General features: G+C 42.4%; 2 non-coding genes and 2 pseudogenes across 2 annotated transcripts; 1 reads left to right on the top strand and 3 right to left on the bottom strand.

Moving 5' to 3' along the window:
• Positions 1 to 30,547: 30,547 nt before the first annotated feature.
• On the bottom strand, positions 30,548 to 30,721 carry LOC134312626 (U2 spliceosomal RNA; annotated as a pseudogene).
• Positions 30,722 to 36,397: 5,676 nt separating this feature from the next.
• Positions 36,398 to 36,513, bottom strand: LOC134312954 (U5 spliceosomal RNA). The gene has a single exon (XR_010011865.1). It is a non-coding gene; the product is annotated as a U5 spliceosomal RNA (small nuclear RNA).
• A 1,297-nt stretch (positions 36,514 to 37,810) lies between these two features.
• On the bottom strand, positions 37,811 to 37,882 carry trnap-cgg (transfer RNA proline (anticodon CGG)). The gene has a single exon. It is a non-coding gene; the product is annotated as a tRNA-Pro (tRNA).
• A 988-nt stretch (positions 37,883 to 38,870) lies between these two features.
• On the top strand, positions 38,871 to 136,993 carry LOC134311253 (uncharacterized; annotated as a pseudogene).
• The last annotated feature ends 4,115 nt before the right edge of the window (positions 136,994 to 141,108 follow it).

Below are 141,108 nucleotides of genomic sequence, written 5' to 3'. Positions count from 1 at the left end.
GTGTTACTAGGTCTCAGGTGTGCATAGGGAGCAGGTGTGTTCAATGTAGTAGTACAGCTCTCACACTCTCTCATACTGGTCACTGAAAGTTCCAACATGGCACCTCATGGCAAAGAACTGTCTGAGGATCTTAAAAGACGAATTGTTGCGCTACATGAAGATGGCGAAGGCTACAAGAAGATTGCCAACACCCTGAAACTGAGCTGCAGCACAGTGGCCAAGATCATCCAGTGTTTTAAAAGAGCAGGGTCCACTCAGAACAGACCTCGCGTTGGTCGTCCAAAGAAGCTGAGTGCACGTGCTCAGCATCACATCCAACTGCTGTCTTTGAAAGATAGGCGCAGGAGTGCTGTCAGCATTGCTGCAGAGATTGAAAAGGTGGGGGGTCAGCCTGTCAGTGCTCAGACCATACGCCGCACACTACATAAAATTGGTCTGCATGGCTGTCACCCCAGAAGGAAGCCTCTTCTGAAGTCTCTACACAAGAAAGCCCGCAAACAGTTTGCTGAAGACATGTCAACAAAGGACATGGATTACTGGAACCATGTCCTATGGTCTGATGAGACCAAGATTAATTTGTGTGGTTCAGATGGTCTCAAGCATGTGTGGCGGCAATCAGGTGAGGAGTACAAAGATAAGTGTGTCATGCCTACAGTCAAGCATGGTGGTGGGAATGCCATGGTCTGGGGCTGCATGAGTGCAGCAGGTGTTGGGGAGTTACATTTCATTGAGGGACACATGAACTCCAATATGTACTGTGAAATACTGAAGCAGAGCATGATCCCCTCCCTCCGGAAACTGGGTCGCACGGCAGTGTTCCAGCATGATAATGACCCCAAACACACCTCTAAGATGACCACTGCTTTATTGAAGAGGCTGAGGGTAAAGGTGATGGACTGGCCAAGCATGTCTCCAGACCTAAACCCAATAGAACATCTTTGGGGCATCCTCAAGCGGAAGGTGGAGGAGCGCAAAGTCTCGAATATCCGCCAGCTCCGTGATATCGTCATGGAGGAGTGGAAAAGCATTCCAGTGGCAACCTGTGAAGCTCTGGTAAACTCCATGCCCAGGAGAGTTAAGGCAGTTCTGGGAAATAATGGTGGCCACACAAAATATTGACACTTCAGGAACTTTCACTAAGGGGTGTACTCACTTTTGTTGCCGGTGGTTTAGACATTAATGGCTGTATATTGAGTTGTTTTGAGGGAAGAAGAAATTTACACTGTTATATAAGCTGCACACAGACTACTTTTCATTGTGTCAAAGTGTCATTTTGTCAGTGTTGTCCCATGAAAAGATATATTTAAATATCTGCAGAAATGTGACGGGTGTACTCACTTTTGTGATACACTGTAAGCATGAACAAAGATAGGTTTCATGATTATGATAGGCCTAGTATGTGTGGGTTAAAAAATAGTGGTGTCTTTAAAAAGCTCACATTATGAACAAACTGAAAAGGTGTACAAACCTTTCGCCGATGACGGAAGCAGCTCTCGTCTATCACAACAAATTATTTTTGACCACCAAGACACTGCCTGCTCCTCCTTCTGTGTCTGTCTATTGAGCAAATACAAACCTCTCGAATGCACCTTGCCATTTTAGTCAGTGTTGTGGAGCTGCTAGCAATGTCATCACTGATCATATCAATCTGTCTGAGCCTGAGTAGAAAAAAATTATGTAATAGGATACTTTGACAAGACTTCTGTAGGTATGTGCATTCCTTTGTGTTCATGATGTATTTATGAAGGACAATCTCACATATTTTTTTTTTTCATTATACAAAAACACAGCATAGCACCTGTAAATATACTTCATCCAACTGAACAGAGACGATTTAGACTTTTCAAAGAGGGAGCCAGCTCTGATGGTTTTAGAGACTCTGCCATGACCTCCTCTTTTACAGCACCTGTGAACATGCCAAACATACATTATTATTTCTACATTATACCTGTTAGGGTTCCCGCGACGACTAGTGAACCTAAGTCCGCTTCCCAGCGTCAGCGGTGTTACAGAACCCCAACAAAGAAACCCTTAAGTACCAAACGGCCTAATTAGTGCTGACAGCCTGCAGCTGACTCTGTCCTATTTAAGCAGAGCTAGGGGAGCTGCAAGCTGGGGCTGTAACGCTGGGCAGCTTCGTAAGCCATTAATGCCAACGTATTTGTTAAGCCTATATAGGACGGTGCATATTGCGTTTGCTTTTGTATTGGGCGATCCGGGTTCGAATCCTCTCCAGCGATCGCTCTTTAACTCTTCTGTTTTGTTTCTACAGATCAGCTGATTGAATTCGCGGTGAGCCTAGGTACCGCCCTATCTGCGCTCAGTCAGCTCTTCTGTGCAGCTGCTGTTTGGCGCAGCTGAAGCTTCGTGTACCTGCGAAGCCAGCGACCTCGGTTCGAGACTCGCACTTCAATTGTTGTTTCTCTTTATTTTGAGTTTATGCCACTCGGCGTTTGATCGGAACGTCTCCGATCCCTTTTTGTTGTTTTCTCTTTGTTTATTTTGTGTCACCTTTTTATTAATGAATATAGTTGCTCACGCAACCTAAATCTGCTCTTGGGTCCGACTCCTTTCATCCTAACAGAAAGGTACGACCATAAACATGGATCCAGCAGATTCCCCACCAGTAACCGATGTGTTACGCCACCAGGGGGTAACTTTAGGGAGACATGAACTGGCGCTTAATGAATTGGCTCAACGCCTGGCCGATTTGTCGCATGCCATATCACCACCTAACACCAGTGGTGGTAACTCAGTCCAGTCTCCAGTTCTCCCCGGACCGTCCCAAGTAGGGGAGCCTCCCATTCCGTCCCCTGAACGCTTTGCAGGAGATGCCAAGCGCTGTCGAGCCTTTTTCCTGCAGTGTTCTCTGGTATTTGAGCAGCAGCCTTCTCGATTTCCTACGTAGTGCTCGAAAGTGGCTTTTATCATCTCCCTCCTTACGGGTAAAGCCCTGGAGTGGGCCACCGCTCTTTGAGAATGACTCAAGCGAGTGCTCCTCAGAGCGTGCCTTTGTTTTAGCTCTGAAGGAGACGTTCTTTAATCCACAGGGGGGGAGAGAGGCTGGACCCCGTCTGCTCGAATTAACCCAGGGAGGACGATCCGTGGCAGACTACGTTATTGAGTTTCAAACCCTGGCGGCCGAATGTGGGTGGGACGAGGACGCTCTTATGGCCATTTTCCATCGCGGACTTGGGGAGAGAATAAAGGACGAGCTGGCCACTCGTGATCTCCCCTCTTCGCTCGGGTCTTTCTACCAATTAGCCACTCGCCTTGACACCCGGCTCAGGCAGAGGGCTCGGGAGCGAGGAGCCCGCCCTCCTTTGAATAAAACCAACTATCCAGTGAGGACCGAGAACCAGGCTCTACTCGATCTCGACTCTGAACCCATGCAGTTGGGAGGGGCTCAGGTAGCCGCTCGACAGACACCGGGCTCTTCTAGCAAACCAAGGTGGCCGTTAAACCACTAGGCCGCTCACGGGGCAGGGAGCCGAGAGCAGGCCAAGCAATTATCCCTGACAGGGGTCTATTTTTGCTGGCCCAATTGTGCTGGGGAACGGGAACCACCAAGCTAAAACTCTGCATTGACTCAGGAGCAGTCGAAAGTTTTATCGACCTGGCTCAGCGGCTCGGCATCGTCGTCCAGCCACTAGCGGCCCCCATTTCCGTATTCGCTGTAGATGGCCGGGCAGTGGCGGGAGGTCCCATTACCCATCAAACTCAACCCCTTACTCTTCTCCTCAATAATCACACGGAAAATATCACATTTCTGGTTACTCGTATCCCCCATCTTCAGTTGGTCCTGGGCTTCTTCTGGTTAAATAAGCACAATCCTCGGATTGATTGGGCCACTGGGTCAATCTTTGGGTGGGGGACACTGTGCCAGGATTCTTGCTTGTTACAGGCTAGCCCATGAACAGAGTCTAAGGCACCCGCCATAGCACCAGAGGATCTAGCTAAGATACCCTCCGTTTATCATGACCTCCAAGAGGTCTTTAGTAAGTCCCGGGCTCAGGACTTACCACCTCATAGACCGTTTGATTGTGCTATTAACCTTCTGCCTGGTACTTCACCTCCCAGGGGACGTCTGTTTTCTTTGTCTGCTCCAGAAAGAACAGCCATGGAGGAATACGTTCGGGAGGTGCTCCAGCATAGTTTTATTCATCCCTCTTCCTCACCAGCAGGCGCCGGATTCTTCTTTGTCGGTAAGAAGGATGGTTCACTACGCCCGTGCATTGACTATCATGGCCTTAATGCTATCCCCATTAAGGACCGATATCCACTGCCCCTAATGGCAACGGCCTTTGAAGCAATCCAGCGGGCAGCCGTCTTCACTAAGCTTGATTTGCGTAGCGCATACAATTTTATTCGGGTTCGACAGGGGGACGAATGGAAGACGGCATTTATCACACCCACAGGCCATTATGAGTATCTTGTAATGCCCTTTGGCTTGATGAATGCTCCAGCCACCTTCCAGCGCTTCATTAACGAGGCCCTACGAGAGGCCCTCGACAGGTATGTCTACGTCTACTTAGACGACATCCTGATTTTCAGCCGGAACCTTGACGAGCATATAAGCCATGTTAGACGGGTACTCCAACTTCTATTAAAACACCAGTTATTTGTCAAATTAGAAAAATCAGTTTTTCATTCCTCTGTCATCTCCTTTTGGGCTTCATCGTTTCCCAGGGGAGGCTCCGTATGGACCCAACCAGGACTAAGGCTGTGGAGGATTGGCCAACCCCCAACTCGGGACGCCAAGTCCAGAGGTTTCTGGCATTCGCCAACTTTTTTAGGCGGTTTATATGCAACTTCAGTACAGTTGCAGCTCCCCTAACAACCCTCACTGGTAAGGGGCCGTTCCGATGGTCGGAGCAGGCTCAGGAGGCCTTTGTGAAACTCAAGGCTCTCCTTACCACTGCCCCTATCCTCCAATTGCCCGACCCTAATGAGCCCTTTGTAGTTGAGGTTGACGCCTCAGAGATCGGTGTTGGGGCAGTTTTGTCCCAGAGGGTAGGGTCAGAGAAGAAGCTGCACCCTTGTGCCTTCTTCTCACACCGCCTGACCCCTGCCGAGCGCAATTACCCAGTAGGGGACCGGGAGTTGTTAGCCATCAAGCTAGCTTTAGATGAATGGCGGCACTGGCTCGAGGGTGCTAAACATCCCTTTCTTGTTTGGACCGACCATAAAAACCTGTCATTTATCCAACAAGCAAAGCGGATGAACTCTCGACAAGCTCGCTGGTCATTATCCTTTGGGCGGTTTCAGTTCACCCTTTCCTACCGACCAGGTTCCAAGAATTGCAAACCTGATGCCCTCTCCCGCCAGTGGGAGCTTAGTAGACCGGAGACAGAGCCTGAACCCATTCTTCCACCGTCCCAGATCATGGCCCCAGTAACCTGGGGCATTTCAAAAGTTATCCAGGATGCTCAGGTGGGGGAACCGGACCCGGATTTTTGTGCCCTCCAGCATCCGCCGCCAGGTATGCCAGTGGGCCCACTGCTCCCAGTTTGCAGCCCATCCAGGGGTCACTAAGACCCTGGAACTCCTTCGTAGGCGATTCTGGTGGCCAGGTATGGAGAGCCTGGTAAGAGATTTTATCCGCTCCTGTGCTATGTGTGCCTCTAACAAGAGCACCAGGGAGCGTCCCTTAGGGCTACTTCACCCCCTGCCAGTGCCATCAAGACCCTGGTCACACCTCGCCCTAGACTTTGTTACGGGTCTACCCAAATCCAAGGGATTTACAGTGGTCCTAGTCATAGTGGACAGGTTCACCAAATCCTGTATATTTGTTCCCCTGCCCGGACTCCCATCTGCCATGGGTACGGCTCAGGCGGTTCTGCAGCATGTGGTTAGGGCACATGGCATACCCGCAGACATCGTATCTGACCGAGGCCCACAGTTCATCAGCCAGTGCTGGCGGGCCTTTTGTCAGCTTATAGGGGCCACTGCCAGCCTGTCCTCCGGATACCATCCGGAGTCCAATGGGCAATCCGAGCGAGTTATACAGGATTTGGGGAAAATGCTCAGGTGTCTTACGGCAGGCAATCCGGCCACATGGGCAGACAAACTTATATGGGCCGAATTTGCCCATAACACCCTCCACCACTCCGCCCTAGGGATGTCTCCATTCGAGGCGCAGTATGGGTACCCACCGCCACTATTCCTTGAACAGGAACGCGAGGTGGCTGTTCCTTCCATTCAGCGACATGTTCGTCACTGCCATGCCATCTGGCGTAAAGTCAGACGGGCCCTCCTAACTGCTAAGCGCTCCATGAAGCGCAGCGCGGACTGCAGACGACTACCGGCCCCTTCTTTCCGTCCGGGCCAACGGGTACTCCTCTTGACCCGAGATCTCCCCATTAGAGGTGCCCCCCACAAACTGGCGCCTAGGTTTATTGGCCCATTTAAAATAATTCAGCGAATAAACCCTGTGACATACAGGTTGGAGTTACCAGCTCGAATGAAGACCCATCCAACCTTCCACGTCTCACAGTTGCGCCCATATGCTTGTCAAGGTTTCTCCCTTCCCACCCAACCTCCTGCCCCACGCATCATCCAGGGTGCTCCAGCATTTACAGTCCGTCGCCTCCTTGACACTAGGAAAGTGCAGGGTAGCACCCAATATCTGGTTGATTGGGAGGGATATGGCCCCGAGGAGCGTTCTTGGGTTCCTGCTCGCTACATCTTGGATCCTGAACTCATCCGGGATTTTAGCAGGAACCGGGCCACTGGCCTTGGGACCTCAGGAGCGCTCCCTAGAGGGGAGGGTACTGTTAGGGTTCCCGCGACGACTAGTGACCCTAAGTCCGCTTCCCAGCGTCAGCGGTGTTACAGAACCCCAACAAAGAAACCCTTAAGTACCAAACGCCCTAATTAGTGCTGACAGCATGCAGCTGACTCTGTCCTATTTAAGCAGAGCTAGGGGAGCTGCAAGCTGTCGCACCTTTTGTTGCTTTACCGTGTTATTGTTTAATCTCTTACCTTTTTAGGGCCAGAAGGTACCCTGGTGTCGTTAGGACATTCGGGAATGTAAAGTCGCAAGGCTGAGGTAGCAAGGCTTTATTTTCTGTGAGGGAAAGATTGGTGTGATTGCTACGCAGCCCTCGTGCTGTCTTTATTTTTACTGGCTCTGGTTTCCTCCCGCACTGTTAGCAGGAGGCTAACCACTAGCTGGGGCTGTAACGCTGGGCAGCTTCGTAAGCCATTAATGCCGACATATTTGTTAAGCCTATATAGGACGGTGCATATAGCGTTTGCTTTTGTATTGGGCGATCCGGGTTCGAATCCTCTCCAGCGATCGCTCTTTAACTCTTCTGTTTTGTTTCTACAGATCAGCTGATTGAATTCGCGGTGAGCCTAGGTACCGCCCTATTTGCGCTCAGTCAGCTCTTCTGTGCAGCTGCTGTTTGGCGCAGCTGAAGCTTCGTGTACCTGCGAAGCCAGCGACCCCGGTTCGAGACTCGCACTTCAATTGTTGTTTCTCTTTATTTTGAGTTTATGCCACTCGGCGTTTGATCAGAACGTCTCCGATCTCTTTTTGTTTCTTGTTTTCTCTTTGTTTATTTTGTTTTTGTGTCACCTTTTTATTAATAAATATAGTTGCTCACGCAACCTAAATCTGCTCTTGGGTCCGACTCCTTTCATCCTAACAATACCTTGTTGTGATATATTGTACACACTTCGCCTTGCATTACTAAATAGTTTAGCAGCAATTTAACATGCCTTTTGATTTATTAATCTTTATATACAAGTGACAATAATAATAATAATAATAATAATAATAATAATAATAATAATGAGAAGAAAGAACAATTATGTTTATGATAATTTTTGTTTAGGTGTAATGATGTTCTATTCAGTGACATGGAGATTATCAGGCCATATTACATACCAGTTGTATTGGTCCTTCTTCATCACAGATACCATTTTCATTTTGTGGTGGCAGAGAGGGCATCTGAGCTTCTCCTTCAGAAGGTGTTTCTTCTGCAACCACTTAATCAACTTCAGTGTCTTGAATTTTGTTTGTTTTCCCTCAATCCTGGCCAGCAACTTTGTTTCCAGAGACATTCTGCTAAGGGAGCACAGACAATTAACAAGAACATTTCTGAAATACCTTTATGATGCAAGCAGTTCTCTGTATAATTGTATTTTTCATTTGATATGAAAAATAACTATTCACACTAGCAAGACTGCACACTAAAATACAACATAAAATAAACCAGAATTCAAAATACACAATGAAAAGAATGAATGAACGAACGAATGGACTTTTGATAATAAAATTAAACCAGTTCATAAGAAGCCTTGCAATAACAACCAGACATGGAGTGAAATTTAGTCCTGCATTGTGCACACCAGAGAAGTGCAGCAATGGAGTAGTATATACAGTGTATCACAAAAGTGAGTACACCCCTCACATTTCTGCATATATTTAAGTATATATTTTCATGGGACAACACTGACAAAATTACAGTTTGACACAATAAAAAGTAGTCTGTGTGCAGCTTAGTGTACAGTGTAAATTTATTCTTCCCTCAAAATAACTCAATATACAGCCATTAATGTCTAAACCACCGGCAACAAAAGTGAGTACACCCCTAAGAGACTACACCCCTAAATGTCCAAATTGAGCACTGCTTGTCATTTTCCCTCCAAAATGTCATGTGACTCGTTAGTGTTACTAGGTCTCAGGTGTGCATAGGGAGCAGGTGTGTTCAATTTAGTAGTACAGCTCTCACACTCTCTCATACTGGTCACTGAAAGTTCCAACATGGCACCTCATGGCAAAGAACTCTCTGAGGATCTTAAAAGACGAATTGTTGCGCTACATGAAGATGGCCAAGGCTACAAGAAGATTGCCAACACCCTGAAACTGAGCTGCAGCACAGTGGCCAAGATCATCCAGCGTTTTAAAAGAGCAGGGTCCACTCAGAACAGACCTCGCGTTGGTCGTCCAAAGAAGCTGAGTGCACGTGCTCAGCGTCACATCCAACTGCTGTCTTTGAAAGATAGGCGCAGGAGTGCTGTCAGCATTGCTGCAGAGATTGAAAAAGTGGGGGGTCAGCCTGTCAGTGCTTAGACCATACGCCGCACACTACATCAAATTGGTCTGCATGGCTGTCACCCCAGAAGGAAGCCTCTTCTGAAGTCTCAAGAAAGCCCGCAAACAGTTTGCTGAAGACATGTCAACAAAGGACCTGGATTACTGGAACCATGTCCTATGGTCTGATGAGTCCAAGATTAATTTGTTTGGTTCAGATGGTCTCAAGCATGTGTGGCGGCAATCAGGTGAGGAGTACAAAGATAAGTGTGTCATGCCTACAGTCAAGCATGGTGGTGGGAATGCCATGGTCTGGGGCTGCATGAGTGCAGCAGGTGTTGGGGAGTTACATTTCATTGAGAGACACATGAACTCCAATATGTACTGTGAAATACTGAAGCAGAGCATGATCCCCTCCCTCCGGAAACTGGGTCGCAGGGCAGTGTTCCAGCCATGATAATGACCCCAAACACACCTCTAAGACAACCACTGCTTTATTGAAGAGGCTGAGGGTAAAGGTGATGGACTGGCCATGCATGTCTCCAGACCTAAACCCAATAGAACATCTTTGGGGCATCCTCAAGCGGAAGGTGGAGGAGCGCAAAGTCTCGAATATCCGCCAGCTCCGTGATGTCGTCATGGAGGAGTGGAAAAGCATTCCAGTGGCAACCTGTGAAGCTCTGGTAAACTCCATGCCCAGGAGAGTTAAGGCAGTTATAATTATTAGAAATAATGGTGGCCACACAAAATATTGACACTTCAGGAACTTTCACTAAAGGGTGTACTCACTTTTGTTGCCGGTGGTTAAGACATTAATGGCTGTATATTGAGTTATTTTGAGGGAAGAATAAATTTACACTGTTATATAAGCTGCACACAGACTACTTTTCATTGTGTCAAAGTGTCATTTTGTCAGTGTTGTCCCATGAAAAGATATACTTAAATATCTGCAGAAATGTGAGGGGTGTACTCACTTTTGTGATACACTGTATGTGTAGTAAAACATATGTGTGTATTATAGCATTTATGTACAATAGTGTTTTAGAATTAAAGCAGATTCATGTCGCCCATTATTTATCTCATTGCATCTATCCTGCAGTTTAAATAGATCATGCATATTTACAGGTAATAAAATAGATTCTTTTAAAGAGTGCTTACCTGTTTGTGGGTGCCTCTTAACAGATATTATATGGTACCATCTGCTTCTAGCCGATTTAGACCAGAAAAAAATACAAACGAAAAATTTTGGCGCTAAAAATTAAAGATCCAATCACAGACGATGTTATACAAACATCCAATCACAGGCGAATATACTGATGCCGCGCACTATCGTCTCCCCCGGGCTTGACTGATGATCGTAGTACAGCACGTCTTTTTCTCTGAAGAAGAACCATGGATGATACAAATGAAAAAGAATCGAATTCATCTGCTGCCAGTTCTCATTCAAAGAGGATCCAAAGACGCCAACAGATGAAACAAGTCCCAACAGATGAGCGAGAAAGTAAGTATTGTGTGTTTATCATCTATCTATCAGCTAATTAAACTATTCAGCAACTCTAACGTTACCTCACCTTACGTGGCTGCAGACATCCCAAGCTAACTCTTCGCGTTACAAACACATTAATGTGTACTACATAGTGCACTAGATTGTGTGAAAGATAATAGATTTATGTTCCCTACATAGTGCACTAGATTGTATATTAGAAAATAATTTATGTTCCCTACATAGTGCACTAAATTGTATATTAGAAAATAATTTATGTTCCTCACTTAGTGCACTAGATAGTGCACTAGATAATAGACTCATGTTTCTTACATAATGCTTTAGGTAGCGTATTAGTGAACGGATTTAGGTTCCTTACATAGTGCACTAAATAGTATTTTAGATATGCATTTATGTTCCCTACGTAGTGCACTAGATAGTGAATTAGACAATTGGTTTATGTTCCCTACACAGTGCAATAGATTGTTTATCAGATCACTGATTTATGTTCACTACATAGTGCACTAGATAGTGTATTAGATAATTAATAATATCCCCATTCACACTTTCTAGGTTTTTAACTATATGGGGTCAAGTGTATATACATGCAGTAATAATTACAGTTTGAATTAGGGCGGTTGCCTGTCTATATAGAACCATGAAACCTTTACAGAACCTTTTGCACGATTAAAGTGTTTTTTGCATCATGAAAGGGTTCTTCAGACTGATGGAGAATGTGCTGTTGAGAGTGCTATATAGAACCAATTTAAAAAGGGTTCTACATAGCACCAAAAGGGTTCTTTTGTTGTTACAAGCTTGACATCATAATGATGAAGATGACGACCCATCTTCCGGCGCCGCACGAGTGGCTGCCTGTCGTAGTAGCTCCCGTTACTGTCTTTGTCTTTTCGTGTTTTATTTTATGTTTATCGGACTAACTTCACTGATATTACACTTAATCTGTTTATACTTTCAAACGCAATGGATACTGTGTGGCTGAAGCGTTTTTTACTCATCCTTTTGGTGTTTTTAACTTTTGTTGTGCCGGGTCGTCATGTGAACGGGAGCGCGAGCATTGTTTACCATCGCGACCAGCTGATCGCGCTCTCGAACACCACGCTACCGCCTGGAGCAAGACCGCAAATCCCGGACGAGCTGAAGAGAAAACGCAGAGGATGCAGGGCTGGTGCTTTACGGAGAGCAAGAAGAAGGAAATTTAAACCATATCTTCCTTCTATTGTTATGGGGAACGTGAGATCTCTGGCAAATAAGATGGACGAACTCAGTGTGCTAACACGAACGCAGCGGGAATATCGGGAATGCAGTATTATGTGTTTTACTGAGACGTGGCTGCAGGAACATATTCCGGACTCTAATTCTTCCATCCCGGGTTTTCGGACTGTACGGGCTGACAGAGACTGCAGACTGAGCGGTAAGAAGAAAGGAGGCGGGATCGCATTGTTTGTGAATGACAAGTGGTGTAATCCAGGACATGTTACCGTTAAAGAGCAGTTTTGTAGCCCGGACATTGAACTGTTAGCCGTGAGTTTGCGTCCTTACTACATGCCGAGAGAATTCACATGCGCCATCATTGTTATTGTTTACATACCGCCATCTGCTGACGCTGACGCGGCATGTGACGTCATCAACACAGTCACTGCCAGACTTCAAACAAGGCACCCAAACGCCTTCCTGGCTATCTCTGGTGACTTTAATCACACCTCACTCTCTGAAACACTCCCTACCTTTCAACAGTTTGTGAAATGCCCCACCAGAGACCATAAAACACTGGACTTACTGTATGCTAATGTCAAGAATGCATACAGCTCCACTGCCCTCCCCCCCTTGGGCAAATCAGATCACAACCTTGTTCTTCTTACCCCCACCTACACACCCATTGTTCAGGAGCAACCCGCAACGACCCATATTGTAAGGAGGTGGACACAGGAAGCGAATGAGACTCTGCAGGATTGTTTTGAGGCCACTAACTGGGATGCACTCTGTGAGCCCCATGGTGATGACATCAATGCCTTAACTGACTGTATAACAGGGTACATTAATTTCTGTGTGGACAACATCATACCCACCAAGACAGTGCGATGCTTCCCTAATAACAAGCCGTGGATCACCAGTGATCTAAAGGAGCTGTTAAATAGGAAGAAGAAAGCCTTCAGAGATGGTGACGTTGAATCACTCAAAAGAATACAGAAGGAACTAAAAGTGAGGCTGAGAGAGAACAAGGAGGTGTACAGACGGAAGCTCGAAAATAAGCTTCAACACAACAACGTGAGGGACGTGTGGTCGGGTATGAGAACAATCACGGGCTTCAAGGCAAGGATGAATCAGACGGAGGGTGACGGAATTAGAGCTAACGAGCTGAACAATTTCTTTAATAGGTTCAGCATTGATCATTCAGCCTTCACTTCCCCCCCCAACCACACAGACCCATCATCTTTGGGTTCCAGTCACACCTCTCCTGCCACACCTCTCCAGCTATTAGTACCACCTTTGTGTTCCTGTCACACCTCTTCAGTCATCAGTACCAACAATTCACACATCTCCTCTACACCCTTCACTTGTACTTGTACATTGGACTTAAAATCTCTTCAATCTTCACCCCCCTCCACGTCTCACACAACTGAGCCTTCCAGTACACCCTCCCCCTGTCTGTTTGTTTCCAGCAGCCAGGTGAAGAGACAGCTGGAAAGACTACGTTGGAACAAAGCTCCTGGTCCAGATGGCATAAGCCCCAGAGTCCTGAGAACCTGCGCGGACCAGCTATGTGGGGTTCTGCAGCACATCTTTAATCTGAGCCTGCGTCTCATGAAGGTTCCAGTGCTGTGGAAGACATCGTGCCTCGTTCCAGTACCAAAGAAGTCTTCTCCTTCTGCCCTCAACGACTACAGACCGATTGCCTTAACATCACACATTATGAAGGCAATGGAGAGACTTGTTCTGGCCCATCTCAGACCCCAGGTGACCACCTCCCTGGACCCACTGCAGTTCGCCTACCGCCATGAGGTTGGTGTTGAAGACGCCATCATCTACTTGCTACAACGAGCACACTCGCATTTGGATCTAGCTGGCAGCTCTGTGAGGATTATATTCTTTGATTTCTCCAGTGCTTTTAACACCATCCAGCCTTTGATGCTTAAAGAGAAGCTTCAATTAATGCAAGTGGACACCTTCACTTCCTCTTGGATTACTGACTACCTGACAGACAGACCGCAGTTTGTGCGACTGAAAGGAGGTGTTTCTGATCAGGTGGTTAGCAACATAGGAGCACCGCAGGGGACTGTTCTCTCACCTTTTCTCTTTACCCTGTATACCTCAGATTTCCAGTACAACTCTGAGTCCTGTCATCTACAAAAGTTCTCAGATGACTCAGCAGTGGTGGGGTGTATCAGGGGTGGAGATGAGAGTGAGTACAGGGATCTGGTTGACCGCTTTGTCTCGTGGTCAAGGAACAACCACCTTCTTTTAAATGTGACCAAGACAAAAGAGATGGTCCTAGACTTCAGGAAGACCAGGGCTGCTTTGAAACCCATCTGTATCCTGGGGGATGATGTGGAGGTGGTGGAAAGTTACAAATACCTTGGTGTCCATCTTGACAACAGACTGGACTGGAAGTGCAACACCGAGGCTGTCTACAAAAAAGGCCAGAGCAGACTTTATTTCTTAAGGAGGCTCAGGTCCTTCAATGTATGCAGCAAGATGCTACACATTTTTTACCAGTCTGTAGTCGAAAGTGCAATTTTCTATGCAGCCATCTGCTGGGGAAGCAGCATTAGAGCCAAAGACTCCAAAAAGCTTAACAAGCTTATCAGGAAGGCTGGTTCTGTGCTGGGTTTTGCTCTGGAGCCCCTAGAGCTGGTTATTGAGCAGAGAATTTTGCACAAGCTGCTCAACGTAATGGACAATACCACACACCCGTTACACGACCTGCTGATTAAACAGCAAAGTGCCTTCAGTGGAAGGTTCCGCCAACTTCGCTGCAACAAAGAGCGCTATAGGAAGTCATTTCTGCCCACAGCGGTGGCAACCTATAATAACTCTCACTGGTGCAAGAGAAGGACTCAGAACCTATAACACCCACAAAAGACAATTAAACTACAATTTGCACAGGGTACTGTTTTTAGTTTTTATTTAAAAATTTCAAATTGCACAACGTCTGTAACTGCACCTTCAGCCCCCCTCCCTTTTAGTTTCTTTTGTTCTTGTCCTGTTAGATGTTTTTATATTATATTATTATTTTTTATGTTATTATATTTTTATTTTATTTTATTTTATTTTCTTCATATATGTATTTTATATCTTACTTGTTTATAATTGTTATTGCTGCTGCGACACCATAATTTCCCTTCGGGGATTAATAAAGTACTCAATCAATCAATCAATCAATCAATCAATCAATGAACCATTTTTGGTTCTTCTAATGGAACTGTCAGTGTTGCATTTACAATTGCTAATGGTTATGTTTTTTAGATTCATCTAAAAATCCTGAGAATTGATTAATTGATTATGAACATTCAGTTTGAATTAAGGTTCTTGAGTCAGAATTGATTCTGAATTGAGAACTGATTCTGGCCTGATTAATAAATGATACCCACTTAGACAGTAGATGTAATTCAAATTTTTATAACACCTGTTTTTTTAAGGCTCAGCTTCTGACATAGCCCCTACTGCAACAGTACTACTTAACAAGGAGAAACAAGAAGTGAACTTTCTGAAGGAGAAGTTGGAATGGCAGAAGAAAAAGATTGAAGAACTTGAGAAAGAGAGAGATTTTCTCCGTGGACAGTTGTCTGCCCTCACAGGTACATAACAAGAATTAGCTAGCTTTAAACATCAAAAAGGAGCTGGTTTTATTAGTATTATGTGATATAATGTACTGGTGCTGTAAAGTGCCTCACTTTTTAGTACATGGGCCACTTCTGTGATTCCAGGTATTTACAGTATGTTTAAATAACAGTAGTTACAGTGTTAAGTGAATGTATATGCTACAGTGTCAATGATTATTTTTGTTATATTTTTCAGTTAAAACAAAGGAAGAAACCATGGATGCTCCATTCACTGTGAATGATTCTGAAACCTTTGATACATCATCCATGTCTTCATCCTCATCTTCTTTATCCTCATCTTCTTCTTCAACCCTTAAGAAGTGCAAGCACAAATCCAAAAAGAAGCACAGCAAGGGAGCCAAGAAACACAACAAAGAGCACAAGAAGTTTCGGCAGCGTAGTAAGCACCAAATAATGTTTTTACCATTAAGCAAAAGCTGACTGGGGCCATTTTGTTTTCACAATGCACAAATCAATCAAACCACTTAACAAACTACAAATCAACCGAACTGAGACCACCTCCAGAGAGAGTTTGGTTTGTTTTTGGGTGTTTTTGGTTTAGGGGTTTTTCATGTTCACATCTGCACAAAAAACCATGACTCAGCGGTCTGAGTCCACTTCAGACGCTGAAACGGCCCAATTGTGAAAACACCCTGAAATTTGAAACTTTAACACTAACCATCGGGTGTTTTACTGTTGTTTTCCATTAAACTAGTAACCATTTCATCACTAGTTTCTTGTATGGGCCATGGACATAGTACTGATAGGTCTGATAAGTAACCGGCCCGAAACCATAACCATAAGGAGCTGACAACTATAATGTGAACATAGTTATTTGACAAAAAGCTAAAATTTCACTGGAATGTACTGCAATATACAATAGGCCACTGCAAGTTCTAAAATCCTCATTACTAGCCCTAGTTTAAACAACCAAGTTCCATGTTTGTAGCTATTGGATATTTGAATACTTTTAATAAGTTCCATTTTAGGTGGTAAATGTAAAATGTTGTAGACAAATAGACATTTTTGAAAAATGTTCAACAAATGTATGGATCAACAAAGTTCGTACAGTTGAAACTAGAACTGGACAATATGACAGTATTTATTATTCTCGTGATATATTGTGCCACAGTTCTGAGCATATCATAGATATTGTAAGGACTTCCTAGCTGCATGTTTAACTGCAAAGAGAGCACAATTAGTCCTGTTTAACTGGATGTAGTGCAGTGTGTGAAATGTTGAATTCAAATCACTGAATTCATGTTTGTTGATAGTACATTTTAAATGTAGAATCTGTTTGTCTGTGTTTTAGTTGAAACACATTTGACTGTTATGGTTTTCTTTGCAGTGAAACCTTTTTTTAAGACTGCAGTCTAATGTTTTTTTTTTTCCTGCCTAGTAAAAACACCAAGTGAAATTGTGCGCCGCTACAGATCCATCCTTGAAACTTTACCGAAGGCAAAGACCATGACCAGGGCCTTCGAGAAGCATGCTGTTGACAGGAACACTGTGGTGTCCACTTCAGCGATTGGAGAGCTTGCTATTGCAGTTCCTGAGGTATATGAAGAGGTTCTGGCCAAGAGGCCTAGTGGAGAAACAGTGCTTGCCTTTGCTAAGAGGTGTGAGGCGTCTATTCAGAAAGATGAAGATGTGAAAGAAAAAATAGAAAGCATGAAGGCTGGGGGTACACTCCTTCCCATTAGGAGAAGCAAGCCTGTTTAATGGCTGTTTATGGCTGTTTATGCTTTGTTCTGCTTATACTTTGTTCTGTTTAAAATGTATTTGGCATGTTGGTTCAAGTTCATGGGTGAAAAAACTTAAAATGCAGCAGTATGTGAGGTATACTTTTTGGTTTGTTTAGGAAAACTTTTGTTTAGAACAGCTGTTTTATTTTTAGATAAAAATTTAGACCGATTTAAATTAAAGACTGATTTGAACAATGTTTTGAGTAACATTTTATTTATTTTAAAAGACGTTTTTATTTAAAGAGTTAAATACCATAAATAAATGTCTAATACATTTTTGTTATGGCAGTTTAAATTTGAGTACCCTTTAAACTCTTTAAAACTGTTTTCTATTGTGCAAATAAAACTGTATTCCTTATTTCTTTTGTCATTGCAATTTTTATAACATAAATGTGACTGATTGGTCATGTACTTTACACTTTAAAATAAGGCTCCTGTTTTGCAGTTATAAGTGTTAGTAACTCATTAACAAATGGTGAAGTGTGTTACACTTTAATATAAGGCTCCTGTTTTGCAGTTATAAGTGTTAATAACTCATTAACAAATGGTGAAGTGTGTTACACTTTAAAATAAGGCTCCTGTTTTGCAGTTATAAGTGTTAGTAACTCATTAACAAATGGTGAAGTGTGTTACACTTTAATATAAGGCTCCTGTTTTGCAGTTATAAGTGTTAGTAACTCATTAACAAATGGTGACGTGTGTTACACTTTAAAATAAGGCTCCTGTTTTGCAGTTATAAGTGTTAGTAACTCCTTAACAAATGGTGAAGTGTGTTATAACTGCAAAACAGGAGCCTTATTTTAAAGTGTAACACACTTAACCATTTGTTAAGGAGTTACTAACACTTATAACTGCAAAACAGGAGCCTTATTTTAAAGTGTAAGTGTTAGTAACTCATTAACAAATGGTGAAGTGTGTTACACTTTAATATAAGGCTCCTGTTTTGCAGTTATAAGTGTTAGTAACTCATTAACAAATGGTGAAGTGTGTTACACTGTAAAGTAAGTCTGAGATGGTTTAGAGAGGTCACAGATATCTGAGAGTGGCCTGAAGTAAACCAGAACCTGAGACAACCATGAGGAAGATGGCAGATGGTATGCTGAAAATGTCAAGGTAAAAGTAAATATTGCTAAGACCTTAAAATGTGAATTTAGTCATTTTATATGTTAATGTATTCCACATTGTTAATGACTAAAAAGGCATCCTGTTGGTGGTTAAATGGTTAAAAATGCTGATTAAATGGTTAAACTTATTAACATGTGATGAAGCTGACAGGTTTAATGCTGAATGATTGAATGATAGAGAAGACAAAGCTAGATAAGTATCTGACAAGATCTGAGGTTTAACATTACAGATCGCTGTGGGTTCACTATTTGGCAATGATGTAGGATCACTATTTGGCAAGTGACGTTCCGGTTGCCCTTCCTATTTATGCTTTATAACTGCTTATTAATGACTTTTAAGGCATTTACAACCTAATTAATAACCCTTAATAAACAACTTTTTTAAACCATTTATAAACTCTTTATAAAGGTAGTCTTATTTTAAAGTGTAACCAGAACATTTAAAAGCTTCTTTCAGTATGTTAAAAGTTCATCTTGTTTTTAAAAGTGAAGAGTAAAAGATCCGATAAAAGTCCAATAAAAGTCCAGGTAAAACAATGCAGGTAAAAACAACGCGGGTAAAACAACGCGGGTAAAACAACGCGAGTAAAACACGCTCCTCTGTGCAGGACCGGGGTAAGTCCTTGTCCTCCTTGCACCACCCCGCTCCTCCGTTGAGTCCGGTGTCACGTTCTGCAGCTCAGTGGAGATCCTCACCCTGTGCCCGATGCTCCATCCTTCTAGTGTTCAGTTGGCGGTGCATTGACGGGAGCCATCGCCCGTTGTATTCTGGACCCCCCTGCGTGTGGCCCCAGCCCCCTCCTCCGATCGGCGACGCGCAGCGCCTCCTGCCGCGACGATGTTGCCAGCCGCTCCAACGCGTGCAGGGGTACCGTCACTCGCTTCCCCACCAGCAGGTTGCGGGAGGTCCACAAGGCGGCTGTCATGCTGGTAAGGGTAAGCCAAAGCGTAGTGAACTCGGCGGCTGGCAATTTTTCGACACCCTGACCCACCCCGTTCACCGCTAGCCGGTAAACTCGCGGGTGGAACTCCCCTGCTGGTAGGCTCGGGCATTGTAGCGGGCCTGTTCTGGCCCACAGGTCCCTCACCACGCTGCACTCCCAGAGCACATGCCGCACGGTTTCTGGCTTGACACACCCAAACCATGGGCACGTGGGATTCGTTGCCATCCCCCGTGAGTGCATCACGGCACCATCCACATCAGATCTTTTAGTTTGTTTGGGAGGGCGAAGTGGGCCGCATTCCTCCACAATCTTCTGGCCTCACTGAGGCCTGGGATGAGACTCACTTCTTCCCGGTCCTGCACGACAGAGAGAATGGATTTAGCATTAGTTAAAATGGCGACATCCTCCTTTTCTAAATCAAACTTTTTAAAAAACTTTCTAATAAAATCATATTCTTTTGACAAGTTAAAAGCAACTGGAGTTCTAAGATCAGGTTTTAAAATGCGCAGTCTTCTCAGGTACGACTCCATCCAGAATTTCACCATGTTGGCCTTCTTGTTCTCTCTGGATGGGGTCGTCGCATAAGTCATATGGAGTGCAGTAAAATTGCTGGTTAAAAACAGGTGGGGGTCTGGGAGCCCCTTCCCTCCATTTTCAGGTCTTTTCTTCACTATATCTCTTCGGAGTCGCTCCCACTTGGACCCTCACAGGAAATAAAAAAACGCTCTCTCTACCTGTAAAATAAAAGGTCTGGGGGGACTAAAAACAGAACACAACAATAAAAGCAAAGGTAAAATCACAGATTTAAATATTAAAACTTTGCCTTCTATTGTCATACGTCTCAGTCCCCAAAACCCCAGTCGTTGCCTGACTTTCCCTAACACGTTAGTCCAGTTACCCCTTCCACCTCCCTCTCTGTCAAATTTGATGCCTAAAATTTTAATATCTGTTCCTTTAAAATCCACATCCAGGTCGGTCCGTATGTCTCCCCACGGCCCAAAGAGCTGGGCCTCAGACTTGCTTCGATTGAGCTTAGCGCCCGAGGCCCGTCCGTACCAGTCAGTCAAGTCCAATGCTCTCTGGGCCGATAAAATGTCCGAACATAAAAGTGTAACGTCATCCATATATAATGTACAGGCCGCCGTCAGTCCGCCTGGCAGGTCCAGTCCTTTGATCCATTTGTCCCTTCTCAAGATCTGCGCCAGCGGCTCAATACAAGCCGCGAACAGGAGTGGGGATAACGGACACCCCTGACGAACGCCAGAGCGAATATTGATTGTTTTTGTCAGGTGCCCATTAACAAGAATTTTGCTGTTGATGTCTTTATACAGCAATCCCACCCACTCTAGAACCCTCCCTGGGAAACCCATCTTTTGCAGTACCTGGAACAGGTACTGGTGCGAGACCCGATCAAAAGCTTTCTCAAAATCTAAATTTAGGACTAATAATCGAATGTTTCTGTCTCTCACAAAGACTAGGCTGTCCGTGATCCTCCTTCCTGGGATGGCGCAGACTTGATCCGGGTGGATCATGTCCTCTAAAACTGTTAACATTCGTCGTGATAAAAGTTTGCTAAAAAGCTTACAATCAAAATTTAAAAGCGTAATAGGTCTCCAGTTTCTTAAGTCCATCTTGTCACCTTTTTTGTGCAATAAAGAAACTATCCCTACCCTAAAATTGTCTGGAAGTCGGTCCAGTCTTTCAAATTCTTTAAAAACAGTTAAGAGGTCCGTAGCTAAAATGTCCCAAAATGTTGCATAAAATTCCACGGGGAGTCCATCCTCTCCCGGAGATTTTCCATTTTTAAAACCTTTAAGACATTTTTCCATTTCTAAAATCGTAAAATCTTCTGTTAAAACCCTCTTACTGTTTAAAAATCTTTCTAAAGAACTTAAAACCTCCTCCATTGTCTCTTTGTGTACGCTTTTTACATCATACAGATTTTCATAAAAACTCTCCACAGTTTTTAAAATCCCCTCCATCGTGTTGACCTCCCTTCCTCCTTCTATTAATTTTGTTATTCCTCCCCCTTTTGATATTATTTTCTTAAAAAAGTAACGTGTACATCTCTCTCCTTTTTCTATTTCTCTTTCTTTACTTCTTAAGATAGTTCCTTTACTCTTGATTTCAGTTAAAACAGACATTTCCCTTTTTACTTCTTTAATTTCTTCACTAAAATCAAAACCTTTATTTTAAAGATTAAAATACCTCTGTAGTCTTTTCTGCAGCCCCATCATGCACCTTTTTTCTTTATCTTTTTTGGTTTTCCCTACTTTTAAAAAAAAAGTATTTGTCCTGTCTTTCACCATCTCCCACCACTGTGCTCGCGAGTCATAGAAGTCTTGGAGGGTCTGCCAGGAGCTGTACTGCTCCCTGTAGCACCTGACTACCTCCTCATCCTGCAACAGGGAGCAGTTCAGCTTCCACAGCCCTCCCCCTACGGTCACCTGGGTTGGGAAAGAAAAAGTGCAGGAAAGCATAACGTGATCTGAGAAGAAAAGGGGGGTTAACGTAGCATCAGTTGGCAGGCAGTCTCTTGTAAAAACATAGTTAATTTGGGAGGCTCTGGTGCCATCACCACTGAACCAGGTGTAGCCCTCCTCCCTTGGATGCACTTTCCTAAAACAGTCGACTAAGTTAAAATCTCTAACTTAAGCCTGCAATAAAACCGATGTTTTGTCTAGTTTAAAATCTTCCCCTACTCTCCTATCTTGCTTTATTAACCCTTTAAAGCCGGCCCATTCAAATTTCGAAACAATAATTTTGATGGCTTAAAGCCTTATATCTCCGCCGTCCGATCACTGATTGTAAATCTGAAAACTGCCCCAGGTAGCTGACAATCCAGGCTAAAAGGCAATATCATTGGTCAAGCGGTTTGTGTCGTGGCTGGTTTGCATATTTAATGAGAAGGCGTAGAATTTATTTTTTTAATTCGCTCCGCCCTCACACGGACGCAGCTGAGACAGTCGACTGGATAACAACACAGAAAGAGATATTCTGTCAGTGAAATAAGGTAAGATTTATTTTAAAACTGTTTATTAGTGTTATTACTTTTCATTTCTACTCAGAAAACTTGGCTTTAATGGTAAAATTGTAATATTATTAGTGCTTACGCATTGGAAAAGCTGAGGTGGTTTTGAGAGCTGCGTTCTAAGTTTAGTCAGTCAGCTGCACAACTCTCCATTCTGAATCGATTGAATGTTTTTTTATGTCCATCTAGATGGAAATAAATAAGTGTGGAGAGTTTATCAGAAACCTCTTTAGTCTCGTTTGTTTAGTAGTTTGTAAAGTATGCAGCAGTTTTACACAAATAAGGGAATAGCAGTGAGCTAAGCTAAACTACCGGAGCTGTGAGTTGCACCCTGCAGCCATGTGGTTTGAACAAGCTGCTCTCAAACTCCAAAGTTAGATTTTATGCATGTAATCTTGAAATCAGTTATAGCTTACTTGTTTTACTTCAAAACTGTCTAAAGTCTGCTTAGAAATCACCTTAGCTTTGCTCATAATAGCATTACATTTTGCATTACATGCATTTAGCATGACTGGCTAAAGTAAGTTAGCTGAGGCAGAAAGCATAAAGGTGGATTACATGTCAGTCTGGGCAATTTATAACCTTTATTTCCATGGTATATTTTATCTGTGGTAATTTGTACTTATAACAGAGAAATATTATTTTATCTATAACATTTTTCTGTGAAATTTGCATCATTTTCTAAAAAATTGCTGCATTTATTTAAAAGAGACTAAAGTATGCTATGCTACCATATACAGGGGTTGGACAAAATAACTGAAACGCCTGGTTTTAGACCACAATAATTTATTGGTATGGTGTAGGGCCTCCTTTTGCGGCCAATACAGCGTCAATTCGTCTTGGAAATGACATATACAAGTCCTGCACAGTGGTCAGAGGGATTTTAAGCCATTCTTCTTGCAGGATAGTGGCCAGGTCACTACGTGAAGCTGGTGGAGGAAAACGTTTCCTGACTCGCTTCTCTAAAACACCCCAAAGTGGCTCAATAATATTTAGATCTGGTGACTGTGCAGGCCATGGGAGATGTTCAACTTCACTTTCATGTTCATCAAACCAATCTTTCACCAGTCTTGCTGTGTGTATTGGTGCATTGTCATCCTGATACACGGCACCGCCATTGGATGCACATGGTCCTCCAGAATGGTTCGGTAGTGACGCGCAGTGACGCGCCCATCTAGCACAAGTATTGGGCCAAGGGAATGCCATGATATGGCAGCCCAAACCATCACTGATCCACCCCCATGCTTCACTCTGGGCATGCAACAGTCTGGGTGGTACGCTTCTTTGGGGCTTCTCCACACCGTAACACTCCCGGATGTGGGGAAAACAGTAAAGGTGGACTCATCAGAGAACAATACATGTTTCACATTGTCCACAGCCCAAGATTTGCGCTCCTTGCACCATTGAAACCGACGTTTGGCATTGGCACGAGTGACCAAAGGTTTGGCTATAGCAGCCCGGCCGTGTATATTGACCCTGTGGAGCTCCCGACGGACAGTTCTGGTTGAAACAGGAGAGTTGAGGTGCACATTTAATTCTGCCGTGATTTGGGCAGCCGTGGTTTTATGTTTTTTGGATACAATCTGGGTTAGCACCCGAACATCCCTTTCAGACAGCTTCCTCTTGCGTCCACAGTTAATCCTGTTGGATGTGGTTTGTCCTTCTTGGTGGTATGCTGACATTACCCTGGATACCGTGGCTCTTGATACATCACAAAGACTTGCTGTCTTGGTCACAGATGCGCCAGCAAGACATGCACCAACAATTTGTCCTCTTTTGAACTCTGGTATGTCACCCATAATGTTGTGTGCATTGCAATATTTTGAGCAAAACTGTGCTCTTACCCTGCTAATTGAACCTTCACACTCTGCTCTTACTGGTGCAATGTGCAATTAATGAAGATTGGCCACCAGACTGGTCCAATTTAGCCATGAAACCTCCCACACTAAAATGACAGGTGTTTCAGTTATTTTGTCCAATGCCTGTAGGTGCATATAGGTAGATAACATGTCAGTCTGGGCAATTTTTTTTACCATAATATATTTTTTTTACTTTTTTTAATTCTTACTTGTATCAGTGAAATATAGTTTTATCTATAAAATATTTGTCAGATTTGCATAATTTTCTAATGTATTGCAAGATATATTTGAAAGGGACTAAAATATGGTATCAATTTTTTTTTGAAAGCTTTTTTTGAAAGCATACATGTGCATAACATTTAAGTCTGTGACTATTTACAACATTTTTAAATATAACCATAGCATCAAGTTTTGTCTTGTAATTATTGCTCCTCTTAGATAATTATTGTTTTATGTGTAAACCATGTGCCAGATTTGAGAAACTTTTGTCATATGTATTGGTTCAGTGAACTTGAGTTTACTTCAAAACATGAGCCTGTGGACATTAGCTTCTCTGACAAAAACATACAGAGTATTTGTGATTGAATTCTACAGTACATATATGTAATTATTTTTAAAACAACATCACTGTCACCACCTTTATTCATTGTGATCTCTTTTCTTTTATTATTCTGAGATGGATGGAGACAAGGCTCAATATGCACGCCTTATGGAGTCTCTGAAGAGGAGACAGCGGCTAGGCCCTGACGAGCTTAGACTTATTGCTGAACATGACAGCGATGAAGATCATGAAGGCATGACCATTGAAGAAGAGGACTTCATGGACATGGAGCTCCTGGATGAAGGGGAAGAAGAGGATGAAGAAGAGCAAGATGAGCAGAGGGATCAACCAACAACCTCCTATCGGTAAATACATGTATTCCAAGTGTGTGTATTTGTAAATGTGTGTGTGTACATACTGTATATGCTGACAATAAATGTCAGCATTTGCACCCACACACACAATCAGGGCTGCCAACAAAATATAAAATCAACAAAAGAGTACAAACTCAGATTATGATTTTTACTAATGTTTGTTTTCTTTCATGGGTTTGGTTAGTCTTTCTTGTCCCATGTCAGGTAGGAAGCGGAAACGCTTCCCTGAATCCGTATCCTTTCCTTCCTATGCTGATGTAGACACAGAAGCACCAGAGCCCATACCATTTAATCCCTCTCGTCCAGTAGGCATAGATCTGGGAAGTGTGCATAGGGCTGTACGGTCAGCCACAAGTACCTTGCGTGAAATAGACTTCTTCAAGTTGTTTTTCACGTACATCATTGTTGCTGAGATTTGCCAGTTTACAAACTCTAAGGGGTTGGAGCTTGTACTGAATAGGCCGTCTTATGCGAACCATCATGGGGCATGGGAAGAAGTGACCCCAGATGAATTCTACCGGTTTCTTGGGCTCCTCATTTGCATGGGTTTCACATCCCTCCACAGCATTCACTGATATTGGGGAACCAGATCTCTTCAGGGTTCATGGGCCAAGTTATTCATGTCCCGTGCCCCAATTGATGGCAGCCCTCCATGTTGTAGATCCTGCCACAGAAAATAATTTTGATCGTCTTAGGAAGTTGCGTTACCTGATGGACCACCTCAAAACCAAGTGTCAGCAGCTTTTCCAGGCTGATGAAAATCTGAGCATAGACGAGAGAATGGTAAAATCAAAAGGTCGATCAGGATTCAAGCAGTATATGAAGGGCAAACCTACTCGCTGGGGTTTCAAATTGTGGGTCATTGCAACTTCAGATTTGGGATATACCTTAGACTTTGATGTATACACAGGCAGTCTTGATGGGCGCATAACTGATTTGGCTATAAAAGTGATCGAAGACCTTGTGCAGCCATTTAAAAATCAAGGTCACACAGTTTGGTTTGACAACTTCTATACATCACCAACTGTTATGGTCCGACTTAAGGAGTGGGGAATCAATGCTTGTGGGACATGTAGGATTATTCGTAAGAAATTCCCAGTGGATTTCAAAGATGTCAAGAAATGGGAGCGGCAAGCTAACCATGGTGATATGAGGTGGTGTAGAATTGACGGAAATGTCTTAGTTGTTCAGTGGAAGGACACGCGAGCAGTTACATGCCTCTCTAATTTCCACAATGCTAAGGTTTCTAGAATGGTAAAGAATGGTGCCACGTGGGACAGAAAAGTAGTCCATCAACCAGCTGTAGTAAAGGACTACAATAAACACATGGGAGGTGTTGACAGATCTGATCAAATGTTAAACACATACAGTCTGCTTCAGAAAACTCAAAAGTGGTGGAAAACACTTTTCTTCCATTTTGTGGACATAGCCGTCGTTAATAGTTTCATTTTGTTTCAGGACTGGCATCATTCCAATCCAGCATCACGTTATGGGTTTAGTTCAGCAGGCTACAGCCAGATAAACTTTAGGGAAAATCTGTCGCGCCAGCTTGCAGACATTGCCGTCGATTCAATTTTGCCATCTCAGCTTTCAGTAGCTCCAACCACTTCCTCATCGTTTTACGTCACCCACATTCCTCAGATGGAGCAAGTACCAAGAAATTGCTGGCTTTGCTACAAAAAATTCAAAAAATAAAATAAAACAAAGATTGCATGAATGGCTCCTGAGTGCCAAGGTAGAAGATTTTGTTTAGTTGGCAATCGAAAGTGTTTTTAGTCTTGGCATTCTAGCGAAGGAGATGAGTTTCGCAGTTAGACCTACACAGGGCTTCTGTCTTCTACTGTCAGCCCCTCTCATCCTTCCTCAACCCCTGTGTTCGTGTATATGTTCTTTGTTTCTCTTTCTCTTCACAGGTCAAAGTTCAGTGTGCATTGTACATTGGAAGGAGGTAACTTGAGGTAATTATCCATTGTGCATTGTCTGTTAAATATTTTTTAGTGAATTTTTGGCAAAATGTCTTAGATGAGATTTGATATCCTGTTGCCTCTGAACTGTTTACTGAATTGTTTAATGATTATCCTGAACAAATAATTGCTTTTTCTTGTATTGTTGAATTGGATTATTTGAGAGTTTGTTTTATGGAGTGATGTTCTTCAATAGTGCTGAACTATATTGTATTGTTGTTTTGAAATTATTTATAGAATGAGAAGTGTATATAATTCTAATAAAAATATTTAATGTTTTTGAATTATACACTGTTGTTAGAGTGCTTATTTTGTCAAATACATTTTATCTGCTGTCTTATTTCAAAAATATAGATGTTGACAATTTAGTAATAATTAAGAAAAAAGTACACTTTCATTGGTTTATAGTGTATGCTGACATTGGTAAAAAGTGAAGAAAAAAAGGAGCGACACGAACATTCTACGGTAAATTGCTGAATGACACCTGCTAAATTGATTATAACTTTTGAATAGAAGATGATAGATTCAAAATTATTATTTTGACAAATGGCTCACAAAATTGCAAAAATTTTATATATTCTATATTTTTCTCTATATTGCACAGAAATGTGTTAAAAATGTAAGTATTTATGAATTGAGTAAAAAACGAGAGATTTTTTAGGTTGATTTTAAAGGTTTTTTATAAACATTTATTATATTACACTTGAAAAACATTGAGTTTCATATAATTTTAAAGAACTGATTCTCCTGGTTATAATGGTGTGTATATGTAGTCTTTATTTTCCATAAAAATACACTTTCATTGGTGTATAGTGTATGCTGACATTGGTAAAAAGTGAGGTAAGAAAGGAGCTACACAAACATTCTAAATTGCTAAATGACACCTTCTGCTAAATTGATCATAACTTTTGAATAGAAGATGATAGATTCAAAATTATTTTCTTGACAAATGGCTCACAAAATTGCAAACATTTCATATACTCTATATTTTTCTCTATATTGCACAGAAATGTGTTAAAAATGTAAGTATTTATGTATGAAATAAAAATTGAGGTTTTATAGGTTGATTTTGGAGGATTTTTGTATATATTTGGTTATATTACACTTAAATAACCATACTGAGTTTTATATCATTTTAAAGAACTGATTCTTCTGGTTATAATGGTGTGTATATATAGTCTATGCTATGTACGGTATTTACACAATAAGGTTTTTTCTATGACCATGTTACATAGTGTCCGAAAATGGAATGTTCCACTCAGGCATGAAAGGGTTAAAACACAATTAAAATCCCCTCCCACCACTAAAGGAACCCTGCCCAGCATGTGGGGCTGCAGGTCCTCTAAAAGATCATGCCTGTCATTTTTATCATTAAAACCATACACATTAAGAATGTTAAAATCCCTTCCTAAAGACGTCAGATTTGCTAAAAGCGCCCGTCCGTCTCTCACCACCATGCTGCCCTTCACCAAGATCTGAGGATTTTTGATTAAAATGGCTGTAGTGCGAGCCACTCCAGAGAGAGGGACCCGCAGCCCAACGCTGCTCCCAATCTCTGTATGATTTCAAAAACGTCAAAGCACACTCTTGCAGTAAAAACACATCTGACTTTAAGTCATTTAAAAGGGACAGAACACTCTGTGCTCTCAAAGCTGCTCTCACCCTTCTCACATTGATGGTGGAGATCAATGAGCACTATAGGTTAAAAACAGGCGTGATCTTTAAAACCCGGACATTAAAACCACAGAGATATGGTTAAAAGCCGGTTAAAATCACCCTATTTCTTGTGACACCTGCTCCTCCTTGATCTTCATTAATTTGAAGTGTGAGGGGTCGCAGGTGTCCCGTGCGTCCCGGCATGCTAAGCACTGCTCTAGCATGCTTTTCGGCGTGGATGATTTCAGCTGGAGGCGCAGAAAGGATACCTCATTAGGGGATCCAGCGGACCACAGCCGGTTCAGGTCCTCCGACGAGGAGCTACCTGACCGCTCTGTGGCCCGCTGTTTCATCTACGCCAGTTCCAGCAGAGGAGATCCCGCAGGTCTCTTTGGCACCTGAGCACTAGGGAGCGAGACAGTCAGCTCCCCCACTCCACTAGCAGTCACACTCACCTCCGGCACCGTCTCCATAGAGGAAGGGGTTGAGTCTTCCTCTTCTTCAACATTTTCCTCATCATCTTCCTCTCTCTGTTGCTTGGAGGGAGGGACCTCTGATACCTGCTCCAACTCTGCTTGAATATTAGCTCCGCCCTCCAAAACTTGGCCCACTCCTGAGGCTGGCTGAGGATTTGAATTTCCCGCCAAAACCTCCTGGCCCGCCTCCTCCCCTTTGTCTTCAGGGTCTTGGGGGGTGGCCATTTTGTTAGCTTTTAGCTTGTTGGCAAACGATTTAGGGCAATCTCTTTAAAGATGGTCACAGTCTCCACAAAGATTACACCTCCTGCCATTGGGACACTCTTCATAAGTGTGCCCAATCTCTCTACACTTCCCACACACGATTTCCTGACACGCTTCTGCAAGGTGTCCAAACTTGCCGCATTTGCGGCAAAGCTTGGGCATACCTTGAAAAAAAATGTAGCCTCGGTTTTCTCCCAACACAATCATTGATGGCAGTTGCCGGAGGCCTAGGTAACTGCTCGGGTCTTCCCATTGTTTAATGGGAACTCTCCACGAGCAGTTCCAAATGCCATCCTCATCAACCAATTTGACCGGTGGGCTTTTCACCATGCAAAATCTACCCAGCCATGTACTAATGTCTTCTCCAGTCACTGTCTCATTAAACATCCTGACAAATACAACTTTGTGTGAATTATCAGAGAGTTTCTCGACACTGAACATGGAGAACTGGTCTTTTTCATTCTCAAATCTCAGCCAGAAATCTCTTAGCAAGGAAGCAGAGCGGAAGCTAACATCGAATCCCTTGTTCCCAAGCAGAGTCAGCAGACAGTTTAATTCTTCCGGTTTAAATTTTAGGGTTTGTTGGATTAGCTGCCTTGAGAAGTCCAATCTGGACATGCTCAAGAGCTTGCCATCTACCCATTTGAAAAGAAAACGCACGCTGTGGTGCCTCCGCATGCCGGCACGAGGAGCCGACATGCTTGGAGGCACCAACAGCCTACCAAGCAACTAAAAAATTAAAACAATAAACAGTAAAATCAACTGTAAAATTCTAAAAGAAAAGAAAAAAAATTGCACTTACCTGTTTGGTTGTTTTTCCCTTTGTGGGGCTGGATGGAATGCAACACCTAAAATGAGAAAAACACTGGAAATGAAGCCTACCACACAAGACTCTTCCCCAACAGTAGAACAGTGCAATATTCTCCTAAGTGCTTGTGACTAGTACCACAATGGTAAAAGTCGTGCAACACTCAGGAGTTGATTGCTGTCCCGCCCACTTGATCTTAGCCAAAAGGCAGAGAAGCGATAACCTGAAATAGGCTAAAATAGCGGCAAAAAGGGGACTCCCTAGCGCAAAAGGGCCGAGGGAACCCCGGGCCTGGGCTAAGCTAAGGTCTAAGGCGCCGTACCCCTTATCCCAACAGTGCCCAGCAGGGGCCAGTCACCAGCATTCGTCAATTTCTTGTTCGTTTGACCGTTTATGAGGGTGCACCGTGCCAGGAGGCAATGCAATACCTGGTCGATGCGTGGAGCGGACTGAGCAAGCCCCTCTTCCGACTCCCGGGCCTAAAAATCCATTTAATACATGGTCCTCAGGTAGAGGACGTATCAGATTTTAAACTGATAAGAACAGACTTTTTCTTCGAAAAAGTTTTTATTGTCACCATTTTTATATTTTAAAACATTTTTCATTCACAATTTAAAACACATCTTCACATAAAAACAATAAAACATACTTTTTACAATTTCTTAAAAGCTTTTGTTCACATAAAATGTCCACATGGTAAAAGAACATTTAAAAGCTTCTTTCAGTATGTTAAAAATTCATCTTGTTTTTTAAAGTGAAGAGTAATATCGGTTTAAAAACGTCCGATAAAAGTCCAATAAAAGTCCAGGTAAAACAATGCAGTTAAAACAAGCTCCTCTATGCAGGACCGGGGTGAGTCCTTGTCCTCCTTGCACAACTCCGCTCCTGCGTTGAATCCAGTGTCACACTCTGCAGCTCAGTGGAGATCCTCACCCTGGGACCGATGCTCCGTTTTTTTCGTGATCAGTTGGCGGTGCAATGACGGGAGCCATCGCCCGTGGTGGTCTGGACCCCCCTGCGTGTGACCCCAGCCCCCTCCTCCGAATGGCGACGCGCAGCGCCTCCTACCACGACGATGTTGCCAGCCGCTCCAACGCGTGCAGGGGCACCGTCACTCGCTTCCCCACCAACAGGTCGCGGGAGGTCCACAAGGCGGCTGTCACGCTGGTAAGGGTGAGCCAGAGCGTAGTGAACTCCGCGGCTGGCAATTTTTCTAAGCCCTGACCCACCCCGTTCACCGCTATCCGGTAAACTCGCAGGTGGACCTCACCTGCTGATAGGCTCGGGCATTGTAGCGGGCCGGTTCTGGCCCACAGGTCCCTCACCACACTGCACCCCCAGAGCACATGCCGCACAGTTTCTGGCTCGCCACACCCAAACCGTGGGCACGTGGGGTTTGACGCCATTTCCCGGGAGTGCATCACGGCCCTGGCCGGGAGGATCTCATGAGCCGCCATCCACGTCAGATCCTTTATTTTGTTCGGGAGGGCGGGGTGGGCCGCGTTCCTCCACACTTGTCTGGCCTCACTCAGACTGAGGCCTGGGACGGGACTCACTTCTTCCCGGTCCTGCACAAAGGAGACGATACAACGTGCGTTAGATAAAATGGTGACATCTACATTTTCTAAAACATATTTCTTTAAAAACTTTCTGATAAAACCGTATTCTTTTGGTAAGTTAAAAGCAACTGGAGTTCTCAGATCAGGAGTTAAAATATGCAGAGTCCTCAGGTACGACCGCATCCAGAATTTCACCATGTTGGCCATCTTGTTCTCTCTGGATGGGGTCGTCGCATACACCATGTGCAGGGCGGTGAATTTGCTTGTTAAAAACAGGTGGGGGTCTGGGAGCCCTTTCCCTCCATTCTCTGGTCGTTTCTTCATTATTTCTCTTCTTAGTCGCTCCCACTTGGACCCCCACAGGAAATAAAACACCGCCCTCTCCATCTGTAAAATAAAATGTCTGGGGGGACTAAAAACAGAACACAGTAATAAAACCAGAGGTAAAATCACAGATTTGATTATTAAAATCTTCCCCTCAATGGTCAGTCGTCGTAGTCTCCATAACCCCAGTCGTTGCCTAACTTTCCCTATCTTTTCCGTCCAGTTTCCCCGTCCTCCACCCTCTTTGTCAAACTTAATACCTTAAATTCTTTAAAATCTACGTCCAGGTCTGGTCGTAAGTCACCCCATGGTCCAAAGAGCTGGGCCTCGGACTTGCTCCTATTGAGCTTGGCGCCCGAGGCCCGTCCGTACCAGTCAGTCAATTCGAGTGCTCTTTGGGCCGATAAAACGTCTGTACATAAAAGGGTAACGTCGTCCTTGTATAGTGTGCACGTTGCAGTCAGTCCACCTGGCAGTCTTAGTCCTGTGATCCATTGGTCCCTTCTCAAGATCTGTGCCAACGGTTCGATGCAAGCAACAAACAGGAGCGGGGATAACGGACACCCCTGGCGAACGGCAGAGCGAATCTTGATCGCTTTTGTGAGGTGCCCATTTACCAGAATTTTGCTGTGAATATCATTGTACAGCAATCCCACCCATTTTACAAACCTTCCTGGGAAGCCCATTTTTTGCAGTACCTGGAACAAGTACTGGTGCGAGACCCGATCGAAAGCTTTCTCAAAATCTAAATTTAGAACTAACAGCCGGATGTTTCTGTCTCTCGCGAAACAGATGGCGTCTCGGACCAGCACTAGGCTGTCCGCGATCCTCCTCCCGGGCACGGCACAGGGTGGATCAGGTCCTCTAAAACAGTCGACATTCGACTCGATAAAAGCTTGCTAAAAAGTTTACAATCAAAATTTAAAAGCGTTATGGGTCTCCAGTTCCTAATGTCAGTCTTGTCTCCTTTTTTGTACAACAAAGAAACTATCCCTATCCTAAAACTGTCCGGGAGTCTGTCCAGTCCTTGAAGTTCGTTAAAACCAGTCAGTAAATCATGTGCTAAAATATCCCAGAAGGTTTTATAAAATTCTAAAGGGAGCCCATCTCCACCTGGGGACTTCCCTTGTTTAAAACCCTTAAAACATTTCTGCATTTCTAAAATGTTAAAATCTTGGGATAAAAGCACATTTTCGTTGTCAATTCTTTTCTCTAAAAACTGTAAAACCTCTTCAAGTGTGTCTTTGTGCACAGTTTTTTCTTCATAAAGATTTTCATAAAATGTCTCAATCACTTTTAAAATCTGCTTTGTGTTATTTAAAACTTCTCTTCCTTCATTTAAAACGGTGATTGATCTTTCTTTTTCTGTTATTTTCTTAAAAAAATACCTCGTGCACTTTTCTCCTTGTTCTATGTCTTGCTCCCGACCTCTTAAAATAATTCCTTTAGTTTTAATATTGTTTAAAACTGACATCTCTTTTTTGACCTCTTTAATTTCGTCACTAAAATCAAAACCAGCATTTAAAAGGTTAAAATATCTCTGCAGTCGTTTTTGCAGCCCCATCATGCGTCTCTTCTCACTTTGTTTTTTCTCCTTACCTTTTCTTTTAAAAAAAAGTCTCGTCCTGTCTTTTACCATCTCCCACCACTGTGCTCGTGTATCGTACAAGTCTTGGAGGGTCTGCCAGAGGCCAAACTGTTCCCTGTACTCCCTGATGATCTCCTCGTCTTCTAACAGGGAACAGTTAAGCCTCCACAGCCCTCCGCCTATCGTCACACCTGTGGGGAGTGAAAGAGTGCAAGACAGCATGCAGTGATCTGTAAAGAAAAGGGGGGTTATTCTAGCATCGGTGGGTGGGCAGCCCCTTGTAAAAACGTAATCTATCCTCGAGGCTCTGGTGCCGTCACCACTGAACCAGGTGAAGCCCTCCTCGTTTTGATGCAGGGTTTTAAAACAGTCCACTAATTTAAAATCTCTGATTAAAGCCTGCAATAAAACCGATGATTTATCTACTTTAAAATTTTCCCCTGCCCCTTTCCTGTCTGCTCTGGACAAAACACAATTAAAATCCCCTCCCAACACTAGGGGAACCCTCCCCAGCATGTGGGGCTGCAGGTCTTCTAAAAGATCGTGCCTGTCATTTTTGTCATTAAAACCATAGACATTAAGAATGTTAAAATCCCTTCCTAAAAACGTCAGATTTGCTAAAAGCGCCCGTCCGTCTCTCACCACCGTGCTGCCCTTCACCAAAATATTGGGATTTTTGATTAAAATGGCAATACCGTCGGCCCGGCTGTAGTGCGAGCCGCTCCAGAGAGAGGGACCCGCAGCCCAACGCTGCTCCCAATCTCTGTATGATTTCAAGAACGGCAAGGCACACTCTTGCAGTAAAAACACATCTGACTTTAAGTCATTTAAAAGGGACAGAACACTCTGTGCTCTCAACGGTGCTCTCACGCTTCTCACATTGATGGTGGAGATCGTAAGAGACATGAGCACTATAGGTTAAAAACAGGCGTGATCTTTAAAACCCGAACATTAAAACCACAGAGATACGGTTAAAATCCGGTTAAAATCACCCTATTTCTTGTGACACCTGCTCCTCCTTGATCTTCATTGATTTGAAGTGTGAGGGGTCGCAGGTGTCCCGCGCATCCTGGCATGCTGAGCACTGCTCTAACATGCTTTTTGGCGTGGATGTTTTCAGCTGGAGGCGCAGAAAGGATACCTCATTTGGGGATCCAGCGGACCACAGCCGGTTCAGGTCCTCCGACGAGGAGCTACCTGACCGCTCTGTTTCTTCTCCGCCAGGTCCGGCAGAGGAGATCCCGCAGGTCTCTTCGGCACCTGAGCGCTAGGGAGCGAGAGAGTCAGCTCCCCCACTCCACTAGCAGTCACACTCACCTCCGGCACCGTCTCCATAGAGGAAGGGGTTGAGTCTTCCTCTTCCTCTACATTATCATTATCATCGTCATCATCATCATCATCGCCATCACCATCATTATTTTGTTCCTGTTCCTCGGAGGGAGGGACCTCCAATACCTGTTCCGACCCTGCCTGACCATTTGCTCCGCCCTCCAGTTCTTGGCCCACTCCTGAGGCTGGCTGGGGATTTGAATTTCCCGCCAAAATCTCAGGGCCCACCTCCTTCTCTTTGTCTCCCTGGGCTTGTGTTTGGGCGGCCATGTTGTCGCTTTTCAGCTTGTTGGCAAACAATTTTGGGCAATCTCTGAAGAGATGGTTAGAGTCACCACAGAGATTGCACCTCCTGCCATTGGGACACTGCTCGTACGTGTGCCCAACTTCTCTGCACTTTCCACAAACTGTCTCTTGGCATGCTTCAGCTAAATGCCCAAACTTGCCGCATTTGCGACAGAGCTTGGGCATGCCCTGGTAGAAAATGTAGCCACGGTTCTGTCCCAGCACTATCATGGAGGGCAAATGACTCAGGCCAAGGTAACCGTTTGGATCTTCCCATTGTTTTATGGGAATTCTCCAAGTACAGTTCCATATGCCGTCTTCGTCAACTACCCTTATAGGCTGTCCTGTAACCATGCAGTATATTTTTAGCCAGGTGCAAATGTCCTCTCCAGTCACGGTTTCATTAAACATTCTGACAAACACCATCCTCCGTGAATAGTCAGAAAGTTTATCCACAATGAACATGGAGAACTGGCTCTTAGCATCCTCGAAACGTTGCCAAAAACATCTAAGCAGAATAGCGGTACAAAAACTCACATCCAATCCTTTGTTGCCAGGCAGGGTCAGAATACAATTGATTTCAATTGGTTTAAAATTTAATGTTTTTTTGAATCAGCTTCCTCGAGAAATCCAGTCTGGACATCTCCAGGAGCTTACCATCAACCTCTTTAAAAGTGAAGCGCACACTGTGGTGCCTCCGCATGCCGGCACGAGCAGCCAACATGCTTGGAGGCACCAACAGCCAACCAAGCAACTAAAAACACTAAAACAATAAATACTAAAATCAAAGCTAAAAGAACTAAAATAGGAAAAAGAAATTGCACTTACCTGTTAGGTTGGTTTTTTTTCTTACCAAGGCTTGGTGGAACTGGAACACCTAGAGAAAAAAAAAACCCACTGGAGTCCTGTAGCTAGTGGGAATTAAAGCCTACTACACAAAACTCAATACCCAACAATAGAACGAGTGCAATATTCTCCTAAGTGCTTATGACCAGTACCACAATGGTAAAAGTTGTGTAACACTCAGGAGTCGATAAGCGATAACCTGAAATAGGCACCGGGCCCTGGGCCCTACCTTTTGAGAGCCCGGACTAGCGGACAGCGCTGACCGGCCGCCTTCACGCCCACACACCTTCTGTCATTCCACTAGCAAAAGAGCAGCTTTGCAAAGACAAATCCTTCAAAAAATAAGTTGAACTAGTCAACGTTCCTCTCCACGGAAATCTTTAGTAAAAGGCGAAAGATTTGTACGTGAATGAAGAGAAACTACAGCCCTGCTCACCGGTCGCCCGGGCCTCCGTAGGCCACCGGCCGCTCAAGGAAGAGGGCTCAAGGTAGAGTGACGAAAACCTGCCTGCAGCAGGAGGGCCCTTGGGTCATCGTGTGGGTGACAGCCTTTGCCTGGAGAAAAACAGGGTGGGGAAAAATTAAGTCTTTTTCTCTCTTTTTTTTTTTTTTTTAAGTAAAATGGAGGGAAAGTAAAAAAGCGGGAAAAAGGGGACTCCTTAGCGCAAAAGGGCAGAGTAAACCCCGGGCCTGGGCTATGCAAAGGTCTTAGGCGCCGTACCCCTTATCCCAAAAGTGCCCAGCAGGGGCCAGTCACCAGCATTCGTCAATTTCTCTTTCGTGTGACCGTTTATGAGGGTGCACCGTGCCAGGAGGCAATGCAATACTTGGTCAATGCATGGCGTGGACATGGATTCACAAAACTTCTCGATGGCTTTAAGTTTAAGCTAAAAGTTAGAATTTTAATAATGTGGCCTGGCATCCACGTAGAAAGCTGTTCAAGTTTTGCCATTTAATCGCCCCGTTTCATTTCCATTTGCACACTGGGATTAGATGAATTAACAATGTTTACAGAACTATGAAATAGGATGTGGGTAAACAAGGGCTCATCTGGGATTTGAACCCGGGACTTCTCACACTGTAAGCGATAACCCTACTCCTAGACCAACGAGCCAGCGGGAACAGACGCCAGGGCATGTCTTTGACCTCCGTGGCTTAGTATTAAAACCATGTTGACTGGTTGCACTGGGAAGTGTATTCATGACAAAACAAAATTCAATGCAGAGCTTCTTTAAAGCATTTCTAACAGTTTAAGCATGAGATGTCATTAAAGACTCGCTTAGTCAAATTAAAAGACTTGGAAGCATTTGACAGGAGCTGTGTGCAGTCCCACTGACTTTATGCTTCACACTGTTTACGTTATGTATCATGTTTATCCACCCAAACTGTACAATACAAACGTTGTGACGCTGTCTTTAATCGGTTAGTTATACAAGAGATTTTGCAACATTTACATTACCATGATATTTTATCTTGTCGTGTTGACTTCATGCTCCTTGCTGTTTGGATTTCGTAACATTTTCAATGCTTTGAATTTGCCCAAAGATTCTAAAATCTGTAGAAGAAAAAACTTGAAGCTGACTGGAAGAATTGTTATGAAAGGTATTTGCATCCACATAAACTTACCAACTTCTACCAGCATGTGTCATTTTTGTTTGATCATTAGATTTTAATGGGACACTTGATAAGTTTTTTGTATAGTTCAACAAAGCATTCGACTAAATTAGGGCTCGTCCGGGATTTGAACCCGGGACCTCTCGCACCCGAAGTGAGAATCATACCCCTAGACCAACGAGCCAGTGGGAACAAGAGTCTGTGTTACTTTGATCTGTGTGACTGACCTTCAAAACTATGTTGTCTGGCTGAGCTGGTAAGTGTGGTCGGTGCTTGCATTACTAAACTATCAAAACCTCCAGTATCAGTACATAGACTGGTTATAACCTCTTTTTAGAGAGTTAAAACATGAAAAATATTTAAAGGCTCCAAATAGTAAAAACTTCTTTCAATTACTCAACTGTCAGGACTAGGAAGCATTTGAAAGCTTTGTGCTGTTTTCTTAAAGTACCTTTGTAACTCCATGTAATTAGACAGGCTTTAGTTGTTTACCCATTTAATGCCACCTTTGATTTCTAATTGCACGCTGTGTACATTTTGAAGAGACATTTTGATAAGTCAACATTCTTTAGTGAAAGAGCAGGGGATTTGTAACGGTATGTGGGCTAGACGGACAGGAGGGGCGGACACAAACGCGGAGATGTGTGATAGAAACTATATTTAATAATAATAAAGACAAGACAGGGTTAAACTGACAGAACAGGACTGAACAGGACTAAACAGACTAACAGGGCTAAACAGACTGAACAGGACTAAACAGACTGAACAGGACTAAACAGACTAACAGGGTTAAACAGACTAACTGGGCTAAACAGACTAACTGGGCTAAACAGACTGAACAGGACTACAAAGACTAAACAAAGATAAACTGAACTAAAGCTAGTAACACGGAGCTAACACACAGAGCTAACACACACAAGCTAACAAACAAGGATTAGGCTAACAGACAGGGCTAGGCTAACAGACACGGACTAGGTTAACAGACGCAAACAAGAGCAAACAAGAGCAAACAAGAGCAAACAAGAGCAAACAAGAGCGAGAACGGACAGAGTACCAGGAGCAGAGATACCAGATGCAAACAGAGTTACCATGAAAATAGTCTCCAACCAGCCATTCCCAGCTCCTCTCTTAAATACCCTGCAGCTGGGGCTAATTAGTTCAGGTAACCAATCATGAGAGGGGAGCTGGCTGGAGACACAGGAGAGGAGGCATGGCACACTGGAGCACAGGAGCTCCAGAGCACACAGAGGCTCAAAGTGTGACAGTAGCCCCCCCTATAGGCACGACTCCTGGCGTGCCCAAAAACAAAACCAAAATTCACCAAGGAGGTCCTGGACCCTGAGGGGCAAATTTGAAGTCATTAAGGATGTCCTCAGGCAGGCGTGATAAAAATGGTGGGACGCAGGCTGCCGACAGAAATCCAGAGGCACAGTCGGGGGACGCTGTCGAGGAACCGGAAGCACCTAGGGGTGCCAACGAGAGTTCATAAGCACCATCAGGGGGCGCTGACAGGGAGCCAGAAGCACTATCGGAGGACACCAACTCGGGAACAGAAGCGCCATCTGGGGGCACCAACCCGGGAACAGGAGCGCCGTCAGGGGGCACCAACAAGGAAACAGGAGCGCCGTCAGGGGGCACCAACAAGGAAACAGGAGCGCCGTCGGGATGCGCCAACTCGGGAACAGGAGCGCCGTCGGGATGCGCCAACTCGGGAACAGGAGCGCCGTCGGGATGCGCCAACTCGGGAACAGGAGCGCCGTCGGGATGCGCCAACTCGGGAACAGGAGCGCCGTCGGGATGCGCCAACTCGGGAACAGGAGCGCCGTCGGGATGCGCCAACTCGGGAACAGGAGCGCCGTCGGGATGCGCCAACTCGGTAACAGGAGCGCCGTCGGGATGCGCCAACTCGGGAACAGGAGCCAGCTGCGTGGAGCCTGGCGAAGAGGCTTCGGGAGTCAGCTGCGTAGAGCCTGGCGAAGAGGCTTCGGGAGTCAGCTGCGTGGAGCCTGGCGAAGAGGCTTCGGGAGTCAGCTGCAAAAACACTGGAGAAACGTCATTAATCAGCTGCACAAATCCTTGAGAATCTCCTTGATTCAGCTGTGAGGACCCTGGAGAGGCGTCCGAAGTCAGCTGCGAAAACACTAGAGAAACGTCACTCAGCTGCGAGGACCCTGGAGAGGCTTCCGAAGTCAGCTGCGAAAATCCTTGAGAAACTCCTTGAAACAGCTGTGAGAACCCTGGAGAAGAAGCGTCCGGAGTCAGCTGCGTGGACCCTTGAGAAGAGGCGTCCGGAGTCAGCTGCAAAAACACTGGAGAAACGTCATTAATCAGCTGCACAAATCCTTGAGAATCTCCTTGATTCAGCTGTGAGGACCCTGGAGAGGCGTCCGGAATCAGCTGCAAAAACCCTTGAGAAACTCCTTGAGTCAGCTGCGAAGACCCTGGATATGCGTCAAAAGTCAGCTGTTTGGACCCTGGAGAAACTGGACTCAGCTGCGAAAACACTGGAGAGGCATCCGAAATCAGCTGCTTGGACCCTGGATATGCGTCAAAAGTCAGCTGTTTGGACCCTGGAGAAACTGGACTCAGCTGCGAAAACACTGGAGAGGCGTCCGAAATCAGCTGCTTGGACCCTGGATATGCGTCAGAAGTCAGCTGTTTGGACCCTGGAGAAACTGGACTCAGCTGCGAAAACACTGGAGAGGCGTCCGAAATCAGCTGCTTGGACCCTGGATATGCGTCAGAAGTCAGCTGTTTGGACCCTGGAGAAACTGGACTCAGCTGCGAAAACACTGGAGAGGCATCCGAAATCAGCTGCTTGGACCCTGGAGAGGCGTCAAGAGTCAGCTGTTTGGACCCTGGAGAAACTGGACTCAGCTGCGAAAACACTGGAGAGGCGTCCGAAATCAGCTGCTTGGACCCTGGATATGCGTCAGAAGTCAGCTGTTTGGACCCTGGAGAAACTGGACTCATCTGAACCTGAGTACACGGGACTGGAGCCGGCGAACAAACAGAAGGACCCCCGGAGCCCTTGGGGTCGAAACAGGAAACAGGACCTAAATAATTTTGGCTGGCTCCTAACGTGGACTTGGGACAGTCACGAGCTTTATAAGCGGGCACTGGCTCCTGGACCACATCCGCAGTGGGCACTGGGGAAAATTTAACCTCCCCAGTGGGCACTGGATGCCAGGTATAAGCTGCAGTGGGCACTTTGCTACATGAAAATTTGGTTCTCATGAGGCCCTCAAAATCCTTCACCGAGTTCAGCACAACTCCCCTGTCAGACCAACGCTGCTTAGCCCACTCACGAGCAGCACCCCTCAGTCTAGACATCATAAATCGTACCTTGTCGATTTCAGTTGGCTGGGGGTCCAGAAGGTTCTGCAGGTAGAGCTGGCTCTGGAGAAGGAAGCCTTCAACCCTATGGTTGCTTCCATCATAAGGAGCCGGCCTACTAAGCGGGAAGACTAGAGAAAACCTTATAGAGCCAAAGTCTGGGAAAGAATAAATTAGCAACATCTCGCTGTGTCCTATACATGGGAGACTATTCTGTAACGGTATGTGGGCTAGACGGACAGGAGGGGCAGACACAAACGTGGAGATGTGTGATAGAAACTATATTTAATAATAATAAAGACAAGACAGGGTTAAACTGACAGAACAGGACTGAACAGGACTAAACAGACTAACAGGGTTAAACAGACTGAACAGGACTAAACAGACTGAACAGGGTTAAACAGACTAACAGGGTTAAACAGACTAACTGGGTTAAACAGACTAACTGGGCTAAACAGACTAACTGGGCTAAACAGACTAACTGGGTTAAACAGACTGAACAGGACTACAAAGACTAAACAAAGATAAACTGAACTAAAGCTAGTAACACGGAGCTAACACACAGAGCTAACACACACAAGCTAACAAACAAGGATTAGGCTAACAGACAGGGCTAGGCTAACAGACACGGACTAGGTTAACAGACGCAAACAAGAGCAAACAAGAGCAAACAAGAGCAAACAAGAGCAAACAAGAGCAAACAAGAGCAAACAAGAGCAAACAAGAGCAAACAAGAGCGAGAACGGACAGAGTACCAGGAGCAGAGATACCAGATGCAAACAGAGTTACCATGAAAATAGTCTCCAACCAGCCATTCCCAGCTCCTCTCTTAAATACCCTGCAGCTGGGGCTAATTAGTTCAGGTAACCAATCATGAGAGGGGAGCTGGCTGGAGACACAGGAGAGGAGGTGTGGCACACTGGAGCACAGGAGCTCCAGAGCACACAGAGGCTCAAAGTGTGACAGGATTAAAGAAGGGATAAAAAAAAAAATTTCTGCACACAGATGTAGGAAGGAAAGTAAACACATGATGGTAGACTCCATCTACATTTTACTAAACACTGTAACAGAGCTGCACTGTTGGAAAGAGAAGCTGAAGAAAGGAAGTGATTCAAACATGTATAAGAATGATAACAGGCTTTAATCTGCACTAGTTTGCAGTTCAGTCATGGCATTGCTTGGTTTTGTTTGCCTTCTCTCCATTCTTTTAGGTGAGAAATACTATTATATATAATGTATTGTTAATAATCTAATGTTTTTTTATTGTTTTTATTAAATTAAGTTAACGTTTATTTTCTTTTTTTAAAGTTTATACCTCTGCACAGACTATTACATCAGTTTCAACTACTGAAAATGTCTTGGAGGGAAACTCTGTTACTTTATCCTGTAATTACAGTGGATCTGGAAGAGATGAGCTGCTGTGGTATCGTCAGTACTCCACATTCAGACCAGAGTTCATTATTCTGGTTGCTGACTATCAAAAAGAAGCTGCAGGTTCTAAGTTTTCTGTAAAGATAAATGAAGCTAAAAATCGAGTGGATCTGAAGATCTTCTCTGCTGCAGTATCAGATTCTGCTCTCTACTACTGTGCTCTGAGGCCCACAGTGACAGGAAATCATACTATACTGTACAAAAACCAAACACCTACATTACATGTGATACACAATCAAAAATATTCTTAATAAAACTTTATATAATAATATTATATTAATATAATAAAATTGTATAGTTCTATATATAATGTTAATCTTAATATAACCTTATTCTGTACTTACAGAGCACTGTAATAATATATATTTTTTTAGATATTAAATTTAATTTGTTATATATTTATGAGTAATTATAAGTAATTTAAGACAAGTTGTTTTTCAGTGCTTTTTATAAATCCTACATTAGGTTTTGTGTTTTTCTTTACGGTGTAGTTGTGTGTCTGTTGTCTTAACAAAATGAATGTTAATTATGTATTTTTAATGATACAGTAATACTAAAATGTAGCACATGGACCCTCTTTAATGTATGCATTTATTCATTTCAAGAATTAATTTCTGTGGTTCAGCCTCCCAAAAGCCCTAGGCAGGAAAAATGTGTAATCCAATCTGATACTGTTGCTTAATGTAAATAACACTTAATGTAAATAATACTTAATATGAATAAGGACATTGTTTGTGTGTAAAGCAAATAACACACGAAGATACATTACAACACAGTGCTGTTTATTGCCACTCACTCTTGATGACATCATTAACATGTGCCACTGATCTACAACTCATCCACAACAGCTATTCAGCTAATATAAATTATAAAGTCTGCTTCATAAATATTTAGAGGCATGAATGCACCTAGTCATGTCCAAATATGATGTAAGTCACTATTTATTTATTGTAAATAACACAGTTATGTGAAGTAATAGCAGCATGACAGTCATTTGTCAACATACTTGTTCCTGCATTAGGTTTGTGATGTAAATACAGCTAAAAAACAATAAAGTGCAGCATTTGCATTTAAAACACTAATGATTAATTACATTGGTTTCCAAAAGTTCGTGGCATGCATTACTTAAGATGTTGAAAACAGATGCATCTAGATGCATGACCTATGAAGGCAGGGTTAACATGAATGCACATGGATTAGGAGTGGGGTGGGGTGATGTTCTTTCATACAGTATAGACAACTTTTAGTATGTCTTTTAGACACTCAGAACAATGATGTTACTCCTCTTCTTCATTTTACTCATTACTGATGAAAACGGTAAGTGTTATACAATAACTATCATATTTCATTGTGTTTGTATTAAATCCACTAACAAACATGATGTAACAGTTTGTGGGCTAGACGGACAGGAGGGGCGGACACAAACGCGGAGATGTGTGACAGAAACTATATTTAATAACAATAAAGACAAGACAGGGTAAACTGACAGAACAGGACTGAACAGGACTAACGGACAGGCGAAACAAAGACTAAACCGGCTAAACAGACTAAACAGGCTAACGGACAGGCTAAACAGGCTAACGGGGCTAAACAGGCTAACGGACAGGCTAAACAGGCTAACGGGGCTAAACAGGCTAACGGGGCAAACAAACAGGCTAAACAGGCTAACGGGGCTAAACAGGCTAACGGGGCAAACAAACAGGCTAAAGACAAGACAGGGTTAAACTGACAGAACAGGACTAAACAGACTAACTGGGCTAAACACAGACTAAACAGGCAAAACAGACTAAACAGGCTAACGGACAGGCTAAACAGGCTAACGGGGCTAAACAGGCTAACGGACAGGCTAAACAGGCTAACGGGGCAAACAAACAGGCTAAAGACAAGACAGGGTTAAACTGACAGAACAGGACTAAACAGACTAACTGGGCTAAACACAGACTAAACAGGCAAAACAGACTAAACAGGCTAACGGACAGGCTAAACAGGCTAACGGGGCTAAACAGGCTAACGGACAGGCTAAACAGGCTAACGGGGCAAACAAACAGGCTAAAGACAAGACAGGGTTAAACTGACAGAACAGGACTAAACAGACTAACTGGGCTAAACACAGACTAAACAGGCAAAACAGACTAAACAGGCTAACGGACAGGCTAAACAGGCTAACGGGGCTAAACAGGCTAACGGACAGGCTAAACAGGCTAACGGGGCAAACAAACAGGCTAAACAGGCTAACGGGGCTAAACAGGCTAACGGGGCAAACAAACAGGCTAAACAGGCGAAACCGACGAAACAGGTCAAACAGGTCAGACAGGTCAGACAGGTCAGACAGAGCAGACAGAGCAGACAGAGCAGACAGAGCAGACAGAGCAGACAGAGCAAACAGAGCAAACAGAGCAAACAGAGCGAGTACCAGGAGCCGAGATCCCAGACGCAAACAGAGTTACCATGCAATAGTCTCCAACCAGCCTTTCCCTGAGCCTCTCCTAAATAGTAGCAGCTGGGGCTAATTAGCCCCAGCTAACCAATCAGGAGAGGGAGGCTGGCTGGAGACTGGGGAGAGAAGGGCGTGGCACACTGGAGCACAGGATCACCCTGAGGCTCCAAGTGTGACAGTAGGCCCCTCCCCGAAGGCACGACTCCTGGCGTGCCCAAATACAAAAACAAAAGGAGGTCCTGGACCTTGAGGGGCAAATTCGAAGTCATTTAATATGCCTTGCGGTAGGCATGATAGGAGACCAGAAGCGCTGTCGGGGAGCGCCGACGAGAGTTCAAAAGCGCCGTCGGGGGGCGCCAATGTGGGAACAGAAGCACCATCGGGGGGCGCCAACACGGAAACAGAAGCGCCATCTGGGGGCGTCATCTCGGAAACAGGAGCGCCATCTGGGAGTGCCGACGAGGAAACAGGAGCGCCGTCGGTGGGTGCCGATGAGGAAACAGAAGCACCTTTGAAGGACACCAACTCTGGAACAGGAGCGCCATCAGGGGGCGCCAACTCAGGAACAGAAGTGCCGTCGGAGGACACCAACTCAGGAACAGAAGTGCCGTCGGAGGACACCAACTCAGGAACAGAAGTGCCGTCGGAGGACACCAACTCGGGAACAGGAGCGCCATCGGGATGCGCCAACTCGGGAACAGGAGCGCCATCGGGATGCGCCAACTCGGGAACAGGAGCGCCATCGGGATGCGCCAACTCGGGAACAGGAGCGCCATCGGGATGCGCCAACTCGGGAACAGGAGCGCCATCGGGATGCGCCAACTCGGGAACAGGAGCGCCATCGGGATGCGCCAACTCGGGAACAGGAGCGCCATCGGGATGCGCCAACTCGGGAACAGGAGCGCCATCGGGATGCGCCAACTCGGGAACAGGAGCGCCATCGGGACGCGCCAATTCGGGAACAGAAATCAACTGCGGTGAGCCTGGCGAAGAGGCTTCGGGAGTCAGCTGCGGTGAGCCTGGCGAAGAGGCTTCGGGAGTCAGCTGCGGTGAGCCTGGCGAAGAGGCTTCGGGAGTCAGCTGCGGTGAGCCTGGCGAAGAGGCTTCGGGAGTCAGCTGCGGTGAGCCTGGCGAAGAGGCCTCGGGAGTCAGCTGCGGTGAGCCTGGCGAAGAGGCTTCGGGAGTCAGCTGCGGTGAGCCTGGCGAAGAGGCTTCGGGAGTCAGCTGCGGTGAGCCTGGCGAAGAGGCTTCGGGAGTCAGCTGCGGTGAGCCTGGCGAAGAGGCTTCGGGAGTCAGCTGCGTTGACCCTTGAGAAGAGGCGTCCGGAGTCAGCTGCGTGGACCCTTGAGAAGAGGCGTCCGGAGTCAGCTGCGTGGACCCTTGAGAAGAGGCGTCCGGAGTCAGCTGCGTGGACCCTTGAGAAGAGGCGTCCGGAGTCAGCTGCGAGGACCCTGGCGAAGAGGCGTCCGGAGTCAGCTGCGTGGACCCTTGAGAAGAGGCGTCCGGAGTCAGCTGCGTGGACCCTTGAGAAGAGGCGTCTGGAGTCAGCTGCGTGGACCCTTGAGAAGAGGCGTCCGGAGTCAGCTGCGAGGACCCTGGCGAAGAGGCGTCCGGAGTCAGCTGCGAGGACCCTGGCGAAGAGGCGTCCAGAGTCAGCTGCGAGGACCCTTGAGAGGCGTCCGAAGTCACTTGAGAAAACACTGGAGAAACGTCATTCAGCTGCGAGGACCCTGGAGAGGCGTCCGAAATCAGCTGCGAAAACACTGGAGAAACGTCATACAGCTGCGAGGACCCTGGAGAGGCGTCCGAAGTCAGCTGCGAAAACACTGGAGAAACGTCATTCAGCCGCGAGGACCCTGGAGAGGCGTCCGAAGTCAGCTGCGAAAACACTAGAGAAACGTCACTCAGCTGTGAGGACCCTGGAGAGGCGTCCGGGGTTAGCTGCGAAAACACTAGAGAAACATCACTCAGCTGTGAGGACCCTGGAGAGGCATCCGAAGTCACTTGGGAAAACACTGGAGAAATGTCATTCAGCTGTGAGGACCCTGGAGAGGCGTCCGAAATCAGCTGCGAAAACACTAGAGAAACATCACTCAGCTGTGAGGACCCTGGAGAGGCGTCCGAAGTCACTTGGGAGAACACTGGAGAGGCGTCCGAAATCAGCTGCTTGGACCCTGGATATGCGTCAAAAGTCAGCTGTTTGGACCCTGGAGAGACTGGACTCGGCTGCGAGAACACTGGAGAGGCGTCCGAAATCAGCTGCTTGGACCCTGGATATGCGTCAGAAGCCAGCTGTTTGGACCCTGGAGAAACTGGACTCATCTGCGAAAACACTGGAGAGGCATCCGAAATCAGCTGCTTGGACCCTGGAGACGCGTCAGAAGTCAGCTGTTTGGACCCTGGAGAAACTGGACTTAGCTGCGAAAACACTGGAGAGGCGTCCGAAATCAGCTGCTTGGACCCTGGATATGCGTCAGAAGTCAGCTGTTTGGACCCTGGAGAAACTGGACTCAGCTGCGAAAACACTGGAGAGGCGTCCGAAATCAGCTGCTTGGACCCTGGATATGCGTCAGAAGTCAGCTGTTTGGACCCTGGAGAAACTGGACTCAGCTGCGAAAACACTGGAGAGGCGTCCGAAATCAGCTGCTTGGACCCTGGATATGCGTCAGAAGTCAGCTGTTTGGACCCTGGAGAAACTGGACTCAGCTGCGAAAACACTGGAGAGGCATCCGAAATCAGCTGCTTGGACCCTGGATATGCGTCAAAAGTCAGCTGTTTGGACCCTGGAGAAACTGGACGCAGCTGCGAAAACACTGGAGCCGGCGAACACACAGAAGGACCCCCGGAGCCCTTGGGGTTGAAACAGGAAACAGGACCTAAATAATATTGACTGGCTCCTAACGTGGACTTGGGACAGTCACGAGCTTTATAAGCGGGCACTGGCTCCTGGACCACATCCGCAGTGGGCACTGGGGAAAATTTAACCTCCCCAGTGGGCACTGGATGCCAGGTATAAGCTGCAGTGGGCACTTTGCTACATGAACATTTGGTTCTCATGAGGCCCTCGAAATCCTTCACCGAGTTCAGCTCAACTCCCCTGTCAGACCAAAGCTGCTTAGCCCACTCACGAGCAGCACCCCTCAGCCGAGACATCATAAATCGAACCTTGTCGATTTCAGTTGGCTGGGGGTCAAGAAGGTTCTGCAGGTAGAGCTGGCTCTGTAGAAGGAAGCCTTCAACCCTATGGTTGCTTCCATCATAAGGAGCCGGCCTACTAAGCGGGAAGACTTGAGGAAACCTCATAGAGCCAAAGTCTGGGAAAGAATAAACCAGCAACATCTCGCTGTGTCCTATAGGGGAGACTATTCTGTAACAGTTTGTGGGCTAGACGGACAGGAGGGGCGGACACAAACGCGGAGATGTGTGACAGAAACTATATTTAATAACAATAAAGACAAGACAGGGTAAACTGACAGAACAGGACTGAACAGGACTAACGGACAGGCGAAACAAAGACTAAACCGGCTAAACAGACTAAACAGGCTAACGGACAGGCTAAACAGGCTAACGGGGCTAAACAGGCTAACGGACAGGCTAAACAGGCTAACGGGGCTAAACAGGCTAACGGGGCAAACAAACAGGCTAAACAGGCTAACGGGGCTAAACAGGCTAACGGGGCAAACAAACAGGCTAAAGACAAGACAGGGTTAAACTGACAGAACAGGACTAAACAGACTAACTGGGCTAAACACAGACTAAACAGGCAAAACAGACTAAACAGGCTAACGGACAGGCTAAACAGGCTAACGGGGCTAAACAGGCTAACGGACAGGCTAAACAGGCTAACGGGGCAAACAAACAGGCTAAAGACAAGACAGGGTTAAACTGACAGAACAGGACTAAACAGACTAACTGGGCTAAACACAGACTAAACAGGCAAAACAGACTAAACAGGCTAACGGACAGGCTAAACAGGCTAACGGGGCTAAACAGGCTAACGGACAGGCTAAACAGGCTAACGGGGCTAAACAGGCTAACGGGGCAAACAAACAGGCTAAACAGGCTAACGGGGCTAAACAGGCTAACGGGGCAAACAAACAGGCTAAACAGGCGAAACCGACGAAACAGGTCAGACAGAGCAGACAGAGCAGACAGAGCAAACAGAGCAAACAGAGCAAACAGAGCAAACAGAGCAAACAGAGCAAACAGAGCAAACAGAGCAAACAGACAGAGTACCAGGAGCCGAGATCCCAGACGCAAACAGAGTTACCATGCAATAGTCTCCAACCAGCCTTTCCCTGAGCCTCTCCTAAATAGTAGCAGCTGGGGCTAATTAGCCCCAGCTAACCAATCAGGAGAGGGAGGCTGGCTGGAGACTGGGGAGAGAAGGGCGTGGCACACTGGAGCACAGGATCACCCTGAGGCTCCAAGTGTGACACATGATAACAATTTTAGTTAAATGTTTTATTTAGAATGAAATAAATGTTTTATATTGTTAACATGTTTTATAGCAGAAGCTGCTGAGAGTATTACAGCAGATAAACCCAGCTTAACATCAAATGAAGGCAGCAACATCACACTATCCTGCACATATGAATCATTAGTTAATAGACTCCACTGGTATCGACAAAAACCTGGATCAACACCAGAGTTTCTGCTGCTGACTAATGAGGGTGCTGTCATCACGGCTCAGCCATCTGACCCGAGAATGTCCATCAATTTTAACAAAGTGAATAAGAAGGTAGAATTGGAGATCATCTCTGCTGCAGTATCTGACTCTGCGCTGTACTATTGTGCTCTGCAGCCCACAGTAGCAGGAAATTCAGCTACACTGTACAAAAACCTTTTCTCAGAGGAGGAGCTATAAGCATTTTTTAATATATCATTTGCTTTCTCAGTCCTCAGGCTATGATGTCAAATAACTATAAAGCTTAAGTGAGATCTATGTGAGGAATTTCTCCACCTTTTTTATCAACAAAATAGAGTCGATCAGATCAGCCATCCCCACATTAGATGATGAACCCTCTGAGCTTACGGTCTGCTCTGCTTTTCTGACCCTGTTTGACTCTGTGACTTTGTCCTTTTTAACTGATATTGTAACTCATATGAAGCTACAAATTTCACATTGGACCTTCACGTTTACTTAAGAGTGTTTGGGACATTGTCGGCCCTTGTGTTTTGTCCATCATTAACGGTAGCCTTAATGATTGTGTTTTAAACACTCTGAGGATCACCCGCTCATCAAAAAATAAAACCTAGATCCAACCTTCTTCTCTAATTATAGACTAATTTCCAAATATATATATATTTTTCTAAAAAAAAATAGCCTTGGTTATCTTTGAAAAAGTTTAGAAGGTTTAGCTATTAGTTTCTTATTTAAAGCTGCAAGGTTTTTTTGTGGCTGTAACTGTTTGCACAAAGCAGTGTTTATTAATGTGTAGAGATGTGTTAGTATTATTTTATATGTTCTAAATACAATAAAGTAAAAACATTTACAAAGTCTGTCAAGCTGGTTTGCTCAGTTTGTTTCTTATGATCTCATGTTTTATATAGCAGGAAAGTTGTGCATTTTAGTAGTTAAAAGATATGCACCTTATTGGCAGGTATTTCACTGATCTGTAAGTTACTCATACTTAATTAATGATTTATTAATATATACACATGACTTGTAAATATATATTATGTCATGACTTTACTTGGTGGGGCACATCATCATGAAGCCATGCTGAATGTAGACAAAGTTCGTGATGCATATATACATTAACTAATGCTGTGTAATTATGTAGTTAATTACAAAAAAATTAAATTTGAATTAAGAAGCAGTGCACCAAACCAAAATATCCAGTCAACAATGTATGTGCTATAGTCGGCAAGGTAGATATGGCTAATAAAAGGTCGGGTAAGTGTACACTACAACATCTCAGCAATGCTGTTTTGCCAGAAACATTCATGCTGTTGCAACACACATTAACATGTCACTACCAGGACAGGCCACAGGTGTGTTCAGAATGGTCTACAATCCAAATAATAGTTGGTCAGTGATGGATTATGTATAATAATAAATGCCAATACATTTTTATGCTTTTCCCAGTTTTATTTAATGTTGTGTGTGAAAAATAAAGGACAAGAAAACTGTGGAATACTGATTTGATTTACCTTCTCAAGAACACCAACTAAAACTGTTAATTAAGTCCTGATAAATACAGGTCTATAATTTGACCTATATACATGTACAGTGTATCACAAAAGTGAGTACACCCCTCACATTTCTGCAGATATTTAAGTATATCTTTTCATGGGACAACACTGACAAAATGACACTTTGACACAATGAAAAGTAGTCTGTGTGCAGCTTATATAACAGTGTAAATTTATTCTTCCCTCAAAATAACTCAATATACAGCCATTAATGTCTAAACCACCGGCAACAAAAGTGAGTACACCCCTAAGAGACTACACCCCTAAATGTCCAAATTGAGCACTGCTTGTCATTTTCCCTCCAAAATGTCATGTGATTTGTTAGTGTTACTAGGTCTCAGGTGTGCATAGGGAGCAGGTGTGTTCAATTTAGTAGTACAGCTCTCACACTCTCTCATACTGGTCACTGAAAGTTCCAACATGGCACCTCATGGCAAAGAACTCTCTGAGGATCTTAAAAGACGAATTGTTGCGCTACATGACGATGGCCAAGGCTACAAGAAGATTGCCAACACCCTGAAACTGAGCTGCAGCACAGTGGCCAAGATCATCCAGCGTTTTAAAAGAGCAGGGTCCACTCAGAACAGACCTCGTGTTGGTCGTCCAAAGAAGCTGAGTGCACGTGCTCAGCGTCACATCCAACTGCTGTCTTTGAAAGATAGGCGCAGGAGTGCTGTCAGCATTGCTGCAGAGATTGAAAAGGTGAAGGGTCAGCCTGTCAGTGCTCAGACCATACGCCACACACTACATCAAATTGGTCTGCATGGCTGTCACCCCAGAAGGAAGCCTTTTCCGAAGTCTCTACACAAGAAAGCCCGCAAACAGTTTGCTGAAGTCATGTCAACAAAGGACATGGATTACTGGAACCATGTCCTATGGTCTAATGAGACCAAGATTAATTTGTTTGGTTCAGATGGTCTCAAGCATGTGTGGCGGCAATCAGGTGAGGAGTACAAAGATAAGTGTGTCATGCCTACAGTCAAGCATGGTGGTGGGAATGCCATGGTCTGGGGCTGCATGAGTGCAGCAGGTGTTGGGGAGTTACATTTCATTGAGGGACACATGAACTCCAATATGTACTGTGAAATACTGAAGCAGAGCATGATCCCCTCCCTCCGGAAACTGGGTCGCAGGGCAGTGTTCCAGCATGATAATGACCCCAAACACACCTCTAAGACGACCACTGCTTCATTGAAGAGGCTGAAGGTAAAGGTGATGGACTGGCCAAGCATGTCTCCAGACCTAAACCCAATAGAACATCTTTGGGGCATCCTCAAGCGGAAGGTGGAGGAGCGCAAAGTCTCGAATATCCGCCAGCTCCGTGATGTCGTCATGGAGGAGTGGAAAAGCATTCCAGTGGCAACCTGTGAAGCTCTGGTAAACTCCATGCCCAGGAGAGTTAAGGCAGTTCTGGGAAATAATGGTGGCCACACAAAATATCGACACTTCAGGAACTTTCACTAAGGGGTGTACTCACTTTTGTTGCCGGTGGTTTAGACATTAATGGCTGTATATTGAGTTATTTTGAGGGAAGAATAAATTTACACTGTTATATAAGCTGCACACAGACTACTTTTCATTGTGTCAAAGTGTCATTTTGTCAGTGTTGTCCCATGAAAAGATATACTTAAATATCTGCAGAAATGTGAGGGGTGTACTCACTTTTGTGATACACTGTATATATAAAGGTGATATACTGTATAAACAGTGTTTTTGACTCAATTATTCATTGGTATTGTTGAGAGTGAGAAAATGCCAGAGGAATGGAGGAGAGGTGTTCTGGTGCCCATTTTTAAGAACAAGGGTGATGTACAGAGTTGTAACAACTACATGGGAAGTTGATGAGCCATACAATGAAGATCTGGGAGAGAGTTGTGGAAGCTAGACTTAGACAAGAGGTAACTATTTGTTAGCAGCAGTATGGTTTCATGCCAAGAAAGAGTACCACAGATGCCATCTTTGCTTTGAGGATGCTGATGGAGAAGTACAGAGAGGGTCAGAAAGAACTTCATTGTGTCTTTGTCGACTTTGTCGATTTAGAAAAAGCGTATGACAGAGTGCCAAGGGAGGAGCTGTGGTGTTGTATGAGAAAATCTGGAGTAGTGGAGAAGTATGTCAGACTGGTACAGGACATGCTTCAAGGTGGAGGTGGGACTACATCAACGATCGGCTCTGAGCCCCTTCTTGTTTGCTTTGGTGACGGACCGACTAACAGATGAGGTCAGGCAGGAATCCCCATGGACTATGATGTTTGCAGATGATATTGTGATCTGTGGTGAGAACAGGGAACAGGTGGAAGATAACTTGGAGAGGTGGAGATATGCACTTAAAAGAAGAGGAATGAAAGTCAGCCATAGCAAGACAGAGTACATGTGTGTGGATGGGAGAGAGACAGGTGGAATAGTGAGGCTACAAGGAGCAGAAGTCACAAAGGTGAAGGACTTCAAGTACTTAGGGTCGACTGTCCAGGAAAATGGGGAGTGTGGTAAAGAGGTCAAGAAGAGAGTCCAGGCAGGATGGAGTGGATGGAGAAAAGTTTCAGGAGTGATTTGTGACAAAAGGGTGACAGCAAAGGTCAAAGGAAAAGTTTACAAGACAGTGGTGAGACCAGCTATGTTGTATGGTTTGGAGACAGTGGCATTGACAAAAAGACTGGAGTAAGAAGTGGAAGTGGCAGAACTGAAGATGTTGAGGTTCTCCTGGGGAGTGACAAGGATGGATAAGGTTAGGAATGAGATAATCAGAGGTACAGCACAGTTTAAACAACTAGGAGATAAAGTTAGAGAGGCCAGACTGAGATGGTTTGGACATGTCCAGAGGAGGGACAGCGGGTATATTGGTAGAAGGATGTTAGAAACGCAGCTGCTAGGAAAAAGACAAAGAGGAAGGCCAAAGAGGAAATATTAGAGCTGGATAGGAGATGCAGTTAGAGAGGACATGGAAGTAGTTGGGGTGAGGACAGAGGACGCAGTGGACAGAGTGAGATGGAGGAGGATGACTCGCTGTGGCGACCCCTGAAAAGGGAAAAGCCGAAAGAAGAAGAAGAAGACTGTATAAACAGTGTCTAATTTAAATAGTCTCCACATATACAATTTATTGTGCATTACTGAAAGAATGTTAATTAATACACTAAGAAATTAATTAGTTAACAGAATGACTTAATAGTATGTTGGTAGTTAACAGCTGTCTTCATTAATGAATATTCATGTCACTCATTAAATTGTTAATGTATACATATCATTCATCCATGACGCTCAAATTATTAGTTTATGTATTAACTCATTGTTATTAAACTGGTAGTTAAGTGTTAGTATATGTCAATCAACATTTCAACAAAGCAATGCATGGAATCATACAGACATGAATCATTAGCTACACAACAAACTTAAAAAAATAAAAAAATAAAAAATAAAAAAACATAAAAAGTAATCCAAATGACTAAAGGGCTTCTTTTTTTGTTTTGCAAACACAGATGTAGTGTGGAGAAGTATACACATGATGGCATAATTTATCTACATCATTCTAGACACTGTAACAGCTGTACTGTTGGAAAGGGAAGTTGAGGAGAGGAAATGGTTAAACATGCTTAAGAATGACAACAGACTTAGAGCCACATGATTGTGCAGTGCAGCCATGGCACTGCTCGCTTATCTTTGTCTCATTTTACCTTACTTAGGTAAGACATAACATTTAATTTAAATGTATTACCCTTTAATATTTTTATTTAGTATTAGCAGAATACAAACAGCAGGACAAAATTAAATTAAACTGTACTTAACATGTATGTTTATAAATATGATGTGATGGTAGATCCTCAGAGGGTTTCTTCTTACTCTCCCACCAAGCTGGGCACTGTTTTTGTCTGATATGCAGTTACCATCTATTTGCAGAACTGAACACTGATTTGATTTAACACTCCAATTTCTTTTTTAACAGGTTATAATTCAGCACAGTACATTAAAGCAGTTTCTACCATCAGAAATGAACTGGAGAAAACCTCAGTTACATTATCCTGCAATTACAGTGGGTATTCTGGAAATAATAACCTGTTGTGGTATCGTCAGTTCTCCACATTCAGACCAGAGTTTGATAAAAAAGCTGCTGTTTCTGGGTTTTCTGCAAAGATAAATGAAGATAAAAATCGAGTGGATCTGAACATCTCCTCTGCTGCAGTATCAGATTCTGCTCTCTACTACTGTGCTCTGCAGCCCACAGTGACAGGAACTCATAACATACTGTACAAAAACCAAACATATCAATTAAGTGTGCTCTGTTATTTCATGGAGGGGCAATATACAGGGCTGTGAAGAGAATGGGGAGAATGCGCAAAGTTCACACAGAATGGACCCAGACCGCTTCACCTGGGAACTGAACCCAGGATCCTGCTGTGAGGAGACAGTGCTACTAAGTAAGTTAATAAAGTTCTATGAGGGTGTGCATGGTGGATGCACACCCTCATAGAACTTTATTAACTTACTTTTGAAAGATTTCCAAACGTCACATTTATTTCACAACGAGATTTATTTAAATGCATTTTCTTTCTTGATAGCAACACACACACACACACACGCCACCAGGCCAATGTGATTGACCAACAACACTTTTTTACCAACAATGAAAGCTTTACTGTAAGTTACGATTCAACACATTACCTAAGGTTTCTAATATATCTCATACAGTGCAGTGGTCTATTAGGCTAGCCAACTACTGCTGGGATCCTGGTTCAAATCTGCTATTGGCCAGCTGAGTGTCTACACAGATATCATTGGCTATGTGTGTAGTTATGCTGTAGCATCTGCACTTCCTGAGTGTGGCTTCCTAGAGACTTATTATGAGTTTAATCCAGAGTGCTCACAAAGCTGTGTTCAAAAATGCCTCAACAATGCAACTTACTGCACATTGGGAGATACATAACACTGATTCTCACTGTAGCATCAGGAAATAGTAAAAAATTTGTATTTTTATTTGGTAAAACAATTTATGATTAATGCTGATGTTATTAACAGTTTAGACATGAATGCATTGCATTAGTTTTTTAAATAAATTTCTTTTTGTATTAAATTGTTTTTTTTTCCTACAGGTGCTTTTGCAGATGAAATTGGGCCAACAGATACCAACATTATCAAGAAAGAAACAGAGACTGTTACTCTAAAATGTTCATATTAGTCAAGCAGCAGCTACGTTTGGCTATACTGGTACAAACAAAATCCTAACAGTGCACCACAATTTTTACTGTATAAAGGTGCAAAATCCAGTAGTGATGAGGAGCACAAACCTACTGACTCTCGACTAGAGTCAAACACAGATGATACATCTACTGAACTTATTATTAACAATCTAAAGCTGACAGATTCTGCTCTCTATCACTGTGCTCTTAGACACCCAGTGATACAAAGCTATTGAGATGCTGTACAAAAACTCACATATGTGAAGTTCCCCAAAGCTCAGAAGATCAAAGTTTATTTCTTTTTACACCTTGTTATCATTTAACCACAAACACACACACACACACACACACACACACACACACACACACAAACACACAGCACCGCCGAAAGCATCTCCTCTGTTTGGCATACCTGCTTTTCTCTGTAAAACCATAATGCCGGCTTTGGTCTGGTCTGGTTTTGTCATGGCAGTTTGGGGGTGTCACATTTGGTACTGCCTTGATGTGCAAAGGGTCCCAGAGGCATTATGATAACCACTTTTCCAGCGCAGTCCACACAGTGGAACCATGCAGGACGTGGGCTGCGTCAGGTGATGGTGTGGGCTTACTGCTCGTGTTTCACTGTGTTACGGGTTCCCTATCTTTCATTCACTCTGAGAACTGGGTTGTCATAGACGACTAGAGCAGCCTGTTATATTGTGATAACCAGTTTATAGTTCTTTGTTATCCCTGTTCAATCCTCTTTCTCTGTTGTAGGCTGTGGATATTTTTGTGTTTTTCATGTATTACTTTGTTTCTCCTGGGTTCTCCTGGTGTGGATGCTGTCATCTCGCCTTACACACCTTAGCCCTCAGGTTTGTCAATGATGGAGAAAGACAATTGCTGATGTCCCTTGCAAAGAGTCCTTAAGGCAGTACTACCTTTTAACTCTTCTCTGCTGGTGCCAAACATTTATATAAACGATTTAATGCTTCTTATATCAAGCTCCAATGTGCATACAGCACAAAAAGAGCTGCTGTGAGCTAAAAGGTTTTGTCTGAAACACATATAAATTAAAATGAGCAAAATTAAGGTTCTGAATCCCATTGAGATGCTGTGGCAAGACATTATTCGGGCAGTGTATGCTCAAAATCCCTCCAACGTAGCCAAATTAAAACAATTTAGCAAAAAAAATCCTCTACAGCAATGTAAATGCACATTTCACTTCTGAAATGGAGACTTTCTGCTTCCCCTGCTTAATGGTGAGGTGATTTAATACTGGTTTACATGGTTTTGTGTAATTTTGCTTATTAAACTCAACAGTACATGCACAGTGCGGTATAATCCATTAGGCCCAGACAACTGCAGTGTGTTTGTTTCTTTTAGAAACCAAAAAAAGGAAAAATATTATCTAAAAGGCTTGTTTTAATACAGGGAGGAGAGAGGGTTTTACATTGAAAATAAACGTAAGTACCTGCATGCCAACACAAACCACAAGTAGTAGTGAAGTAAAGTGTTGTAACAAGAAAATTGTACACCAGATGGCGACTCCATCTACATCTTACAAAACACTGAAACAGATGTTAAACAGGAAGTCAAGTCAAATGGTTCGAATGTAAAATAAATGATTGCAGTCAGAACAATGTCATACAGTTCAGTCATGACACTGTTTACTTATCTTTGCCTTCTTCATATACTTTTAGGTAAGACATGAATTTAACCTGTTGTAAAAAGTATTTATTTTTTCTCCATTAGCTTTTAACATTAAATAGTGTAAATAATGTAAGAAGAAAAGAAAAAAAGAAATACAATTAATATATCTGTTTCTCTTTCAAACAGGTTATAATTCTGCAGCAGACATTCAACCCGTCTCTCCAACTAAAACTGTCCTGGAGAAAATGTCTGTTACTTTATCCTGTAATTACAGTGGAGATGGTGCTAATGATTATCTGTTCTGGTATCGTCAGCACTCAACATCCAGACCAGAATTCCTAATTTCAGTTAGTGCGGGTACTTATGGAAACAAAGCTTATTCTGATTCTGGGTTTTCTGCTACAATAAATGAAGCTAAAAATCGAGTGGATCTGAACATCTCCTCTGCTGCAGTATCAGATTCTGCTCTCTACTACTGTGCTCTGCAGCCCACAGTGACAGGGAATCATACTATACTGTACAAAAACCAAACATCTACATTAAATGTGTTCTGCTGCTTTATAAGGGTTAAAATTTGACCTAAATTCATAGTATGTATTAGCCATACTGTCACAAGTACTAATTCTCTCCCAGCTTCTAACAATACAGACTCCATTTTTCATAATCCCATGAACTCTTACATGACCGTCACATGTCCCCAGTCAGCCAATCCGGATCGGTCCTTTCGCTTACCATCACCGGAGTTTTGATTTTTCTGCAGCTGTGTGTAATTACATGAATTTTATTTCAACACTCCTGTTCGTTTGCCTCATCGTGAAGTATTGCTGACATTGTTTTGCATGTGTACTGAGCGTTTCTTATTTCTGACTATTGCCATTACCGTGTATGACCTTTTTTTGTCTTCCATATACCATTTTGCCTATGCCCTTTGGTTTTGTCTGCCTGTTTGTTGACCTTCCGGTTTTGAACTCTGCCTGACTTAATACGTTGATTTTTTGATTGCCCTTTGATATTAAACTTACCTTGTTCTACATTTCCGCGAGCGTCTGGTCCATTTCTGTCTTGTGACACATGACAATGACCCAAAACATTCCAGTAAATCCACCAAGGAATGGCTCAAAAGAAATAAATGGGGAGTTCTGGAATTGCCAAGTCAAAGCCCGGATCTTACACCTTCTATAGTTTAAGAAAATGTTGGAAGAGCTGAAAAAGAAATTTTAAGTTAAATAAATTCAATATATTAGTATGCATATGGTTGCAAAATATCCTATCACTCTGCTTCAGTTAAAAAAATTTTTTGTATGCAACATTTTTTAATAGTTGCACATTTGTGGGAGGAAATCAGAGCACCTGGAGGAAACCCATGCTGACACAGAAAAACATGTAAACTCCACACAGAAAAGGCCCTGGACAAAAGTTCATTCAGTTGGGAAATCAAGCCCAGGTCCATCTTACTGTAAGACAACAGTGCTACCCACTGTAATGAGGAATATTGTCGCTCTTTGACTCCAGAACAATTTTTTTATTAATATTGGAATGCAGTGAAAAAGCTCTGAATGGTTTGGTGTGGGATGTTGGTGACTGATAAACCAGCAAGTCATACTCCCACTGTTTGACTTTTGTTTCAGTATTTTGTTGCTGAAAGATTACAAGAGCTCATGTTAAGAGCACTTTTATAAATGCTGGTAAATACTAGTCATTATGATTCTCAGTTACTTGAGCTCATTTTGGTTGTTCCTAATCACTGTTCATAGTTGTTAATTAATTATCACTAATCATTATGTTATTGGGTTCGCTAATTTGGTCTCTGTAAAGCTTCTTTGTGACAAGAAGTAGTATCAAACTAATTTAAAAGCCAAACATAAAGAAAGAGTTTTGATATATTTAATATATTTTTTGTCAAATACTGACTCACTCAGCCAACTAACTCCAAAAGTCTCCAGCAGTGTCTCAGTAAACAACTGATACTGAAATTGTGGATGTGTGTAGTTGTGCTGTAGCTTCTGCACTTCCTGTGTGTGGCTTCCCAGAGACGTATGTGATAAGTTTCATTCAGCACTACTAGACTATTAGAGTGTTCACAGAGCTGTGTTCAGAAATGTCTCGACCAGCCAACTTTTTTCATGTTGGGAGATACATAACACTGATTCTCACTATAGCATCAGGTAATATTAAAAATCTATGTATTAATAAATAAAAGCTATTGATTTATTTTATTGTGTTTGCAATGTAAATTATTGAAATTAATTTCACATTATTTCTTTTTATTTTTCTCTCATTACAACAGGTGGATTTGCAGATGAAATTGGGCCAGTAGAGGACAACATTGTTGCAAAAGAAACAGAGACTGTTACTCTAAAATGTTCATATCAGTCCAGCAGCAGCTACATTGATCTTTACTGGTACAAACAAAATCCTAACAGCGCACCACAGTTTTTACTGTATAAAGGTGCCAAATCACGTAGTGATAAGGAGCGCAAACCTACTGACTCTCGCTTAAAGTCAAACACAGGCGATACATCTACTGAACTTATTATTAACAATCTACAGCTGACAGATTCTGCTCTCTATCACTGTGCTCTTCAAGTAGTAGCCCAGTGATACAAAGCTATTGAGATGCTGTACAAAAACTCACATATGTGAAGCTCCCCAAAGCTCAGAAGATCAAAGTTTTTTTTTTTCTTTTTACTTGTTATCAGTTAACCACACACACACACACACACACAATACAATATTAATAGCACCTGCTCTCTCTGTGACATGGATGTTTATTAATAAATGAAATGAAGTTGAGCAGCATCCTGTCTGCAATCAAATAAAAGTCAAAGTAAATGTAAGAAATGTTCATGTTGTCCCAAATTTTTTTTTTTATTTGGGGTTGTATGAAAATAACCATATGGTATATTAAAATTAAGATAGGATTAATTAAAATGTTAAATATGTTATAATACAAGCTCCTTTTCTATAAAAGTTGGGACATTTTAAATGACAAAGGTGCAAAGAAATGACTTAATGTTTTGGCTGACCATCTCATTGGTTGATTAAATATTTTAAAAATAACACTTCTCAACAACAGATTGTAATATTTTAGGCTTTTAATTATTATCTGTACATAAATTCTAAAAGTAAAAAGGAAGGAAGGAAACTTAATCAGTGTGGAGCAATTTATGTGCCCTTCACACTGTCGGGCAACATCTTTTTCAGAAAAGTCTCCTATTGTAAATACATGCTGCATCATAAAGAGGTTGATCAGTCTACACTGACCACAGACTGAAGTCTTGTATTTAGCAAAAATGGCCAAAAATGTCACATGCAAAACTTGGGATGTTGCTTTTCTCAGAAGAGGGAGCTACAGTATCTGTCTAGCAATTTACCTCCTAAATCTTTCTAAGATGTCAAGCTGCTTTGACATTGACATTTCTTAGTATTCATTACACTGCAGTTGTGTTTATTGTCACACTTGAAACCTCTGTGTTCCACGCCCTCCTCTCCGTGAGCACTGTCTTGTTCTTTTCATTATTAATAAATCCTGTTGTTTCTACATCTCTGCGTGTGTCCGCCCTCCTTGTCTCGTCCTTAGCCCCGCGTGACATTTATTTGTAAGAACCATCACTCATCCTGAAAGTACTAGTATTTAACTTTATAATCTAAAATAAAAATCACACAAAATGAACAAACATTAAATTCAGCCTGTTCTAGAGGTTAGAAAACCTGAACAACCTGCTGGAACTTAAAAAGCTCATCAAAACATCTAAATTTTCTCAAAAAGCACCAGTCACACACAGATACATCATTCAGATGTGTCAGTTAAGTTCTATGTCAAAGACCCTCCAATCTGTTATTAGCAAAACATCGGTCATGGTATGGGTATGCAGTAACGCCCAAGTCAATTTGCTTATGTGAGAAGGTACCATTGGTACAGGGGCATACATTGGGATTTTAGAGAGGCATATGCAGCCATTGAAGCAAGAAGTCAGTGGTTTTGGCTTGACTGTTGAAAGTGGTGTTTGTACAATAACTGATGTAGCTTGTTGCTAAACACATACTGTATATACAAAATATTTGTAGTACAGTTGATGTGGCTTGTGTTTACTTACAATGTGCTCAATACAACAACTCATGCAACACATCTGCAACTTTAATTATAAAGCCAGGAAGAAACTGTTTCACTGTCATGTGGTGCCATGAGGTGGAGCTTCATCATAATGTATGATGCTACCACCACTGTAGAGAAGCATTTACAGAAATATTCTCATACTGATACACACCCATCATGTTCACCTTTACATTCATGTGTATGTGGATTTCACTAGGTGAGTAAAAATCATGTTAACTTATGAAATATAGAAACATTAGTCTGTGATCAGAATGTGATTATGCTCTGTTTTCTATCACAGGTGACTCTACAACAGATCCAATCAAGCCACTTGATCCACATAAAAGTGTAACTGAAGGTGATACTGTTACTCTGTCCTGCAGCTACAAAGACTTCACTGATACAGTTAACAAGCTGCAGTGGTACCGGCAATATCCAAAATCTAAACCAGAGTTCCTTATTTCCACTCTTCCCTTTGGAGATCCAAGTGAAAATATTACATTACGTTTGTCTGCTAAAGGTCATCGGGATTTAAAACAAGTGGATCTGAACATCTCCTCTGCTGCAGTATCAGACTCTGTAATATATTACTGTGCTCTGCAGCCCACAGTGATAGGAAACCCAGCTGCACTCTACAGAAACCTTAACGCAGATGTTTTGGCAGATCCTCTACTTAACTTGATTTACATTTTTGTTCTAGCATTTAGTTCATAACTTCATGAGTGTTTTTGTATTTTATTCATTATTATTATTACAAATAACATACTTAAATATGGAATATGGGATTTTATAGCAGTTGCCATTTGTGCACATGCCTTTTATTTATTTATTTATTTATTTTTTGTATTTTTTGGTATATGTACAACTACTGTATACATTTATTGCATTTATTGTAATTAAAGCTGTTTGTCTAGTTCATCCTAGTCAATCCTCCTCAACGTTTGACATGATCTGAAATGCCTTTTTGCTCCGAATAGTGTAAAAATTGGGTCTGTATGTTATTGTAGCAGTCTGGCTATACACTACAACTATCACAATACACACACAACCATGATACATTAGTACACACCAGAGCCGTAGATAGAGTTGCGACACTCCTTGAGCTCGCCGCTACGCGGTCACGTGGTTCATGTAACCCTCCAATAGTTCCAAACAAACCCGGCGCTGTCATGTTCTCATATGGGACAGGCAGCAGTGAATGAAATATTAAACGCTAAATAATCAACATTTGTACAATTTCTGGGTATTTTCAACTGCGTTTACATTTACTGCATCTGCGTTAATGTCAATTTGGTATATGAAATGGAAGATTGATGTTTATAATGACTTGTTAATAGGTTGTTCTTGTTAACACACTGTACATTATATTAGCATACATTACATAATGCCATATCATTAAGTAGTAGAGACAATATAGAGATTAAAGTTTTTTTGTTTTGTTTTTTTGCATAAACTAATCTCCCTTCACTTTCCTGAGGATTCATAATAATAATAATAATCATTTTGGCTAAACACTAAACATGTGGTTGGATTCATAAGGTTTACCTGCACTGAATTAACAGATTCATAAACACACTACCGTACCTTTAACATGATAGTGCAGGTACATGAAAAAGCATTAATTCATGTCTTATTTCATGAGTGGTTAATAATTGATTCCTACATGTAATACATTAATGAATTCATTATGAATATGCACTAGTTCATTTTGTCTAATGTAAGTGGTGGACAAGGTACACAAACCATGTAGCTGAGATAAAGTAGAGATATCCAAGGTAACATATTACTCCAGTAAAGTAGTAGTAAAAGTAAAAAATACTCTTTACCTCCACTAAAGTACTAAACTAAATTTACCTTCAAATGTACTTAAATATGAAAGTAAAAGTAGCATGATTTATTATGCTCTAATGTTTTATGATCATTTCTGTAACAAGACTCTTGATTAATCATCTCATTTTAGGTAAAAAGACTCTAGTGTCATTAATTTAGCTTGACTGACTAAGCTAAATTCAGTTATACCTATTAATTAAGATAAACATGTAACATTTAGTGCTGAGCAAATGCTAAACAATAACAGTATTAAGTATATTAATGACATTAAATTCATTATTTTTAAAACAAAGCAACATACAGCTAAAAATGCTTGATAAGTAGTGGAAATGAATGTCCCGCCCCCTTTCCAACAGTTCCCTATGGGAGTGTCGCCACTCTGTTCTCTCTACCGCTCTGGTACACACACGCACACATGCACACGGTACCATTTAACTCCAGTTCTAAATGAACATATCTGGAGTAAATGTAATAATTCAAAGAAAGTTCTAAATAGGTATAGTTCAGTATAAGTATTGTATATGTGAAAGGAAAAGTGATGTAATACATAATTAATGTAAAACAGTAATTTCATATTTAGTTTTTCAGTTAAATACAGGTTAAAGAGATGTGTATATATATATATATATATATATATATATATATATATGTGTATATATACACATATACATACACATACACATACAGTGTATCACAAAAGTGAGTACACCCCTCACATTTCTGCAAATATTTCATTATATCTTTTCATGGGACAACACTATAGACATGAAACTTGGATATAACTTAGAGTAGTCAGTGTACAGCTTGTATAGCAGTGTAGATTTACTGTCTTCTAAAAAATAACTCAACACACAGCCATTAATGTCTAAATGGCTGGCATCATAAGTAAGTACACCCCACAGTGAACATGTCCAAATTGTGCCCAAATGTGTCGTTGTCCCTCCCTGGTGTCATGTGTCAAGGTCCCAGGTGTAAATGGGGAGCAGGGCTGTTAAATTTGGTGTTTTGGGTACAATTCTCTCATACTGGCCACTGGATATTCAACAAGGCACCTCATGGCAAAGAACTCTCTGAGGATGTGAGAAATAGAATTGTTGCTCTCCACAAAGATGGCCTGGGCTATAAGAAGATTGCTAACACCCTGAAACTGAGCTACAGCATGGTGGCCAAGGTCATACAGCGGTTTTCCAGGACAGGTTCCACTCGGAACAGGCTTCGCCAGGGTCGACCAAAGAAGTTGAGTCCACGTGTTCGGCGTCATATCCAGAGGTTGGCTTTAAAAAATAGACACTTGAGTGCTGCCAGCATTGCTGCAGAGGTTGAAGACGTGGGAGGTCAGCCTGTCAGTACTCAGACCATACGCCGCACACTGCATCAACTCGGTCTGCATGGTCGTCATCCCAGAAGGAAGCTGACGCACAAGAAAGCTCGCAAACAATTTGCTGAAGACAAGCAGTCCAAGAACATGGATTACTGGAATGCCCTGTGGTCTGACGAGACCAAGATAAACTTGTTTGGCTCAGATGGTGTCCAGCATGTGTGGCGGCGCCCTGGTGAGAAGTACCAAGACAACTGTATCTTGCCTACAGTCAAGCATGGTGGTGGTAGCATCATGGTCTTGGGCTGCATGAGTGTTGCTGGCACTGGGGAGCTGCGGTTCATTGAGGGAAACATGAATTCCAACATGTACTGTGACATTCTGAAAAAGAGCATGATCCCCTCCCTTCGAAAACTGGGCCTCATGGCAGTTTTAACAGGATAACGACCCCAAACACAACCTCCAAGATGACAACTGCCTTGCTGAGGAAGCTGAAGGTAAAGGTGATGGACTAAACCCAATTGAGCACCTGTGGTGCATCCTCAAGTGGAAGGTGGAGGAGTTCAAGGTGTCTAACATCCACCAACTCCGTGATGTCATCATGGAGGAGTGGAAGAGGATTCCAGTAGCAACCTGTGCAGCTCTGGTGAATTCCATGCCCAGGAGGGTTAACTCAACTCAACTCAACTCAACTTTATTTATAGAGCACTTTAAAAACAACAACAGCTGTGACAAAGTGCTGTACATAGATAATTATAAAACATAAAACAAACACTAGAAACAATGAGAAGTCTCATGCTGGATTGAAAGCCAAGGAATAAAAATGGGTTTTAAGACTAGTTTTAAAAATAGCCAGTGAAGAGGCCTGTCTAATATGGAGTGGTAGGTTGTTCCATAATTTAGGGGCAGCGATTGAAAAAGCTCTATCCCCTCTGAGCTTACGCTTTGACCTTGGTACCTCCAGGAGCAGCTGATCAGCTGACCTGAGGCACCGAGCAGAAGTGTGGGGATGGAGCAGTTCAGCGAGGTAAGGCGGGGCAAGTCCATTTAAAGATTTAAAAACAAACAACAGAATCTTAAAATGTACTCTGAAATGCACGGGCAGCCAATGGAGGGAGGCCAGAATGGGGGTTAAGGCAGTGCTGGATAATAATGGTGGTCACACAAAATATTGACACTTTGGGCACAATTTGGACATGTTCACTGTGGGGTGTACTCACTTATGTTGCCAGCCATTTAGACATTGATGGCTGTGTGTTGAGTTATTTTCAGAAGACAGTAAATCTACACTGCTATACAAGTTGTACACTGACTACTCTAAGTTATATCCAAGTTTCATGTCTATAGTGTTGTCCCATGAAAAGATATAATAAAATATTTGCAGAAATGTGAGGGGTGTACTCACTTTTGTGATACACTGTACATATCGTGAATCACGTGACTTTTGGCACTGTTCTGGCGCTTGTGTCACTTTTGTCAGATTTTCTCACAAATACATCCCGACTTGTACAAATGCGTCGCACCTGAGCAGTAGGGGCCGCTGTGTGTCCACGTTACAACGTGTGAATGAGCGAGAAGAAGCCACTCCAGCTGGCTTGTGAGTCTAGGTGGATGCAGCGCTGTGCCTTTTTGAATTAATTATTATTTTATACTATAGGTCGCACATCTCGATAGAGCCACTGATCTGTATCTCAGTCATATATCTCAAGTTTTTTTATTTATTAGGATTTTACCGTCATGTTTTAAACTTTGGTTACATTAATGACAGGAACGGTAGTTACTCATTACACGAGGTTTAACAGTTTACAAGTTCAATATCAAACACAGTCATGGACAATTTAGTGTCTCCAGTTTACCTCGCTTTCATGTCTTTGGACTGTAGGAGGAAACGGAAGCTCCAGGAGAAAACCCACACATGTCAATACATTCCCGTCCATTTACTGATTTATTAACAACAACAACACATCCTGAGTCTCTGGAGGACGTGTCTACATTTTAACATATGTAGTTTGGGTGTACATTCTGCACATTAAAATGTACCCATCTACTGCAGAGGTCACACTCTTTTTAAAAAAAAAATCTGTAAATAATGTCCACAATAACGTTATAATAATAAAGTTACAATGAGATTAAATTATCTGCATTGTCCTAAATTACCACTCAGCCCTGCTGTCATAAGGTTCCCTTGTCTTTACAAAAATTCATATTAATTCATGAACACATAGGCATAGTTTAGCAACTATAATTCAGCACATAGTTTAGCAAAATTCTAGCTATTTTTTGCTTGTTATGTTCTTCATTCCTGACTGGGTCAACAAGTGTTACTGTTTTTTCAACATCATGATAATCTTAAACATATTTTATAGTAAATTAGACTTAAATAAGACCAAAAACACAGCTAAAATATTTGGCCACACTGTCACAGTTTCAATGTGGACATAATAACTTAAAATGCAAACGAAAGCAAGTGTTGTTATGTAAATTCACCCTTAATTGGTTATAAGCATAACAGTACAAATATATTCAATTGTTTGACTTTATCAAACTTAACTTGTTATAAACTTAACTCTTCACATATGTATTAAAGTTTGTTACCACCGTTGATTCCACAAGTGCCAGTAAAGACTGTAGTGCTGTAGCATTTTGATTAGTATAGACAAAGGCGCAGAGCTTGGGGGTTCTTGGTCATAGAAACTAGTGGTGATCAGGGATGTTGGGCTGCTGTCGTTCTGCCTCTCTTGTCCGATCACTCCGGTTTGGGTAGGAGAGGTGGGCGCTGATGTCCTGTGAAAGCCTTCATGACCTTGTTACCTGCTCGCTCTCCCTTTTAGTTATGCTGTAATAATTAGGGCTGCCGGAGTCTAAAACTCTTTGTAAAACTGTTTTACTCAACTAGCATTGTACATTATTAACTACATTCTTTGTTGTTTTACTCCAAAGGCATTCTGATGGGAACCTGTTTACCCGCCGAGGTTAAGGATTAAAGTCGAGACTGCCGTGACAACTATGCTGCTCCTGCCGGATGTGACGGGTCTGGAGTAATTGCACAAAGAATGACAAGAAATCACTACAGACTTTATTGAAGACAACTCTATTATTATTTATCTATTTATTACCAGTTATAACTTTTAGATCATTTAATTCTGTGTTTGTATGCTCTGTGCAAATCGTGTATTTATTTAAAGTATCATCCAGGCCACCCAAGAAGGATGGGCCCTGCTGAGTCTGGTTCCTCTTAAGGTTTCTTCCTGTAATTTTCAGGGAGTTTTTTCTTGCCACAGTCGCCCTCGGCTTGCTCAACAGGGGTTTTTTGTATCTGTTGGTCCTGGATTTTGTAAAGTTGCTTTGAGACAATGTCTGTTGTAAAAAGCGCTATATAAATAAAGTTGACTTGACTTGACTTGACTAGTGCTGCAGTTAAGACAAGGGCAGCCATAAGTCAATGTCAAACGGATGACAATGTAATTAGAGAGTGTGGATGATAGTCTGTCCTGTCCATAGCCAGACTAAAGGCTTGTATAAGTGAAAAAAACAACGAATTTTTTGTAATGTTAGGGGCCTCAAATATTTATGTAGCTAAAAAAGATACAAGATACAATGTGAAATAGTTTGTGGTGTTTTTATTACAGTTAAAAAAATTTCAGCATTTCCAACAACTACAAATTAATATTTAAATGTAAAGTTGAGGTGAATTAACAACTTTTGACCCTATAAGGTGCATGATTGATTTTACCTCAGGTAAAGGTGTGGTGGCCAGTTTTCAATTGTGTCCAGTAAGCATTCATAATTCATTTATATATATATATATATATATATATATATATATATATATATACAGTGTATCACAAAAGTGAGTACACCCCTCACATTTCTGCAGATATTTAAGTATATCTTTTCATGGGACAACACTGACAAAATGACACTTTGACACAATGAAAAGTAGTCTGTGTGCAGCTTATATAACAGTGTAAATTTATTCTTCCCTCAAAATAACTCAATATACAGCCATTAATGTCTAAACAGCCGGCAACAAAAGTGAGTACACCCCTAAGAGACTACACCCCTAAATGTCCAAATTGAGCACTGTTTGTCATTTTCCCTCCAAAATGTCATGTGATTTGTTAGTGTTACTAGGTCTCAGGTGTGCATAGGGAGCAGGTGTGTTCAATTTAGTAGTACAGCTCTCAAACTCTCTCATACTGGTCACTGAAAGTTCCAACATGGCACCTCATGGCAAAAAACTCTCTGAGGATCTTAAGAGACGAATTGTTGTGCTACATGAAGATGGCCAAGGCTACAAGAAGATTGCCAACACCCTGAAACTGAGCTGCAGCACAGTGGCCAAGATCATCCAGCGTTTTAAAAGAGCAGGGTCCACTCAAAACAGACCTCGCGTTGGTTGTCCAAAGAAGCTGAGGGCACGTGCTCAGCGTCACATCCAACTGCTGTCTTTGAAAGATAGGCGCAGGAGTGCTGTCAGCATTGCTGCAGAGATTGAAAAGGTGGGGGGTCAGCCTGTCAGTGCTCAGACCATACGCCGCACACTACATCAAATTGGTCTGCATGGCTGTCACCCCAGAAGGAAGCCTCTTCTGAAGTCTCTACACAAAAAAGCCCGCAAACAGTTTGCTGAAGACATGTCAACAAAGGACATGGATTACTGGAACCATGTCCTATGGTCTGATGAGACCAAGATTAATTTATTTGGTTCAGATGGTCTCAAGCATGTGTGGCGGCAATCAGGTGAGGAGTACAAAGATAAGTGTGTCATGCCTACAGTCAAGCATGGTGGTGGGAATGCCATGGTCTGGGGCTGCATGAGTGCAGCAGGTGTTGGGGAGTTACATTTCATTGAGGGACACATGAACTCCAATATGTACTGTGAAATACTGAAGCAGAGCATGATCCCCTCCCTCCGGAAACTGGGTCGCAGGGCAGTGTTCCAGCATGATAATGACCCCAAACACACCTCTAAGACGACCACTGCTTTATTGAAGAGGCTGAGGGTAAAGGTGATGGACTGGCCAAGCATGTCTCCAGACCTAAACCCAATAGAACATCTTTGGGGCATCCTCAAGCGGAAGGTGGAGGAGCGCAAAGTCTCGAATATCCGCCAGCTCCGTGATGTCGTCATGGAGGAGTGGAAAAGCATTCCAGTGGCAACCTGTGAAGCTCTGGTAAACTCCATGCCCAGGAGAGTTAAGGCAGTTCTGGGAAATAATGGTGGCCACACAAAATATTGACACTTCAGGAACTTTCACTAAGGGGTGTACTCACTTTTGTTGCCGGTGGTTTAGACATTAATGGCTGTATATTGAGTTATTTTGAGGGAAGAATAAATTTACACTGTTATATAAGCTGCACACAGACTACTTTTCATTGTGTCAAAGTGTCATTTTGTCAGTGTTGTCCCATGAAAAGATATACTTAAATATCTGCAGAAATGTGAGGGGTGTACTCACTTTTGTGATACACTGTATATATATATACACAGTATATATATGAGTCATTCTATAATTTGGGGTACATTCCATGTCCAATGATAATAATTATATTTATTCTAGCTATTTTCTTTAAAAATGTCATATTTTACCTATTAATGGAAAACATGTTATAATATCACAAAAACATTATGTGCATCCTATGCTTCATTTAGCTTGAAATTTGTCATGATTTTCCTAAATGAACAGTTTTTGCTGTGTCCTTTTTTTAAGTTGAGGGTGCCTTGGTTTCAAAATAATGAATAAAATCATTAAGGGCAACAACATCTATTTTTTTATTTATTTAAAAAGTTTAAATACTAAAGAAAAATAATATTTTTTAAATTGAGTTTTTCTTTTAAATAATTTAAATATCTTTATTTATTAATGTCTGCAAAAGTTCTGTCAACTATGTTACTAACAGAACTCCACTCAGCAACTCAAAAATGGTTTGTTCTAAAACTATGTGACCAGCATTACATGATATCATTTATCTCTGTGGAGGGCATATTGAACAAACTGTGGTGTGTCCTCTTATTTTTTTAAATATTTTATCTATAATAGAACATTGTCAATGAGTATATTAATTGACCGTCAACTATGTTACATACATTGTTATGGTTACAATTTTTTTTATAATTTTAATTCAAATGTATGTTCAAATTAGACATTATTCTGTTCAAGAAATGACATGTGGTCAGCCAGGCAAGGTCTACCACTGAAGTTATGGGTCAAAATAGGGAAATTGTCAACTATGTTACCTGTCAACTAAGTTACCCAGTAGAAATCTACATCGACTGTCCCTTTAAAATAATAATAATAAAAAAAAAAATATATATAAGCTTTGCAAATAGTGAACAATGTTACAATAAAGGAATATATTAACTTGAACCACTGATTGTTCTATTGAGAGAGAACATTGTTTTTGTACTTTTTTGGTGATGTGAAATGTACCCCAAATTATAGAATGACCCATATATATATATATACAGTGGGGAAAATAAGTTTTTGATCCCCTGCTGATTTTGTAAGTTTACCCCCTTACAAAGACTTGAACAGTCTATATTTTTTTAAGTATTTGATCCCCTACCAACCAGCAAGAATTCTGACCCCCACAGACCGGTTATGTGCCCATGAGGCACACAAATTACTCCTGTCCCTGTATAAAAGACACCTGTCACAGAATCAGTTTCTTCCAGTCAAATATCTCGACCACCATGGGCAAGATCAAAGAGCTATCAAAGGACATCAGGGACAAGACTGTAGACCTGCACAAGGCTGGAATGGGCTACAAGACCATCAGCAAGAAGCTTGGTGAGAAAGAGACCACTGTTGGTGCGATAATTCGAAAATGGAAGAAATACAAGATCACAGTCAATCACCCTCGCTCTGGAGCTCCATGCAAGATCTCACCTGGTGGGGTAAGAATGATTCTGAGAAAGGTGAGGTCAGTCCAGAATTACACGGGAGGAGCTTGTCAATGATCTCAAGGGAGCTGGGAGCAGAGAAATGCTTGATCTGACCCCAAGAACACCATCCCCACTGGGCATTTCTCTGCCTCCAAACACGGCAAGTGGAGTTGATGCCAAAGAGCTCAATTTTTGTCTCATCTGACCATATCACATTCTCCCAAGCTTTCTCTGAATCATTCAGGTGTTCATTGGCAAACTTCAGACGGGCCTGTACATGAGCCTTCTTGAGCAGAGGGACTTTGCGGGCACTGCAGGATCTCAGTCCATTACAGCGAAGTGTGTTACTAATGGTTTTCTTGGTGACTGTGCTCCCAGCTCCCTTGAGATCATTGACAAGCTCCTCCCGTGTAATTCTGGGCTGACCTCACCTTTCTCAGAATCATTCTTACCCCACGAGGTGAGATCTTGCATGGAGCTCCAGAGCGAGGGCGATTGACTGTGATCTTGTATTTCTTCCATTTTCGAATTATCGCACCAACAGTGGTCTCTTTCTCACCAAGCTTCTTGCTGATGGTCTTGTAACCCATTTCAGCCTTGTGCAGGTCTACAATCTTGTCCCTGACGTCCTTTGATAGCTCTTTGGTCTTGCCCATGGTGGTCGAGTGATTTGAAACTGATTCTGTGACAGGTGTCTTTTTTACAGGGACAGGACTAATTTGTGTGCCTCATGGGCACATAACCGGTCTGTGGGGGTCAGAATTCTTGCTGGTTGGTAGGGGATCAAATACTTATTTCCCTTAATTAAATACAAATTAATTTATAACCTTTATTTAATGTTTTTTTTTCTGGATTTTTTGTTGATATTCTGTCTCTCTCTGTTAAAATAAACCTTCCATAAAAATTATAGACTGTTCAAGTCTTTGTAAGGGGGTAAACTTACAAAATCAGCAGGGGATCAAATACTTATTTTCCCCACTGTATATACAGTGTATCACAAAAGTGAGTACACCCCTCACATTTCTGCAGTTATTTAAGTATATCTTTTCATGGGACAACACTAAAGACATGAAACTTGGATATAACTTAGAGTAGTCAGTGTACAGCCTTTATAGCAGTGTAGATTTACTGTCTTCTGAAAATAACTCAACACACAGCCATTAATGTCTAAATGGCTGGCAACATAAGTGAGTACACCCCACAGTGAACATGTCCAAATTGTGCCCAAAGTGTCAATATTTTGTGTGACCACCATTATTATCCAGCACTGCCTTAACCCTCCTGGGCATGGAATTCACCAGAGCTGCACAGGTTGCTACTGGAATCCTCTTCCACTCCTCCATGATGACATCACGGAGCTGGTGGATGTTAGACACCTTGAACTCCTCCACCTTCCACTTGAGGATGCGCCACAGGTGCTCAATTGGGTTTAGTCCACCACCTTTACCTTCAGCTTCCTCAGCAAGGCAGTTGTCATCTTGGAAGTTGTGTTTGGGGTCGTTATCCTGTTAGAAAACTGCCATGAGGCCCAGTTTTCGAAGGGAGGGGATCATGCTCTGTTTCAGAATGTCACAGTACATGTTGGAATTCATGTTTCCCTCAATGAACTGCAGCTCCCCAGTGCCAGCAACACTCATGCAGCCCAAGACCATGATGCTACCACCACCATGCTTGACTGTAGGCAAGATACAGTTGTCTTGGTACTTCTCACCAGGGCGCCGCCACACATGCTGGACACCATCTGAGCCAAACAAGTTTATCTTGGTCTCATCAGACCACAGGGCATTCCAGTAATCCATGTTCTTGGACTGCTTGTCTTCAAACTGTTTGCTGGCTTTCTTGTGCATCAGCTTCCTTCTGGGATGACGACCGAGCAATGCTGGCAGCACTCATGTGTCTATTTTTTAAAGCCAACCTCTGGATATGACGCCGAACACGTGGACTCAACTTCTTTGGTCGACCATGGCGAAGCCTGTTCCGAGTGGAACCTGTCCTGGAAAACCGCTGTATGACCTTGGCCACCATGCTGTAGCTCAGTTTCAGGGTGTTAGCAATCTTCTTATAGCCCAGGCCATCTTTGTGAAGAGCAACAATTCTATTTCTCACATCCTCAGGGAGTTCTTTGCCATGAGGTGCCATGTTAAATATCCAGTGGCCAGTATGAGAGAATTGTACCCAAAACACCAAATTTAACAGCCCTGCTCCCCATTTACACCTGGGACCTTGACACATGACACCAGGGAGGGACAACGACAAATTTGGGCACAATTTGGACATGTTCACTGTGGGGTGTACTCACTTATGTTGCCAGCTATTTAGATATTAATGGCTGTGTGTTGAGTTATTTTCAGAAGACAGTAAATCTACACTGCTATACAAGCTGTACACTGACTACTCTAAGTTATATCCAAGTTTCATGTCTATAGTGTTGTCCCTTGAAAAGATATAATGAAATATTTGCAGAAATGTGAGGGGTGTACTCACTTTTGTGATACACTGTATATATATATATATATATATATATATATATATATATATATATATATATATATATATATATTGTTACAATGGGGTTTGAGAAAACCCGTAACGTAGGGGAACCCAAGTATGGATACACAAAGGGGTCGAGGACACCAGTTGGCAGGGCAGAGGAGGCCACTGGTTTTATCTGAGAGATGTGGAAGGTGGGGTGGATGTGCATGTGGCGAGGGAGTCTTAGATGCACAGACGTGGGGTTTATAATCTTCTCAATGACGTACAGGCCAATGTAGCGGGGGAGAGTTTCTTGGATACCGAACGGAGGGGGATATTAGTGGTGGATAGCCATACAATCTAAACAAGTAATTAGAACACAGGACTAAAGACAAGTGTTAGTACATGATGGTGAATAGATGGTACAATGGTTCCTGAGGTAGTGACATGTTGTACATTAGCAGCGTATTAGCAGCAGATCTTGGTAGATCCAAGATGGCGGCGCGTTAACACGCAGCGGCCGCTCTGGGGTCGAAAAACGGTGTTTTTTGTTGTTTTGCAGAAAAGTTTATAAGTTTTGTTTAGGACAGTTTTGTTTATAAACGTATGGAAACCACTTTTGACTCAGTTTACAACCGCCATACACTGCTACAATTGAGAAAACAGTCAGAAACCAACCTCCAAGATGATCTGCGGCGAACTCTGCATGAACTCTGCGTACTTCGCGAACCAGGCCTGCAGTCCTCGGAGTTACCTGAAGCAGGTGACCGGGGAAGGGGGCGCCGCAAGCGGTGCTCGAGGAAGCAGAAGCGTGGAAAGCGAGCCGGGGTCCGTGCTAGGCTAAAAGCTAACCCAAGCCGGCCGGCTCTACCATCGTTATTCCTCGCAAATGCATGCTCTCTGGAGAATAAACTGGACTGTATCAGACTTCAGCGAACGACCCAATGTGAGTACAGAGACTGTTGTGTTTTAATTTTCACTGAAACATGGCTTAGCGACAACATTCCAGACAGTGCCATTCAGCTAGACGGGCTAGCATCGTATCGCGCCGATAGAAATGCAGCTCAGTCCGGTAAAACACGAGGAGGAGGCGTTTGTGTTTACATTAACACCGAATGGTGCACGGACTCTGTGCTTGTTGTGGCGTACTGTTCTCAGATGGTGGAATTTGCTATTGTTAGATGCAGACCTTTTTATTTACCACGGGAATTCACCAGCGTGCTTATTGTCGCGGTGTATCTCCCACCCAGCGCGAACGCGAAGTTAGCACTAAGCGAACTCTACAGAGCCATCAGCGAACTGCAGACCATTCATCCAGACGGACTGTTTATTATCGCTGGGGATTTTAATCATGCAAATCTCAAGTCTGTTCTCCCTAAATTCCATCGGCATGTGGACTTTGCTACGAGAGGAGCGAACACGCTGGATAATGTTTACACGAACATTTCTGGTGCGTACCGGGCGGAGCCCCGCCCCCACCTCGGATACTCAGACCACATCTCTGTAATGCTAATTCCAGCATACAGAGCACTCATCAGGCGCTCCAGACCTGTACAGAAACAGGTGAAAACCTGGCCAGAAGGATCCATCTCTGCTCTTCAGGACTGTTTTGAGTGCACTGACTGGGACATGTTTAGGGAGGCTGCAACATACGGCGATTACACTGATCTAGAGGAGTACACGACTTCAGTGACCTGCTACATCAGCAAATGCATTGAGGACGTCACTACCACTAGAACCATCACTTCCAGACCCAACCAGAAGCCGTGGATGACTCCAGAGGTGCGTGCACTGCTGAGGGCCCGAGACTCCGCTTTTAAAGCAGGTGACCAGCCGGCTCTGAGAACAGCGAGAGCCAGACTGTCCCGGGCGATCCGAGAAGCAAAGCGCGCACACGGCCAGAACATCCACAGCCACTTCCAGAACAGCGGTGACACACGGCGCTTGTGGCAGGGCATCCAGGCCATCACCAACTACAGGACGACTCCACCCGTCTGTGACAGTGATGCCTCCCTTCCAGATGCGCTGAACGACTTCTACGCTCGGTTCGAGGCGCAGAACAACATGTTGGCGAGGAAGATGATCCCACCTTGTGACGACCAGGTGCTTCATCTCTCCACAGCGGACGTGAGGAGAACTCTGCACAGAGTCAACCCACGGAAGGCTTCTGGACCAGACAACATTCCTGGCCGAGTGCTCAAGGGATGTGCAGACCAGCTGGCAGATGTATTCACTGACATCTTCAACATCTCCCTGAGCAGCGCCATCGTTCCAACGTGCCTCAAGACGACCACCATCGTACCCGTGCCAAAGAAGTCATCTGTGTCATGCTTCAACGACTATCGTCCCGTAGCACTCACGCCTATCATCATGAAGTGCTTCGAGAAACTAGTCATGAGGCATATTAAGACCCTACTGCCTCCCACCATGGACCCACTGCAGTTTGCGTACCGTCCTAACCGCTCAACGGACGACGCCATATCCACCACACTTCACCTGGCTTCTACACACCTGGACAGAAAGAATACTTACGTCAGGATGCTGTTCATAGACTTTAGCTCAGCATTCAACACCATCATTCCTCAGCATCTAATTGGAAAGCTGAGCACGCTGGGCCTGAACACCTCTCTCTGCAACTGGATCCTGGACTTCTTGACTGAGAGACCTCAGTCCGTCCGGATCGGTAAGAACACCTCCAGCACCACCACACTGAGCACCGGCGCTCCCCAAGGCTGTGTGCTCAGTCCACTGCTGTTTACTCTGCTTACGCACGACTGTACAGCAATGCACAGCTCGAATTCCATTGTTAAGTTTGCAGACGACACAACTGTGGTGGGACTCATCAGCAACAACGATGAGTCAGCGTACAGAGAGGAGGTACAACATCTAACGAACTGGTGCCAAGTCAACAACCTGTCTCTGAATGTGGATAAAACCAAAGAGATGGTCATTGACTTTAGAAAGACACTAAGGGACCACTCCCCACTGCACATCGACGGCTCATCTGTTGAGATCGTCAAGAGCACCAAATTTCTCGGTGTTCATCTGGAAGAGAATCTCACCTGGACCCTTAACACCAGTTCCATCACCAAGAAAGCCCAGCAGCGTCTCTACTTTTTGAGAAGACTGAGGAAAGCTCATCTGCCACCCCCCATTCTCACCACGTTCTACAGAGGAACAATCGAGAGCATCCTGAGCGGCTGCATCACTGTCTGGTTCGGAAATTGTACTGCGTCGGACCGTAAGACTCTCCAGCGAGTAGTGAGGACAGCTGAAAAGATCATCGGGGTCGCTCTTCCATCTCTCACGGACATTTTTAACACCCGCTGCATCCGCAAAGCTCTCAGCATTGTGGACGATCCAACCCATCCATCACATGGACTTTTTACTCTGCTCCCGTCTGGGAGACGATACCGCAGCATCCGGACTAACACAACCAGACTGTGTAACAGTTTTATCCCTCAAGCAATCAGACTCCTCAACTCAGTACTATAACAATTTCCTCCGGAAATTTTCTGCTGCCACACACTGATCTGTATTGACTGTTACTTGCATTTTTGACTATGTTACTTGTATTTTTGCACACCTCCTGGAAATGCACAATAATTTCTGCACCTTACTTGTATTTTGCACCATATCTACTTTTTAGGCACCTTATCTGCATTGCCAATTTTACGCTGCTAATGTACAACATGTCACTACCTCAGGAACCATTGTACCATCTATTCACCATCATGTACTAACACTTAGTGTTTAGTCCTGTGTTCTAATTACTTGTTTAGATTAGGGATAATTAGGAATATCTTTTGTAGTTATTTATTATAGGATTTTTTGTATTATTGTTGTATTTGCACTGTTTTGTCTTGCACTTTTTGTACCGTGTTACACCGTGATCCTAGAGGAACGCTGTTTCGTTTCAATATGTACTTGTATGTAGCTGAAATGACAATAAAACCTCTCTGACTCTGACTGACTCTGACAACCCGACCGGGACCATACAACCTGACACTGTATATATATATATATATACTGTATATATATATATATTGTTAGAATGGGGTTTGAGAAAACCCGTAACGTAGGGGAACCCAAGTATGGATACACAAAAGGGTCGAGGACACCAGTTGGCAGAGCAGAGGAGGCCACTGGTTTTATCTGAGAGATGTGGAAGGTGGGGTGGATGTGCATGTGGCGAGGGAGTCTTAGACGCACAGACGTGGGGTTTATAATCTTCTCAATGACGCACAGGCCAATGTAGCGGGGGGAGAGTTTCTTGGATACCGAACGGAGGGGGATATTAGTGGTGGATAGCCATACAACCTGACCGGGAGCGTAGGGGGGGCCAGACTTCCGATGGTCTGCCGACCGGCGGTTGTTGTCACAAGTCCGGAGGAGAGCAGCCCGGGTGATCTTCCAGACTCTTCGGCACCTGCGGAGATGGTGCTCAATGGAGGGAACTGCCACGTCTGCTTCCTGCTCGGAGAATAACGCGGGCTGATAGCCTAGGGAGGCCTCAAAGGGGGAAAGACCCGTGGCGGACGAGATCAGGGTATTGTGGGCGTACTCGACCCAAGCAAGGTGGGAGCTCCAACCCCTGGGGTTGCGGGCGGTCATGCATTGTAGGGCGGCTTCCAGGCTCTGATTTGCTCTGCCTGCCCACTGGACTGTGGGTGGAAGCCGGACGAGAGACTGAGAGACTGACCGTCGCTCCCAAGGCCCTGCAGAAAGCTTTCCACACCTGGGAGGTAAATTGGGGTCCACGGTCCGACACGATGTCCGCAGGGATTCCATGCACACGAAACACCAGATTCATTAGTAGCTCAGGCATTTCAAAGGCTTTGGGGAGCTTGGGCAGGGCCGTAAAGTGCACAGCTTTAGAGAACCGGTCCACCATGGTTAGGATCACCGTATTCCCGTTTGACTCAGGTAGACCAGTGACGAAATCTAATGCTATGTGGGACCATGGGTGACCTGGGACCGGAAGTGGATGTAGTAGCCATGCTGGAGGTTGGTGGGAGGACTTGTTAAGTGCGCAGGTTGTGCAGGCGGCCACGAACTCCTTGACATCTGCCTCCATGGATGGCCACCAAAAGTGTCTCTTTAAAAGCGACAGTGTGCGGCCAACACCAGGATGGCAGGCAATGCAGGAACCATGGGCCCACTGCAAGGCAGGAGAGCGAGCTGTAGTTGGGACGAAAAGACAGGTTTGGGGTCCTGTCCTGGGATCTGGCTCCTGCACCTGGACCTCGGTGACAATCCTGTGAATGTCCCACGTGAGTAGTCCAATGACCCGGCTGGGTGGAAGAATGGTTGCTGGACAGGCTGGGGTTTCCTCTGTGAAGAATTGACGAGAGAGGGCATCTGGTTTGATATTACGTGATCCGGGCCGGTAGGTCATAGCAAAGTCAAACCGACTAAAGAAAAGTGCCCACCTTGCCTGCCGGGAGTTTAGCCTCTTAGCCGCCTGGATGTAGGACAGGTTTTTATGATCCGTCCAAACGATAAAGGGCTGAGCGGCCCCCTCCAGCCAGTGTCTCCACTCCTCCAGGGCCAGTTTAACTGCCAACAGCTCACGGTCACCCACATCATAGTTGGCCTCCGCTGAGGATAAGCGACAGGAGAAGAAGGCACATGGGTGTAAACGGTTATCGGGCCCCGCTCGCTGGGATAGGACAGCCCCCACCCCAGTGTCAGATGCATCGACCTCTACGATGAACTGCCTGTCGGGATCTGGTTGAATGAGGATGGGGGCTAAAGTAAATAGGGCCTTGAGCCGGGAGAAAGCTTCTTCGGCCTCTGGGGGCCAGGTAAAAAGGATCTTGGTGGAGGTAAGGTGAGTAATGGGTGCCGTGACCTGGCTGTAATTGCGGATGAACCGCCGGTAAAAGTTGGCAAATCCAAGGAAGCGTTGGAACTCCTTGCGCGAGGTGGGCATAGGCCACTCTGTTACCGCACGAATTCCACGGAGTCCACATGAAACTCACACTTTTCAGCCTTAACAAAAAGTCTGTTTTCTAGGAGCCGTGAGAGGACCTGGCGAACATGAGCTCTATGTTTCTCCAGAGACCTGGAAAAGATGAGAATGTCATCAATGTATACGAAGACAAACCGGTTGAGGTAGTCCCTGAGCACATCGTTCACCAACGCCTGAAACACCTCCGGGGCATTACACAAGGCAAAGCAAGGCAAGGCAAGTTTATTTGTATAGCACCTTTCATACACAGTGGCAATTCAAAGTGCTTTACATAAGAAAAAAAAAATTTAATTAAAAGCATTAAAACATTCCTGAGATCTAGAATCTCAGAAAGACATCTTGCAAACATTTAGTTACAATTAAGAGAGCATGAAATTCAAACAAGAGAGATAAAAAATTAAGAGCGTGAAAAATTAAAAGAAAATATTGTAAAATATACCCTGCAATTTGGGAAATACAAAATTAAAACAACTGTTCCAGTTATATGCAGCCTAACAGCTAAATGCTGCTTCACCATGTTTAGTTTGGACTCTGGGCTCAACTAGCTGACCTGAGTCCATGGATCTAAGAGATCTACTAGGTTTAAATTCTCTAAACATTTCTGAGATGTATTCTGGGCCGAACCCATTCAGTGATTTATAGACCAGTAGCAGCACTTTAAATTCTATTCTGTAACTAACCGGAAGCCAGTGTAGAGATTTTAGAACTGGAGTGATGTGCTCAGTTCTCTTCGTCTTAGTTAGAACTCTAGCAGCAGCATTCTGAATGAGCTGTAACTGTTTAATGGAAGTCCAGTTAAGAGACCATTACAATAGTCCACCCTACTGGAGATAAAAGCATGGATCAGCTTCTCTAGGTCTTGTTGGCACACTAGACCCTTGATTTTGGCTATATTTCTAAGATGGTAGAAGGCTGTTTTGGTGATGGTTTTAATATGGCTGGTGAATGTGAGATCTAAGTCTATTAGAACGCCAAGATTTCGGACTTGGTCTTTGGTTTTTAGAGCCCGGGAACTGAGGTGTTCACTGACACTAATCCTCTTCTCTTTGTTGCCAAACACGACAATCTCTGTTTTGTCCTTATTTAACTGTAAAAAATTCTGGCTCATCCAGTTATTGATGTCCTCCAGACACTGACACAGTGACTCTATTGGGCTGTAATCATCTGGTGAGAGAGACAGATATATCTGTGTGTCATCTGCATAACTATGGTAATCAATGTTGTTAGCCTGTAGCATTTGGCCTAATGGCAGCATATAAAGATTGAACAGAAGAGGTCCGAGAACTGATACCTGGGGGATCCCACATGTCATAGCCACCCTGTCAGATTCACAGCTGCCAATAGTAACGAAGTAACTCCGGTCTTCTAAATAAAACCTGAACCAATTAAGGACTGTTCCGGAAAGTCCAACCCAGTTTTCCAACCTGTCCAGCAATATTCTATGATCTACAGTGTCAAAGGCAGCACTAAGATCCAGTAAAACCAGAACCGATATTTTACCCGAGTCAGTATTCAGCCGTAGATCATTTAACACTTTTACGAGAGCTGTTTCAGTGCTGTGGTGAGGTCGAAAGCCTGACTGAAATTTGTCAAAATAACCACTGGAATTCAAAAAACTGCTGACTTGATTGTAAACAACTTTCTCAATGATCTTAGCTATGAAAGGAAGATTTGAGACCGGCCTGTAGTTGTTTAACACAGACGCATCCAGAGTTCTCTTTTTTAGGAGTGGCTTAATGGCAGCTGTTTTCAGTGACTTTGGGAAAACGCCTGATGCTAGTGAGCCATTAACTATTTGTTGCAAATCAGTTTTTACAGAGTTAAAAATAGTTTTAAAAAATTCAGATGGCAGTATGTCGAGACAACATGTCGATGATTTAAGATGCTGAACTGTTTTCTCCAGAGTGTTTGGGTCTATTGTATTAAATTGTGACATAATAGTCATGTTATTTTTAGGTGTCTGTAGGGGCAGCATGGTTTCATCGTTTGACTGAGTGGCATTGATGGTCAGTCTAATAGTTTTGATTATTTCACAGAAGAAATAATAGAAAGAATAGAGTGCGGGTGTTGTTGATGTTCCTGTTAATGATCTTAGAGAAGTGCAGCTGTCTAACTCCGAGTTAAAAATACAAAGGCTTTGCTTATAGAGATCATAGTGGATTTGAAGTTTAGTTTTCCTCCACTTACGTTCAGCTCTCCTGCATTCTCTTTTCAGAGCTATTACCATCATTGTGTTACGTCATGGTGCTTTCTGTTTGCTCAACGTTTTCATGACTTTTACCGGGACAACCACATCCATGACAGTCAATATTTTCACGTTAAAGTTATCCAGGAGTTCATCAACTGACTCTGCAATTAAAGTTGGTGATATAGCTATGGCCTCCATAAACCGAGAACTAGTACTTTCATTTATGTACCTTTTCTTAACAGAAACAGAGCTAGTTTGAGCATCTGGAGTGATCAGCATTTCAAAGAAGACACAAAAATGATCAGAGAGGGCCAAGTCCTTGACCATAACAGAAGAAATGTTAAGACCTTTAGAAATAACTATATCCAGAGTGTGCCCTCGAGTATGTGTAGGCCCTTTCACATGTTGCAATAGACCAAACGTGTCAAAAAGTCCAAAAAGTTATTTGGTGTTGTTGTCCTTGTTATTATCTAAGTGGATGTTAAAATCCCCAGTTATGATGAAAAAGCTGTACTCAGTGGAGATAACTGACAGTAGTTCAGCAAGTTCATCTATAAAATGTGCAGAGTATCTTGGAGGTTTATAAATGGTTAAAAAAAAAATGTTGGGAGTACCCTTCAAAATAAAACAGAGGTATTCAAAAGACATAAAATTGCCAAGCACAGTCTCTTTGCACTGGAATACATCTTTAAATAAGGCAGCTACTCCTCCACCTTTCCTACCACTTCGACACACATTCATAGAACTGAAGTTTGCTGGTGCTGTTTCATTAAGAACAGTAGCACTGCTGCCTTCTGCTAATCATGTTTCAGTTAGAAACAGAAAATCTAAACCGTAGGATAGAATTATGTCATTCACTAAAAATGATTTGTTGGCTAGAGATCTAACATTAAGCAGAGCTAGCTTTAAAGGAACCACAGGAGCCCCTGGGGCAGCCCGAGGTTGTCGTGGTACAGGTAAGAGGTTAGACTGGTTGACTTGATATGCTGAATGCGTTCTATTCTTTCTATTTCTAATCAACACAGGAATAGAAAACATTTCAGGCATACTGGGTCCAAGCTTACTCTCTAAACTGTTGTCAGTATCATATCTGCTATAGCAAGGACCCTGAACACATCACAACGTGTTATCATTGTTTTGTATTCTGAAGCCGCTATCAGTAGCACTCGCTGAACATTCTGAACTCTGTACAGCCAGAGTAGATGAAGTACAAGGCTGCTGCTGACGGTGCTGAAGTGGCCTCAGAGAACGGGGAGGGGGCTGTGGACAGGGGGGAAGGGGTGCCCTGCGCTTTTTGGGTGAAACCTGTGGACTGGCTGAGATGGAGTGTGAGAATTTAGTCCCAACACACACCAGTTTCTCCATTTTCTCTGTGAAATCCATATGTGGAGGTGATGTTGTTGAGAGAAAGAAATTGGAGGATGACTGTGATGTCTCTGCTGTTGACTGCTGTGTCACTGCCTGATGATGAAGGTCGTAATAGCTTTCGTCAAGAGTCAGAAACTCAGCCTGAGCTGTGTTCTCCAGTGATGGGGATTGTATGTTTGATGGTCCTTCATGGTTGAAAGCAGGTGAGGGAGGTTGAGGATGCACGTATTGTGTCGAGTCAGTCCAAGAAGCAGATGGGTGGCGAAGAGCAAAATGGAGGTTGTCCTTTAGTGCCTTCACTCCAGTCTTGCTTAGGTGGGTGCCATCTGGGTAAAAAAATTCTCTGCGTCCCCAGAATAAATTAAAATTGTCAATATAATCCATACCTTTCAAACTGCAGGTTCTGCTTAGCCATGTGTTGAGGTTGAGTAGCCGTGAAAACATATTAGATCCTCGGGCTGGGAGAGGCCCACTGATGAACTTCTGAGCAGTCAGCTTCTCAAGTGTATTAAACAGTTCAGTGAAGTTGTTCTTTAAGATTTCTGACTCCTCTCTGCGAATGTCATTTCTGCCCACGTGCAGAATAATTCGTTCGATCACTCCATGCTGGGAGAGGATGTTGGGAAGTTCCTTATTTAATTCCGAGACAGTCACATTCGGGAGACATTGATCTGCTGCCTATATTCTTGATGGCAGAGTCACCGACGATCAGAGTTTTCGGAGCGTTCTCTGCGTCAGGCAAGGGCCTCTGCTTAATCAGCCTCGTGTTTTTGCTAGCCCGCTTTGAGTCCCCTTTTATAGTCAGCTTCGCTGGTTTTGTTTCGTTACCATTACCACTGGGGATAACCTCGATCAGATTTCTGAGCGGTTCAAAACGATTCAGCAAAGGGATCGGTTTTTGTTGCGACCCTGCTATTTTCCCACGGGGTGCAGTTGTGCTAGCTTTTGGAATAGTTTTAGCTTTCCGAGCCCATGATGAAGACATGGCGTGGAAGACATTAAGACAGCCACCTGCTGCTTTTGTGGTTTTGGTTTTGCTCCAAGTTTTTGCCACCGATTTTATTCTCTCACATGGCTCGTTTCTGTTCCCCTGTTTTGATTGAATTCTGTCAAGCTTCGGGAAGTCTGTTAAGCTGTCTAGCCTTAGCTTAGCTGGTTGTTCTGTGTTAGATTTTGACTCACCCTCGAGTGATCTGTAACCATTTCTCCTGTCCGTTCCAGGTAGGATTGTGAGCATTTTAGTCTCCAGCACAGCGATTTTCCGTAGGAGTCTGTAGCAGTTGGAGCAGCACGAAGAACCCGCTGTAGTGATAGGAGCCATGGTAGTCCTGATAACTGTGCCCGAGTTCAGTCTGACGGCTAGTGGAAAACTCCGTTACCTAAGTGTCTAGTTTAATGTAGTTCTGTAATTCTGTGCCTTTCCAGCTGATCTATTGTCGGTGTCTGCTGATTGAGCTGTATATTTTAGAAATAAAAGATAAAAAATAACTAAAATAGCTAAAAACTAAAAGCAAGCGGAGAGCAGACAGAAAGCGTGCAGCCAGAGCGAGCATCAAGGATAGGCATAAGGCATAAGTATGTACTCAAAGTGCCCCAATGGGGTGTTGAATGCTGTCTTCCATTCGTCGCCTTCCCGGATTCGCACCAGATGATAAGCGTTGCGTAGATCGAGCTTGGTGAAAATAGTGGCACCCTGCAGGGGGTCAAAAGCAGAGGAGATCAAGGGCAGGGGGTAACGGTTCTTAATAATGATAAGATTAAGCCCTCGGTAATCAATACACGGCCGTAGAGTCTCGTCCTTCTTTTCCACGAAGAAGAACCACGCCCCCAAGGGGGAGGACGATGGGCGGATAATCCCAGCGCCGAGTGAGTCGGAAATGTAGGTCTCCATGGCACTCCTTTCAGCCAGAGAGATATTGTACAGCTGGCTGGTAGGCAATGGGGCACCAGGTAACAGATCAATGGTGCAGTCATAGGGTCGGTGGGGGGGTAGCGACTGGGCACGGTCCAGAAAACCTCACAGAGGAAACGATACTCCTGGGGTACCTCGGATAGGTCGGTGTTTTCTGCGCTAGGAGTGCGAGTAGGGTTCCCCGGCTGTGGGATGGCAGAGACCAGACAATTTGCATGACAAAAATCGCTCCAGACTGCCACTCGTCCTAGGGCCCAGTCAATATGGGGATTGTTGAGCGCTAACCAGGGGTAGCCCAGAACTAGGGGGGTCTGGGGGGTCTTGATAACGGCGAAAGAAAGGGTCTCCCGGTGGTTACCAGAGAGGACAAGGGTCAAAGGTGTGGTGCGGTGGGTGACCTGGGCAATGACCCTACCATCCAGGGCACACACGGTAACTGGGGGATCGAGGGGTTCTAAGGGGCAACCCGTCTGGGCTGCCAGCCCCTCGTCGAGCAAGTTGTCCTCAGCGCCTGAATCCACGAGGGCCTGGAGGGGGACTGAGCCACCATGCCAGCAGAGGGTGGCCTGAATGCGGAGTTCCCTGGGTGGTGGGGGTTGCTGAGAGTGGCTCGCCAGCACCCCCACGGCTACTGACGAGCCCTCTCTTTTGGCCGGGTAGGGCATGCCCGCAAAATATGGCCCACCTCACCACAATACAGACATTGCCCGGTCCTGAAGCGGCGAGCCCGCTCCTCGGGGATGAGCCGGGCACGCCCCAACTGCATTGGTTCAGGCTGTTGTATTGGAGATGAGGGGGTGCAAACAGGGCTGCCAGAGGCGCAAACAGGGCTGCCAGAGGGCTCCAACAAACCAAACAAGGAAGGGGGTGAGCGAGATGCTGGACCAGGCCTGGCTGCCCTTTCGCGGCGCCGACCCCGGAGACGGTTGTCCAGGCGGATCACCAGAGCGACCAGGGAATGAAGATCTGGATCTTCCTCCCTTACTGCCAATTCATCCCTCAGGGGTTCTATGAGGCCCCTCTGAAATGCCTCCCAAAGAGCCTCCTCGTTCCACCCTGAGTCAGCAGCCAAGATCCAAAATTCAATTGAGTATTCCGCCACGGACCGAGAACCCTGGCGTAGGGAAAATAGACGGGCGGAGGCACTTCCCGAATGGTCAGGGTGGTCAAAGACACCTTAAAAGGGGTGAGGAAGTCAGAGAACGACCGGCACCTGTCCAAGTCCCCATGAAATGGTTCGGGATTGGGAATGGGTGTCTCCAGAGGGACCCCTGGGGTCACAGGATCCGTTGGGACAGCGGGTGACCCTAGGGAAACCTGGGGGTCAGCGGGAGAAATTGGCACTGGGGGGCTAAAATGGGCCACCTGTTGGGTCAGGTCCGCGAGCCGCTGGGTGATGGTGTCCAACATCTGGTTGTGCCGGCTCAGGACCATGCCCACAGTAAGGTCCTCGCCTGTTTGTGCATCCACGGGTTCCATGTTGGCCAGATTGTACTGTTAGAGTGGGGTTTGAGAAAACCCGTAATGTAGGGGAACCCAAGTATGGATACACAAAGCGGTCGAGGACACCAGTTGGCAATGAATATTTATTGAAATACAGGAAGACAGGGAAAATAGCGATAAGTTCAAACAGGGGACACTGAGGAAGCAGCTGGAGCGGTTCTGTGGGAGGTGAGGAGCTGTGATGTGTCCAGGTCCAAGAGGGGTTGGTGTCCAAAGCCGTTCAGGGTAGAGGAAGAACAAGCAGTGGCAGTGAGAGGTGAACCGGGGTCACGGTAGCAAGGAGCTAAGTCCAGGAACCAAGAGGAGCGCATGGAAGCCAGATGGTGAATGGATCGCTGGGCTAGAACCAACAGGGAAGAAAAAATGACAAAGTTGAAAAATAGAACAGCAGCAAGAATATGTTCTTCACAAAACAAAGTGTAGCTCAGGAGTCAGGTGTATGGAGCTAATTTAGTGCCAAAACTTCGCAAATAAACAGAACGTATTCTGTAAATATGATACGATTTGTAAACAAACACAACACGATCTTCAAATAAAAAACACGACTATCTAACGCACACAATGTGATTTACAAATACAAAACGCCACTGTTGCAAATGCATATGTGACTTTTAAATAAATGCACAGCTGTTTTCTAATACACTGCACTTCACAAACAAATAGAACACGTTTTACAAATACAAACGCTGTTCCGCAATGCGGTTCGTGAATCACGTGACTATTGGCACTGTTCTGGCGCTTGTGTCACTTTTGTCAGATTTTCTCACAAATACATCCCGACTCGTACAAATGCGTCGCACCTGAGCAGTAGGGGCCGCTGTGGGTCCACGTTACAACATGTGAATGAGCGAGAAGAAGCCACTGTTAATTTATCCTACCGAGCATTTGTCTATAATTCTGTGCTACTTTTGCCTGCTTTATTTCTGCTAGCGGTTAGTTAGTTTACATTTTTATGGTTATAGTTAAAGCGTTTTTCATACAACTAGGGAAGCCAATCGTTTTTAAATAGCTATCTGTGACCTTAACATTACGGAACATTGCAGTTAAGTAGAAGGTTGGGTCTAATAAAGTTAATTACTGACTAAATGTGTTGAGCATTTTTTACATTATCTTGTACTTAACTGTTTTTATAAGTAAAACAATTTTTGTTGCTGCTCCCTTGCCAGTTCTGTTCTAATTATTTTTCCTTATTCCATGTTCTATCTATATATCTGTCTGTCTGTCTGTCTGTCTGTCTGTCTGTCTGTCTGTCTGTCTGTCTGTCTGTCTGTCTATCTATCTATCTATCTATCTGTCTGTCTATCTCTCTATGTATCTATCTATCTGTCTATCTATCTCTCTATGTATCTCTCTCTCTCTCTCTCTCTCTCTCTCTCTCTCTCTCTCTCTCTCTCTCTCTCTCACTATATATATATATATATATATACACAATGAACAAGCCATCAAGAAGCCTGTTCGGGAGAAACATCATACATATGGTCGCCAGAAATCGAAATTAAATTAATATTTTAATTACTGACTCACAACACAGCCTACTAACTCAAAAAGCCTGCTGCAGTGACTTGGTGATCAATACATACTGTAAATGATGATGTGTGTAGTTATGCTGTAGCATCTGCACTTCCTGTATGTGGTTTTCTAGGGCCTTATTTTATGAATTTTATACAGAACCTAGTGCTCACACTTTCTGTGCTTAGAAATGCCTCAACTATGCAACTTAGTGCACATTGGGAAATACATAGTAGTACTGATTCTCACTCTAGCATCAGGTAATAGTAAACATATTTATTAATATTTGGTAAAACACTGTGTTATTTAATGCTTATCTTATTAACAGTTTAGATGTTAATGTATTGTTCTAAATTTTCAAGTTTTCTGATAAATATGTTTGTATCAAATTACATTATTTTCTTTTTTTTTTTTACAACAGTTGGTTTTGCAGATTAAATTGGGCCAATAGATGCCAACATTGTTGCAAAAGGAACAGAGACTGTTACTCTAAAATGTTCATATCAGTCAAGCAGCAGTGATGTTTGGCTTCACTGGTACAAACAAAATTCCAACAGCAAATTCCAAATATAATCCTATCAAATAAGGGTTAAGGTATTGGTTTATTGGCCCAACTGAATTTTGAACCAGTACGAATCCCTTGCTCATAAAGTGTATATAAACTATTGATGAATAACGGTTCTTGATACAGTGTCGCCTGATAGATTGGACATAACAGGTGTTCATCCTAGGTGTGCGCTCTTGCTCTTCACGCACTAAAATTCCTCCAAATTCTGCCAACCTTACATAAATGGCCAGACAGTGGATCTTTACTGCTGTATCTTTCTTTGCAAGATACGCCTGCACACTGCAGTCTATAGTGACAGGAAATCCAAACACTGGAGAAAAAGCAACTGGCAGATCCTGCTTTTGTCAAAAGAGGGAGCTAACTGTTTGTGTTTTACATGTTTAATAATCTAAGATTCAAAGCTGTTTTAAATTATAAAGTTTCTGTTACACCAGGATTTACAAAAAAACATAAATAAGAAATATTATTGATACTTTAATTGTTGAAGGTCAGTATACTGGTGACTTTGTAAATCATTCATTCATTGTCTCTTTTACCACCACTTTATCCTATTCAGGGTTGCGATGGGTCCGATTCAGTGGGCGAAAGGTAGGAAACACCGTGAACAGGTCACCAGTCCATCACAGGGCACACACAGGGCAATTTTTGTAGCTCCAGTTAACCCGACTCTTAATTGGACAGAGAGAGAACTGTCTGGGAAAGCATGGAAACTCCACACAGAAAGGACCTGAACCTGGGAATCAAACCCAGAACCTTTGATCAATGTAAGGTGACAGTGCAGCATCTAAAATGCTAATGATGAATTTAGACTTTTATTTACCTGTTGTATTAACAGTTTTTTTCACCATAAAATTTTACATCAACATTTCCTAGTCACTAAATATTTGCACAATCAATTACAGTAATCAAAAACATGTACGTTAGGTAAACTGGAGATAAAAAAAATGGCCAGGACTCATTCTGTCTTAGTTCTTCTTGTATTGTGGTTCATGCTGACATTACTGCATCTGTAATTCCTGCAGATGTTTAGCTGCACTTTCTCAATCTATCAAATAAGAAGGCAGGGTTAACATGAATGCACGTAGATTGGGGGTGGAGCGGGGGGATGTTCTTACACAAAGTAGAGACAAATTTTAGTATACCAGATGTGAATCTGACACTCAGCACAATGATGTTACTCCTCTTCTTCATTTTACTCATCACTGATGATAATGGTAAGTGTTATACAATAACTATCATATTTTATTGAGTTTGTATTATTTTTTCACTATAAAAAGCATTATAGCAATTTTTACTTTAAAATGAAATGTTTTGAATTTAGAATGAAATAAATGTTCTATATTTTTAACGTTTTATAGCAGAAGCAGCTGAGAGTATTACAGCAGATAAACCCAGCTTAACATCAAATGAAGGCAGCAACATCACACTATCCTGCACATATGAATCATCATTCAATAGACTCCACTGGTATCGACAAAAACCTGGATCAACACCAGAGTTTCTGCTGCTGATTTATGAGGGTGCTGTCACCAAGGCTGAACCACCTGACCCAAGAATGTTTATCAAAACTAAAGAGAACAAGAAAGTAGAACTGGAGATCGTCTCTGCTGCAGTATCTGACTCTGCTCTGTACTACTGTGCTCTGCAGCCCACAGTAGCAGGAAATTCAGCTACTCTGTACAAAAACCTTCTCTCAGAGGAGGAGCTATAAGCATGTTTACATTTTTTTACATTTGCTTTTTTCAGTTCTCAAGCTATGATGTCAAATAACTATAAAGCTTATGCATAATCATTTTACATTTTAAATTAGTCCCAAACAAACAGATGATAATTAAAAAATGATAATTATTTTTATTAGGCAGGTATGGAATTGTATGCAGCTGTGGAAAGAATAAACTTGTTAATAGTTTATTTTTGTCAATTAACAAAAGAGAAATCTAAATCAAAATCAGTACTAAACTGGGGCGGAACGGTGACTCGGTGGGTAGCACTGTCGCCTTACAGCAAGAAGGTCCTGGGTTCGATCCAGGCGGCGCGACCACAGTCCAAAAACATGCAGTCAGGTTAATTGGAGACACTGAATTGTCCTATAGGTGAAAGGGTGTGTGTGTATGTGTGTCTGCCCTGCGATTGACTGGCGTCCCATCCAGGGTGTTACTGTGTGCCTTGCACTTATTAAAAAACTAGGATAGGCCCTAGCACCCCCCCCGGCCCTAATTGGATAAGCAGTGAGAAAGAAAATGAGTGAGTGAGTGAGTGAGTGTACTAAATTGAGACTATTTAAAGTATATTTAATTAAACTTAAGTTTACTTTAGCATGTGTATTTACCTTCATGTTTCATATACACTTAAAGTGAAATTAAATCACACTTAATCAGACAGATAGATAGATAGATAGATAGATAGATAGATAGATAGATAGATAGATAGATAGATAGATAGATAGATAGATAGATAGATACTTTATTGATCCCGAAGGAAATTAGAGAAATCAGTATTCCAAGTGCATTTTTAAAAATATACTTCACATATATTTACTTTAGAGTAAAAATATACTTCCACTTCCTGTCCTTCTAGACCCGATTCTTTGTAGAGCATAGCAATACATTTATGAGCCACGCACTGATCTCTGTTTTTCAATTTTTGCATGAAGGCACCATCAACCAACCAGCAGGGGTCGCTATTACATTAGTTTTGAGGAGTTTATAAGCTAGGAGCTGACATGAGATTCGAACGCATGAGTTAGACATGTCAGTTCTTATGTGTTAACATGGTGTAGTTGAAGTGAATGTTTTTACATGTTTTTTTTTTACATCTGCTTTAATTAGTAATTGAAATTGATTTGTCATAATAAATGTATGATAAAGAAACTTTAGCATTATTGTGAGCTCTAGTCACCTGAAAATACACTTGAAATGTACAGGGGTTGGACAAAATAACTGAAACACCTGTCATTTTAGTGTGGGAGGTTTCATGGCTAAATTGGACCAGTCTGGTGGCCAATCTTCATTTATTGCACATTGCACCAGTAAGAGCAGAGTGTGAAGGTTCAATTAGCAGGGTAAGAGCACAGTTTTGCTCAAAATATTGCAATGCACACAACATTATGGGTGACATACCAGAGTTCAAAAGAGGACTAATTGTTGGTGCACGTCTTGCTGGCGCATCTGTGACCAAAACAGCAAGTCTTTGTGATGTATCAAGAGCCACGGTATCCAGGGTAATGTCAGCATACCACCAAGAAGGACAAACCACATCCAACAGGATTAACTGTGGACGCAAGAGGAAGCTGTCTGAAAGGGATGTTCGGGTGCTAACCCGGATTGTATCCAAAAAACATAAAACCACGGCTGCCCAAATCACGGCAGAATTAAATGTGCACCTCAACTCTCCTGTTTCAACCAGAACTGTCCGTCGGGAGCTCCACAGGGTCAATATACACGGCCGGGCTGCTATAGCCAAACCTTTGGTCACTCGTGCTAATGCCAAACGTCGGTTTCAATGGTGCAAGGAGCGCAAATCTTGGGCTGTGGACAATGTGAAACATGTATTGTTCTCTGATGAGTCCACCTTTACTGTTTTCCCCACATCCGGGAGAGTTACGGTGTGGAGAAGCCCCAAAGAAGCGTACCACCCAGACTGTTGCATGCCCAGAGTGAAGCATGGGGGTGGATCAGTGATGGTTTGGGCTGCCATATCATGGCATTCCCTTGGCCCAATACTTGTGCTAGATGGGCGCGTCACTGCCAAGGACTACCGAACCATTCTGGAGGACCATGTGCATCCAATGGCGGTGCCGTGTATCAGGATGACAATGCACCAATACACACAGCAAGACTGGTGAAAGATTGGTTTGATGAACATGAAAGTGAAGTTGAACATCTCCCATGGCCTGCACAGTCACCAGATCTAAATATTATTGAGCCACTTTGGGGTGTTTTGGAGAAGCGAGTCAGGAAACGTTTTCCTCCACCAGCATCACGTAGTGACCTGGCCACTATCCTGCAAGAAGAATGGCTTAAAATCCCTCTGACCACTGTGCAGGACTTGTATATGTCATTTCCAAGACGAATTGACGCTGTATTGGCTGCAAAAGGAGGCCCTACACCATACTAATAAATTATTGTGGTCTAAAACCAGGTGTTTCAGTTATTTTGTCCAACCCCTGTATATTTTAACTCGTTCATTTATCATAATTAGGGTCATCAGGGTGCTAAAGTTTAACCCAGAGCTCATTAGGTGAAATACAGGATGACACCTAATTAGATTAATTAAAAAAATATATCTAATGAAGTTTATACAGGTTACTATTTGAACTCTGTAAGTACACTGAATAAATATTTATGTAGTGAATTATTTGCAAGTATAATTACAGCATCATGTGAAATCCATTAATTACATGCTAAGTAAAAATACATAACATAGTATTATAAAGTACCTGAATATGTTATTTTTCTTGATTAATTTAAGAAGAGCTTCAGTTATTTTTCATATCCAACATGAAATTAACATTTCATCTTAAATGTTATTAAAGTTATCTGACTGACTTTGACTCTGGCAGGGTTGTTGGTGCTGGATGGGCTTATTTAAGCATGTCAGAAACTGTCTAGACAAACACGACTGTCTAGAGTTACACAGAAAGACACAATAAAGTTCTTCTTGTAGAAGCTCTACTTGCAGAAACAACTTGGCATAAATTATCAGTTACCAAAAACGTTTGTTCATTTTGCACACAGATGTAGAGAGGGAAAGTAAACACAATCAACCTTTTGTCAAATGCAGTAACAAAGCTGTACTGTTGGGGAAGGAGAGGAAATGGTTCAGACATATACATAGGAATGATAGGTCTTTGGGCTGAGTGATTCTGCAGCACAAATATGGCATTGCTTGGATTTGTTTGCCTTTTTCTTTCTTCCATTAAGGGAGAAATAACATTTAATCTGCATTAAATACCATTTCATATAGGATGATGATATTTTGGTTTTCAAAAAAGAGGACATTGGCAGGGTTGCAGCATGGGCCAGATGGACACCTGCACTGGGTTGAAAGTTTGTTTTTGGGGGAGGGGGTGCTGGCAAAGTAATTTCATGTAATTGGTGGCACCATGGCAATGTGTATAAAGCAGGGTGAGTAAGTGAGTGAGTAAAAAATAAACCTGCTCTGTAAGGTTCCTCAGATCTAAAACTGATGAGCAAATGCATCAGGACCTGCAACTTAATTAGAGGAACAATTGAGAAAATGCAATTTGTTGACAAATTAATGTCTTCCATTTGCAGCACATATAACAAGTAATTAGTTAGAATGTTTTTTATTTATTTATGTGAAGTGAATACAGTGTATTTAATTAAAATATTCAGTATGGTTGTGAGTGATTAATGTAAAGCTCTGCTTTCATCCCCCACTCAAATCAACTGAAAATAGGAGGAGTTTGTATAGAACTGTAAATAAGCACAATCACCCCGTCCTTCCTTCACTTCTCACAATACAAACATGATGTTCCTGTGTTCTCTTCTTCTCTTCTCAGCTATACAATGTAAGTACATCTCAGTGTTTTTATGCAGTCACAGCACACAATGTGTTTTAATTTTACTGTATGACTGTATATATTTTTTACATCACATTTAACATATTTATCTGATTTGCAGGGAAGAGTTTGGCACAGTCAATAAAACCACTGAATGATGTAGTAAATGCAGCAGAGGGTCACAGCACTGTTCTCTCTTGTGAATATGAGAGTGTAAATTATCTGCAGTGGTATCGTCAGTATCCTGGATCTACACCAGAGTTTATTGTTTCTATCCTCAAAAGTGAAACCTTCAAAACATCTAACATTCCTGGTTTATCAGCTACAGTTGATGGAACAAAAAACATTGTGAATCTGAAGATCTCCTCTGCTGCAGGATCAGATTCTGCTCTGTACTACTGTGCCATGAAGCCCACAGTAACAGGAAACTCCACTGTGCTGTACAAAAACCAGTGTATACAGATCACAGACTGATAATCACATGGTTTAGTTTTTTAGATTCATGACAGACTTATAAAATCATATTATTTATATTAAATACAAAGATGTTTTTACTGACAAACTTTATAGCATAAAGTATAAAAATAATAAAATTCTGCATCACAGAGGGGACACACTTTATACATTTTATACACTTTATTACACATTATAATAATTTGGAAACTGAAAATACTAATTGTTGCAGTTTTGTAAATGCTACTTTTGCCCATTCTTGCTTGATATAAAAACTTCATCTGGAATAAAAGCAGGCCAGTTAAACACAAGTACTCAGAGTCTACAAAGCTACACTGTTGTAGCACATGCAGAATGAGGTCTGGGATTGTCTTGCATGAACCTGCTGGTAAATGATGTTACATTGATGGCAACACACGTCTCTCTACAATCTCAATATACACCTCGGTGAAGAATGTTAAGAAAGATGTGCAGTAATGGGAGAGGGGTAATATTCATGTGTATGGACAGAGTCTGACAGCTTTAGAGCCAAAAAGGCACAAATGTATTGAATAATGACACTATAAAGTACAAATAATTCATCTTACATATTTTTTTTCTGCAATATAATCTGTTTTTGGAGATCTTTGGAAACCAACATGGACTCTTTTACTACAACTTTAATAAATTCAGATCAGATTTTGAAGCTAAACATTTGGTATGGTGACTGTAAACAACATTTGCTACAATGTTGGAAATGGGATTTCAGACCTGCATTCCCACTTACACTCACTGAAACTTTTAATAAAACGATGTAAAAAGCAGCATAATTGTTTCAGCTTTATAACTTTTAAACTTGTGTTATATCTCGGTGTGGTAAGAAATTGAGAGAATCAGCTTTTCAGAGAGTCTAAAACGCTTATTGTTAAAAAAAAAGTGACTTCATGTATTAAAAGAACAACATAGAAACACTAAACCTCTCTTAATTATTACTGCTCATAAGTTCTCTTCACTGATGGCAGTAGTTGGGCAGTTGTAGCCTAGCGGGTAAGGTACTGGACTAGTAATCAAAAGGTTGCTGGTTCAAGCCACACAACTGCCAGGTTGCCACTGTTGGGACATTGAGCAAGGCCCTTAACTCTCGATTGCTTAGACAGTATACTGTCACAGTACTGTAAGTCACTTTGGATAAGAGCATCTGCTAAATGCGGTAAATGTAATGAGATTCCTCACTTGTTTTAGTACAATAAGTCACATTAAGCTTTGTGCGCCGCCACACTTCATAGAAATAAACTGCACAGCCAGTGCAAAAGTGCTCATGTGAATGCACACTTACTGACCTCGCTAAGGAATACGGTATTCCAAGATCAAGCATCTCCACAATTAATTTTTATTGTATTTTTATATTGATTTTTAACAGTTTTTCACTGTATTGCAGTGTTTTATATTATATTTGTGTTATTTGTAGTGTATGTGTCAAAAACAACCTTATTATTTTACATTAAACTAAAATATTTGCAGTTCTACGGGACCATGGAACACATTAACAGGTTTCCCATACATACTTATGGGGAAAAAATACCTTGAAACTCAACGCCTTTTAAACTCAACGCCACTCCCAGAACAAACTGATATTGAGTTTCAAGGTACCACTGTACTATCCTGGTACCAGATACCACAGGAGATCTTCAGATGTCTTGTGGAGTCCATGACTTGGCTGGTAAGAGCTGTTTTGACATTTTAGGTAAAGCCACAGTCCTCACTCATTTTAATTTAGCTCACTAATCACAAAATAAGTAGCTCAAATAAGTGGCTGACATAAACTCTGTCTAAATACACTTTTTATACACTATTTTTGCACAATTAATAGGTGTCACACAGCTGTCAGTCATAAGACTTTATGAATAAATATACAAAATAAAGCAGTTCTGCAGACAGGAAGTAGTAAATAACTGCATAAATGATCAGTTGTACAAATGCACACAGATGTGGAGAGAGAAAGTAAACACATGATGGCTCCATGACTCCATCTACATTTTACTAAACACTGTAACTGCTGTATTGTTAGGAAGGGAGGTTACTGAGAGGAAACGGTTCATGTATTACAGCAGGCTTTGAGCTTCATGGTTCTGTAGTTCAGTCATGTTACTGCTTGGAGTTGTTTCCCTTCTGTCCATTGTTACAGGTAAGAAATAACATCACATTTACCATGTTTTAAAGATCTATTTGTTTATACATATTTGTCAGCAGAACATTACTTAATCAATCCAAATTTTACAATAGGAATTAAAGTGTTTCTTTAAATAGTATCTGATGGTTTGATCTGATCTTTACAAGGTTTCTTCTCACATTACTGGTCTGGATAAACAAAGATGTCCACAATTCTTCTCTTTCTCTTTAACAGGTTTTATCTCCACACAGACAATTACACCAGTTTCTACCACTGAAAATGGCATGGAAGGAAACTATGTCACTTTATCCTGCAATTACAGTGGAGATATTGGAAATAATTACCTGCTGTGGTATCGTCAGTACTCCACATTCAGACCAGAGTTCATCATATTGGTTGAGGAATATAACAAAGAAGCTGCAGTTTCTGGGTTTTCTGCAAAAATAAATGAAGCTAAAAATCGAGTGGATCTGAACATCTCCTCTGCTGCGGTATCAGATTCTGCTCTCTACTACTGTGCTCTGCGGCCCACAGTGACAGGAAATCATTCTATACTGTACAAAAATAAGCCTATTTAGATGATTTAGTTCCTTTAAAATTATTCTCATGATTATTTACATGAATAAATTACATAATTCTTACTGGTATAAGTAGGCACATAAATATACAGTGGATATACACTGATCAGCCATAACATTAAAACCACCTCCTTGTTTCTACACTCACTGTCCATGTTATCAGCTCCACTTATATAGAATCCACCATATAGAATCACTTTGTAGTTCCACAATTACTGACTGTAGTCCATCTGTTTCTTTTCATGCTTTGTTAGCCCCCTTCCATGCTGTTCTTCAATGGTCAGGACCCCCACAGGACCACCACAGAGTAGGTATTATTTGGGTGGTGGATCATTCTCAGCACTGCAGTGACACTGACATGGTGGTGGTGTGTTAGTGTGTGTTGTGCTGGTAAGAGTGGATCAGACACAGCAATGCCGATGGAGTTTTTAAATACCGTGTCCACTCGCTGTCCACTCTATTAGACACTCCTACCTAGTTGTTTCATCTTGGAGATGTAAAGTCAGAGACAATCTTCTAGACCTTCATCAGAGGTCATAAGGACGCTGCCCACAGGGCGCTGCTGGCTGGATGTTTTTGGTTGGTGGACTATTCTCAGTCCAGCAGTGACAGTGAGTTGTTTAAAAACTCCATCAGCATTGCTGTTTCTTATCCACTCGTACCAGCACAACACACACTAACACACCACCACCATGTCAGTGTCACTGCAGTGCTGAAAATCATCCACTAAATAATACCTACTCTGAAGTGGTCCTGAGGGGGTCCTGACCATTGAAGAACAGGGTGAAAGGGGGCTAACAAAGCATTTAGAGAAATAGATGGACTACAGTCAATAATTATAGAACTACAAAGTGCTTCTATATGGTAAGTGGAGCTGATAAAATGAACAGTGAGTGTAGAAACAAGGAGGTGGTTTTAATGTTATAAAACATTTACACACTAGTGGTGTGCGTTACTGCAAAATGTGGTATCGATTCGATACCATATAAATACAGGGCCAGTATCACTGATACCGATACTGTTTAATAGTTAAGGTAGATGCATCATTAAATTGCTAAATGTGAATGAACTCTCATGATCTTTAAGTGTTTTTGTGATTTTTCCTTTGGTTTATTAATTAGTTAAAATCCAGGACTGAATGTATGCAAAATGTATAAGTAAATAAAAAATATTTATCATCATATATCATATAATAATTATCATAATAATAGTTTTTGTTCAGAAACAATAGAACAGTAACAAAACTATTTTTCCTCATGCCCTGTCCCCCTGTGCAGAACAGAGGTTTTGGTTAGAGGTTTTTGTTCAGGAACAGTATCATGTTCACATTCTTTGCTTTTATTGCACATCACCTGTGACTTAGTAACTGTCCTGCCTTTGAAAAAATCCTCTCGGCTGGCACTGATGTTGCAACCGCTCCCAGATGTTTCTTGGCAAGTTTGCTCAGAGAGGGGAATGTTTTTGGGGTGCATTGTTTTTCCACCAAAGTAGTGGATCCTGATCCTGAGGAATTGGCCTCTCTTCTGAGTACCTGCGCATTTCAGTTAGGGCATCAGTCCCAGTTGTCCGATGCTGCTGAGATGCAAGGACTTGAGAGTCAAATTCTGTCCATATCCCACCAGGTGAAGATGCAGCAAAGTGTTTGAGCTTAATGCAGATGATGAAGATGCTGAGGTCTGACTCACTGACTGCATTTCAGTGACAAGTCAAGCTTTTACAGGCTCAACATTCGCAGAGTCACAGAATCCCAGGTTTATTAGTCTAATGTCCAGGTAGGTGCTGACAGTAAGACCATAAAACGTCTCAATAGCCCCGAAACATCGGTGACATTGCACTGACAGCTCAGCAGCTAGCTTGCTACCTTGGCGCTCAGAAGTTTTAATGGTTCTGAGAAGCAGTGACACCAGGGTAAGCACCTTTGAAATTGAAACATGCTTTTCAGTTGATATCTCCCTGGTTGCTTCCTCAAATGGTCTCAGTGCATCGATGGAGAGACTAATGACAGGCCATTCTTCTCCACTTAAACAAAGTGAGCTCTTTCCAAGAAGACAGAGGACTGTGGTAACTGGCTCATTTTGCTCAATCTCACTCCATAAGCCATTTAAACAGCATGCTATAGGCCCTTTAATAGCTTATGCTCAAGTTATTTAGTAGCTGTCCAATCAAATGCCCTGGTTAGTTTCTATTGTAGCATTAACATTAAACACAAAGCTTTGACTAACACATCTTTTAATCTAATCGATGCCTAGAAGCCTGCTCTCAAAGGAACCTTTACTTGTGTGGGAATCCCTGAGGATTAAAAATAGAAAACAAATGGCATTCTAGGTATACTGTGTAATTTTGATGTGTAGCACAATGGAGTGAATGGCAGCATGTTCAGTCCAGGCTTGGATTTCTGCTAACTTGCATCAGCCCTTCAGACCAAATACAGTATTTGCTAATGACATCTGTATTTCTATGCACCTGAAAGCAAATCAGATCTTAGTAGAAAGTCAGTAAATCATGGACTTTAAAGAACTATACTTGATTCATGGGTGCGGCTGCTTAAGTGCTACCATGTATGGTGATACTGCAGAAGGCATGCATAGGTGCTTTGTTTACGCTTGAGGAGATATTAAACTGATGCTGGCAGGATGTTGTGATGTGACACAAGAAAAGAGGCTTTGTCCAAAATTAACAAACTAAAGTGTATATTAGTATCTTATTTTGGAAATTACAAGGGAAGCCATTGTCTGTCTACATTACAATTAGAAATACAGCTGTTACCAGGTGCAAAAACAGTTCATGCTTTTACCACCTCTCCTTTTAATTACAGCAACACCTCATTTTCCAGAAGTTTGATGGATGGATGGATGGATGGATGGATGGATGGATGGATGGATGGATGGATGGATGGATGGATGGATAGATAGATAGATAGATAGATAGATAGATAGATAGATAGAGAAAACTGAGTCAGGAAGGGCATCTAGTTTAAAAACTGTGCCACATCAAATATGCAGATGAGAAGTCAGATTTACATACTGGCTTGGTCGAGGCCCCTGTTAAATGATGGCTACTTGTACTGCAGGGTACCGGTAGAACTATGCTACTGTTAGACCAATGATGAAACAGAAGAAGAAGAAGAATTACTGATGAGTCCATGTTTACCATGGTCTTTCAGCCTCTCATTCATAAACTACTGCTTGAATCTCTAACATTTCTTTACAGTACTTGTAACTTTACCGTTATACTAAGATTTCTGAATCTCACAGTCTAGTGTCAGTCTCAGAGGAGGTTTGGTTGTGAGCTTGGTTACTATCAAGATTTCAGGTTTGTGCAGTTAGGATCTTGCAACAAATGTATAACCTAAACAAAAAGAGAGAGTTTAATATACACTAATATTTAAATACTGACTAATAACAGGGCACATAAACTTCATACATAAAATTCTCCACCAGTGTTTTGGTAAAGAATAAATACTTTAAAATGACTAAAGTTATGAAGTTGCAGCAACACCTGCACTTACTGTGTGTGACTTCCTAGAAACTTGATTCCTCATGTGATGAGTTCAGCACTATTATACAGTAAAAGCTGTGATCAGAAATGGCTCCACTGTGTAACTTACTGCACATTGGGAGATACACAGCACTGATTCTCACTGTAGCATCAGGTAATTCATTACCATTCTAATTAATGCCATGTTATTAAAAATTAAGATTCTAGTTCAGTTTTCTTACAACATTTTTTGTCTTTATAACAGGTGGTTTTGCAGCTGTAATTGGTCCAACAGACAAAGATTCCAACATTGTTTCAAAGGAAACAGAAACTGTTACTCTAAAATGTTCATATGAATCAAGCAGCAGCAACATTCGGCTTTACTGGTACAAACAAAATCCTAACAGCACACTACAGTTTTTACTGTATAAAGGTGCAAAAACCTACAGTGGGTATCAGAGCACTCCTGATGACCCTCGATTAAAAACAGGAACAACCGTTGGTAAAAACTGTACTAACCATCAACAATCTAAAGCTGACAGATTCTGCTCTCTATCACTGTGTTCTTAGAGAAGCAGCCCAGTGATACAAAGCTATTGAGATGCTGTACAAAAACTCACATATTTGAAGTTCCTCAAAGCTCAGAAGATCAAAGTTATTTATGCTTACACATTGTTATCAGTTAACAGCATTCACTCACATGAAAACCACATGCACACAGACAAGATTTTTATTGTTTCTCTATCTCTCTCTAGAAGTGCATACTGGGAGCAAGTGAGCAGAGTGGCAATGGCAGCAGGTGCAGGTGATTTTACTTTCTTTACGTGGCATCACACAGTTTAGGTGGCGTCAGAAGTTGTTGGACATGACTGTGTTATATCTGGGTCTAGAATGAACAGCACGATTGTTGTTTTCCTAAGTACAAAAGAAAAAGCGAACAAACTAGTAAAGAACGGTGTAGTTATAAGTGGCTCACATGTTAGCGTTCTTCCCCTTCTTAGGCCGGCAAAAAGAATCACCGTATCAAACGTACCGCCGTTCATTAAAGACGAACAGCTGATAGAAGTTTTATCCAGATACGGAAAAATGGTTTCCCCAATGAAAAAGATCTTGATTGAGAGCAAATCTCCACTTTTAAAACATGTAGTTTCATTTAGACGTGGTGTGTACATGGTTCTTAATGATAATAATACAGATTTGAACCTGTCCTTTAGTTTCCATGTGGATTATACAGTAGTTGCTACTACTGACACGATTAAATGCCTTGCATGTGGCAGACCTGGGCATCTTATTAGAGCACGCACATTAAAAAATAGAGTCATGTCAAGAGAGGCTTTATTGTAATTTCAGCTATATATAAGTACATATTGAAACGTAACAACGTTCCTCCAGGACCAGGGTGCAACACAGAACAAAAAGTGCAAGACAGTACAGTACACAGTGCAGATAGACAACAGTACAATAAATACAAAAAGACATTTCTAATCTAAAAAGTAATTAAGGGACGAGACTAGAGACAAGTGTTGGTCAGTACATGGTACTGAGTAAATGGTACATGAGGTGAAAAGCGTATTCTGATATGCAGTTAGCAGCATAGGGTTTTTACAGTGTTGTGTAGGTGTGTCCGTGTCCCCAGTCTACATGCTGAAGCTGAAGAGAATGAGTCGCTGGACCATGCGCCCTGTATTGGTGCTGTAACACTGACAGCCTCTGTGCGCTCTGGTGCTCTGGATGTGCCACGCCCCCCTCTCCATGAGCACACTGAGTCTCCAGCCAACGCCCCCTTTTCCATTGGTTCTCCTGGACTAATTACCTCCAGCTGCTCCTTATTTAAGGAGGCAGCTTTTGTACAGACTTTGGGAACTATTTAACTATTTTGGACTTCTATGTTGGTTTGGCTCTGTGTGGCTCAGATCTCTGGTCTCTCTCGTCATGTTAAGTCATGTTCCTAGCTCTTGTTTAGTCATGTTCCTAGCTCTTGTTTAGTCATGTTCCTAGCTCTTGTTTAGTCATGTTCCTAGCTCTTGTTTAGCCATGTTCCTAGGTCTAGTTTAGTCATGTTCCTAGCTCTAGTTTAGTCATGTTCCTAGCTCTTGTTTAGTCATGTTCCTAGCTCTTGTTTAGCCATGTTCCTAGGTCTAGTTTAGTCATGTTCCTAGCTCTTGTTTAGTCAAGTTTATAGCTTTTATGTTCAGCTTTCGTTGTTAATTAAACCTTTGTTCATTTATACATCTCTGCGTGTGTGTCCGCCCTCTTTGTCTTTATCTCGGCTTTGCCCCCTCGTGACATAATAGTTCCCCCCATCAGGACGCAGCGAGATGTCGTTTGTTTCAGGGTTCCCGGAGTTTGACTTCATGGGGTTTCCTCAGACCTTCCCGCTCTGTAAGCCAGCTCCCTATGATGGAAGCGACCATTGCGTCGAGGGCTTCCTTCTTCAGAGCCAGCTCTACCTGCAAGACCTTCTTGACCCTCACCCTACTGAGACACAAAAAGTGCTGTTTATGATGTCAAGGCTGAAGGGTGCTGCGCAAGAATGGGCTAGGCATCTCTGGTCTGAGATGGGAGCTAAGCTGACCTCGGTTAAGGTGTTTGAGGGCCTCATGAGAGCCAAATTTACAGGTAGGAACCCATATGAGTATGGCATAGGGAAGTTTGTGAAACCTCCCGTACCCATTGGAGATGCTCCACGTAGCACAGCGCCCATTGTAGCGTATGCCCGGGATCCAGTGCCTGCTGGGGATGTGACAATTCCCCCAGTACCCACTGCAGATGTGGTCCGGGTGCCAGTGCCCGCTCAAAATGCTTGTGACCGTCCCAGATCTTTGTTAGGAGCCAGTCAGGATCGTTTGTTTAGTAATGCTTCTTGTAGTCACCCCAAGGGCTCCAGGGGTCCTTTTGTTAGTTTGCCGGCTCCAGTTTCAGGTACTCAGGTGAGTTCTCTGTCGGTTCCGTCTGTTTCCTTGACTCATAGTCAGTCTAAGTCTTTGTCTAATACAGTATATGTCCGTCCTCTGCCAGTTCGGGTAGCTTCATGTTCGCCAGTGTCGAGTTCAGTTCAGGTTTAGGTCAGTCAGCCGGTCATGTCTTGTCCGTCTGTCCAAGTCCGTCCTGTCTCTAAGTCAGGTTCTATGAGTTCTAGCTTGTCTAGTCCAATTCCGTGTTCATCTGTCTCTGTCGGCCATGGGTGTCAGTCAGCAGGTCAGTGTTTCAGAGATGGTCTGTCTGTACTTTCGGGCCCTCCTGCCGCCCAGGCAGAGTCGAACAGTTCCAAGTCCTCTCCAGTTTTGTTTCCTGTTAAAGTTACAAGCTATATGTTCCGGTCTGCAGAGTTCAAGCCACAGTCTACTACAGACAATTCTCCTTCAGCTCTGCTGCTGCCGCCACCAGGTTCCAAGCAGCTGATTCACGAAGCCTAAGCAGCTGATTCACGAAGCCTCTTCAGGTTACAAGCAGCTGATTCACGAAGCCTCTTTAGGTTCCAAGCAGCTGATTCCAGACACCTCTACAGGGTCCAAGCAGCTGATTCTGGACGCCCCCCCCCCCCCCCCCCAGTGTTCTCGCAGCTGATTCCAGTGTCTCCAGGGTCCGAACAGCTGACTTCTGATGCATATCCAGGGTCCAAACAGCTGATTACAGACACCTCTCCAGTGTTGTCGCAGCTGATTCCAGTGTCTCCAGGGTCCGAACAGCTGACTTCTGATGCATATCCAGGGTCCAAACAGCTGATTACAGACACCTCTCCAGTGTTGTCGCAGCTGATTCCAGTGTCTCCAGGGTCCAAACAGCTGACTTCTGACGCATATCCAGGGTCCAAGCAGTTGATTCTGGACGCCTCTCCAGTGTTTTCGCAGGTGATTCCAGTGTCTCCAGGGTCCAAATAGCTGACTTCTGACGCATATCCAGGGTCCAAGCAGCTGACTTCCGACGCCTCTCCAGTTTCCAAGCAGCTGATCCAAGAAGCCTCTTCAGGTCCCAAGCAACTGATTCAAGATGAATCTTCAGGTCCCAAGCAACTGATTCAGGATGAATCTTCAGGTTCCAAGCAACTGATTCAAGACGAATCTTCAGGTTCTAAGCAGCTGATTCAAGATGAATCTTCAGTTTCCAAGCAGCTGATTCAAGATGAATCTTCAGTTACCAAGCAGCTGATTCAAGACGTCCCTCCAGGGTTCAAGCAGCTGATTCAAGTCGTCCCTCCAGGGTTCAAGCAGCTGATTCAAGACGTCCCTCCAGGGTTCAAGCAGCTCAGTCCGGACGCCTCTCCAGGGTCCTCGCAGCTGAGTGATGTTTCTTCAGTGTTTTCACAGTTGACTTCGGACGCCTCTCCAGGGTCCTCACAGCTGATTCAAGGAGTTTCTCAAGGATTTTCGCAGCTGACTACGGACGCCTCTCCAGGGTCCTCGCAGCTGATTCAAGAAGTTTCTCAAGGGTTTTCGCAGCTGACTCCGGACGCCTCACCAGGGTCCTCGCAGCTGATTCAAGGAGTTTCTCAAGGATTTTCGCAGCTGACTCCGGACGCCTCACCAGGGTCCTCGCAGCTGACTCCAGACGCCTCTTCTCCAGGGTCCTTGCAATTGACTCCGGACGCCTCTTCTCAAGGGTCCTCGCAGTTGACTCCGGACACCTCTTCTCAAGGGTCCTCGCAGCTGACTCCGAACGCCTCTTCTCAAGGGTCCTCGCAGCTGACTCCGGACGCCTCTTCTCCAGGGTCCTTGCAATTGACTCCGGATGCCTCTTCTCAAGGGTCCTCGCAGCTGACTCCGGACGCCTCTTCTCAAGGGTCCTCGCAGCTGACTCCGTACGCCTCTTCTCAAGGGTCCTCGCAGTTGACTCCGGACGCCTCTTCTCAAGGGGCCACGCAGTTGACTCCGGACGCCTCTTCTCAAGGGGCCACGCAGCTGACTCCCGAAGCCTCTTCGCCAGGCTCCACGCAGCTGACTCCCGAAGCCTCTTCGCCAGACTCCACGCAGCTGGTTTCTGTTTCCATGTTGGAGCTCCCTGACGGCGCTTCTGTTCCTGAGTTGGCGCCCCCCGATGGCGCTCCTGTTTCCAAGTTGGCGCCCCCTGATGGCGCTCCTGTTTCCTCATTGGCGCTCCCCGATGGCACTTTAGTTCTCAAGTCGGCGCCCCCGATGGCGCTTTAGTTCTCAAGTCGGTGCCCCCCGATAGCGCTTTAGTTCTCAAGTCGGTGCCCCCCGATAGCGCTTTAGTTCTCAAGTCGGTGCCCCCCGATAGCGCTTTAGTTCTCAAGTCGGCGCCCCCCGATGGCGCTTTTTAAATGACTTTAAATTTGCCCCACAGGGCCCAGGACCTCCTTGTTTTAGTTTTTTTTTGTTTTGCAAGGCACAACAGGGTTATGTAACACTGACAGCCTCTGTGTGCTCTGGTGCTCTGGATGTGCCATGCCCCCCTCTCCATGAGCACACTGAGTCTTCAGCCAACAGCCCATTTTCCATTGCAATTCTCCTGGACTAATTACCTCCAGCTGCTCCTTATTTTTGGACTTCTATGTTGGTTTGGCTCTGTGTGGCTCAGGTCTCTGGTCTCTCTCGTCATGTTAAGTCATGTTCCTAGCTCTTGTTTAGTCATGTTCCTAGCTCTTGTTTAGTCATGTTCCTAGCTCTTGTTTAGCCATGTTCCTAGCTCTTGTTTAGTCATGTTCCTAGCTCTAGTTTAGTCATGTTCCTAGCTCTAGTTTAGTCATGTTCCTAGCTCTAGTTTAGTCATGTTCCTAGCTCTTGTTTAGTCATGTTCCTAGCTCTTGTTTAGCCATGTTCCTTGCTCTAGTTTAGTCATGTTTATAGCTTTAGTTTAGTCATGTTCCTAGCTCTTATTTAGTCAAGTGTATAGCTTTGTGTTCAGCTTTCGTTGTTAATAAAACCTTTGTTCATTTATACATCTATGCGTGTGTTTCCGCCCCCTTTGTCTTTATCTGGGCTTTGCCCCCTTCGTGACAGGTGCTGCCGTCCTCACAATATGTCTCATCGGCTCTGCTGTGTTCTGCAGCGAAAAATCGTTTTGTCAGGGTTTCCTCCAAACTAATAAAAAACTTCATTGTCCCATCCCTGAGTCATGCAACACCTCACCTCATCCAGGAGCAAATGAAAGAGTTATTGCTGTAACAGAGTCTATTGCAGACTAAGCTGTGCTGAAGTCCCGTGTAGATACACAAGGTCCATACCCTCATACATCTGCCTCAGTTGCAGAAGTTATGTGCTTCTTGACATAGCTCAAAGCTTTATCCGCATCTGTAAATTTGTTTTCCTCTCCATTGTGGGTGATGCCGAGTTGAGCTGGAAACAGTAAGCCATAACGGATCCCCTGGCGATTGTGCAACATCTCAGCTCAGAACCTCCGTGAATGCAGCCCTGGCCTTCATGACGCTTGCAGTGTAATCAGGTACGATAGCAATCGTGTCTTCATTCATCCGAAGCAGTGTAAGACTTCTACACAGTCCTGATAATGGTGTAGGTTAGCTATGATAGCACGAGGCTTCCCGTCTGGTCTTCTTGGAGCCAGGCTTCTGTGTGAGTGATTCACAAGCATGACTTTATCTAACTAACGCACGTCTCTTAGCAACTTTGAGACCGATGCAGTTGAACTCGAGCCATTGGTCTCAGAAACCCCTAGGATGCTGATATTACGCCTCCTCATCCTTCCCTCCATGTCCACACACTTCTGTCTTCGCTCTGCCAGCTCTGTTTTTAAGTCAGCCACTTTTACCTGTAGAGTTGTAACTTCGTCTGATCAGGAAGATAGTCCACCTTCCACTACCTTAATGGTGGTCTTCATCTGGTTGAATCGCCGCCATGTTGTTCATGATTTCCGTTTTAACTGCTTGTAGCTCAGTTTTAAGGCACTTTTAATTTCTGCTTTAATCACCGCTGAGATGTCAGCTTTCAGTGAGAGAAGAATCTCTGATTTTAAAGCAGTAACATCCATCCCCAGGGCGTCTGAGGAAGGCGTGGACAAACGAGCCGGAGGAACGTGAAGCCGAGGCTGCACAAGGCCTAGTACTTGGACGTCTGGTGTATTTATATTTATGCAGATTCGCTGCCATTGACTCGTATATACACCACCAGTGAACTTCAGCAGCACTGAGGTATGGAATGTATCAGACTTTGTGTGGAAAAAAGTGTACGTAAAAGCGCTATTAAACGTATAAAAAAAAACCTCTGCGGGAGCTCAAACCAAACACGTCTTATTCCATCACGAGCTCAGCAGCACCCCCCCAAAAGAATGATACATTTGATAGGCTTTTTTTTTTACAATGCCAACTCTCGCACCCAAAGTGAGAATCATACACCTAGAGCAACGCTGCGTGACTGACCCTTCAAAAGGGTTAAAACATGAAACATATTTAAATGCTTAAAATAATAAAAACGGTTTTAATCAGTTAACTGTAAAAACATATTTTAGAATAACTCTGGCATGATTTTTATAAAGGTTTTTTTTTGTTGTTGTTTGTTTTAATTGTACGAGGACAAAATTTAAGCTAAAGGTTAGAATTTTAATAATGTGGACTGGCATCCATGTAGAAAGCTGTTCAAGTTTTGCCATTTAATCACCCTGTTTCATTTCCATTTGCACACTGGGATTAGAACCTGAAGAGGCAGTTTATGAATTAACGATGTTTACAGAACTATGAAATAGGACATGGGTAAACAAGGGCTCCTCTGGGATTTGAACCCGGGACCTCTCGCACCCTAATCCAGCCTGAACAAACGCCAGGGCATTTCTTTGACCTCCGTGGCTTAGCATCAAAACCACGTTGACTGGTTGCACTGGGAAGTTTATTCAAGACAAAACAAAATTCAATGCAGAGCTTCATTAAAGCATTTCTTAATATTTTATTTAGATTTTCAGACAAGATCAACAATGAACAAAAAAAATCCACACTATACATAAATAATGCATTTAGAAAAAATATTTAGTATATAAGTACGAAATATGTATTATATGGAAAGGTTAAAAATAATAATAAAATAAATAGATAAATAAATAAAATATATAAATTAATTAAAAAAAAAAAAAATAATAAAAACAGGAGTTAGATTAAAAAATTAAAAAATAAAAATAAATAAATAAATAAAATAAAATTATGGCCTCTTAAGTACATCCAAAAATGCCTTCCAAACAGAAAGAGATCGCCCCAGTGCAATTGCACCAGAGCACCTCAACCGTTCTAGTTGAGCAACTGTGGTCATCTCAGATAGCCATCTTCTGAAACATGGAGCCTGATAAGATTTCCAGTTAAGAAGAATAATTTTCTTAGCTGCAACCATGCCGGTCATATCCAAAGAGTGCTAAGGCCACATTGGGATAAATGCGAACATTAAATACATCTGACAGCAGTAAGAAAATATTGGTCCAAAAGCTATAGAGTAGGGGACAAAACCAAAACAGGTGAGCTAAAGTGCCCTCTGCAGTTTTGCATTTGTCACACAAAGGAGAAACAGAAGGATAGATTTTACTTAATCTGGTTTTTGAGAAGTGGAATCTGTGAAGCACTTTGAACTGTATTAATCTATATCTTGAGTTAATAGAGCATTGTGAAACTCTAGACAAGCTTTCACTCCAGTCCTGCTCTGTTATTGAAGTACCAATTTCCCGGGCCCATTCCTCCCTATACTTATTGGTATCAGGGGATGGAGATACAAGTGGCACAAACTGAGTAATTAAATGACTCCTGATAGGACTTGAGAGGAAAAAATCTGAAATTGGGTGAATGGCAGGTTTGGAAACGTAATTTGGGATATGATTTTGGGCATAACTTCTAACCTGTAGGTAGCGAAAAAAATGTGTATTGGGCAGAACAAATCTTTCACTCAACTGAGCAAATGTGGCGAATATATCATCAATATACAAATCCCCGATACATCGGAGGCCCTTATCAGCCCATATGGAGAAAGTCTTATCCGTTAGTGAGGGAAGAAAAGAGTGGTTACACAAGATAGGACTATGAATTGATATAGATGGCACTTTACAGTAAGTTCTGATCTGATTCAGAATTTTTAATGAGTTTTTGACTACAAAGTTTTTACTGATTTGTAAACTTTCATACCTCACCTCAGCGAAAAGCAAAGCAGGAAGAGAGGATCTTGCAATTGACCTCTCTTCTAGACTGACCCAGCGTGGTAGCTCTAGGGATGTGGCTTTGTGAGGAAAGGCCCGATTCCAGAAAGTAAGAGCCCTAGCATTTGCTGCCCAGTGAAAAAATTTAAACTGAGGTAAGCCCAGGCCTCCCTTCTTTAATGGTTTCTGAAGATGAATCCTTGAGATCCGAGCTATTTTGTTTGCCCAGACAAATGATAAAATTGTTGAATCAAGTTTCCTAAAGAATGTAGCTGGTAGATATATGGGAAGATTTTGAAAAAGGTACAAAAACTTTGGTAGTGTGACCATTTTAATAGCATTGATGCGGCCTATCAAGGATAGCGGAAGTAATTTCCATTGTTCAATATTCTCCTTGAGTTTGTCCAGAGCGCCTAAAAAATTCAGCTTAAATAGCAATCTAGGGTTCCTGGGAATTTTAAGGCCAAGATATGTAAAATATTCATCTACTAATTTGAAAGGTAATGTGCTAAGAAAGTGAGGATCCAAATTCCTGGATAATGGCAGAAACTCACTTTTTGACCAGTTAATTGTATATCCTGAAAATTTACCAAATATATCAATATAGTTTAACAAGCTGGGAACTGAAGAAACCGGGTCGGAAATATACAAAAGTAAGTCATCAGCATACAAGCTTACTAAACAGTCTGTATCTCCAAACTTAATGCCCTTGATTTGTAGGTGACTCCTTATCCCAACAACTAATGGCTCCAGGGCAATGTCGAAAAGTAGGGGAGACAGAGGGTCCCCCTGTCTTACGCCTCTGTAAAGATCAATAGGTTCTGAGCGATCACCATTCGTCAATACCGCTGAGGTTGGGCACAAGTACAGCATCTTAACACAATTAATGAAAAAGTCACCAAATCCAAACTTGTTTAAAGTGTTAAACATATATGGCCACTCTATTTGATCGAATGCCTTCTGTGCATCAAGTGAAATAATTGCACCAGGAGACCCAGCCTCATACTCTGTATATAAAACATTAAGAAGTAGACGCACATTAGAAAACAAAAATCTATTCGGTATAAATCCAGTCTGATCAGGGTGTACTATTTCAGCTGCATATGTTGCCAATCTGAGTGCTAATATTTTGGAAAAGATCTTCTGGTCAAAATTTAGCAAGGAAATGGGCCTAAAAGAAGCAGGATCGGTAGGGTCTTTACCCTTTTTTAGTATCAGGCACACATTTGCCTCATATAAAGATTTAGGAAGTTTACCATTTTTATAAGAATCCTTTAGCATTCTTAGGATCAGTGGCACAAGTTTGGAAGAAAAAGCTTTATAAAATTCACAGCCAAACCCATCAGGGCCAGCAGCCTTACCAGATGGAAAAGACCGTATGGCTCTGAGAACATCTGCCTCAGTGAATGGTAAATCCAATTCCGTTTTGGCTGTTTTGGAGAGATTTGGAAGATCTATAGTGTCAAAAAAATTGTCAAGGGCATCCTCAGTGTCTGGGTATTTGGAGGAGTAAAGGTCAGAATAGAACTCTTTAAAGCGGTTGTTTATCTCTTTGGGGTTTGTAATAAGCTCGCCCGTACTTGATGTTATTTTATAGATCGCCTGTTTAGCCAAGACCCCCTTCAACTGCCTCGCTAAACTCCGCTCAGGCTTATCACCAAGCTCAAAATGTTTTTGTTTTAACTTAAGCAGGAGAGACTCTACTCTTTTACCAATGATTGAGTTATACTCATATTTTAAACACAGAATTTTATTATAGTCTGACTGTGAGAGTGAAACTCTATAGGCTTTTTCGAGTAGTTCGAGCGATTTTTCTATCTCCTTTAATCTGGCATTCAATTCTCGCTTTTTGGAAGCTTCAAATGAAAATATATGACCCCTAAGAACAACTTTTAGCGTCTCCCATAATATAGAATCTGATACATCACCAGTATCATTAAACCCTATAAAATCGTCAAGCTTTGTATTTACATATATTAGAAATGTAGGATCTTTAAGCAAGCTCGGGTTAAAACGCCAGCTATAACTCTGTCTCGGGAGGATATCCGAGAGATGGAGTGACACTGGGCTGTGATCTGAAATTAATATATTGTGATATTTTGTATTGGTGATCTTAGAGATTAGTTCTGATGAAATCAAAAAGTTATCAATCCGGGTGTAGGATTTATGAACATGTGAATAGTAAGAGTATTCTCTATCCGTTGGATGATGTAATCTCCATATATCCACCATATTTCTAGTTTTTATTAAGTTATTAAGGACCTGTACTGCTGCTAATGTAGGCGGGGGTTTTGAAGAAAGTCTGTCCATATATGGATCCAAACAGCAGTTAAAGTCACCACCCAAAATCACATTAGAGAATGTAACTGGAATTAGGTCAAATACCTTACAGAAGAAATTGTGGTCATCAAAATTTGGAGCATATATATTGACCAATGTTAAAGGAAAGAGGTTAATATAACCTGATACCAAGATGAACCTGCCACGCGGGTCCACCTTAGTTGTCTCTAAGCGAAATGGAATGTTTTTTTTAAACAGAATAGCCACACCCCTGGCCTTAGATGTATATGGAGCCTGATAACTTTGACCTATCCAACTGACCCTAAGCTTGGATTGGGATGTGGGAGAGATATGCGTTTCCTGCAAAAAAATGATATCAGCTTTTAATGATTTAAGATGTGAAAAGACTCGCCCCCGCTTAATTGGATGTCCTAGTCCCTTCACATTCCAGGAAGCTATTGAGATGCCATTAACAACAGAATCATTCATCATTTGCTAAGGCAATATTATTAACCAGGAGTACAAGAGGCCAAAAAAATAAAAAAATTAAAAAAAAATAAAGAAAAAAGAAAAGTTGAAGGTGAACTATCATGTAAACCCGCTGAACATACCACCCCTCCCACCCCCTCGTAACTGGCACGCCTCCCTAACGAAGCACCATTTCTGAACGATCGAACAGTACAGTCGTGAAGTGACATCACTGAGAAAAAGAAAAAAAAAAAGAGAACAGATCCAAACCAACCATTCCGTCCGCTCCGCAATTGAAGGAAACTACATACAGACAAAAACCCTGACCATTAGTACACTACTAATATAACACACCTACGCAAAGAAAAGTTTAAAGAACATTATTAGTTATAGGTAAAGCAGCCTACCGTACAAACACACTTCTCGCGTGTATTTACGCGCGCGCACGCGCGCCCACGCACACAGATTCGTGCATACAAATCCGTGCGTAGAGTAACAATACTGTCATTTCTCCTAATTACCCAAGCAAAGTAAACCATGAGACAATGTCCCAACATTAGTCCGAAAGAGGAAATAAGAGTATAATCGAGGTAGGTTCTTAGCCCATTTATAACCATTCTTGAGCGTAACCAACAGTGATTATAACCAACGCATCAGTTTTCAGACACCGCAGCCCCTTCCAGTTCAGCGTGAAGGAAGCGTCTCGCCTCCTCCACTTCAGTGAAGATTCTAGGACGACCCGCAATGTCAATATGAAGTTTAGCAGGAAAGCGGAAGCTATGTGAAACATTAGAATTTCTCAGCTCCTTTAGCAAATCTGTGAACTGTTTACGCTTCCGTATAACAGCCTCCGAATAATCCGGGAAAATCAGAATTTTACATCCCTGAAAGCTGAGGTTGGAATTCTGTCTTCTCAGGCGCAGAATTTTCTCCTTTACCTGGTAAAGGTGAACACAGGCGATGATGGGGCGTGGTCTAGCACCATCTGCCGGTCGAGGTTGCAAGCTCCTGTGAGCCCTATCAATAACAATGGGTGATTCAAAGTTATCTTTACCCAGCACCTGCAGTAACAATTCCGTTACAAACTCTGTCGGCCTTCCTTTTTCAGCTCCTTCAGGGACGCCGATAATCCGAATATTATTTCTGCGAGATCTGTTTTCCAAATCCTCGACTTTAAGCCTCAGGGACTCATTTAGCTTTTCAGTCTGACTTAGTTTTAATTCGAGCTCGGACAGCCGTACATCCTGTTCAACAGCATTCTCCGCCATAGCGTCCAGTCTCTCCGCAAACTCTCTTTGCGTCGCATGGACATTCTGAAGAGCCTGATCAATAGAGACGAGTCGAGCTAAAATATTGTGCTGTCCCTCTATTAACGGCTTTACCCAAGCAGGAGGGGTCTCAGGGCCTCCCGAATCCTCAGTAGAGAGGCCAGCGGGAGATTCAGCCAAATCAGCCACGCCACGGGCCTCGACGGGCTTTTGTTTAACAGACTTTGGTGGCATTATCATGTACAATTGGTGATATTATATTGACAAACGCTGTCCAGTCGATTAACAATAATGCAGAGGTATAGAAACTAAGTAGATGGTCAAGATTTAAACTATTTTAAAGCAAAATCACGGAGCGGAAGAAAAAGACATCTTACTCCATCGCTGCTCGCTAGCGCCCCCCCATTAAAGCATTTCTAACAGTTTAAGCATGAGGTGTCATTAAAGACTCAAATAAAAAGACTTGTAAGCATTTGACAGGAGTTGTGTGCAGTCCCACTGATTTTATGCTTCACGCTGTTTACATTATGTATCATGTTTATCCAGTGGTGTATAGTAACGAAGTAATAATACTTCGTTACAGTACTTAAGTAGTTTTTTGAAGTATTTGTACTTTACTGGAGTATAAAAACTTTTACTCCACTACATTTTCTAAAGAAATTGTGTACTTTTACTCCGTTACATTCGCTGTATGTAAATTCGTTACTCGTTACTACAAAATTAAAGTTAAATGATGTGAGATGTGTGACGGACTGCACGCTGGTTTGGTGAATCTGCGCTTGTAAGTTAGATGGTGGTTAAACACATTAATGCGCATGTGCAAACGTTCTCTAAAAGCTATCAGAGTTTTCTAAAAGTGCGTCGTTCACCCAAAGACACGCAAATATGGACATTTCAGAAGCTCCTGGTCCAACACACTGATGTAAGTTAACAATGATTAACAAAGTAAAGCTGCAGCATCAGCGTTTTATTCATATTATTAGCATTAACATTGTTCAGATATCTACCTACCATTTTTACCGATTACATTCGAACCACAAATAAAACATTTCATAAATCATTAAATTTGTTTGGAATTCATTGACTGCAAAACTCATGAAGACACGTCCATTATTTTTAAAAACTCACCTACGAACAAATATTTCCTCAGATAACTTCTGTATTAGACCAGTAGAGGAGAGATTCATGGTGCTGAGGAACATGTAGCACGTCTTTAACCCTTTAATCATCTCAAAAAGAACTCAACTTATCCAACTTATTATTAATGATTTTTCAGCTGTGGCTTCAAGTTAGAAACGGTGTTTTCTTAAAGTAAGAATACCAATATTTTTTTAGTTTAACACATGCCATTCAGTGAATAGATACAGCCCAAAAAGATTATTTAAATACAGCTTATTTTACTCAAATATTTTGATTTAAAATAATAATTGAACAGATCATTAAAGGGATAAAAGTGCCACATGTTTTGTTAAACTATCTTGAGTTTTGCTTATTATAACAAAATTATTTTTTTGTTATTGAAATATACTACCCAAATAAAAAAAATGGGACAGTATAGAAAATGCAAATAAAATAGATGCAGTGTTTTTTACATTTACATCGACTCACATTCTAAAAACGTTGGAACAGGAACATTTAGGGCTAGTAATAAGTAAAAAAAAAAAAAACTAAATAATGTCATGATTTCGAACAGGTGATGTCAACAGATGATCATGAATTGGCACAAATCATTTCATTCAGATGGAAGGAAGAAAACAGGTTAATTGTTAAGGTGGTGTACAGGCTTAAAAGAACAATCTTTATATTTAAAATTACCGCTTCCATTTATACTAACAGCATTTACTTTTACTTCTACTTTTAATACTTAAGTACATTTAATATCAAATTACTTTTGATACTTAAGTACATTAAACATCAGATACTTTTAGACTTTTACTCAAGTAATATTCTAAAAGGTGACTTTTACTTCTATCAAAGTAAATTTCTGGTAAGATACTTGTACTTTTACTCAAGTATGGCCTTCCGGTACTTTATACACCACTGTGTTTATCCACCCAAACTGTACAAGACAAACGTTGTGACGCTGTCTTTAATCGGTTAGTTATACAAAAGATTTTGCTACATTTACATTACCATGATATTTTATCTCGTCGTGTTGACTTCATGCTCCTTGATGTTTGGATTTCGTAACAATTTCAATGCTTTGAAAAAAAACTTGAAGCTGACTGGAAGAATTGTTATGAAAGGTATTTACATCCACATAAGCTTACCAACTTCTACCAGTGTATCAGCATGTGTCATTTTTGTTTGATAATTAGATTTTAACGGGACACTTGATAAGTTTATTGTATAGTTCAACGAAGCATTCAACTAAACAAGGGCTCATCAGCTAGCATCATCACAAGGCTCCAAATAGTAAAAACTTCTTTTAATTCGTCAACTATCAGGACTAGGAAGCATTTGAAAGCTTTGTGCTGTTTTTATAAAGTATCTTTGTAACCCCATGTAATTAGACAGAATTTACATGTTTACCAATTTAATGCCACCTTTCATTTCTAATTGCACACTGTGATACATTTTAAAGAGACATTTTGATAATCAACATTTTTTAGTGAAAGAGCAGGGGATTAAAGAAGGGATCTACCTGGATTTTATCAAGAAACCTACACAACCTTCACTTTTGCAGGATAAACGTTTTTAATGACTCATTAGTAAATCGTTACACAACACCCTGTCCATAAATCTGTATTTTTACATTTCTGTTGAGATGCGTCTCGCTTTAACTTGTTTACAAAAATTTGCTAATACACACCGGGGAAAATCACCCAAAAATGAGTCATTTCTGAGAGAAAATCAGGCATGGACACAGTTTTTTCTAATCCTAATAAATATGAGATGCTAAAAATGACCAGAACAATCAGTTACTAGTAATTTCTTAAAGCTTTTTTACAGAAGCTGATTTTTTTGTTTTGCTTGTTTTGTATTTAATGCTTTGTTGTGTTGTAACATTATCTCAGATTTAACCTCTATTAAATTTACCTGAATATTACAATAACCGAACTGATCAGTTGTAGAACAGCTGATTTTTTTTTTTTTTCTGCACACAGATGTAGAAAGGAAAGTAAACACATGATGGCAGGCTTCATCTATATTTTACTAAACACTGTAACAGCTGCACTGTTGGAAAGAGAAGCTGAAGAAAAGAAGTGATTCAAACATGTATAAGAATGATAACAGGCTTTAAGCTGCACTAGTCTGCAGTTCAGTCATGGCATTGCTTGGTTTTGTTTGCCTTCTTTCAGTCATTTTAGGTGAGAAATAATATTATATCTAATGTATTTTTAATAATCTAATGTTTTTTATTTGTTTTTAATTAAATTAACATTTATTTTTCTTTTCTTTTTTTAAGTTTATACCTCTGCACAGACTATTACATCAGTTTCTACCACTGAAAATGTCTTGGAGGGAAACTCTGTTACTTTATCCTGTAATTACAGTGGATCTGGAAGAGATGAGCTGCAGTGGTATCATCAGTCCTCCACATCCAGACCAGAGTTCATTATTCTGGTTGCTGACTATCAAAAAGAAGCTCCAGGTTCTAAGTTTTCTGCAAAGATAAATGAAGCTAAAAATCGAGTGGATCTGAAGATCTTCTCTGCTGCAGTATCAGATTCTGCTCTCTACTACTGTGCTCTGAGGCCCACAGTGACAGGAAATCATAACATACTGTACAAAAACCAAACACCTACATTACATGTGATACACTGTCAAAAATATTGTCAATACAACTTGATATAATAATATTATATTAATATAATAAAATTGTATAGTTCTATATATAATATTAACCTTAATATAACCTTATTCTGTGCTTAGACCACTGTAATAATATCATATTTTTTAGTTATTAAATTTTATTTGTTATTAATTAATGAGTAATAAGTAATTTAAGACAAATTGTTTTTAGTGCTTTTTATAAATCCTACATTAGGTTTTGTGTTTTTCTTATTGGTGTAGTTGTGTGTCTGTTGTCTGAACAAAATGAATGTTAATTATGTATTTTTAAGTATACAGTAATGCTAACAGTGCCGTTTATTGCCACTCACTCTTGATGACATCATTAACATGTGCCACTGATCTACAACTCATCCGCAATAGCCATTCAGACATTAAAACACACTGATCTACTTTTAAACTGTTATCATTTTAAATAATCATCTACTAATGCCACATCTAAAAACACTGTTTAAACACAATAAAAATCACTTTATAAATTATAACTGTCACGGTGGGGCTAAGGACTAAACAAAGACAAGACAAAGGGGGCGGACACACACGCAGAGATGTAGGGCAAGATATTTATTAATGAACTAAACAAGGGAATGACAAGAGTATGGAACATGAACTAGGTACACGGACTGGGAACACAGACTGGGAACACGGACTGGGAATATAAACTAGGGATACAGACTAAACATAGGTTAGGAACATAGGCTAAACATAAGCTAGGAACATTGGCTAAACACAGGCTAGGAACACTGGCTAAACACAGGCTAGGAACACTGGCTAAACACAGGCTAGGAACACAAACTAAACATAAGCTAGGAACACTGGCTAAACACAAGCTAGGAACACTGGCTAAACACAGGCTAGGAACACTGGCTAAACACAGGCTAGGAACACTGGCTAAACACAGGCTAGGAACACTGGCTAAACACAGGCTAGGAACACTGGCTAAACACAGGCTAGGAACACTGGCTAAACACAGGCTAGGAACACTGGCTAAACACAGGCTAGGAACACAAACTAAACATAAGCTAGGGACATTGGCTAAACACAGGCTAGGAACACTGGCTAAACGCAGGCTAGGAACACTGGCTAAACGCAGGCTAGGAACACTGGCTAAACACAGGCTAGGAACACTGGCTAAACACAGGCTAGGAACACAAACTAGGAACTGACTACAAACAAGTGCCAGAAACATAGAGCAAACCAGAGTCAAAAGAAACCAAAGTAATCACCTAGGAAGTCCAACACAAACAAGTCAAAAATAACCACCATAAACCAAAATAACCCCTGCCAGCCTGTTCCTCAGCTCTCCTTTTTAAACTGGTCCCTGATTAGGAACAGCTGGGGCTGATTGCTCAGGGGGACCAATCAGGAGTGAGGCATGGCAGGAGTGAGTGTGCTCACGGAGAAGAGGGGCGTGGCACATATGAGCACCCCAAGGCTAGCAGTGTGACAGATGCCCCTCCCAAAGGCACTACACCTGGAGTGCCTAAAAAAAACAAAAACAAGGAGGTCCTGGGCCCTGCGGGGTAAATTTGAAGTCATTAAAAATGTCCTCAGGCAGGCATGACAAAAGTTCAGATGCGCCGTCGGTGGGTGCTGATAAAGAACCAGGAGCACCCTCTGGGGGTGCTGACTTGACAGGAGCGCCTTTGGAGACAGGAGTGCCATCAGGGGGCACCGACTCGGGAACAAGAGCGCCATCGGAGGGCGCCAACTCGGGAACAGAAGCACCATCAAAGGACTCCAACTCTGGAACAGGAGCGCCATCAGGGGGCGCCAACTCAGGAACAGGAGTGCCGTCGGAGGACACCAACTCAGGAACAGAAGTGCCGTCGGAGGACACCAACTCAGGAACAGAAGTGCCGTCGGAGGACACCAACTCAGGAACAGGAGTGCCATCAGGGGGCACCAACTCAGGAACAGAAATCAACTGCGGTGAGCCTGGCGAAGAGGCTTCGGGAGTCAGCTGCGGTGAGCCTGGCGAAGAGGCTTCGAGAGTCAGCTGCGGTGAGCCTGGCGAAGAGGCTTCGGGAGTCAGCTGCGGTGAGCCTGGCGAAGAGGCTTCGGGAGTCAGCTGCGGTGAGCCTGGCGAAGAGGCTTCGGGAGTCAGCTGCGGTGAGCCTGGCGAAGAGGCTTCGGGAGTCAGCTGCGGTGAGCCTGGCGAAGAGGCTTCGGGAGTCAGCTGCGGTGAGCCTGGCGAAGAGGCTTCGGGAGTCAGCTGCGGTGAGCCTGGCGAAGAGGCTTCGGGAGTCAGCTGCGGTGAGCCTGGCGAAGAGGCTTCGGGAGTCAGCTGCGGTGAGCCTGGCGAAGAGGCTTCGGGAGTCAGCTGCGGTGAGCCTGGCGAAGAGGCTTCGGGAGTCAGCTGCGGTGAGCCTGGCGAAGAGGCTTCGGGAGTCAGCTGCGGTGAGCCTGGCGAAGAGGCTTCGGGAGTCAGCTGCGGTGAGCCTGGCGAAGAGGCTTCGGGAGTCAGCTGCGTTGACCCCTGAGAAGAGGCGTCCGGAGTCAGCTGCGTGGACCCTTGAGAAGAGGCGTCCGGAGTCAGCTGCGTGGACCCTTGAGAAGAGGCGTCCGGAGTCAGCTGCGAGGACCCTTGAGAAGAGGCGTCCGGAGTCAGCTGCGAGGACCCTGGCGAAGAGGCGTCCGGAGTCAGCTGCGAGGACCCTGGCGAAGAGGCGTCCGGAGTCAGCTGCGTGGACCTTTGAGAAGAGGCGTCCGGAGTCAGCTGCAAAAACACTGGAGAAACGTCATTAATCAGCTGCACAAATCCTTGAGAATCTCCTTGATTCAGCTGTGAGGACTCTGGAGTGGTGTCCAAAGTCACTTGCGAAAACACTGGAGAAACGTCAGTCAGCTGCGAGGACCCTGGAGAGGCGTCCGAAGTCAGCTGCGAAAATTCTTGAGAAACTCCTTGAAACAGCTGTGAGGACTCTGGAAAGGCATCTGAAGTTAACTGCGAAAACACTGGAGAAACGTCATTAATCAACTGCACACATCCTTGAGAAACTCCTAAATTAAGCGGTGAGGACCCTGGAGAGGCGTCCGAAGTCACTTGCGAAAACACTAGAGAAACATCACTCAGCTGTGAGGACCCTGGAGAGGTGTCCGAAGTCACTTGCAAAAACACTGGGGAAACGTCACTTAGCTGCGAGTACCCTGGAGAGGCGTCCGAAGTCAGCTGCAAAAATCCTTGAGAAACTCCTTGAAACAACGGTGAGGACCCTGGAGAGGCGTCCGAAGTCACTTGAGAAAACACTGGGGAAACGTCACTTAGCTGCTTGGACCCTGGAGAGGCGTCCGAAGTTAGCTGCGAAAACACTGGAGAGGCGTCCGAAATCAGCTGCTTGGACCCTGGATATGCGTCAAAAGTCAGCTGTTTGGACCCTGGAAAGACCGGACTCAGCTGCGAAAACACTGGCGAGGCGTCCGGAATCAGCTGCTTGGACCCTGGATATGCGTCAGAAGTCAGCTGTTTGGACCCTGGAGAAACTGGACTCAGCTGCGAAAACACTGGAGAGGCGTCCGAAATCAGCTGCTTGGACCCTGGATATGCGTCAGAAGTCAGCTGTTTGGACCCTGGAGAAACTGGACTCAGCTGCGAAAACACTGGAGAGGCGTCCGAAATCAGCTGCTTGGACCCTGGATATGCGTCAGAAGTCAGCTGTTTGGACCCTGGAGAAACTGGACTCAGCTGCGAAAACACTGGAGACATTGGACAGACTTGGACAGACGAACTCGGCCTAGGACTGACCCGAACTTGAGAACACGGCACTGGGGCCGGTGAACAAACAAAAAGACCCCTGGAGCCCTTGGGGTGACGACGAGAAAATTGAGCTCGCATGAGGCCCTCAAACTCTTGCACAGAGTTCAGCACTGCTCCCTTCTCAGTCCAGAGCTGCCTCGCCCATTCTCGCGCAGCACCCTTCAGCCTAGACATCATGAACATCACCTTTTGTGTTTCAGAAGGCTGCGGGTCGAGAAGGTTTTGCAGGTAGAGCTGGCTCTGAAGCAGAAAGCCCTCAACCAAAAGGTCGCTTCCATCATAGGGAGCTGGCTTGTAAAGTAAGAAGATTAGAGGAAACCTCATGGAGTCAAACTCCGGAAAATTACTAAGACTAAACATCTCGCTGTGTCCTAGAGAGGGGTTATTATGTCACGGTGGGGCTAAGGACTAAACAAAGACAAGACAAAGGGGGCGGACACACACGCAGAGATGTAGGGCAAGATATTTATTAATGAACTAAACAAGGGAATGACAAGAGTATGGAACATGAACTAGGTACACGGACTGGGAACACAGACTGGGAACACGGACTGGGAATATAAACTAGGGATACAGACTAAACATAGGTTAGGAACATAGGCTAAACATAAGCTAGGAACATTGGCTAAACACAGGCTAGGAACACTGGCTAAACACAGGCTAGGAACACTGGCTAAACACAGGCTAGGAACACAAACTAAACATAAGCTAGGAACACTGGCTAAACGCAGGCTAGGAACACTGGCTAAACACAGGCTAGGAACACTGGCTAAACACAGGCTAGGAACACTGGCTAAACACAGGCTAGGAACACTGGCTAAACACAGGCTAGGAACACTGGCTAAACACAGGCTAGGAACACAAACTAAACATAAGCTAGGGACATTGGCTAAACACAGGCTAGGAACACTGGCTAAATGCAGGCTAGGAACACTGGCTAAACACAGGCTAGGAACACTGGCTAAACACAGGCTAGGAACACAAACTAGGAACTGACTACAAACAAGTGCCAGAAACATAGAGCAAACCAGAGTCAAAAGAAACCAAAGTAATCACCTAGGAAGTCCAACACAAACAAGTCAAAAATAACCACCATAAACCAAAATAACCCCTGCCAGCCTGTTCCTCAGCTCTCCTTTTTAAACTGGTCCCTGATTAGGAACAGCTGGGGCTGATTGCTCAGGGGGACCAATCAGGAGTGAGGCATGGCAGGAGTGAGTGTGCTCACGGAGAAGAGGGGCGTGGCACATATGAGCACCCCAAGGCTAGCAGTGTGACAATAACGTCTGCTTCACAAATATTTAGAGGCATGAATGCACCTAGTCATGTCCAAATATGATGTAAGTCACTATTTATTTATTGTAAATAACACAATTATGTGAAGTAATAGCAGCATGACAGTCATTTGTCAGGAGTCAACATACTTGTTCCTGCATAAGGTTGTGATGTAAATACAGCTAAAAAAAAAAACCAATAAAGTGAATTATCTGCATCTGAAACACCTACTGATTAATTACATTGGTTTCCAAAAGTTTGTGGCATGGATTACTTAAGATGTTGGAAACAGATGCATCTAGATGCATGACATATGAAGGCAGTGTTAACATGAATGCACATGGATTGGGGGTGGGGTGTGGTGGGGTTATGTTCTTTCATACAGTATACACAACTTTTAGTATGCCAGATGTAAATCTGACACTCAGCACAATGATGTTACTCCTTCTCTTCATTTTACTCATTACTGATGAAAATGGTAAGTGTTATACAATAAGTATCATATTTCATTGGGTTTGTATTAAATCCACTATAACAAACATGATAACAATTTTAGTTAAATGTTTTTAATTCCGAATGAGATAAATGTTCTATATTGTTAACATGTTTTATAGCAGAAGCTGCTGAGAGTATTACAGCAGATAAACCCAGCTTAACATCAAATGAAGGCAGCAACATCACACTATCCTGCACATATGAATCAGCATATAATCAACTTTACTGGTATCAACAAAAACCTGGATCAATACCAGAGTTTCTACTGCTGACTAATGAGGGTTTTGTCACCAAGGCTGAACCACCTGACCCAAGAATGTCCATCAGTTTTAACAAAACGAATAAGAAAGTAGAACTGGAGATCAACTCTGCTGGAATACTGATTCCATTTACCTTCTCAAGAACACCAGCTAAAACTGTTGATTAAGTCCTGATAACTACAGGTCTATAATTTGACCTATATACATGTATATATAGAGGTGATATACTGTATAAACAGTGTTTTTGACTCAATTATTCATTGGCATTGTTGAGAGTGAGAATATGCCAAGAAAGAGTACCACAGATGCCATCTTTGCTTTGAGGATGCTGATGGAGAAGTACAGAGAGGGTCAGAAAGAACTTCATTGTGTCTTTGTCGACTTTGTCGATTTAGAAAAAGCGTATTACAGAGTGCCAAGGGAGGAGCTGTGGTGTTGTATGAGGAAATCTGGAGTAGTGGAGAAGTATGTCAGACTGGTACAGGACATGTATGAGGACAGCAGGACAGTGGTGAGATGTGCTATAGGAGTGACAGATAACTTCAAGGTGGAGGTGGAACTACATCAAGGATCAGCTCTGAGCCCCTTCTTGTTTGCTTTGGTGATGGACCGACTAACAGATGAGGTCAGGCAGGAATCCCCATGGACTGTGATGTTTGCAGATGATATTGTGATCTGTGGTGAGAACAGGGAACAGGTGGGAGATAACTTGGAGAGGTGGAGATATGCACTTGAAAAAAGAGGAATGAAAGTCAGCCGTAGCAAGACAGAGTACATGTGTGTGAATGGGAGAGAGACAGGTGGAATAGTGAGGCTACAAGGAGAAGAAGTCACAAAGGTGAAGGACTTCAAGTACTTAGGGTCGACTGTCCAGGAAAATGGGGAGTGTGGTAAAGAGGTCAAGAAGAGAGTTCAGGCAGGATGGAGTGGATGGAGAAAAGTTTCAGGAGTGATTTGTGACAAAAGGGTGACAGCAAAGGTCAAAGGAAATGTTTACAAGACAGTGGTGAGACCAGCTATGTTGTATGGTTTGGAGACAGTGGCATTGACAAAAAGACAGGAGTAAGAAGTGAAAGTGGCAGAACTGAAGATGTTGAGGTTCTCCTGGGGAGTGACAAGGATGGATAAGGTTAGGAATGAGATAATCAGAGGTACAGCACAGTTTAAACAACTAGGAGATAAAGTTAGAGAGGCCAGACTGAGATGGTTTGGACATGTCCAGAGGAGGGACAGCGGGTATATTGGTAGAAGGATGTTAGAAATGCAGCTGCCAGGAAAAGGACAAAGAGGAAGGCCAAAGAGGAGATATTAGAGCTGGATAGGAGATGCAGTTAGAGAGGACATGGAAGTAGTTGGGGTGAGGACAGAGGACGCAGTGGACAGAGTGAGATGGAGGAGGATGACTCGCTGTGGCGACCCCTGAAAAGGGAAAAGCCGAAAGAAGAAGAAGAAGACTGTATAAACAGTGTCTAATTTAAATAGTCTCCACATATACAATTTATTGTGCATTACTGAAAGAATGTTAATTAATACAGTAAGGAATTCATTAAACAGAATGACTTAATAGTATTTTAGTAGTTAACAGCTGTTTTTATTAATGGCTATTCATATGTCACTCATTAAATTGTTAATGTATACATATCATTCATCCATGATGCTCAAATTATTAGTTTATATATTAACTCATTGTTATTAAACTGGTAGTTAGGTGTTAGTATATGCCAATCAACATTTCAACAAAGCAATGCAGGAAATCATACAGACATGAATCATTAGCTACACAACAAACTTAAAAACATAAAAAGTAATCCAAATGACTAAAAGGCTTCTTTTTTTGTTTTGCAAACACAGATGTAGTGTGGAGAAGTATACACATGATGGCAGAATGTATCTACATCATTCTAGACACTGTAACAGCTGTGCTGTTGGAAAGGGAAGTTGAGGAGAGGAAATGGTTAAACATGTTTAAGAATGTCAACAGACTTAGAGCTACATGTGTCTGCAGTTCAGCCATGGCATTGCTCGCTTATCTTTGTCTCATTTTACCTTACTTAGGTAAGACATAACATTTCATTTAAATGTATTAACCTTTAATATTTTTATTTAGTATAAACAGAATACAGAATACAAACAGCAGGAAAAAATTAAATTAATCTGTACTTAACATGTATGTTTATAAATATGATGTGATGGTAGATCTTCAGAGAGTTTCTTCTTACTCTCCCACCTTTTCGCTTAGTCATTAGGAATCTGGGCACTGTTTTTGTCTGATATGCAGTTACCATCTATTTGCAGAACTGAACACTGATTTGATTTAACACTCCAATTTCTTAACAGGTTATAATTCAGCACAGTATGTTAAAGCAGTTTCTACCATCAGAAATGAACTGGAGAGAACCACAGTTACATTATCCTGCAATTACAGTGGGTATGCTGGAACTAATAACCTGCTGTGGTATCGTCAGTTCTCCACATTCAGACCAGAGTTTATCATTCTGGTTAGTGAGCTTGATAAAGAAGCTGCAGTTTCTGGGTTTTCTGTAAAGATAAATGAAGATAAAAATCGAGTGGATCTGAACATCTCCTCTGCTGCAGTATCAGATTCTGCTCTCTACTACTGTGCTCTGCAGCCCACAGTGACAGGAACTCATAACATACTGTACAAAAACCAAACACCTCAATTAAGTGTGCTCTGTTATTTCATGGAGGGGAAATATACAGGGCTGTGAAGAGAATGCTGAGAATGCGCAAAGTTCACACAGAATGGACCCGGATCCTGCTGTGAGGCGACAGTTCTACCCACCATGCCACCCTCATAGAACTTTATTAACTTACTTTCGAAAGATTTCCAAACATCACATTTATTTGATTTCACAACAAGATTCATTTAAAAGCATTTTCTTTCTTGATAGCAACACACACACACACACACACACACACAGACACAGTGCCACCAGGCCAATGTGATTGACCAACAACACTTTTTTACCAACAATGAAAGCTTTACTGTAAGTTACGATTCAACACATTACCTAAGGTTTCTAATATATCTCATACAGTGCAGTGGTCTGTTAGGCTAGCCAACTACTGCTGGGATCCTGGTTCAAATCTGCTATTGGCCAGCTGAGTGTCTACATAGATACCATTGGCTATGTGTGTAGTTATGCTGTAGCATCTGCACTTCCTGTGTGTGGCTTCCTAGAGACCTATTATAAATTTAATCCAGAGTGCTCACAAAGCTGTGTTCAGAAATGCCTCAACTATGCAACCTACTGCACATTGGGAGATACATAACACTGATTCTCACTGTAGCATCAGGTAATAGTAAACATATGTATTTTTATTTGGTAAAATAATTTATGATTAATGCTGATGTTATTAACAGTTTAGACATTAATGCATTGCATTGTTTTTTTAAATAAATTTATTTTTGTATTAAATCATGTTTTTTTCTTTCCTACAGGTGCTTTTGCAGATGAAATTGGGCCAACAGATATCAACATTATCAAGAAAGAAACAGAGACTGTTACTCTACAATGTTCATATCAGTCCAGCAGCAGCTACATTTATCTTTACTGGTACAAACAAAATCCTAACAGCGCACCACAGTTTTTACTGTATAAAGGTGCCAAATCATATAGTGATGAGGAGAGCAAACCTACTGACTCTCGACTAGAGTCAAACACAGGCGATACATCTACTGAACTCACTATTACCAATCTAAAGCTGACAGATTCTGCTCTCTATCACTGTGCTCTTAGAGACACCCAGTGATACAAAACTATTGAGATGCTGTACATAAACTCACATATGTGAAGTTCCTTAGAACATAAAAGATCAAAGTTCATTTTTTTTGCACTTTGTAATCAGTTAACCACAAACACACACACACACACAAACACACAGCACCGCCGAAAGCATCTCCTCTGTTTGGCATACCTGCTTTTCTCTGTAAAACCATAATGCCGGCTTTGGTCTGGTCTGGTTTTGTCATGGCAGTTTGGGGGTGTCACATTTGGTACCGCCCTGATGTGCAAGGTGTCCCAGAGGCATTATGACAACCACTTTTACAGAGCATTCCACACATAGTGGAACCATGCTGGGCGTGGGCTGCATCAGGTGATGGTGCAGGCTTACTGCTCGTGTTTAGTGTTCCCTATCTTTTATTTACTCTGAGAACGGGGTTGTCATAGACGATGAGCAGCCTGTTGTGACAACCAGTTTATAGTTCTTTGTTATCCCTGTTCAATCCTCTTTCTCTGTTGTAGGCTGTGGATATTTTTGTGTTTTTCATGTATTACTTTGTTTCTCCTGGGTTCTCCTGGTGTGGCTGCTGTCATCTTGCCTTTCACACCTCATCCCTCAGGTTTGTCAGTGATGGAGAAAGACCATAGCTGATGTCCCTTGCAAAGAGCCCTTAAGGCAGTACTACCTTTTTGCCCTCCTCTGCTGGTTCCACCTTCTGCCAAACATTTAAATAAATGATGCAAGACTTCTTATATCAAGCTCCAGTGTTCATACAGCACAAAATAAGCTGCTGTGAGCTGAAAGGTTTTGTCTGAAATACATATTAATTACACTATGCTTAAAATTTAAATTATGCAAACATTACACTTAAAATAGCTAACTTTCTGTTAAGTAAGATCTAATTTAACATTTGATTTAGTAGATAGTGGGGCTTTTGGTACACAGCAGCTCTCCTCATCTTTCAGTGTGTTTTGATGTGGTACAGTGAGCTATTAAAAACAAACTAAAAAAAAAAAAAAAAAAAAAAAAAAAAAAAAGGCATACAAAATGCACCCTATACTGTACTATATTATTTTAGTTCTTGTCTTTTATGAATTAATTCTGTAATAGTTGAGAAATTCAAGTATGTTTGATAATGTTTGTTCTGAAACCAACTGGTGACTAGAAAATGATGTTGTTAGTTGATCCACATTACATAATCTATTATTATTGAGACTTGCTAATTCTATTGAGAAAATCTTGGTAAAAATCTCGTAATTCTTACTGTATATTACTACTATTACTTTATTGATACTACAACCCCAAATCGGAAAAAGTTGGGACAGCATGGAAAATGCAAATAATAAAAAAAACAGAGTTTCTTACATTTACTTTGACTTTTATTTGATTGCAGACAGGATGAACCTGAGATATTTCATGTTCAACTTCATTTTATTCATTAATAAACATCCATTGCTGCATTTCAGGCCTGCAACACATTACAAAAAAGTTGGGACAGTAAAGCATTTACTACTTTGTAATGTTGCCATTCCTTTTCACCACACTTAAAAGACGTTTTGGCACAGAGGATACCAAGTGATTTAGTGTTTTAGCTTTAATTTTGTCTCATTCTTCCTGCAAACAAGTCTTAAGATGTGCAACAGTATGGGGTCGTCATTGTTACATTTTTCATTTCCAAATTCTCCACACATTTGGGGACAGGTCAGGACTGCAGGCAGGCCAGTCCAATACCCGTACCCTCTTCTTCCATAGTCATGCCTTGGTAATGTGTGCAGCATGTGGTTTTATATTGTCTTGTTGAAAAATACGTCCCTGTAAAAGTTGACGTCTTGAAGGCATCACATGTTGCTTTAAAATCTCAATGTACTTTTCTGCATTAATGCTGCATCACAGAAGTGTAAATGATATTTGCCAAGGGCACTGACACACCCCCATACCATGACAGACCCTGACTTTTGGACTTGCTTTTGGTTGCTGATAACAGTCTGGATGGTCCTTTTCATCTTTGGTCTGGAGCACACAGCGTTCATTTTTTCCAAAAAAGACCTGCAATTCTGATTCATCTGACCACAATACACGTTTCCACTGTGTGATGGTCCATCCTAGATGCTTCAGAGCCCAGAGAAGTTTTTTGCACAGTAAAGTTTTAAGTGGCATTTGTGCATGTAACTCTGTATTGTAGAGCTTGACAAAGGTTTGCCAAAGTAATCCCTCACCCATGTGGTATGTCAGCTATTGTTGAGTGGTGGTTCTTGATGCAGTGCCGTCTGAGGGATCGAAAATCACAGGCGTTCAGCTTAAGCTTGCGCCCTTGGCCTTTACTCACTGAAGATTCCTTGAATGGTTTAATGATATTATGCACTGTAGAGGGAGAAATATGCATATTTCTTCCAATCTTTCGTTGAGGTACATTGTTTTTAAACATTTTTAATCATTTTCTCACACATTTGTTGACAAACTGGAGATCCTCTGATCATCTTTGCTCATAAAGACTCAACCTTTCCTGGATGCTGCTTTTGTACCAAACCATGATTACAATCACCTGTTGACATCACCTGTTTGGAATCACATTATTATTTAGTTTTTTCATCTCATTACTAGCTCTAAACTGCCCCCATCCCAATTTTTTTGGAATGTGCTGCAGGCCTGAAATGCTGGAATGGAGGTATATTAACAAATGAAATGAAGTTGAGCCAAAGTAAATGTAAGGAACACTGCATTTTTATTTTATTTGTATTTTCCATGCTGTCCCAACTTTTTCTGATTTGGGGTTGTACATAACCTGAAGTTCTTGACGGGGGTCAAAAACTAACATACAGTTTGCCAGATATTACTGCAGATTTAGTGGGACCATGTTCTATGGTAGATTCGACCAGAATAAAGCTTTTTGGCAACAAACACCAAAGGTGATTTCAGCACTGACACAAAAAAAGCAATGAACAAAATTACATTATCCCCACTGTGAAGCATGTTGGTGGATCTGTGATTTTGTGGAGCTTTTTGACTTATATGAGTGTAAAATCAAATCCACAACACAATGTAGTGTATACAAGGCAAGGGGACTAAATACTCTCTAAATCCTCTAAGTTACAACACAGCCCACTAACCCCAAACGTCTCTACCAGTGACTGAGGGAACAAAAGATCCTGTAAACTGATGATGTGTGTAGTTATGCTGTAGCATCTGTACTTCCTCTGTGTGGCTTCCAAAAGACTTATGTGTTGAGTTTCATCAGAACTGTTATACAGAGTCCCTACAAAGCTGTGTTCAGAAATGCCTCAACTATGCAACTTACTGCACACTGGGAGATACATGGTACTGATTCTCACTGTAGCATCAGGTAATAATAAACATATTTATTAATATTAGGTAAAGCATTTTAATAATAATACCCACAGTTATTAGAATTAAAAATGTTGAATTAATAAAGTAGATTTTCAAGCTGAGAAAAGTGTTTAGTTTAAATTAAATGTTCTTTTTTCTTTCCAACAGGTGGTTTTGCAGATGAAATTGGACCAATAAATGCCAACGTTGTTGAAAAAGAAACAGAGACTGTTACTCTAAAATGTTCATATCAGACCAGCAGCAACTACATTTATCTTTACTGGTACAAACAAAATCCCAACAGCGCACCACAGTATTTACTGTATAAAGGTGCGAAAGATTACAGAAGCCAGCAGAGCACTCCTGATGACCCTCGACTAAAGTCAAACACAGATGATACATCTACTGAACTCACCATCAACAATCTAAAGCTGACAGATTCTGCTCTCTATCACTGTGCTCTTAGAGACACCCAGTGATACAAAACTATTGAGATGCTGTACAAAAACTCACATATTTAAAGCTCCTCAAAACACAGATCAAAGTGTATTTTTTTTACACCTTGTAATCAGTTAACCACACAGACACACACGTGCAGTACAAAAGCATATGCCTCTTCTTTGTCTCTGTAATTGAATATATCTTACTCTGTATGATCATGTATTATTATGATGTGCAGTGATAGCTCAGTGGTTAAGGTACTGGACTAGTAAACAGAAGGTTGCCGGTTCAAGCCCCACCACCACCAAGTTGCCACTGTTGGGTCCCTGAGCAAGGCCCTTAATCCTCAATTGCTCATGTAAGTCGCTTTGGATAAAAGCATCTGCTAAAAATGAAATGAATGATGTTTAGCCCTTGTTAAAAGGCAATGGAACAGTTGTTTTATATTTATTATTTCTTTCTCAGCTCATAGATTGTAATTGTAGTAAGTTTATCACTGTTTATAAAACTATGTTTTTGGCTACTACAGGAGCATAAAGGTGGTAATATTATGGTATAGGAGTGTTGTGATTCATTAGAACCTGGATGAATTGCTGTTACTGATAAAACAATGAATTTCACTTTTAATTTGTTGTTACAAAGACGGAAGTATGAATTAATTAATTAGATTTTTGTAAATAGGTTGACTGCAACATTCTTCATTCATTTTTCATCCTTGCTGGATATAAACACTTCAGCTGCTTAACAGTCAGGGCTCTTTGTTGTCATATTTTAACCCATTCTAGCTCTTAAATAATACTTATTTAATCATTTCATTTAGCATTACCTGTTTTAGATACCTCTTCAATCAGTTTTACCTTCTATCCTTTCTTGTGCAAAAAAAATTTGCAAGAATAATAATTCATAACATTTAATTTAGAAATAAACCAACAAGTCAAATCTAGTTAGTAGATTATCATACACAGCTTAATTGATCTAATTAATTGATTAAATAGATGTAATAGTAGACAGATAGATAGTTATACACTGATCAGCCATAACATTAAAACCACCTCCTTGTTTCTACACTCACTGTCCATTTTATCAGCTCCACTTACCATACTTTAATGGTCAGGACTCTCCCAGGACCACTACAGAGCAGGTATTATTTGGGTGGTGGATCATTCTCAGCACTGCAGTGACACTGACATGGTGGTGGTGTGTTAGTGTGTGTTACGCTGGTATGAGTGGATAAGGCACAGCAATGCTGATGGAGTTTTTAAACACCTCACTGCCACTGCTGGACTGAGAAAAGGCCACCAACCAAAAACATCCAGCCAACAGTGCCCTGTGGGCAGCGTCCTATGACCTCTGATGAAGGTCTAGAAGATGACCAACTCAAACAGCAGCAATAGATGAGCGATCATCTCTGACTTTACATCTACAAGGTGGACCAACTAGGTAGGAGTTTCTAATAGAGTGAACACTGGATCAGACACGGCAGCGCTGCTGGAGTTTTTAAATACTCTCACACCAGCACAACACACACTAACACACCACCACCATGTCAGTGTCAATGCAGTGCTGAGAATCATCCACCACCTAAATAATACCTACTCTGTGGTGGTCCTGACCATTAAAAACAGGGTGAAAGCAGGCTAAAAAAAGTATGTAGAGAAACAGATGGACTGCAGTCAGTAATTGTAGAACTCTAACTTGCTTCTATATGGTAAGTGGAGCTGATAAAACGGACAGTGAGTGTAGAAACAAGGAGGTGGTCATAATGTTCAGTGTATAACAAGTGTAATAAATATTTTTATAAGTGTGTTAAATAAATCAAATGTAAGCAAGTCCATCTCTGAATGACTAAAAATGAGCAAAATTAATGAATCCCATTGAGATGCTGTGGCAAGACTTTATTCAGACATCTACAAGGTGGACCAACTAGTAGATGCTTAAAATCCTTCCTTCCTTTTGGAATGGCAACTTTCTGCTTCCCTCTGCTTAATGGTAATGTAAGTACTTGCATGTCAACACAAACCACAAGTAGTAGTGAAGTAGTGTTGTAACAAGAAAATTATACACCAGGTGGCGACTTTATCTACATCTTACAAAACACTGAAACAGCTACAGATGTTAAACAGGAAGTCAAGTTAAATGTTTCAAATGCAAAATAAATTATTGCAGGCAGAGTAATTTCATACTGCAGTTTAACCATGACACTGTTTGCTCATCTTTGCCTTCTTCATATTTTGTTAGGTAAGATATACATTTAACCTGTTGTAAAGTCTTTCTTTTTTTCTCTATTAGTTTTTTACATTAAATAGTGTAAATAATGTAAGAAGAAAAGAAAAAAAAGAGAAAAGGTAATATTTATAAATGTGTTTCTCTTTCAAACAGGTTATAATTCTGCAGCAGACATTCAAGCCGTCTCTCCAACTAAAACTGTCTTGGAGAAAACGTCTGTTACTCTGTCCTGTAATTACAGTAGTGATGGTGCTAATGATTATCTGTTCTGGTATTGTTATAATATAAATTATTATTGGGCATTGCAATATTGGTCTAAAACATTTTGGTATTCAAGGAATGTGATTGGAGTTAGGCCGAACCGCCACGTGGCATAAAACCGGTTAGAACTGGCTGAGCGGAAGCCTGGAACAAAAGGCATACCTTATATGGAGTAGTACTACACCTGGCCACTAGGGGTGGTGGTAAACTATAAATAACAGCTGCGCGCTCTACTCGGGGTCTGTGGCATTCTTCACTTAGACGGAGAGGCTTCAGAACGCAGCTGCTTGTGACCTGGAAGACGAACCAATCTTTTCTGAATAAAACTTTTAAAGAACGTCACCTTGCCTCCTGATTAATTCGGATCGATTCTAACAAAAGATCCACGACGAATAATAGTATCATCAGTACTCAACATCCAGACCAGAATATCTCATTTTGATTAGTGAGAATAATCATGTAGACAAATCTAATCCTCAGGATGGGTTTTCTGCATCAATAAATGAAGATAAAAATCGAGTCAATCTGAACATCTCTGCTGCAGTATCAGATTCTGCTCTCTACTACTGTGCTCTGCAGCCCACAGTGACAGGAAATCATTCTATACTGTACAAAAACCAAACATCTACATTACATGTGTTCTGCTGCTTTATGATGGAAAATGTTTTGATTCGGTCAGGTTAAATTTAGACCTAAATGTATAGTATGTATTAGCCATACTGTCATGAGTACTAATTATCTCCCTGCTTCTAACAATACAGACTTCTATTTTCATAATCCCATAAACTTTCACATGACCGTCACATGTCCCCAGTCAGCCAATCCGGATCGGTCCTTTTGCTTACCATCACCGGAGTTTAGATTTTTCTGCAGCTGTGTGTAATTACATGAACTTTATTTAAACACTCCGGTTTGTTTGCCTCATCGTGAAGTATTGCTGACATTGTTTTGCATGCGTACTAAGCCTTTCTTATTTCTGACTATTGCCATTACCATGTATAAACTTTTTTGTCTTCCATATACCGTTTTGCCTACGCCCTTTGGTTTTTTCTGCCTGTTTGTTGACCTTCCGGTTTTGACTTTATATGCTGATTTTTGGATTGCCCTTTGATATTAAACTTACCTTGTTCTACATTCTGTGAGCGTCTGGTTCATTTCTGTCTTGTGACACATGACAATGACCCAAAACATTCCAGTAAATCCACCAAGGAATGGCTTAAAAGAAAGAAATGGAGAGTTCTGGAATGGCCAAGTCAAAGCCCGGATCTTACACCTTCTACAGTGTAAGAATATGTTGGAAGTTAAGTTAAATAAATTCAATATATTAGTATGCATATGGTTGCAAAACATCCCATCACTCTGCTTCAGTTAAGAATTTTTTTGTATGCAACATTTTTGAATAGTTGCACATTTGTGGGAGGAAATCAGAGCACCTGGAGGAAACCCATGCCGGCACAGAAAAACATGTGAACTCCACACAGAAAGGACCCTAGCCAAAGTTCATTCAGTTGGGGAATCAAGCCCAGGCCCATCTTACTGTAAGACAACAGTGCTACCCACTGTAATGAGGAATATTGTCACTCTTTGACTCCAGAACAACTTTCATTAATATTGGAATGCAGTAAAAAGCCCTGAATGGTTTGGTGTGGGATGTTGGTGACTGATAAACCAGCAAGTCATACAACCACTGTTTGACTTTAGTTTCAGTATTTTGTTGCTGAAAGCTTACAAGAGCTCATGTTTAGAGCACTTTTATAAATGCTGGTAAATACTAGTCATTATGATTCTTAGTTACTTGAGCTCATTTTGGTTGTTTCTAATCACTGTTCATAGTTGTTAATTAATTATTACTAATCATTATGTTATTGGGTTCGCTAATTTGGGGTCTCTGTAAAGCTTTTTGTGACACTATTAAAAATGTTAAGAACGTATTTCAATTTCCACTGTAATTTAATTTAAAAGCCAAACATAAAGAAAGAGTTTTGATATATTTGACTCACACAGCCAACTAACTCCAAAAGTCTTCAGCAGTGTCTTAGTAAACAACTGATACTGAAATTGTGGATGTGTGTAGTTGTGATGTAGCTTCTGCACTTCCTGTGTGTGGCTTTCTAAAGACTTACATGATTCATGTTTCATTCAGCACTACTAGACTATTAGAGTGCTCACAGAACTGTGTTCAGAAATGTCTCGACCAGCCAACTTATTTCATGCTGGGAGATACATAACACTGATTCTCACTGTAGCATCAGGTAATATTAAAAATATATTCATTAATAAAAAAGTTATTGATTTATTTTATTGTGTTTGCAATGTAAATTATTGAAATTAATTTCACATTATTTCCTTTTATTCTTCTCTCATTACAACAGGTGGTTTTGCAGATGAAATTGGGCCAGTAGAAGCAGAGAAGCATTAACAGAAATATTCCCATACTGATACACACCCATCATGTTCTCCTTTATATTCATGTGTATGTGGATTTCACTAGGTGAGTAAAAATCATGTTAACTTATGAAATATGGAAACATTAGTCTGTGATCAGAATGTGATTATGCTCTGTTCTCTATCACAGGTGACTCGTGACTACGACAGATCCAATCAAGCCACTTGATACACATAAGAGTGGAACTGAAGGTGATACTGTTATTCTGTCCTGCAGCTACAAAGACTTTACTGATACAGTTAACAATCTGCAGTGGTACTGGCAATATCCAAAATCTAAACCAAAAACATTACATTACATTTGTCTGCTAAAGGTCATCAGTATTTAAAACAAGTGGATCTGAACATCTCCTCTGCTGCAGTATCAGACTCTGTAATATATTACTGTGCTCTGACGCCCACAGTGACAGGAAACACTGTACAAAAACCTTAACACATGTTTTGGCAGGTCGACTAATCAACATGATAGTCATTTTTTGCTCTAGTGTTTATTTCATAACTTTTGGATGGTTTTTTTTGCAAGTAACATACTTAAATGTGGAATTTTATTGCAGTTGCAATTTTTGCACATGCCACATTATATGTTTGGTGTGGCTTATTGTCATTAAACCTGCTTGTCTAGTCCATCTTAGTCAATCTTCCTCAATGTTCTGAAATGCCTTTTTGCTCTGAATAGTGTAAAAAATGGGTCTGTATGTTATTCTAGCAGTCTGGCTATACACTACAACTATCACAATACACACACAACCATGATACACTAGTACACACTAGTACCAGCACACACACACACACATGGTGCCATTTAACTCCAGTTCTAAATGAACATATCTGGAGTAAATGTAATAATTCAAAGCAAGTTGTAAATAGGTATAGTTCAGTATAAGTATTGTATATGTAAAAGGAAAAGTGATGTAATACAGTGGTGAAGTTGCTCCTGTTCCATCCTGGATAAATACATTTATTTTATATTTAGTTTTTTAGTTAAATACAGGTTGAATAGATTTAACTTTTGATGTACATGCTTTTTGCATACTGTCCCAACCTATTTAGAACAAAAATAAATAATAAATATATGAATGAATGATGGATTCTTACTGGACATAACTGAAAACTGGCCACCACACCTTTACCTGAGGTAAAGTCAATCATGCACCTTATAGGGTCAAAAGTTGTTAATGCACCTTAGCTTTACATTTAAATATTAATTTGTAGTTGTTGGAAATGCTGGAGTTTTTTAAAATTCTATAATAAACCAAAAAAAATAAAACCCCACCAAAAACTTTTTTATATTTTATCTTTTAAAATAAATTTATTTTTTAGCTACATAAATATTTTAGGGCTCCTAACATAACAAAAAATTATTTAGCCTGGCTATGGACAGGACAGACTCATCCACACTCTCTGATTACATAGTCATCCATTTGACATTGACTTAAAAACCTTTGCTTTCAGTATCTGGTGTGGCCCCCCTTTGCAGCAATAACTGCAACTAAACGTTTCTGGTAACTGTTCCAGTCCTGCACACCGGCTTGGAGGAATTTTAGCCCATTTCTCCGTACAGAACCGCTTCAACTCTGGGATGTTGGTGGGTTACTGCACGCTTCAGGTCCTTCCACAACATAAGGTCAGGACTTTGACTTGGACGACTTGTGTGCTTAGGGTCGGTGTCTTGCTGCATGACCAACCTTCTCTTGAGATTCAGTTCATGGACAGATGTCCTGACATTTTCCTTAAGAATTATCTGATATAATTCAGAATTCATTGTTCCATCAATGATGGCAACCCGTTCTGGCCCAGATGCAGCAAAACAGGCCCAAACCATGATACTACCACCACCATGTTTCACAGATGGGATAAGGTTCTTATGCTGGAATGCAGTGTTTTCCTTTCTCCAAACATACAGTGGGGCCAAAAAGTATTTAGTCAGCCACTGATTGTGCAAGTTCTCCTACTTAGAAAGATGAGAGAGGTCTTTAATTTTCATCATAGGTACACTTCAACTATGAGAGACAAAATGAGAAAAAAAAATCCAGGAAATCACATTGTAGGATTTTTAAAGAATTTATTTGTAAATTATGGTGGAAAATAAGTATTTGGTCAATAACAAAAGTTCAACTCAATACTTTGTAACATACCTTTTGTTGGCAATGACAGAGGTCAAACGTTTCCTGTATGTCTTCACCAGGTTTGCACACACTGTAGCTGGTATTTTGGCCCATTCCTCCATGCAGATCTCCTCTAGAGCAGTGATGTTTTGGGGCTGTCGCTGGGCAACATGGACTTTCAACTCCCTCACAAATTTTCTACGGGGTTGAGGTCTGGAGACTGGCTAGGCCACTCCAGGACCTTGAAATGCTTTTTACGGAGCCACTCCTTCGTTGCTCGAGCGGTGTGTTTGGGATCATTGTCATGCTGGAAGACCCAGCCACGTTCCATCTTCAATGCTCTCACTGATGGAAGATACACACGATACATGGCCCCGTTCATTCTTCCCTTAACACGGATCAGTCGTCCTGTCCCCTTTGCAGAAAAACAGCCACAAAGCATGATGTTTCCACCCCCATGCTTTACAGTAGGTATGGTGTTCTTGGGATGCAACTCAGCATTCTTCTTCCTCCAAACACGACGAGTTGAGTTTTTACCAAAAAGTTCCATTTTGGTTTAATCTGACCACATGATATTCTCCCAATCCTCTTCTGGATCATCCATATGCTCTCTGGCAAACTTCAGATGGGCCTGGACATGTACTGGCTTAAGCAGGGGGACACGCCTGGCACTGCAGGATTTGAGTCCCTCTCGCGTAGTGTGTTACTGATGGTAGCCTTTGTTACTTTGGTCCCAGCTCTCTGCATGTCATTCATCAGGTCCCTCCGTGTAGTTCTGGGATTTTTGCTCACCGTTCTCATGATCATTTTGACCCCAAGGGATGAGATCTTGCGTGGGGCCCCAGATCGAGGGAGATTATCAATGGTCTTGTATGTCTTCCATTTTCTTACAATTGCTCCCACAGTTGATTTATTCACACCAACCTGCTCGCCTATTGTAGATTCACTCTTCCCAGCCTGGTGCAGGTCTACAATTTTCTTCCTGGTGTCCTTTGACAGCTCTTTGGTCTTGGCCATGGTTGAGTTTGGAGTCTGACTGTTTGAGGCTGTGGACAGGTGTCTTTTATACAGATAACGAGGTCAAACAGGTGCCATTAATACAGGTAACGAGTGGAGGACAGAAAAGCTTCTTAAAGAAGAAGTTACAGGTCTGTGAGAGCCAGAAATCTTGCTTGTTTGTGGGTGACCAAATACTTTTTGCACCATAATTTACAAATAAATTCTTTAAAAATCCTACAATGTGATTTCCTGGATTTTTTTTGCTCATTTTGTCTCTCATAGTTGAAGTGTACCTATGATGAAAATTACAGACCTCGCTCATCTTTCTAAGTAGGAGAACTTGCACAATCAGTGGTTGACTTAATACTTTTTGGCCCCACTGTAATGCTTTTCATTTAAACCAAAAATTTCTATTTTGGTCTCATCCGTCCACAAAACATTCTTCCAATAGCCTTCTGGCTTGTCCACGTGATCTGTAGCAAACTGCAGACAAGCAGCAATGTTCTTTTTGGAGAGCAGTGGCTTTCTCCTTGCAACCCTGCCATGCACACCATTGTTGTTCAGTGTTCTCCTGATGGTGGACTCATGGACATTAACATTAGCCAATGTGAGAGAGGCCTTTAGTTGCTTAGAAGTTACCCTGGGGTCCTTTGTGACCTCGCCAACTATTACACGCCTTGCTCTTGGAGTGATCTTTGTTGGTCGACCACTCCTGGGGAGGGTAACCATGGTCTTGAATTTCCTCCATTTGTACACAATCTGTCTGACTGTGGATTGGTGGAGTCCAAACTCTTTAGAGATGGTTTTGTAACCTTTTCCAGCCTGATGAGCATCAACAACTCTTTTTCTGAGGTCCTCAGAAATCTCCTTTGTTCGTGCCATGATACACTTCCACAAACATGTGTTGTGAAGAGCAGACTTTGATAGATCCCTGTTCTTTAAATAAAACAGGGTGCCCACTCACACCTGATTGTCATCCCATTGATTGAAAACACCTGACTCTAATTTCTCCTTCAAATTAACTGCTAATCCTAGAGGTTCACATACTTTTGCCACTCACAAATATGTAATATTGGATCATTTTCCTCAATAAATAAATGACCAAGTACAATATTTTTGTCTCATTTGTTTAACTGGGTTCTCTTTATCTACTTTTAGGAAAATCTGATGATGTTTTAGG

Source organism: Trichomycterus rosablanca, chromosome 4, assembly GCF_030014385.1.
Source record: "Trichomycterus rosablanca isolate fTriRos1 chromosome 4, fTriRos1.hap1, whole genome shotgun sequence".
NCBI classification, from domain to species: domain Eukaryota; kingdom Metazoa; phylum Chordata; class Actinopteri; order Siluriformes; family Trichomycteridae; genus Trichomycterus; species Trichomycterus rosablanca.
This window is presented reverse-complemented; position numbering and strand designations above follow the sequence as displayed.